Source organism: Zophobas morio, unplaced genomic scaffold (genome assembly GCF_036711695.1).
Source record: "Zophobas morio isolate AGI-343-1 ecotype UQ-CSIRO unplaced genomic scaffold, CSIRO_AGI_Zmor_V1 ptg000005l, whole genome shotgun sequence".
Lineage (NCBI taxonomy): Eukaryota > Metazoa > Arthropoda > Insecta > Coleoptera > Tenebrionidae > Zophobas > Zophobas morio.
Genome location: NW_026972110.1, coordinates 4468194 through 4612372, shown reverse-complemented (window position 1 = coordinate 4612372; position 144179 = coordinate 4468194). Strand labels below are relative to the sequence as shown.

Below are 144179 nucleotides of genomic sequence, written 5' to 3'. Positions count from 1 at the left end.
GATGACCGGCTAGTAGAGAATCTTTTTGACAGACGAAGTCTACTTTTATTTGAGTGTCTACATTAATTCTCAAAATATGATGATTTACATGTTTATGTTCAGAGTCCCCTTAATCCTAAAAAAATGGTGTTTGCGCAGCAATTAGTCAACGAGGGATAGTATAGTCCATATTCTTTGAAGATGCCCAATGATGGCAATAATACTCATATGATTAACGGTTACTTAATGAAATGCTTTTCGACGTAATTTAACCGCTGCTGGATATTAGCAAGAAATTTTGGCAGATTTTATACCACACTTCACAACGATGAAATGGAAGTTGGTTATTTTCAAAAAGACGAGACCACAGCGCATTCGGTTATAACCAGAGTAGTAATGTTACCGGAAGTTTTTGATATCTGGCCTTCGAGCTTTTGTGATTTTACTCCTGCAGACTTTTTTTGTTACCCTATTTAAAAAAACGCTATTTATAGAACACGTGTCAACAAATTGGAGAAATTGAGGCTGAAAATAACAGAAGGAATCACGACATAAACAGTAATGTGGAGATGTTCAGGCATATATATGATCGATAGGGTTTTTTGATATTTATCACTTTATCAGTGTGGTTTAATCACCGACATACTAAATTGTTTCCAGGGGTGACCCGATTACAAATTATGTTGCTCGCCCAATAGAACACGGACGTGATTTATTATATATTCATATATTATTATTTGTTACAGTCTAAAATAATTACCAGCTGGTATGGTGAAGATGAACAATGTATGCACACTTTTTGTAAATACGAAAGTAAAGAAATGACAAATATTGATCAAACACATACATTTAATAAATATTTATATAAATCCATAACTGTAAGCTACTTTAATTCTTCAAATTTACGAGAATATGGTCAAATAAACGAAATTTAAATATAAATCTACAACCAAGTTTTTTGGATGTTTTATAATCACTGTTCGTTGATGCAATTAAGACTTGGAAAAAATGAACTAATACCATAGTTTTATTGATAGCCAGAATTTTCTGTCAGCTCAAAGTTTGTAAAAAAAAATTGGTCGAAGGTTATTTCGACAGAACTTCCCTCGCCTCTGTACATAATATTTAAATAAGACTAAAACATATTCAATTTTTTCGAAAAATTACAAAATTTGATTATGTGATTTTTATTTTTCTAAGAGAGAACTCCTATAAGTTAAAACAAAGATATACATGTCTGTATGTTTCAAATGAGTTTTTCCTTTACAAAATTTTGTGATGATCATCAAAATTTTTGTATGGAAACGCATATCAACTTGGATAGGTGCAATGTAATACTAATAAAGCAGTACTGTATTCCCAAATTTTCGGCAAAATGGAGTGAGTCGTTTCTGATTTAATCATTAAAATAAATTGACTCATTGATTAATACTCAATAAAAATGAATTAGAGCACATATACATTAACAAAATACACTCATTTGAATTTTTACACGAAAAATTCGAAGCTAAGAAATAACATCATCGTTAAGCAAGTGAAGGTAGTCTTTGTTTTACACTGATTTTTCAGTTCCCAAGGGTAAGCTTGGAAGTATTGCAGTAGAGTCTAATTGACGAATGGCTAATTTCACCTTTTCTCGAGGTTCCATGGCTCGTAGGCTATGGAACGCTCGTAGGCTAGGTCCCTTATTTTCGCCTGCCTGTCTGCCGACAATTTTATTAGACATGTAACGCCCGAAACTGTTGAACTAGTTGTGTACATTATAAGACTATAATATAGACCAATAATTTGATGTCGCTATTTCCAAATTTTGTAACGTAAATTCTATTAAAATTTTATGAAATAATATGTCACCGTAGCCATAATAATTTATTTTTTTATTTGTAAGCTTCCACTTTGGATTTTAAAAAAATCTAGAAGAAAATGTGAACGTTTATCTTAGAAAATAAAAAAACATCTGTTCTGAAATCAGTGAAACTATCGGTTACTGCAGACATTGTAAATCGTTAATCAAAGTTGATCTGTTTATCCTCAACAAAAACTTGGTGATGTCATTTCAAAATTTTGCCACACAAATCCTATCCTTTGAGGTTATTAATATCATAGATCGTTACAATTTTTCTATCTAACCCCACCAAAATATGTACAATTTATTTATGTGTACGTTTGGTCTATTAATTCACCCATAATATTTACAAGCATTTTTTTTACAGAAATCAGTATGAAAAAATATCCTGACATGCATTGGACCATCCTTTTGAGGATGAGAAGATCACAAATAAAATTTTCAAGATGATAATTTAGCTACAGGCATTGTTTCATTTCACACTAATGAAATTAAATCCAGTTTCAAAAACGTATATAAAACGTGTAACCTTTAATTTTTTTCTTGTTTGGCACAGAACGGGTGGTCATTTAAAAAATTCAAGTTGCTATTAATTTTTCTTTTTTTAAAGTATGTCTGCGCCGAAAATCAAATTTATGATCGATGGCAGATGTCATCGATCCTCCAGTCTAACCTCACTTTTTCTAAGGTAGTAAGTGAGGAGAGTAAATAAGATTTTTTTTTAATTTATATTAAAAACCGGTTTGATATGACAAATGTTGAAAATGTTGCCCCTCTGCGTCAATGCACTCCTCTCAAAATTTTTCTGAAATCATTTTCTAACATAATGGGATTGTTAATAATCTGTAGGTATTTTTGTTCAATTCTTTACAGTAAGTCCTCCAGATTTACAACCGGTGCGCGCGGCGTTTTAAAAATTGTGTTCTTAAGATGAGGCCACAAGAAAAACTCACAACTTTTCAAATCACACGAACGAGGTGGCAAAGGAATTTCTATGTTTCGACTAATTATGCGGTCACCAAAGAAGTTTCTTAAAAAATTTAAGTTATCCATTACAATGAATCGACTCTTCATCTTGTTGAAAGAATCGGTTGTGGTGTGGAAAAAACTAGAAGAAAGGAAACACGAAAACAATTTGTGGACCAAGGCTAGGAAGTGGTTGAAGAGAGCCGAGGATTTGATGGCAATTTTAAAGCGGAGTGAAGACTGAGCACAGTTAAATTGTACAATTAGTTGTAGGGAAATAAATTAAGATTTTACCATGTAGGTATGATAACAATAAACTTATTTTTAAAATGATCCTTTTTTTCTTTCGGAAACTCGTGAATTTATATTTGGTTACTTTCTCTTCTTTATACATACGTGAGCAATTTGGTGCCCTTTCAATCCCTCAAAAGTCAAAATAATATCTAGTACCTTTATATGGTACTAAAGTTCTCCTATTAATTTGAATTGAATCTTAAGATGTTTGTGATGGAAATAATTTTCATAATAAATTACATAATGACGCAGTACAAAGCAATACGTTTAGCGTTGAGACTAAGACTAATTCAAAATTTGTATAAGTGGACAAAGTTATACAAAAAGAAGTTGACGATCTGAGATTGTAATGTTCTAAATTTGAGGTTTACGACAGGCAAGTTTGAATTAGGCGCCATTTGTTGCCGTACATGCAACCGGCAATTCTTCCTAATATATTCCCTTTGATAGGTAGAAGGTATAGACAATAGACCTTTGACGCAGAATAATCGTTTTCCCTATTCTTCTGAAATATTAGAATTAAACTTAGATTATTACTTGTATTTTGCACGTGTAGCTACTTAATTTATATAGATAAGTATTTAAGGAATTTCATATTTTTTTATTTATTATTGGTTAAGAGGTGACCTGTCCTGACCTGACTTGATCTGACTGGACCTGTAAATGGGGTTGTTCTGTTAGGCAAATAAATCTTTATTGATTTATACATATTTATTTAAAAATTAAATTATCCAAATTGTTGCTCTGTATACTCAGTTATCTAAAAAAGGACACATCAAAGAAGTAAATTTCTGCATTCAATAAGAAAAGGCAAATTTTACTAAATGGAATAGATAAACACAATATTATTGATTGTTATTAGGTTTTTACTAAGAAAAGGTAAATAGATATTTAATGATTTTCTCTTGTTAGAAGAATGCGAATAAAATTCAATGCTCTTCCGTTGGTAGGTAAATATACTTTTTATAAATACATTTTTATACTTTTCATTGGGAGACATTTTTTTATTTTTCTTCTTTGTATCTACGCACTTATTAGAACATTCACTGATAAACTAGTTGCTAAGGAAAGATCTATGAAGTAATTGTCGAAAATTATAGTCTTCCAGATTCTCCAAGGTTATATGGCCCCACCAAACCTAATAATGGGAAATAATTACGCCTTTTGTGCGGTTGACTACCGGCACAACCCTACCGTCATAAATCAAGGATTTGTCCCCAATATGAATGAAATTGTTGACGGACAGGTGCAGATAAAATCCCAAAGATTCACAATTGTGTTTTTACCTTATGAACCGCTCTATTGTCGACTTCACGAAACACTAATTTTACAACAGCCATATACTAGTAGTTTAGAGAATCTGGAAGTCTATACAACTGACACATCCTATCATTCTGATAATAATCATAACAGGGTGATCATTCGCAAAAATTAAACATGTGCCAGCAAAACTGAATTAAATCACACTCCCTCGTCTATCTTTTTGTCGTTTTGTTAATGTTTTTTCGAGACATCTGAAACAACGCCAACACCCAGTAAAGAAGGGATTAGGTAAAAGTTATGCTGACAAGGATTTACGTCAAACTGAAGGCAATAGTATCACCTAAAGATTGACAGGCAACACCATTAATTCATTTTATTTTCAATCGCACGGTACAAATGACGCTGTAGAGTACCCGGAAGAGTGATAACATATTTGTAAAGAAAGAGGTGTGAAGCTTTTTTTATGATACAATATAGGTTTAAACTTGCTTTGAATGAAATAAAGAAATTTATCAGGTTTTCCAAATGTACAAAAAAAAACATACGAAGGAAGTCTTGTTCACATACAGACTAATTCAACTTAAATGATCCACTTGCCTCTTTCTAGTTAAAAGGCAATTCAACATACATTATCCGTTTACTTCTTGATTTAATTAAATTACATTTAAAATGTAATTTCAATAATATCATGAATATAAGTATGTACGCATTGCTGTATCAGTGTCAGTATAATTAACAGCATTTTTTTCAAGTTTCAAAAATGAAGAGGTATTCTTTTTTAAACTAAGTATATTAATGATAGATAAGATGAAGTGTCTGGTAAAACCGCTGGATTAGCTGTCTGATACGCACAGCAATATCCAGGACACAGATTTCCTACTCACAAAATTTTTAACCGACTTGAAAGTTGTGTGAAGGGTGGTCATATCGAGAATATTGTTCATAACATCGTGTGTTTTGTGACAGTGACACTGATGATGTTTCAAAAAGGAAAAGCAAAACTAGATTCATGGCATTTTGAAAATTAAATTTTTAATCAAGAAGTAAGCAGATACTGTACGTTGGGATGTCTATAAGAAAGGGGTAAGTGGGTCATTTAAACTGAATCACCCTGTGTTAATCAACTTGACAGATTATTATACTAAAGTTTCAGTTCAGAACAACCTGTGCCACATACCTATACTCGTATACGTAATTACAACATTTGTCTACTTGTTACTCTTGTTATGTACGTATGTAGGTTTCAATAAAAAGTTGAAACTTTGTAAATTATTTTGACCGCTTAAAACTGTGGCAATCTGTAGTGTAATAAGTATGGTGTTTAAGAAATCGGAACCTTCACAGGATCTATAAGGTGTTACAGTTTTACGAAATCTGTTGCTGTCATAGTCATTTATACAAGTAAAATTTCCGCATTTTCTTTGGAAATTGATAATAAAATAAAAGTTAGTCCGTATTTTGTAAGAGTGCACTGTTTATCGGTTCACCCAATAACAAATACTCGTACCTTTGTGTCGGATAAAATACGTAACAGAATTAAAGTTAAAAAGAGGACAAACAGATAAATCCTTCAAAGTCCAGTCGCTGGCGTAAAAACAACCCAAAACAACTTGGGTTGGACTGTCTGGACATTGATTGTTAGGGACTAGCGCATAAGTCTTTCCCCTAGTCTACCGCGTGATTTGTCCGCTAATCGTAGCAGTCTGGGGACTTGTAATGGGCCCTTCCGAACTAGCTCTGATTCTGTGTTGCGAGGAAATGACAACGAAACAATTGGATTGTTTCTATTGGACTTGAAGGTAACGTTTGGGTAATCACATTTTATCTGCAACAAAGCAACTTTGGACGATTATTTTTACTTAATGCATATCAAACGCACACAATAGTATTAGAATAGACAAGTTTGTAGTCATTCTTTTAACAATTTTTATAAATTGTGATTGTTAAAAAACATGATTCCAAAATTTTAACAAATTTTCGTTTTCAGCAGAAGCATTAATATAATAATAATTATAATATTATTTAGGTACTAATATACCACATGGTCGAGAATAAAAATCGTCTAGCAACTATTGAAATTTAATGTTAAAAAAATTCCTTGTTAGGTTTGATAGGTACGCTTACATAATTGTTAAATAAACTGTCAAGTTTATATCCAAGCTGCAGCGCCAACAATATAATTTCATGGCCTACTAGACGACTATTTTGTCGATCATACGTATACAGGATAATACTGCTAAGTACTAGATGTTTCTGTTAATTTCAACCAGCTCTATTATTAAAAAAATTAAACCGTAGGTATTCTTTCAGTAATAACAGATTAATTAATAATCGCAGCCTCCTCACGCTTGTGTAAGCTTTCTCATTCATATAAAGAAATATTGGTTTTAAAAAGTGTATATTATACTACATAATGATTTAAAATTATTAAACATTATATTTTATCCAGTCTATTTATAACATTATTATTTTTTGTGTGTAGTTTAAACCAAAAAAAAAAAAACTATTAATGCTGGTTGGGATAATAATAATTAGACATTAAAGATAAACGGGCACAACAGGCGGCTGCTTCTGCCCGATCGTATATTAAATAATAATAATTAGCGACTTCAGTAGTAGCAGTTTAGAAGTGGCGTTTTTCAGTTTTGTACTTATTAGAAATATGTGATCTGTTGATTTTTATGAGGCTGATATTCTTCGAAACTATACGGGGCCGATTGTTGTCAAATTTTGTGTGTGTTAGAAATATCATGTAGATGATAAAATCATAACCAAAATTTGGCTAATCATTCCCACTACCAATGGGATAACGTCATCTCCAAAATTTACTATCAAATTTTTATTAAATAAGGTACTCCTGCACTTGCGGTGAATGAATTCAGGTTGGGTTTTTACCCTAGACAACCAGATTTTTGGAAAAAAATCAAAATTTCATAACAATTTACAATTTAAATTTGAAACTGCAAAACTGAAATCTCTGAAATCTTGCAAACGTCTTCAGGTTATCGCAAGCATGGTAAAACGTTAATCACAAGGTTTAGTCCTTTATCCCTCCCAAAAACTTATGACGTCATCTCAAAATTTTGTTGAATAAATCCTCTCTGAAATATAAAATAAGTATGAAGTATTAAGTATAACTTTAAACTTGTGGTTTATCAATACACTCATAGTTTTTAGAATTATGTATACATCAGGATGCCTAAAAAAAAATAATGTTGGGACAAAATATCAATCCATTTTTCCGAAAATTTGGGAATATGGTAATTATTATTGGTATTACACTGCGTCTACCCAAATTGATAGACATGTCTTTGCAAAAATGTTGATGACGTCATCGCAAAATTTTGTACTGCAAAAACGTGTAGCATATTTCTTTACCTTTCCTTTAACATTACAAATGCATCTTTATTTTAACTTATAAAAAATAAAATTCTCAAAAACAAATCTTAGGTCCAATTTTTCGAAAATGCTGGATTTGTTATACTTACTATACTTCAAGGGGTAGGAAAGTTTTGTCAAAATAACCTTTTCTCGAGGTTTTCATTTGTACAGAGTACTAGTAAGGACTACCACAGAAGCGACTATCTTATTTTTCCACTTTCGAACAATTTTGTTCATTCCGGGAGTTGGTGCTAAATCATTTAGACTTTTGAATTTCTCTTGAGTACTTTTCCCCAACAGTTTATTAGAATGGCTGGTAATTTCAGTTTGATTAGTACAGCTGATACCTTGTTGAGACATGCAATTAGAACAAATAAGAAACTGTGTAAGAGTAATATCCTTAGTAGTACTTTGAATGGCATCAGCTATAAATTTAGTCGTGTCTGCCCAAGAGTCTTGATGGTAGGTGTTTTGGTTTTGAAACCAAACTGGACATTTTTAAAGCAACGAAACCGTTTGTACTAATTTGGCTTTAAATCTGATTTTGAAAAGAAAAATTAACACCGTCCACTACGCATTTAACAAGTGGCGTAAGCACTAACATGAGGTAAGAGAGGTAGAGAGAGAATGCCACAAAGTAGTTTTAAATTAATCTGTTTTCAGTCATTATTGGATGACCCTCGTACATTCAACCAGATATACAAAATTTAACTTATAGCAATTTTTTCAACATCAGAAGCTAGGTTACATAGTGAATGGCAGTGTGCCACACCAAAATGTATGGTCAAATGTAATGAAAGATTGCTATCTTATTAACAACTTAAAACGTAAATTTTTATCTTGTTATGAATACCTAACGTAGTTAAATGAAACTAACCCGTAACGGTTTTAGACGCATGTCTTTCATTTTTACAATACCAGAAAAGTTGGTAAAGTAAGTCAAGATATGGTATTTGATTGATCTAAGTGACGTAAATTTGTGGTCCTGGTAGAAAATTATACAATTTGTACCTAAAACAAAGTGTTTCAACATATACCAACACAGTCGCCTTAAAAATATTTGAATTCACGAGTCGTTTAAACTACGTGATACTGAGCCCTGTATGTGAAACAGTGTGTGTAGTTGCGAATGTACGTACGACTAATTTAAATTTAATAACGGAGCCATTGGGTTTGGTTACGTTTCAGTCATAAAACCCATGAAAGATAGCTGTTGAGCTGCAAAGTAAAAAGTGACGCTTTTAAACGCTGGTAATGGTGAAGCTTGTAGTAAAATAACGTACGCAGAGCATTAAAAATGGCCATAAGCACGCCTCTCTATTAAGCCTAGCAGTTTGCTGGTTCCGTGCGTTAATTTTCACGCTACCATATACGGAGAACAACATGGCGCCTCAGGACCTCACACTGCCTTCATTTGCATCCGACATATGCAATTCAAATACTGAAATATCCACGCCACGTCTGCTGCGGTCTCCCGCTACTACATATTGTAATCTTGTAATCTGTTATTCAAAGTGTCTGATTCAATTCTAAAGAGTTCGCGCACACTTTAGGCACGGATTATACTACTCTTTCCTGAGTCCTGCGACTCTTTCGGCCTCTGGTAGCACGCCCACTTTGCTATGCTAATGTCTGCGTTTGAACTTATTCAAATATTGATGAAGACGGATTGAATTAGATATTACATTGTGTAAAATCGTAACGCGACACATTTCCTAACAGAACATTTACTTGTTCATTTATTATTGACGAGTCATTGTACAACACGATTTTACTTTTTGTTTACGTACATAGGTAGGTATACACTTAATAGTCTGACACAATTAGAATATGATGAAATACAGGCAATATTTTAAGCTGTTAATTTTTTATTAATCCATCATTCTAACTACGAGGTGACGCTAACTACGAGGGTAATCCAAAAAATATACTTTGTTAAAGGTATATGGTGCATATGTCAACATTTACCTACTTACACGCACAGTTTGTTTCCTTCATTCACTGGAAATTCACACAATTATGTTAAAATGCACCATTTGCTACATTGATACAGTTGGTGGAAATATAAGGAATAATTTTTTTTTTTTGACAGCTACTTTGTCTTCTTCTATAAAAACAACAGAAGTTTCTAAATATGATCTTCAAAATTTTTAAATGTAAACGTTACTTGCTTGCTTCAGTGCCTTAACACGTGGACGATATCTTTGGATCAAAATAAACCGGTCGATATTATTTACTTAGACTTTGAAAAGGCTTTTGATCGCGTTCCTCACCGTCGGCTGTTACGAAAGTTAGATAATGTCGGATTCAGAGGTCTCTTACTCCAGTGGATTGAAGCTTTTCTGAGAGGACGTAGGTTTCGAGTAAGAGTGGGTTCTTGTTATTCATCCAACCGGGAAGTGCTTTCAGGTGTCCCTCAAGGATAGGTGTTGGGCCCGATACTGTTTCTTGTGTACATATCCGACCTTCTGTCTTTGTTAAAATCACCTCATGCTTTTTACGCTGATGACGGCAGACTGTTTAACAACCCATTAACATCCTCCCAAATAATTCAAAGCGATTTGCTTACAGCACAGAACTGGACGTCTACTTGGTTAATGCCCTTGAACAACAAAAAATGTGTCGTTTTCCGTCTGGGCAAAGATAACCCAAACATACCATACACTCTTGATAACCATGTCTTACAACCCGTTAATCAGATCAAGGACCTAGGCGTACTATTAGACAACAATTTTTCCTTCTCCGAACATGTCAACCTTGTAGTTAAAAAAGCCAATACAGTCAAGTATCTAATACAAAAAGCACTTGTAAGTCCAACGGAAGAATTATCCAAAATTTTACTTGTCTCCTACATACGTCCCATTTTAGAGTATGCAAGTGTAATCTGGTCACCGAGCTTAATTGGAAACAAACAATTACTAGAAAAAGTGCAACGTCGTTATTTAAGAACTGTACAAACTTTAAAGGATAAACCTTACGATGCTAGACTTTCTTCACTTAAACTTCTTTGGAAAAGCGTCGTATCATTAATGATCTTGTGTGCACCTACAACATTCTTACGCACCAATTTGGTGTTGATCTTTCAAGTATTTTTGAATTATCTGCTGCCTCTCATCTTCGCGGCCACTCAATGAAGTTACATGACGAAAAGTACAAGACCAGGTGGCGTCAAAATTTCTTATCGAACAGAGTTTTCAACGTATGGAACAGTTTGGATACAGATCTCATCGAGTCAAGTAGCACTGCCTCCTTTAAAAATAAACTTTATAACCACCTGACGGATCTTTAAAAAACAAAAAAAGTATATATAAATATATTGATGTTCCAGCCGTCGTTCGAGCACCCCCTTAATAGAGATGGTAGTGAATTTCAGCTCCCAGTACAAGGTTCCTCGAGTCGATCATAATAGGCTCCTGCCTCTGCTCTATGACATCAATAATAATAATAATAATAATAATAATAATAATAATAAATCCCTTTAACAACAAATGAAACATAGTCATACACACACACGCACACACGATATATTTTATTACAATCAATTTTCTCTTATGAATCTGATAATTACCTGTGATGCTGTGATAATTATTTGACAATCGCAAAAGAAGACAATTCCCACAGGAGAACTGTTTATAGTTTTAGAGTAAAATTGGCAGAAAAAAACATTACCTAGGCTGCAGAAGTTTTTTGCTGACGCTGAATCAACCAATAAAATTTAAGCCTAGCCATCTCATGTATTGATGTTCATGTTCTTACTGCCAATGTTTTGTGCTGCCATTGTCAATCACAGGCAGCTGTCAAATGTCAATTGTCACAATTTATTCGGTTATAATAATTGTCACTTATATCATCTTCGAGGTTTGACGTGTTTTTATTAATTAATTTCAAATTTAACAATAAGGCCTTTCGGTGAGTAAATTTGCCACTCACCTGTATTCACATCACAGTGAAAAACTGTATGGATATTGAAAGAAAAAATCACAAGGTTATGGAGTATAGTGCCTCCACTTTTTCTGCCTAGGCTGTTTTCGTAAAAAGTGAGAGGTAGGTACCTACCTGTTTGGTTTGTGATCATGATCAAAAGTGAATTTGAATTTTTTAGACATTAGAATGCACGTTATCAGCTCCAATTTTTTTTTTTCAAAATTTTTGACATTTCAACCTACAGATTCGCCAGTAAAAGCCTCATTTTTGCTCCTAATAAAACAATATACTTACCTACTGTTTATTACCATTCCAATCAATACCTAATAAGTTGCTTAGGGCATTTTGAAATTCTGTTTCTTGCTTAGTTTTTTACTTATATCGGTTAGCTACTAGAAAATTTTTGTTTGGAATTTTGGACCTGAAAAAGTTTTTCATCAAATTTAATTTTTATATGCAACGATATTCCAAATATTTAGCCAGATTCAATTAGAACTTTGTTTTGCTCAGGGATATACTACTTTCTTAACAGAATTAATAAAGTTGTAAACTACCCACAACTGTTGCAGATTGGAAAACGAATCGTGCAATTTTGATACTTTCTATAAATTATTTTTCCATGAAGGAACCGTATATTTTCATATGATTTCTTTTTACAATAACACGTCTAACAGCAACTTAACAGCGTAAATATTTCACATGTGTAGAAGAAGAGCTTTCGAAAAATAGTTAAGAAGATTTCATTTTTCTGCATTGTATTTATTCAGTCACATGCAAGAACATGCATAAAATTATTTAAATTGTCATATTTTTGGAATAGATGCTATTCACTTGAGAAACATGGTGACAAGTCTTTCTTGAAATTGTGATATACAGAAATACGCGTGGGTGAAGATAACAGTTTCCAACATTGTAATTTTGATCCCATTATTTCCGCCTAAGCTCTTGATACATTCGTGTCTCGAATCAGGCTACTTGGTTCTAATAGTATTGTTAAATAAAATGTGTCTTCTTCAAGTGGTAAAAATTATTACACATTACCTACTAAACAGATCTGCAGTTCTTCTTTCCGTTTCCGCATCAGTTTTGTCTTTCAAACATGTTGGTACCGGAAAAGCATCCGAATGAAGTACTAGAAACTAAAACAAGCGAGGTAATTTGAAGCTTTTGGTACAACAAATGTAGCTAGGCAGTCTATCACCAGATTATCACAAACAACTGACTCCGTTAAACTTGAATCGCCCTTTTGTACATTCTTAATTTCTTATATACTTAGGTACTTGCATGTAGTTAATCTCATCTATGTTTTTTTTTAATGTTAATGTGATCAAGTTAAAAGTGAAAAGCGGCGTTCGCTTAAGAGTTTTGACGCAAATTATACCGAAACTTGTTCAACTAGACCTGTTCACATAAATCAGTTGCCACACATTTCTTTCAGTGTGAGTTAATATTGTAATTAATGCGATAAAATAGAAAATACTGTCAAATACAGAAAAAAATAATGTATTGCTCCTATGTTTTAGGAGAAAGCTGTTTTTGACCCATTTTTTAAAATTCTAAAGTGGTGAAAAAAAATTTAAAATATTTAACCAAAAGCAGTACCTACTTACGAAAAATACATTAGGTACAATTATACACATACATAACCCGAAAACTATTTCCTACCCGTTCGAAGTATCACATCGAACCTTACAAAGTACAGTTATATGAAAGATGAACAACAGTACGATCAAAATATTGATAAGAATTTTGTAGATTGTGAAGGCATGGTACCATAATAATAATTTCTAAAACTATACAATATTTTGGGTTGCACTTCGACCATCGGTTACACCTCACACCACGACGTTTTGTATGAAGCATGCAGCTTTTTTTTCTACTAAGAACCATAACCAAATTCAGAGGTACCACACGCACCCATCATACCATGTAAGTCTAATTTTTTACACTATTTGTTGACGTGAGCTATAAACTCAGAGGAATAATCAAAAGTTAAGAATATAAAAATACTCTCTTTAGGCCTCTGAACAAGGGGCAAAATTTTAGAAGAATGTTCTAGAATATCCAGAATCTCGATAGTCAGTGGCCAATTTCTCGCCTTTCTTAATTACATACCTAGTCCAATAATATGCTAACGTGAACTCAAAATTATTCATCCAGCAGACAAATTCAAAAATGTCAACATCAGTTTCCTTCAATCGGTTCATTTGAAAGCATCACTAGTAATCCAAATGTTCCTTCACGATTAGTATCAAAACTTTAACCCATAATATCAAAGAAAAGCCTGCAGATTAATAAAAAAATTGGGAAATCAGGAGTTTTCAAAACCCATTGAAAAGTAGCAAATAAATAAAAATATTTGATATTTTATATTTTTAACGTAAGAATGTGTGCTTATAACTGGAAACTTCAAAAAAATAGATATTCTTCGTCTAAACATCACATGCATTTTTTTTGGAAATTTTTGTCAGCGTAATTAAACAAATGATATTTTGTGTCCCAACAAACTGTGTGATAAAAGCAGTGTTGTTGTGTTAATTCTTAGGTGTATAGACAACAATCCGTAACAGCTGATCAAATAGTCATTTATAGAAGCATTTAAATTCGGAATTAAAGCAGGCCAGAGAAAATTTAGTAATTATTTAACAGGTCATAAGGTACGATTTATTTGTACAGAGACAAGTTCTCGAGGACATATGGACGGTTTTACTGTCTCTCCTATCGATGAAGATATATGATATATCTATACCTACCTATATATTTTTTTTGTGAAAAAGAAATAAAACGAAAAATGAGTAGCAAAATTAAATTTGTGATTCAGATTTCAAAATGGTGATATAAGTACATGGGAATTATTATTCTCTACGAAAAAAACTTTAGTAGTATAGTAACACCGACTCTTAAATTACTCATATTACAAAATATGCTTATTTTTACTTGACGGAAATATGGATAAATAAATAACTAAAATAAAACATTAATAAAACTAAATATTATGTTACATCGAGATGAACTTGGAATATAGTTTTTTGTATTATTTAGTAGGTAGACTAATTGATACTTATAAGACGATTTAGGTAAGAAGTGGGAGTAAATTATATACAAAGCTAGTATCAGTTTTCAGTAAATTGTAAATTAAATTTTTAAGGTGTATCAAAATGTTGTGGGCACGGTTTTTGGTAGTGCTTGATTAAATTGTTTCAACAGAATTTATTGCTCTCTATTAAAATTACAATGACAAAGAAAAAACAACCTAAACGAGTTATAAAGTGGAAAAATAAGAAAAAACATCTGAGTTGGCGTTGTTACATCTGTGGCAAATAGTTAATGGAAGTCATATGGGCCCAGTCTACCAAATCATATTTAAAACATATTTATGTTGACAGGAAACCATCGGCATAAAAATTAACAATTAATAAATTCATAAGAAGAATTCCAGTGTTAATAAATATACAGAAGCCAGTGGCATTTCCAAATACAAGTGGATTAACATATTCGAACCATAAATACACCCACACTGTGAGCATGCTGGTCGAGAAACAGTGACAAATTAAAAGATTTATACTTTATTCATTTTTGTCCTCTTCTTTGTTACAGGACATATAAATATGAGTTTAAATTTTGGACTAACCATTTTATGGTTTAGTTATAAAACGACTAATTCAATCACAAATAAAACAACAGCTTTCGTCCCCAGATCGAAATAAAACTGAAGACGAGTAGACCACGTCCACGCAGAATGTGAGGATGTGACCGAAGCAAATCTTATTTTCCTGAACTGGCGCAAAAGGGAGACAAAGCCTCATAAAACAGTTGATCATGTAGCAGCAATACATCGTCCTGATTTTATTAGATTCATAAATAAAACCTCTCTACCCTTGTATTGCGGCAGAGTTTGACCACATCTTTTTTGTCTCCAATTTCTGATTACCAAGACGACATTTCCACAAAATGCCGTTCTCTATTTGTCACAAAGTAATAATATCCACTGTAAATACTGAAATACTATAATGGTTAATTTAAGAAAAAAACAATCTAATCAAAAAGGTTAGGATTCTAGAAGACTTTTTTAAAACATAATATTATTTTGCTGAACCCTAGTGTGAAATATTTAATGTCCACGTAACTTTTTATTTTTTTATATCTAAAATTGTGCGTTGAAAGATTTTTTATGCTTTTTTTTATAAACTTTTATGGTAACAATAATGTGCCTGTAACAAAAGGTATTTGAGTATTTAAAATTTTATATCCTATTTAAATCACTGCATAAGTGCTGTAAAATAAGCAGTGAACCAGCGGAAAAGACGACTTTTATGTGTACGTCTGCCAATATTACCTCTTAACGTTTTCGACTAAAATTTCCTTTTGAAAACTACATGCCCAAAAATTTTGGAAAATTAATGAGTCTACTGAATTTCATTTAGTCTTTTTTATTTTTGCATTAGAGAAAAGAAGGCAAGTTAGTTATTTTATAATTTTTAAATATACATATATTAAGTTGGCATTCTCTAAGAAACCTTTAGGAAAAGTCGCTACCAACTTGGGCTCTTACGAGGTATTCAAAAAATAGAATGAATATATTGACCGATTTATGGTTATGAAAATTTAAATATAGCCTGTCCACAATCATTTTCATTTTAATGTTGGGAAATTTTTCGTCACACGTATCTTTAAAAATCAATATCTCAGTTATTCATGCAAATTTCGGAACTCGGTTTTTACCACTGTTTTTAGCTGACGAAACTTTATAAACCGAAAAGTACGCAGTGCCGACAGTAAAAGTAGCTTGTGTCGAAGCAACAGGTTATAAGATTCTAAATAAAAACGGCATTTTACATTTTGTTAACATAGGAGCAATTTATTCTATATTTAATATCAGTTTAATTTTCATGCGAGCAGCAGCTCGTTAGCAGCTCGGAGTATGCCTCTGTACGTTTAACTCAAATTGTGGATACATAATAAAAAGCTAAAATAGATATACATATTCATAACTGCTAATTTTATTAAATTATATCGGATGACTGGCTACTTTCATGTTTTCCTGACGTTTCATGACCTCTACAGTACGAAAAAGTGTTCTTCCGTTTCTCTCTGCCCGTCGTCTTTCATTTGTCGTCTGTCGTTTGTGTCGATTTTTATTAGACAGAGGAAGGATCTCCGAAACTACTAGACCAAATTTTATTACTTTCTGTTTGTGTATTAAGCATATTATTTTGTTGATAAAACTTTAACTAAAATTTGGCTAATCATCCCCGCAAACAATTTGATGACGTCGCCTCAAAAGATTCTACATTATAATGATTTAAATGTGATTTTTTAAATTTTTGCTCTAGATCATCCGATACAAAAATATACTTCTACCCCTGTGGTGTATGTATCCGCTTTCAGCTTTTTCCATAGGCAGGCAAATTTTCACAAAAAATTTAATAAATATATTTAAGCTTTTACGAATAATGCTGGCCATTGTGCTCTGTCGGCACTCGGACTTGCGGTCGCGCGTTCGATTCCGAACATAGACCTTTCTTTTCTTCTCTTGCATTAATATTATTTATATTTTGTTTTTGTTTTGTTAACAAAAGAAAACTAACTCCGTGGACACAAATGCAGCCAACAATCGTTATCCAGGTATATATGATCGTTTTCCGGGTTGCGACCGTGTTAATTGTGTTTTTGGACTCAACGTTTCGCATACTTTCGTAAATGGCATCTTCAGGAGCAGGGCTGATAAATTCTCTCTTCTCTTTCGCCTCTGGTATGGTTGACATACTGAGTTACCGTGCTCTTTTGCCTTATTCCTAATTACTCAATCCTGCTCCTGAAGATGCCACTTACGAAAGTGTGCGAAACGTTGAGCCCAAAAACTCAATTAACACGGTCCCAACCCGGAAAACGATCATATATTGACTCCGCCCGTGAAAGCTTCCGAAATTAATTATTATCAATATTATTTTTACTGTATAGAGGTTGTAATACAAACAGTAAAGTTTTGCAGAATCAAATTTTATAATTTTTCAAAAAATCAGGATTTGTTGGACTGTACTCCAGGACCGAGGGAAGTTCTCTCGAAATAACCTTTTTTTAATCTGTTCAGTTTTATTTTAAATACTTTTCCCCGTCTTTGATAACGGTCTCTTAATGAAAAACTAAATTTAATGTTATCACATGTTGTTTTTACTAACTTTGCTTCCAATATTTCAATAAGACTATAAAAGAAAATTTGATAACAGAAATGTTAATAACTTATTGTTGAAACTAATTAACTGACTGAATAATACGAGAATTTGCCAGTTTTGCTTGTTAATAATCAACAATAGATTGTATTGTTAAAATTTTATGTCGTATTGTTCTGTAGTTGTCATAAAAATATATACTCATGTTTTTATTATCTATTAATTGATTCGGTCATTTAAAATTTATGATATAAATTCGGTGTTTTATAATTGTCCTTGTAAATACGGAAGTAGAAAAACAATATTAAGTTTAAATAGTTAAACTGCACCTTCTGGTTTTTGGCATCGTTTCTGCGGAACGATACCTATGTGGAATAAATAAATATAACAGCAAAAACTATATTTATACTTAACTTTTTGATTTCTAAACGTAGGTAAATCTTACTATACCATAGCTTGTATACAAAAACAATAAAAATTGATTCTATTTTATACCTCTTACGGTTCCCTGTCTTTGAAGGCTTCAAATGAATATATTGAAATTACGAAGAAAGACCAAAATATATTTTTGCATATTTTTGTGATGGGTTCGAAGTGTTCCGTATTTATCTTATGAAAACTGGGAAAAATAAACTATGTTAACGAAAATAAAACACTGTCTTAAAGAAATCTGGAAAAATTGCAAACAAACGGATTAGAAAAATATGCTGTCATTAACTCTTAAGTTTATTTACTCGCCAAATACATCAGAATATTTTAAATGAGATTGTATAACAAATAATGTTTTGAATTCATTCATTTTTTGATATATATATATAATAACAACAAACTCCGATTATGGCAGGGAATTGCTCAGAAATTGCGACATACTTTCTCTAAATGAAAATAATCTGTCAGCTGTATATATGCTGTAAAAGAACAGTTTGTTCACGTCAACTTAAATTTAAACGTGATTAAATAAATAATATGCAGTTGATCTTCACAAGAACATAATTTTTGTTTTGTATTAGACCAAATAATTCGCTGGTCAGTACTAAGTGATGTTTAGTTATTATTACTTATTGTACATGTGCAGGGTTGATCTATGAAAAACGAAATGTTAAGTAAGAATGTAGTGTTTCAAAAAACTTTCATGCAGGTCAATTTTATTTTCAAGGGAGTCGTATAGGGTAAATGTGTACAAGAGTGCGAATATGTATAAGAGTACGCACTGATGATTTCTGCTTATTAGTGCCATCTGGGTAAGATGAAGTTATACCATTCAGAATTTAATGCTAAACCTGAGATAAAGGTGCAAAAGTGACCTGAATATAGTTTATAGTTTGGTCGTACTGACGATTTTATGTTCACACGTTGTGTGGATGTAATTTTTACCGCTCATAGTTTTAGTTTTTTGTAAGGTACGTACCAGTTCTTTTATTTTACAGTAATAATTGTCATTAGTTGTAACTTTTAAGGTGTCGTTATACACTAACAGTTTTACACTTTCTGTCAATCAAAAGCTTTTAACTTTGAAAACATTAGGTTATGTACAAATGTACAAGAGTGCGCAGCGAGGTATTGTATAAGAGTGCGCATTGCTTGCAATACGTAGTCTAATAGTCTTGGAGATACATATCATACGATACTGCATTATTTAACTCTACTACTTTGTACTGCTTCTCAAGTTGTGTGGTGGTGGTTATGGTGATTTTTTTTTATTTTTACTTCCTGAGCGTGTTGTAATCGAGTCCGTCGACCGACTCTTTATTTTTACGTTTTCTCGTCTTTTCAAGACCCCTAGAGTACGAAGAAATAGGTCCCCCGTTTTATGTGTAGTCTGTAGTCACTTATTCCCATTTATTTTCACCTTAGAAACAAATATTTTTTCATAAAATGTAATGCGTACTCATAAGCGTTGAAATGCGCACTCTTGTGCAATGAACTGTCTAAGAGCGCGCATTTACACATCTTGACAAAAATTGAAATTACTCTTAAAATATAGTGGTGTTGGGACGTACAAGTAAATATATCTGATCTCTAGACATGTATATAACGAACCTATATCATAAAATTTGTCTATCCAAAAAAATTAAAAAGTTGTTGACAGTTTTCCACTAAGTGCGTACTCTTGTACACATTTACCCTAATGCACATTTTTTTGCACTGTAACTTCAACTCCTTAGCTTTATAACTTTCATTCTAACACATTATGTTCGAAGTGACCCCCACAGTACTCGTAATAGAGATTCTGTTCAAAATTTTCATGAACATTCGAAACATCCCTCAACGACATTTGTTGACAATGCGTTGTCAACCTTGAACAAAGTTGGTTGAGTAATTTAAAATGTGGATTTCAAGAGACTCTATCAAAAGTTCAGCGGAGATAAATCTGGGGATCTTGTTGACCACTCAATGGCATTCTTCTTCTTAAGGCTGGCGTCTGGTTCGCTTTAGCCCTATACTAAATACATTGAAAACATCGTCGCGGTTTCCGGAGTTGCATTTTAAAAATATGAGATATATCGCTTTAAAAAATTATATTTCGAATTAACAAACTTCAGTCCAGGGGACCTCCATATTTATATTCATATCTAGTATGCAGTTTTTACAAAAAAAAAATATAAAGTTGAACAACTTTTACATCACATTTTAACCGGCACATTGATGCATTTTTTGACGAAGTGCTGAAGTTTTTTCCATTCTGAGATAGGAGGTCCCCTGAGGAAAAGTGTCAGCTTTCTTTTGATACCATTTATAATATTAAAAAATCCACGACTGAGGTAAATAACTCGCGAAAAGTCAAAATCTATTGAAACGAGAAATCGGCATTAAACGAGCTGTGATGCGGTAGCAGAATGCAGGTTTACTTAGATTCTGACTTGGTTGGAGATTTCAGTATTTTAAAAATGCAATTCCGGAAACAACGACGATGTTTTCAATGTATTTAGTATTGGGCGAAACCGAACCAGACGCCACCCTTAAACAAATAGCTTATTTTTACATTTTTTTGGCCTGAGTCAAGCGAGATTAACACACTAATATATAACACTATTTAATATTTTATATTTTAACAAAGTTATAGGTACATATTTTGAAGCAAAATATTGGTAAGAATAATTTGCTTTTTCGGTAGTTGCGCAAAACAATTATTTTTTAACAAATGGTGCTAGGGAAGTAGGGAAGTATTGTAATAGGATTCACTCGACGAATGACTAATTTCATGCCCTCTTGGCGTTCCATAATAGTTCCTACTATATGAAAAAATAGGTCATCCGTTTTCGTCTGTCTGTCGTCTGTTAGTGATTTCATTGAATAGGTTATATGCGCAACTACTGGACTAATTGTTGTGCAATTTTAGATGTATTTTAAGAATTTTAAGACTAAAATATATTAGGTTGTCAATAAAATGTTTAGCGTTTGTTTGAAAAGTTTTAAGGTACAAACTGGAGCCGATTGTGATACTAAACAGAAAGTAATTGCGAAACGTCGATCATGTTACTTAAATCAGTGGAAAAGTGGCATGAACAGAATGGAATTTTTGTAATTTTCAAAGACTGTAATCGTCCTAACTTAGACCAGTCGAGGAGTATTGATATTGGTTTATCATGAAGGAAATTTTTACAAACAAAAATGAAGACGTGAATTCCGTGACTAACCTTAGGAATCCTGGTCTTGGACATAAATCAACAAAATACTTCTTGTTTTTTGTTCACAGCAGAACAGCATTTTTATTCGAAATTATTTCAAGTGCCTAAGTTTTGGCGTACTCAACCTTTACACACAATTCGATACATCTTTACTGTAAATATAGAGTTTAAATGTTCGTTGATTTACTAACTATATGTTTAATATAAATATTGCAAAGTGCTTTTAGCTTAAATTAAGCGAATACAGAGCTATCATATACCTACTCTATTCTTATTTTCTTCTGAAGTCTCTATGGATCCTTCAGCTACCATATTGGATCGCCAACCACCATGCCTTTTTACAGTTTGCAAATCAGCTCCGGAAACTGCGAGCAGTGAAGCCGATGATCGCTGGAAGCAGTGTCCTGTGTACTTCCAAGGATTAAGAAGGCTTAGAAAAGAAGCAATTACACTGGGTAATATTAATGTACTTATACCCACGGTTTAGTTTATACATTTTCCACATATGTACCTACCCCAGAAAAAAGCGAGTGTGTTGTTCATTTTTCGCCCGGAGTGCAGAATACCCACGAATGATTTCCATCATATGTATTTATTCCTTCGATATCACCACTTGTAATAAAAAAATCCTCGGTATTTTTGTTTTAGTGTTTGGTATCATAATATGAAAACACTGGCCTTCACATATATTATGTACAACCTACGCTCAGATTTGTTAATTCCTCCTTCTTACAGGCGCCTGCCAGTCCAATAATCAACGCAGCTTTAGTCATTAAAAACTGTTGGTCACCTGCTTCCAGCAGAAATTTTGTTATCTCAAAATTTTAGATATTTTGGACGAAATTCCTCCCGCCTTCATTCTCAAAAAGCAATTAAATACGTCTATTTATTTGTCGCAACATTATGCTTCCAATGAAATAAAGAATTTGAACATTGAATAATATACCCATAACGCAGAAGGTATCCAGTGTTTCGAAAGGTCTTAGAAGAAGTCTATTTTCATATTATGTACTCTTAATTCTTGTAGTTTTGCACCACTCTTCAAGCTTTGCGTAGTTTTCCTCGGAACACCTCTTTGATTTCTCTGGAAGAAGCGAAGCACCACGTTTTTTGCTACCTCTTCCATATCCTATGGAAGACTATCAGTATCGGAATCACTCACACTACTCAATATCTGCGATTTTTTTGAAAATCGTTCCAGATTTGTTCAAAACTCGCTTTTCTGGATGATTTGTGAAATTGTTTTAAAAAAAAAACGCATTTTTTTTCTTTCAACACAATTTAAGGCCTTATGTGATGTGACAAAACCATTCGACTCATTGCCTCGTGGTTTACCCGTGACATGCGTTTTGTTATGATAGTCTATCAAACCTATATCGTTAGTATCTAAAATGTAGGTAGGTATACATAGTTGAATATTTAAGCTTAAACTCTTGTTGTATAACAAATTTTAGGTTGTGTACATAAATAATCCTAATTTTCTTTGTACTTCAATTTTCTAATTTAATTTAAACGTTTGGTAGAATGATGACTTTGACGAATATTGACTGTTTCTATAAAATATTGTATAATATTTCCAACATAAAAGTTTATGAGCAGTCAACTTTTGTCCAACTTAAACAGCACTAATATTCTAATGCAGTCTCGTAAAAAATGAGTTCATGTTCGTTTTAACATCATGTACCTTTGTCATATGAGGCTTTTAGTACATTTTCAGAATGTAATATTTCCATAATTAACACACTTTTTGTTATGAAATTTTAAATATAACCGCTCCACACCTGTCTTTATAAACTGCTTACCTATGTGTTATAAAATTACCAATCTCAAAGTTTTTTAAGTTTAACAACATTTTCTTTATAAAGTTTTGGTGAACTTCCTCTCATATCTTTAAAAATCAATGTCTCAATTATCTATAGAAAGCCATTTTCAGTTTACACATCATAACTCTACGAAATGTAGAGGAAACTTATAATAAGTAGTCGACTTGTTTTGTCGGAATTGAAATAAAGTAAAACCATTGTGTCTAAGTGTGTATCTCATTTCCAACAAAAAATATCGATTATTTGCACTGCGACTTATAGGTAGAGTTTTTTAAGCCGAAAACAGTGGTGAAAACTGTGTTTCGAAATTTCTATAAATAATTGAGACATTGACTTTTAAAGATACGTGATGAAAAGTTTTGTCACAATTTTAAAAAGATGATGATAAACTGTTAAAAAAGCTGACTTTGTGTTATATATAGGAAGTTATATTTAGAATTTTATGAGAATAATAAATGTATTAGTAATGGAGATTCTGAGGGTGTATAGAAAACGCCATAAGAGCCAAAAGTAGCGACACCTTCGAAATACTGACCTACAGTACTGTATCTAATAAATATTACTGGTGACAATAAAACTAACATGTATAGGTAACATCTACTTTTCTTTGCATTTGAAATATTCACTTGTACTTGTACCACACACTGTACAGTTTTTGGCGGCGCATGTGCTAGAGCAGTCATGCGAGTTTTAATGTCAAACAACACTATATAGCACTGCTAGTGTTACTGTTTTTTAATTCAGTCATAGGTAGCACTGTATGTGTTGTTTTTTAGCATGAAAACATGTAACCCCAAAAAGTTTTGCTTTTAAAAATAAATAAAAATTCACATGGCAAAATCCACCCTATAGGTAGGTAATTAATAAAATGGAATACTAAGATTTAAAGAGACGTTAACCACCTCGCCTTAAGTATTTCGCCGTTCTATTCAATTTTTCAACATAAACTTTTATAGTAAACACAAGATAAACATATTATTTAGATGGTTAAATCCACTAAAGAGAAATAATCCATTCAATAAAGTTAATTACGTGGATGATCAAGCGGCAAGAGTTTTTATTTCTCGAAGGTAAGCTAGAGAAGCATTGTAGCAAGATACATTTGATGAATGTTTTTTTTTTTAATTTAAAATGTCACCAGTCACGAGTTCTGAAATATCCGAATATTCGCTAAAGATCATGATGTCATGTAAGGTTTATTACAGACATAATCCAAACATTGGCACTGTTTAATGCGTTTCACGGCTGTTTATTATAAAACAATTTTATTTTATAGCTCCAGACTATTTTCAAAATTATGAAAGAGTTCGTCTACAAAAGTCTAATTTTTTACATTGACTTAAATAATATGTGATTACTCAGTTAGTAAAAAAATGTGAATTAATTTAAATCAAATACGGTGACGTCATATGGAGTCCGTGTAATATATTTGGGCACCATTTTATGTAACTATTTTTTTTTAAACTGTGTCCAACTAAGCTTGGCATTTTAGTCAGCTACTGGCAAAATTCACTACAATTTGACTGTTCATATTCAAAAGTGTGTGAAATAAAACATTGCTTATTGATTTTTCAAAAATAATGACGCTACAATGAGGATTTATTAATTATAATCAGACAAATTATATAATATATAATATAATATAATATAATTTATTTGTGTTAGGAATACATAGTATTTTACACACGTCAAAATGATAACAAATACATCAAATAAAATCATCAAAATTATTATTCAAAAATTCTTCAGTCGAGTAAAACGATTTCGAAATGCAATACTCTTTTAATTTGTGCACTAAGATTTTTGCATCCAGTTGTTTAATTCTGTATGGAAGAACATTAAAAAACTTGATGCCGTAATAATTATTTCCGTGTCTTGATCTGTCTAACCTTAAAATATTGTGACTAATCTCACAACTTCTTGTGGAGTAACAGTGATAAGAACTGAGCGTGCGATACTGAGCTTTATTTTTCGTGATATACTCTACACATTTACAAACATATAAACAAGGAAATGTTAAAATCTTTAATCGGATAAAATGTGGTTTACAGTCATCTCTATAATTGATGTTTGCGATAATTCTTAAGATTCTACGTTGCAACTTAAATAATCGTACTGTTTGAGGAGCATGTCCCCACACAATGATGCAGTATGCAAGATGTGATTCTATCAAAGCATAATAAGCGGTTTTAAGGGTACTTTCTGTCACATTATTCGCTAAATTTCTAAATAAATACGTATTCCTGCATAATTGTTCAGCTATGTTATTAATGTGGTTATGCCAATTAAGAGTGGTATCAACATAAATTCCCAAGAATTTCGTTGTTTCAGAAAAACCATTAATACTATTATTATTATTAAACAATTTTAGAGTAAAAATTATTTTCACTAGTTTGCTTTTATTTGAATGCAATTTATTGGCTAATAGCCAATTTTCGATTTCACAATGATATTTATTCGTATGTAAATTATTTATGTTAGCAATTGAATAGCCAACCGTTATATCATCAGCATATAAGACCATATCCGCCTGCGGCACAAGAGAAGGTAGATCATTTATATAGATCAGAAACAGAAGTGGTCCCAAAATTGAGCCTTGCGGCACACCATGAAGAATCATGCGCTCATCAGATAATGTATTATTTATTAGGACTTTCTGAGTACGATTATTTAAGTAAGATTTTATCATTAATATACTATTTGTACTGAATTGATAATACTTTAGTTTTTTTAAGAGAATTTCATAAGAAATGGTATCAAACGCCTTGCTCATGTCAATAAATAGGGCCTTGTAATAGTTACAATTTTCGAAAGAATCAATAATCTTATCAATAAATGCGAGAATAGCATCCTCAGTGGATCTTCCCTTCCTAAATCCAAATTGTTTATTAGTTAATAGTTTATGAGATTCTAAAAATTCTAACATTTGCAAAAATATAAGTCTTTCAAAAATTTTTGACATAATGGGTAGCAATGCAATTGGTCGAAAGCTATTGTTGTCAAAACAGTCACCTTTTTTATATATTGGTATAACAATTGAGTTTTTTAGGCATTTAGGAAAAGTATTTGTCTCTAGACAATAATTGAATAATTTAGTAAACGGGGATATTAAAATGTCTTTTACAGATTTGATGATCTCCCCACTTAACCCATAAATATCTTTGCTTTTCAAATTTCTTAACTTATTGAACGAGTCTCTGACATCATTATGAGTCACTTTATGAAATACGAATTTATTGTCCACAGAACTAGTATCAAATGTATGCATAAAATCTATTGGATCCTGTGAAGTTGAAGGCAGAAATTTTAATAAGTTTTGCGATACATTAATGAAAAAATCATTTAATTCATTAGGGCTCGACTGAGGAACTTTTGGGGAAGGCTGTTTCCGGTATTTATTAACAATAGTCCACATAGCTTTAGGTTTGTTCTGGTTTTTTTTAATATATGTGTCATTATGTGTAATTTTAGCTTTTTTTACAGCTGCATAATACATTGCACTGTACTTGTTTTTCCAATTTTTCAGATCAGAAGTTTTGTATAAATTATATGCTTCCCTTAAGAAATTAAGACATTCTCTCATTTTATTTAAATCATTTGTATACCACGAATTGTTGTATTTATCTTTCTTCGAATTATAATTGATATATTTCTCAGGAAAAGCATTAACATAACTGTATAAGATATTATTTAAAACCATAGTACATTTATCATTGGGTTCTATATCAGTGTCAAGAAAATCCCAGTCAATCTTAGATAACATATTATAAAATACGAGTTTACCATATTCAGTTATAGGTCTCACAATTTTTAAATTATTATCTATAATACAGTCATTACCAATTTTTAAGTTTAATGCAACTCCTACGTGATCAGATAAATTGAGATTTAAAGGATAAACCTGAAATTTATCTTTTGGAATGTTACTGAATACATTGTCTACAATATTTCTAAATCTAGTACAGAAATTAACACTAGGTATCAGGCCATAACTTTCACATAAATCGATTAATGACATTGTATCATTATTATATTCATTAAAATGGACATTGAAATCTCCTCCGAGTATAATATTATAGCTATTATATTTTAATTTATTCAGAAGATCGTTAACAATATGAAGGAATTTCTTAATATCACTTTTAGGTGATCTATAAACAGTAACAATAATTAAATTATATTTGGTCAGCTTAATACCTGTTAATTCACAAATTTTTTCCAAAGACATGTCCTTTATCCAGGGTAATGCAGTGTACTCCATGCTGTTGTTGATAAGCTGCATTACACCTCCATGGGTGTGAACCGATCTCGCGAAGAAAGATGCTGTTTCAAAATCACAAAGGTGCTTATTATCACATTCCAGTGACAGAAGCCAATGTTCACTAAAGCACAAACAATCGAAATTAAGTTTACTTAATGCCGCTTCCAATAAGTTTATTTTATTTCTTATACACTGAATGTTCTGAAATAATATTTGAAACGTATCACGGTTCCTTAGCACTGTATTTAAGTATTCTAATCCTTGACTTGCTGATGTTTCACTAAAAAAGATCGGACGTTGAAATCACGGATACACACTGAGTCTGGCCAGATTTCGGGGTCGAGGATCTTGTCATATAATTCCAAAGGAACACCAATACTAAAAGACGAATTGTTACCTTTGTTTTCAAGTTTATTTATAATCACTTCTTTTTGAATGCCTGCACATCTTAAATGATTCAGTACGTCCTCACTTGTGACTTCCTTACCTTGTAATCTTCCAATGTAGATCCACTTACGTCTAGCGACTCCAGTTAATTTAGAACCCACTGGTACTGATTTTCCAGTACCATAGGATACTTTCGCTTTAGCTTTGTTATTCATATTATTATGTTGCCCGTCAGTTTTTTTCTTTTGAGTAAATACTGTCCAGTTGTCTTTTGTTCTTATATCATCACTACTTAGTAAATTGGAAGTTTCATCAAAATGTCGATATTTATCTTTCGTAACATCTTGTATACCATCCACCCTGGATGTGGTTGGTTGACCCATATTTTTTGCTGCGCCTAAAGATGCTTCTGCAAGTTGCGATTGACTTTTAATTTCAAAAACAGGAATTTGAAACTTGGAATGATTTCCTTGGAATAACTTTTGTTTATTTGTTTCGGAAAAAGACGTACGTGTAGGCTCCACAGTTGTTTTTGTTAATATTGACGAAAAAGATTCCTTATCAGCAGATTTTCTTATGTCGGCTAACTGCAATTTCATCTCCTGAATATCACTCCTTAGTGACTTAATTAAATCATTTTGATCTTTAATTGTTATATTCTGTGCCAGTACTTGATCTTGGCAGCCTAACAGTGCTGTTTTGATGGACCCTAGAAGTGAGCATATGTTTGCTCCAGCAAAGCGGCAGTCATCACAAAACCACATCAATTTGGTTCCTTCTTGCAATAATTTCAATTCGCTTTTCTTCAATTTTGAACACTTGATATGTACACTATTATCACATACACCACTGCATGAAATAAACTCATCTGCTTCTTGTAAAACTAGCTTACAAACGAAGCACACAGAAACTCTGTTTACATCGTCGGCCATCTTGCCGTGCAATAAGGATTATAAGTAAATATATTCTACCACCAAGTAGGCCATTATCATTATAGAAAAAAATTTAGAGCAAATAATAGTCATTTGGATCAATAAGCGAGACAATAAGTACTCGCAAAATATTTTCTGCACGTGCGATCTACAACATTTTTCATGTCAATACACATTTAAATTTGATGAAAAGTTTTAAAAATTACTAAATTATTCGATCAATGACGAAATGACCGTCGGATTTTTACTTGCCGAGCGTAAGCCAAGGAAGTATTGTAATCGAGTACCTACATCGAACGACTAGATACTCATATGCTTTTTCGACATTTCATGACCCCTAGAGTACGAAAATAATGGTCTGCCGTTCTGTCTGTCTGTTTGTCTGCCATCAGTCAGAATTTTTATTAGAAAGATAATCTCCGAAATTATTGGACCGATTGTTCCCAAATTTTAAATGTAGGTACATATTTTAGGAATATCATGTAGTTAGTAAAAGGCTAATTAAAATTTGGCTAATCGTTCCCACCACCAAAAGTTTGACGTCGTCTCCAAAATTTACATTAGTAATATTATTTGAATTTTATAAAATAAGTTAAGCACTTGGGGTTTATGAATCTGCGTTGAGTTTTTTGGAATAAAATAAAAATTGTGGAATAACATTTTGCATATTAACTTTGAAACAGCGAAACCGAATGCCTGGAAATCTTGCAAACCTTTTAAGGTTTTTTAAGCTTGGTAAATCGTTACTTAAAATTTGTTCATTTATGTCCTCGCAAAAACTGATGAGGTCATTTTACATGTTAAATTTTATCGGTTTGATGGATGTGTAATTTATAAATCCGTGTTGAGTTTTTACCTTTGGCATCCATTTTTGGGAAAAAAATCAAAATTGTTTAAGAACATTTTACAATTTAACTTTGAAATTTCAAAACCGAATACTGTGAAATCTTGCAAATATTTAATGGAAGCATGACAAATCGTTAATCAAAACTTGTCCGGTTTTTGAGAAAAACCTGAGTGTGCCTAATTAACGAGGGTTTTCCTCTGCTTTGACGAGACAAAATCATCAAATTTCATTTTTTTTAACCGTTGATGGTTGTAATCTGAACGTTTCGAATTTTTTCGAAGTAGGTACTATATAAATAAATAGCCGAAGTCAAACATGTACTGGAAAACTGAAAATATGTAAATTTTTCCCTTTGGTTATCTGCTTTAAATGAGTATATTTCATATTGTCCACATTTACGCGGACAACCCCCCCTTGGAAAATCAAATTTTAAAATTTTTCAAAAAAGTGGGATTTGCTGGACTATACTTCAAAGGAGAGGGAAGTTCTGCTGCAATAACTTTCGACCACTTTTTTATGTTTTTTATATGTATCCATTGCACATTTGAATTTCAAACTTTAAGTTTAATTTTGATATTCCATACCACACATCACATCACCTAACGTAAACGTTAAAGGAATTATTTAACATTTGTTTTCATATTTATTAGTTAGGGGAGGCCTGTCCAAAACCGTATAGCTAAGCGGAAATGTATATATCTCTGTAATAATACACAATAGAATTGTCAAATCAACATTTTTATTGACCAGTCTCATCAGGTACATAATTGTAAGAACAAAAATCGAAAGATGTAACTTATCTACGAAATAAAAATATTAAAACAAAAACACTTCTAATTACGGTTTTACCCCGTGAACTGTCCAAAACCGTACACAATATACGATTTTGCCTCAACATTCACACCAAACATTTAGTGCACAAAAAATCATCAAGATCATCGGAATCGTAACCTGTACAACCTTCATAGGCCCAACCATTACAGGAAGTACACTGTACCAACCCTCATCCATGCGACTTTGACCATATTTTTCAAGACAGTACAAGCAAAGATCTTTACTATCTCCAGTTTTGCTTTCTACTTTATCTTTATTTTTTTTTCTTGGTTTCTGACAGATTCAACTTTGTTTTTTTAATTTTCGACTGCGAATTACTTAGAAGCTCGTACGATTTTACCCCGTACGGTTCTGCCCCAAGGTAACCTCAAATGAACATTTTGCTCACCACAACAAACACAAAAAAAATCGGTTAAGACAAACACTGAAAATAATAGTAGAAACATATACAATGATATCGTAAATTACGTACTTACATTGAATTCCGTTAACGGTATACACTTGCAGTGGTTATTTAGTTAATAATTAGATTACAGCACCCGAAAAATATTAAATTTATTTAATTTTGTAACGAGCGTGGCAGCATTAACAAGTTTTTGTCGACAAATGGCTCTTATTGGTAGATCCCATTGACAGAAGTTTGAGTGGCAAATTCAAACAACCAGCAGTTCTAAGGGCACTATACGGTTTTACCCCGGTGTACGGTTTTGGACAGGTCTCCCCTACTCTTGTTTATTAACAGTCGCGTCCAGCAAATTGAATAGTGATTTGTAGTAGTAATGGTTTGGCGAACTGATTTAGTTAAAATGACAGAATAATATTGTGTTATTATTTTAACATTCGGAGTCAGTGTTGCCACGATTTTTAGCATATTGGCATGCTTACTTTTGCAGGAAAATGAGCTTTGTCGGACGTTTTTCAGTTCTAGAAAACCGTTCATAATGGACAAAGACATGAAAAAATATGTTCATTGCTTGCAACAATAAATTGTTTATATGTACATAAATCACCTGCAATAGGTATATACCTACAGAACACTAATCTGAAAAAAATGGTTATTTCTAGGTTATAAGTACATATACAGGGTGTTATTGAAAGGTACGTACAACAAAATTGACAGTTCTTCGCGAGGTCAAAGAAGTCTGAAAAACTTATTTTGTGTTATCAAAATTATAAGGGGAAAATTAACCCTTATCCAACCTTTTTAGACGCTACTGAAAGATAAATAGGTAAAATTAATTTATTTTAATAAATCCTAGCAACTGTAACAATAAAACTTTTGTCAAGACTAAATGTTGCTATAGAAACGAGAGATGATGTTTTTATCAGAGGAGTACAACGAATTTGGACATAAATTTTAATAATTTTTATCTCTAAAAGGAGAACACTTTTACCTGAACTTTTTTTAACTTTTAGCACCCATACTTCAAGACCAATTGCCGATTTTATTTTGTACGTACCTTTTAATAACACGCTGTATATGTAGAATATGTTATTTCAGTTTTAAATCGCCAACATTTTGCTAAATATTGAATTAATCTGAGTGATTATAAAATATTTAAGATATCTAATATATTTTAACACCTTATCAAAATTAATGATTTTTAAACGAAGTACCTACAATAAAATTTAAAATAAACCATTGTTGGGTAAAGAAATCATTATTAGACTAAAACACCGAAAACACATTTTTTTATGCACGCGTTTCTCCAAGCATGTTGGCACTATCTAGACAAAAAATCTAGACTAAAATTTAAACTGAATTAAATGTCTAGATGACCGTAACGTGGTGGGAGAAACGAGTAGAAAAAAAAAATGTGTTTTCGCTGTTTTTTTTGGGCATTATCCCACTAAGTCGTCAAAATAGATTTCTTATTTATTAAACTCAAGAAGAGTTGTTTTGACTAAACTTTAATAAGACACAATTCTTGACTCAGTAAAGAAACTAGTAATTAAAAGTTTACACCAAAATATTATAAGTATCTAGGTACATTATTAATTTGCAAACGAAATAATTTTGTTTATAAAAAACTGTTTCAGAAATAGATGCTTCAGTAAACAAAGTATATTTAGTATTTTTTTACAATTTAAAAAATGTAAGTTTTCGTTGTGTTTTGGTGTGGTACTGACATACATTTTCTCAAACTTCTTTTTATAAGCAAAAATTCTTCAAAATAATGCAGTCTGCTATGTACCTAATGATTCACAAATTTTTTTAGAAATCCAAATGATTGTTATTTAATTTCTCTTTCTGTAGAAGATATAGTGATATCTGAGTAACAAGTTCTGGCACATGTCTAGGAAGGAAGGTGGTGAAATAAGTATTTGTTGAAAAATCGTCTACTAAGCATATAGAAGTTGAACGCTGACCAGCTATTTTTAGTAGCTTCTTAGGATAATATTTTTTTAATTGATGATTACTGATTAGTCAGTATCGTTCTTTTCTTCTTGTATTATGTACCTACTTTTTAAATTTATTCAATTTGTGCTTATACTATTCTTTTACTTGCACTTTTACTATTTTGATTTTTGTTTTTATACATAGTTCTATTTTAATTATGACGATCAGTTTGTGCACACTGAATGACTGATAATTTATTTTCAAAGATCATCACTTCTACAAGGAAGGCCATTTAGTCATATTATTTATGTTATTAACATATGTATTTTTTATTTCAGTTACTCCTCGTAAAAGAATGTCAGTCTTATTCACTAAACTGTACCATTTCGTGCAATAATGGCACAAAAACTTAGTTATTACTAAATAATATACCTAAGAGGGTACTATACTATATTATAGCAGTTTACTTTTAGAAACGAGGAACGATAATGAAACAAATAATGACACTAAAAATTTTAAAATGACTTAATTATGCTCCTGTATTTTATCTACATCAAGAAAAGAATATGAAAACAAGGGCAGTTCTCCAAAAATATAAATATTTCCATAACCCTGTGTTGGTTTAGATCTACGGATTTTTTTAAAGTAAGTGTTAGGTAGGAATTGTAATTTGTGCCTAAGGTCATGAAAATCTCTTATGCCTATGCGTCTCATCAGAGGAGCAATACTTAATAACTTTCAAATATTAAACTGTTATTTATGTAAACATTTTTGTGGCAGTTCTTGTGTCTTGCTCTTGTATCCTTCAAATGAAAATTTATTGAAGGACAACTTTTGGTAAAAGATGTACCTTCTCACATACAAGTGTATACAACGTTGATTCTTAGTGGTACATACATTGATAACGTGCAACGCTCAAAATAGTGGAACTAGAGAATACAATTTATTATAAAGCACATCAAATAATAAGACTGGGACATTTTATTCAAAGATTTTTTTGTGTCTATATTGTGGTGAAGAGCAAAAACATGGAAAATCTATTTTTATAAAATTCAAAGGAGGTGTAGAAATAGTACAATATATTTCAATTATTTCGATCAACATTAATTTGTAAAAATTACTTATCTGAACCTGTTCGTTATAGATATTAAGATTCGTCTAATAAATTTTTGAAGGCCAAGAAACCTACGTTTACAAGTTTGTTAAATATCCACACGAACAGATAATTTCTATAATTACAGTTAGTTAATTGCAGGTCAAAAAACACTCATAGAAGAAACGTGTTGAATAACTGATTTTACTAAAGATGTTGGCTTCTCATCGAGAGCTGAAACATTTGACCTAGTAGGTAGTAAAGCGGGTGAAAATTATCAGAAAATTATTTTCGTTAGTCCCCAAAGTTGTGCAGGTAAGCACACCGGCTCAACACACAATCGGCCAGCTTCGCTGATAGGCGTTGCCGGCGCCCAAGCCCCTCCCTTAGGCGTGTCGTCTCGAACCCCACCCCGCGAAATCCGTGTGATCGCGCGGCTGAGGAGAAGAAAGGATCACACAGTTCGCGTAGAATGCCCGCCCAGGTGCTCACGAGGGGACCGGAGGTAAAAACAAAAGTTGTCATCGACAGGACAGAGGGGAGAATCGCGGAAAAAATGGCACATTCCTTTGATAACGTCTCGACGGAGCGGTCAGTCGGCTCCGAACAGCGTCGCCGTAGACACCGCCGATAATCAATTACGTCCAGAGAGTGAGGAACGCCTCTCGAAGTGGGAGCGACCAATCTGAATGCTTTCGCCGCATATCAAAGTAATCTTGTTAAATGTGAGTCAAAGGGATCTAAATATTCATTCTGTCAAAACAGCTTGCTTCTGTGCCGGCGCGAAACTGCCTCACACCTAGTGAAAGTACACGGAAGTGCCCGAAATGACGACATGTAGACGCTCACGCCGCCCCCGAGCCCGCCGGTCGTAGCGGCGGCGGCGGAAGCGACGGCAGTGTTCACGCGCGCACGTTGACGGTGGTGACCCGACCTGACCTGACACTGCGGTGATGTGGTCGAGGTGATGGAGGATAACTGCACGATGAGGCCGTGCGCCACGGACTTCAGCATCGCCGCTATCATGTCCAGACATGGGAGAGCCCCGCGCACGAGATGCAGGGATCACCGGCAAGGAGATCCGCCGGACTCGATCTCGCCGCTGGGTAAGAACTCTTCCTAGCTTAACGTTAATAATAATAGTACACAGAATTGTAAACATATGATAATGTGGGATTATAATAATGGAAAAATTCGCTACCATCTGAACTGAGATAAAGAACATCTACCTACTTGTGAAAATTAAAAAAAAAAATAGCATTTGTAGTAACCTTGCGTTGAACAAAGATATTGTAGACCCATATTTATACCGACGGTACAAGAGTAAAATAGTATCAAAATTGTCAACGTTGAAGAGTATTGTCATTAGAAAGTTTCTATGAAGAGTAATCGATCAGTTACAAAATTTTCGCATAAATCTATTTCTGTTGTGTTTTTGTTATTCGTATAAGCAATCGCAGAAATGGTTACTTAGGATAAAGTAAATAGATAAAAGAAGTTAAAGTGCGTTTTTAATTAAAGAGAAGGAAATATATGATTGAAAAAACTGACGAAAAATAAACAAGTAAAAATAATGAGAATATAGCACGAATAATAATAATACTAAAGAATATTATGTAGTGTGTAGGATGTCGGTATATGAACACAATATAATAAGTACAAACAAGTTGAAATAAAAACATCAACAAATAATAATAAAAAATGCGAATGTCGTATTACAGTTGAAATAAAATGATTCTTTTATACTGTCAGCAAGTTGCATGAAAAATCCACTTTACTGAAATGTATTAAATATTTGTATTTGCAATGCATTTACCTCAAACAATAGTTTGTCATTAGAGAATGAGTTATTAATTTAAAACAATTGAAAATGCGACATTTGGTGTTTGTACAATATATACTTCTATATTTGTATTTCGGTTTCATGCATGCATCATGTCTTAGTTAAAAAGCATTTTTTTAGTCAGGGAAGTCTGGAATGTCACGTTGTGATGAAGTTGCCTTATAAGCAGACCTGGACTTGTTGTCAATTTCTAGAAATGTATCGTTATCGTTTATATAGACTTGTTTAGTTTACATAACCACACAACAAGCATGTTGCAGAAGACGTTCAAACCTGCGATTACCTCTTATATAAATGTGAAGTGCATCGTCACATTCAGTGTTTCACCAACAGTAGGTGTTATAACATCTGTGAGTGTGTTCATGTGAACGTGGTGTCTTGTGGTTGTGTAAATAATCCAGATAATCTTACTACATCTGTGATAAGTAGATATGCAGCAAAAAAACAATATAGAAAATAACTACGTTGGTGGAAAAGTACATGCTGTCTATTGTGTTTTTAAAATAGGTAATTAGGAGCTGAACTGAGTTTCATCTACTGTGTATAGAAACTGTATGATTGTGGACAAACGTCTTTGTTTTATACAGTTCAATGTTTTGGAAAGAATATCTGGACCACAGTAAGGACTGCTATTTTTGCTTTTTAAAAAATGTGATGTCAAAATAACCATAGTACTAAGTAGATGCATTGACAATATTTCTGCCGTTATAAGAACTCGTTACCACAATTATCAGTAATCATTGCCTAGGCCACTGACTATTATTTTGTCATGGTATTCGAGAGGAACGTATGGCGCAGAAGACAACTATGCTAGCAATTATGAAAACACTAAACTGAAGTAAAAAAAAAAGTATAAACAGATCGTCGACTTTTTTTCTAAGAAACGAGATACAGTAAAAAAAGCTTGTGTCGTAGAAGTTGCTAAACGCTTCTTTTTACTGTATCTCAGTTTTAACAAATAAAATCGAAAATATATCTACTACGATTTCTAAACTTTGCAAGCTGTAAGCAGTGGCAGAAACCGCGTTCCAAGATTTCCATAAATAATTGAAATACCTATTGATAATAATAAACTATTTAAAAAAACTGTCCTCGCATTATATTGTGAAAGTTGTGGACAGGTTACATTTAAAATTTCATAACAATAAGAAGGTATGTTAATAATGGAGATATTACATTGTGAAAATGTATCTATTAACAACACCATAATAGCCAAACGTAACGATTCTTCTTAAATATAACAGAGAAATAAGGGACAATAGGAGGTTCAAAGTTGAAATAACAAAAATTCTTATGATCTTATTTTTAAATGTTGGTCATCAGCGTATTCGAAACACAATTGTTTAAATGTTAAATATCTGGGCAAAGTAGATGTTTTGTTAAGAATATCTCTCACATTAGGGTACAAAAATATTAGATCCTTCTTTAGACGACGCCACATTTTATTATCATGAATTAGCCAACAGTTAGATGAGAAAGCTTCCAGATTCTGGAAATTACATTGGATGCAGAAACTGAAACAACGATTAGAATCTTAGACCGGTTACGAAATTGTTGATAACTTTTAGGTACCCATAGAGATCCTGGAAATATAGCTACCGTATTAGAGAAATTTAAAACTTCTGTTTGTAAGTGTGAAATTATTTTCGACGAAGAGTTCAATCAGGATACCTATATAAAACCATTGACCACAAATTTTAAGTAAAATTATATACAAAATTGTATCAGACTACTGCTATAAGCGATGTGTCTCTATCAGCGATACTAGATAGTAGAATGTCGAACAGTGTGAAATTTATTTCACACCAATAAGAGTCATTAATTATTGTTATATCAGAAAATATTTGTTATTTGCATTCTCTTACTTGATTTGTTTTAATCTGTGAAAAATGCTGGTAGATGTGATTTAACGAATTGTAGGTTATTTCCAGAATCGTCCCTTGCAATTTCGTCTAATTCATTAAAACGGTTCAGTCAATTGTAATGAAGGTATCTATAATTAAATTATAGACGACGCTGGTGCAAAATTATCTTGAAGTGCTAATTTTGCACTCTGTATTTATTATTCAAATACAAAGGTATAATAATTAAAAATAATTTCAGTTGACAAATTACGAACTAAATGGGCAGATATTATAGTAGAGAGATTTACTCCTTGATTTATAATTTAACAACACCTACTCCATAAGCCAGATTTGTTTTAACGCAGCATTGTGATGAAGCTTTAATAGTTTCAGTTTGTTTCTTATATAGTTTTCACTTTACCATATAGTGAGGTAAAGTGGAGCGAGTTACACAATTTGCGATATAGGTACTTTTACTACCACTGAAACATGAGTTTTATACTGCATAATTGTTCGTAGGTATATTAAGTATAGACGATTTACTAAATACAAAGTTATGGAAACGTTGAAAATTTGAAATCATAAAAAATAAACTGCAAATGTCAGCAGTGATGGTACTTTTCTCCAGTTGTTCCTAACGTCATAAATTTATCAAATACGCTCAAAAATTAAATTGCAAGTCACATAAAAGGTATGAAATATGATTTTTCTAGGAACAGCAACACAAGTAACAAAACTTTAAAAAGCAGAATTTAATTTTGCTAAGTAAAAAATAGAGGTTTTCAGACGCATAAATAAAACTGTGAAACAATCTTTGAATATTGATTTCTAATTTAGGTATGTAGGTATCTCATGACATGACAACTACATTTAAAGCACCTACACTTTGTAAGGAAAAAAGTAAAAAAATCACAGAAAGTTCTTTCGTTCCATCTGGTTTCATTAGTGGATAAAAAATGGGACAGGCAATAATTTTAGTAGGAACTGTACCTTAGTTTTTCCTACAGTCACTACTTATTTTCTTACTGCCCTTAATGTGATATATAATTATTAGTAATACCATTGAATGTAGCTTGAAAATGGTAAATGTTGAATATGCTCCTTCACCTCTCTTGCTTGAACTTCCTCAACTGTCCATATACTTATACTTTGTACGTAGAGTAAACATCAAAAGTAACAAATTATAAAAGAAGAGGGTAACGAAGTTGTTTTTCGTAAGGTGCAACATCTACCACTCTTTCCTAAAGTTCATGAAGTAAAATATGTTACTACTATTTTTGTACTTTTACCCACAACAAGTAGTCAGGCTAGGCTTTAAACTTGTGCGTACCCTAATGCGAGACATCATGAAAAGTGCCTTCATAATTTGTCTCAACTTTACAATACATCCGTTTCGGTTTTCAATGTGACACCATTTTTAATAATATGCTTGAGTGCACTAGGCACATTTATTTCAGCTAAGCAGTATAGGGTATAGAAATAATTATGGAGTAACTTAAAACTGCAAAAACTATAATATTAACAAAAATCTGATTAAATCAAATACATACTTGTCTTGATTTTACTTTTTGTTTACGGTGTTCTGCAACATCATTTATTTTAGATCCACCATGTCATCTGCAATTTTTTTAAATGCAGTGATCTGATTGTACATAGTTAAATGCATCAAACTGCTGCAACAATTAATACCTAAGTATCTGAAGTTCTTGAAATACATCACTGATTTCGAATATTTTATTGTAATTTGGTTGTAACATAAAGTCTAAATTTTTCACATTACTTTATGTTTAATGGAAGTGTCATAAAGTCAAAATATAAGTCGACTATTATTTAGCAGACATTTACAATGTTAGCGAACAAATTAAGCTCATTCATTATTCACGAAAATAGTTATAAACGTTTTTGTAATATACCTATTTAAGGGTGTTTTGTAATTGGTTGGAAAAGTCTGTCACGTGATATTCACAAAGTATAGGTATAGTTTAACTTTTTTACTTTAAAGTAGATAATACTTAAGCAGTCATGTCACAATAACCTGACAATAAAGTAGACAACGTCAAAAAAGCGATATGTAGGGGAAGAGGGCCCAAAGCGGGCACCATAAGGAAAAATATTAAAAAAAGTAGTTTATGGATAATCTAGATCCTTTAAATTTTTATATTATAATGCTTGATTTAACCCTTTTCAATGATGCATAACTAAAATTGAAGAAAGTTTATTAAAAAAAAAGTTAGAAGCAGATAACTAAATCTTTACAACTGCCCGCTTTGCCCTACGGGGAGGCCTAAAGCGGGCATTCAGCTAGGGCAAACCAGGCAATGGTTAAGGTTGGCGTCTGGTTCGGTTTCGCTCTATACTAAATACATTGAAAACATTGTCGGGGTTTCCGGAATTGCATTTTAGAAATACTGAAGTCTGCAACCAAACCAGAAGTTAAGTAAGCTCATTTTAATAGATTTTGATTTTTCGAGAGTTATTTACCTCAGTCATGGATTTTTTTAGGATTATAAATGGTATCAAAAGAAAGCTGACACTTTTCCCCAGAGGACCTTCTATCTCAAAATGCAAACCTCTTCAGCACTTCGTCAAAAAATGCATCAATGTGCCGATTCAAGTGTGATGTAAAAGTTGCTCAACTTTATATATTTTTTTTTTGTAAAAACTGTAGACTAGATATGAATATAAATATGAAGGTCCCCTGGACTGAAGTTTGGTAATTCGAAATATAATTTTTTTAAAGCGATATATCTCGTGAAGGACAAACCGGACAAGTGCCCGCTTTGCCCTGCCCGCTTTGCCCATTTCGACAATTAAAATTGCAAACAACATCTAAACTCAAAATGATGCGACAAGTGGCAGTTAACTGCTACCTTATGGTAGCCGAATAAACACAAATTGACTAACGAATTTCATTTTTAGCTTAAAAATCACAAACATAGAAAAAACAGATGTGACACACTTTGCAATATTTTTCAAAACCATGTGAAAATTATTTATTTATTATAGCACATAATTGGGTACTCGCAGAAGACCCGGGCGACTGATGTGAAGTATGCGGGGGGGGGATGCACTATGTCCGCGCGGTTAGGGCGCACCATCTTTTGAAACGTCAAAACTAAAGAGAGTGCCCGCTTTAGGCTCTATGCCCGCTTTAGGCCCCCTTCCCCTACCACCTATTGAAGAAAAACTACTGAGTTAAATTTACAAGTACTTTATTAATTAGTGGAAATTGTTATGAATATTAACAAACAGTTTGACTCATGTTTTGTAATCTTAAAAGTGAACCTAAACAGTCGGTTCAGTAGTTTCATAAATTTGTCTTATTAGGATTTGTTCAATAGAAAAACGGAAACACGAACCCCGCATTTTTGCATTGTAGTTGTACATAGCATGAAAACTTGAAAATAGATTTTCATTAAAATGACCCTAATACGTCTATTAATTATCACTCGGCAAAAAAGGGACTCTTTGTTAGTGTAAAGATAAAGTTTGCACTTGGGTATGTTAATATTCGTAAATTTTTAATTTTGTAGTACAGAAATTTTACCAATAGATAACTCATAATAAACAGCCTGAAGACTACAACGATATATAGTTTTCTAGCAGGAATTTGCATGTGAAATTTGGCAAACTAGTATTTTATAAATCAGTTTCAGTTCATTTTATCCTACAGAAGAAAATAATTACGGGATTGTAATAAAAAAAGTACATTAAATTCGTTACATATTGCTTGCCCAGTAACAATATATAGCGTGCAACAATCAAGAAAATTAACATGAACAAGTGTCAAAATAATTATTTGCAAGCAATATGTAACGAATTTATGTATTTTTTTTATTAAAATTCCACAAGATGACTTTTTGAAAACGTATTGTTTATTTAAGACTTTGTGTTTTTTTTTTATGTAGGACTTATTATTAATTTATCGCAGTTTTTTATTGAATGTTCAGAATAAATCGTGTTTTTTCCTATAGAATACTGTAGGCAGTACCTACTGTAAAGTTCACTTTTTCTGATCATTAGTATATTAGCTAATTAATTGGGTTGTATGTATTAAAATCTGTCAAGTATACCTACCCAACAATATTTTATTTAGTTTCTGTACTGAATTCTCTTGTTTTTGTACCGTATGATTAAAAAATTTCAGATAACGGGATGAGGGCACGCACGTAGGGAATGATAGATAGCGAGCTAATACTGGAAAGAAATATCATACGGTAGTTTTTTTCTTTGGCCGTACCTTCATTTTAGATATTATATGCGAAGGCATAAAACAAGTGCCAATTTTTTTTTGGAAAAATTTATTGAACACAAGTTTTTATATTAATCATACAGTGGGATCAAAAATTGTGGAATAAATTATATAAAAATATCAGAAATACAGTGTGAATAAACTATTCGCGCAAGTCAAAGGCACTGAAAATATTCATGACACTTGCGATTAATTGTCCCCTGGCACCAGATATTTATATGATAGGAACCATTTTTTGTTTTTTTTTTATAAGTTTGATTAAAATATTGTGTGCTTTGAGAGAATGTTAGATTTAAAACTAAATTAACAACTAGGATGAATACAATTTGTATCATAAACTGTTGTTTCCATAAATATTTCCATGTATAGTGATTTTGAAAAATAAGTGATGAAAAACTTCACACAAATGCTAAAAAGAAAATGATGATAAATTAATTAATTAAAAGAAAAGTTCTTGTGTTATATAGAAAAAGTTCTAGGCGAGTTATATTTAAAATTTCATATCATAACTCTATTAATAATGAAACCATGAAGATATTAAATTTTGAAAATGTATTGAAAACTCCATGCGCGAAACGTACCTACATCACGACATGAAAGTTGCGTTTTCGTTGTATTTTCTAACTTTTTTACGAAGTTTTAAACATGCATACCTAAGTTGATGAAGCGGGCCACCGACAAAAAAAAAATAATGGTAGAAAATATAAAGAGTCGGATGATTAAGTAAAACCTATCGCCCAATCAACCAAAAATTTCCACCGGTGATAATTTTTATTTATTTCTCCTGTTTTCTAAAATTTTACAGACTTCATGGTGTTGATGTGGTTATTGGTCAAACCAACAGACAAAAAATTTCTAAGAAAAATACATAGGTATACGAAATTTTTTTGCTAGTTAAATGCTTTAATAAAGCTCGCGAGTATGTCGAGAAGTTATTTATAAAATGGTGAATCTCATAAGTAAATAATTTTATAAATAACTTTTCGCTCTTTTAAAAAGTCTAACGGAATTTATTTTCGGTAATTCACCTACATTTATTTCTGGTAAATAATGTGTTAGAATTTTTTATTTAATAGTTTTTTTTCTACTAACTTTAGAAATATGTTTATATATATAATGTTACCTACTCCAGCGTATACAAACAAAATATGACCGTTATTTTGAGTTGAATCGATGTTCATACACATCTGAAAATTTTGAAAAATGTAAGCCCAATACAAATAAAATCTTAAGTAACAAAAGGCGTGACATTAGAAAAAGTAAACATGAAACAAATATTTCTAAAATTAATATTTTTAAATTATTCGGAGAAAATATTTTATGATTTAGCTTTTAAATAAATGTAATTAACCACAAAATCTAAACAAAACAGTTAAAATTTCGTGTATGATGTTATTAATTATTAGAAAACAATTCATATCGTAACACCTTGGTAATTCATTCAATTTTTGGACGCTACAAAGAAATATGTAGTGGCACTTCCAAGGCAACTCAGTTGCAACAATCAAAGAAACCAGGTGTTGTTTAACCAAATCAAGCATTTTTTCTGTGTGAATATTGATGCTAGAAAGTAGCAAATTTAAAAATTCTGTACCTTATCTGTTTTTGAGAAATGATCATAGTTTTAGACTAGAATGGTTTACGTACTTATTTTTTGCCATATAATTCAATCATCCTGTATACTCAAAAGTAGTTAATTGTGGCCACCCACATCCATAATCGTTATTAATTATATTAAATTTTAACTTGCGAATAATTTCAAGTAATTGTTTTAATTTAAGTATTTGGCTGTTAATGGATAACTAATTAACAATTTTTGCAAGGTTACAGTACAGTTAAATGGGTGTGAGAAAAGTTTTAATCCGATATTAATAACGTGAACACTGTTGGGCAGATTAAGACCTAATTATTTGGACTACGTATTATAATTTCAAATTAGAAAATTAAAAAATAATCGATTTTACCAAACTTGTAAATAATGAATAGCTGGTATTTTTTAGAAACTCGTTAATGTATTATAGACAACACAATTGTAATCGTGATCAATTCATTTTTTATATAGTAGAAGCAATCTTTTCTTTAGATTTGCAGTCAATGATACATTAATTATTATAATTTCTTGGTTTCAAGTTTCTCACGTTTATAATTTTTACTATTTTTGATATTTAAAGAAGAATATATTTAAAATGTAATTATTTTCCTTTGATTCAAATCTGGAGGAAGAACTTTGTTCTAGAGCATACCTACTTGTGTTGTATGTATGCTAATTAAAAGGTGATTTATAGCAGGAGTGTGCCAATTTTGGAAAAGTGTTAAATCCATTTATACATTATATTAAACAAACTGACGGATTTACACGTATAAAATATTTGATAATTTGGCGTACGCAGAGACTTTGATTGTTTAGTTTTGTGAAATTTTCCACGTTTGTTGAATAATTTACTGCCTGGACGAAATAAACAATTGGACGTGCAATTGGGTAAATATTTTCATGCGCTTACAGTTAAATACTCAAATTTAGTGTACGACTTTGGCTAAAACTGTTTCGATGTTTATCACAGATCATTAGCCCGATAACGATCATTACTGTTATATGCTGTGACTATAAAAATAACCTCTAATTTTGTTCATTTTTAAACACCTTTGTTTATTACTATTTTTTTTCTCTTTGAACTTGTTCTTTGTGTATCATAAAGTAAATCTGTAATAAGTGGAATCACCTTTCCTCACCTTCGTTGAATGTAAACAATTTTTACAAGTGTTAAAATAATTTTTCGCATCCGAGTTGCTTTTAGGCTGTGAAAAAACTTCAGAGTATAGGAAAAAAAACATCAATCGATGGTCCATTAAAGCTTTATAATATCATTAAAACACCTCTAAGTAGATATAATGCGACACACTATAAACAGCGGCGTTAAAAGGGTAAACTAACTTTGATATTGAGCTCGCATTGAACTATAGAATATTAAACTGGTTATCACTTAAGTTCATAGTGTGCTACCAGTGGAGGAAGAGTACTTTCAGCGAACATATTTTTATTAAATTAGATATGCAACTAGATAATTCATTAGCAAAGAGAAGTCGAGAGGTGTTTTAGTTCGTCTTTTGTTGTTCTAAGTACTTCCTATGATTCTGCCGGAAATGTGTGAAATTAATAACAATAAGGACTATACTAACAAATTTTTCGCATATGCTGAATAACCTAGTTACGAATGAGTTGAAATGAATGAAATAAAATAAAAACCAAGATAATTATTATAAAGTGCAAAAAAAAGTCTTCTATATAATTGGGACGAACAATCAAGCTGTTATTTTGAAGTAATTTTAAAAACTTTCTGGTTTATATTATTGTTAAAAACTTTTCATTGTTTGTGCAATAGTTTCATCGACTTAAAATTTAACGCTTAATGATAAAAAAAAGGAAAACAGTTACATTATATAAAGTATACAGTGGTTATGCACGAGAAATTCTTCACCCAAAAAATTCAAAACGCAACCCACAATACAACTGCATTCTTTGACATTTCAAGTTGATTTAGCAATTTCACAAAAATGGATTTCTATTACATTTTTGCAATATTATAATAGTAACTCCCTTTTGTGCCGGCGCTAAATCAAATTGAAATTGCTCTTCATTATAGTTTTTTTCTTAAGTAAAACATAATTAGCTCTTTAGTTCTGATAATTTGGAAATAAAAGTAAATTTTAAGTTAAAATGAAAAATAAACAAATTCAAAACAAATGCTCTTCTGTACGGATGATGTTTTGAATGCAAACGTTTGTCTGTAGGTATGTATATTTTGCATCAATTTTGCCGAAATGTCAATTTTAATGTGGCATAGTATCTGACATTGCGTCAATATTGTTATGATCGTATGAAAATACAAAGATGGTTTTGAAATTCTATTTCTGGTTGTACCTTGAATTTTTTAGGCGCGAAGCTTCTCATGAATAACCCTGTATAATAGATAACACTATAGTAATATATTCGTGCTTATAAAACTAAAGTACCAGTTTGTTTTCACACCACTCTGTTAGCTCTTGGGTATTTAATCATCAGGTTCACATAAAATATGCCCTTGTTTTAGCACCACTCTACTTAATGCATTTCTAAATTAACCACTAATTTTATCGAATCATTATTTGTCACAAATGTTTACTTTTCGAACATGCAATTTTTACATTAATTTGGACATCAAGGGTGTAATTTTAATATTGGGTGTCAATGGGCAGCCATCACTGTACACGATAATGGAATCAATGATGAGTCACGTGAAATTAGAATCATAATAATTTTTCATGAAAAATATTTATAATTTTGAGAAGTTGCTGAATACATTATGAAATATATATATTGCTCATTGTATGTGGTAATTTAAAATTAATTCAGATTCATAAATATTTTTTCGATTTTGTTGTTGTTTTTGTTGTAGAGATTATGTAGTTTCTACATGTATTCAGTAGTTTCTGGTTTGTCAGATTACGAGTGAATTTAACTTGGAGTGACTGATATTTAATTTTTATAGATATAAATTAATCTTCAATAGTTTTTTAAAAATACTTGGGACTTTTTAAATTACTGTAATAATTCGGCCAACATTGCAAGTGTTTTCATTTCACATTAGAAACAGTGATTTCATTCGTTCTTATGCATCACTGTAACTTTCAAATTATTCTGCTAGAAAAAATGAGCATTATAGTATAAAGAGTATTGTATATTTCAGTACTTAAATTGCAAAATGTTACTTAATTTTTTTCCCAAAAATTTAAATATGTATCTCACAACTGCAGGAGTAAAATTTAAATAACGGAAATGACGTCGTCTCATTTGTTTACCATATTCATCATATTCCTAGCATACATACCTATAAAGTTTGACAAGAATCGGTCCGGTAATTTCGAAGAGTATCTCTCTAATAAACATTAACACAAAAAGACGACAGACAGATAACAGACGACAGAAAAACGGAAACGTGAAATCTACTTTCTCATATTTTAGGGGTAATGAAACGTCAAGAAAACATGAAAGTAGTCATTCGTTATATTATTATGTACAATACCTCCTCAACTTACGCTTGGGAATTAAAAATTATTGCAACACAAAAAAAATATTCTAATTTTCAAAAGATTTCTTCAAAAAGCCAACTAGAGGTAAAATGTAGCCTTTTTAGAAATATAACTATTTATTTTTTAAAAACAGTTTTTTAAACTCTCATCTTCATAGGGCTATATCCAGTCAAAGAAAAACAAAATTTTACTTATTCTTTTGCATGTAGTATATTCACAAGAATGTCACTTCTTACCTTCTTTCTAGGTGAGAAATGATATTAGGTTATATTAGAAGTATAAATAGGAACTGATAACAATTCAACTGCCCACTGCTTCTAATGGAGTGACAGTTAAAACTGTTGTGATAAACTGATAACATAGTACGATTTTTATTTTCGCAGCGTACTAAAAGGAAATATACTGATTTCAATAAAAATCCGAACACCTCGAAGGAGTTGAGCCATTTTTTCTTATTATCGGATCCGATATGGGTACAGTCATGGAAGAAATGATTAAAATTTCAACAAAAACCATTAACGTTATCTTACCCTTTTTACCTTTTGAAAACAACGTTTCGTCTAGCAGAATTTTGCTTTGCTAGTTGATTTCCGTTAGTTATGTAGAAAATTTTAGGGCTATCGCGTAGAAAACAAAGTAAAAAATGCCAAAACGTCATGAGCCGGTTCATTTTCATCAAATGAGTAAGTTTCAAAAAGGCCGCATTGTCGGTATGAGAGAAGCCGGTTTTCAATACGGCAATTGCGGACCGTATAGGCCGTAGTGTTCCAACGGTGTTGTTGGAGGAGGTGGTCTGAGGAAGGAGTGCATGAGCGAATTCCTGGATCTGGTCATCCTCAAAGAACGTCAGCGAACGAACTGCTAGCCTACGAGACAGACGTTCTACTTGGAGCATAGGATCTCCATGCCATCAGTTTATGGCCGAATAAGGTCGTTTCAGTTGCGTTCATGTCGACCATTTCTTTGCATCGCATTGACACCAAGACATCGTGCTTGCATTGGTGCAACGAGCGAGCAAATTGGGACCACGAATGGAATCGGATTGTGTTTCCGCGGTTTTATCTTTGGGCTCACGATGAAGGTGTGATGGTTTGGGGGACAATAACGCAGGGTGGCAGGTCCCCTCTAGTTTTCACTCAGGGAAATTTAAATGCAAGAGGATACATTGATACAGTACTGGAGCCGATTGCAGTTCCTTACCTTAGAGGGTTAGATCGACTCCTATTTCAGCAAGACAATGCACGCCCACATACGGCAAGAGTCACAACAGAGTACCTTCAACAACATAATGTAGAAGTTCTCCCCTGACCTGCTCGTTCACCAGATTTGTCACCAATCGAATATGTGTGAGATATCATGGGCACATGTCTAGATAACTTGCAGCATCCCCCAAATAATTTAAATGACCTTCGTAGGCGCTTTGAGGAAGCTTGGGACGAAATCCCACAGGACACCATAAACCATCTTCTTTCAAGTATGCCTCGCCGAGTAAATGAGTGCATTAGAAATCAAAGTGGACCCACACATTATTGAATCAATTTTCTATTTCACAAGTTTTAGGCCTGTTATTTTAATCATTTATTTGGTTCGATTTAATGCACATTTGGTGAAACTTTCAGTTTTATCAGTCAACTAATTCAAGGTGTTCGGATTTTTATGGAAATCAGTATACACATTTGTGGCGTCGAGCCGCAGGCTATTTTCGAAGGACCATATTTTTACCGAACACGGTACGAACACAAAGAAAAAGAGTATAGTTATTAATAAAGATATATTGCTTATAAATACATGTCAATCTGTAGAACAGTTCGCGATGACTACGTGCTTCGTTCTTGTCTTGTTCTTGTCTTGTTCTCTTCTCGTTCACCCCTGAGGTAGTACCGTTGCAGGGTGGGTGGAGGGGTGATGTCGCTGTTGTGCAGATCTGTACATATTGTAATAGCATCCATCGACCGACTAGCATGATTTCTCAAGGTTTCAAGAACCCAAAAAGTAGGTTCTCGTTTCTGTTTGTCTGTCTACCTGTCTGTCGTCTATCTGTGTTGATTTTATTAGACAGAAAATCTCCGAAACTACTGCACCGATTGTTGTCACATTTTATACGTATGTTAGGAATATCGTGTAGAAGGTAAAACACTAACTAAAATTTGGTTAATCATCACCACCATGATGACGTCTTTTCATTTTTTTTTAGTAAACGCCATTTAAGTTTTATAAAAGAGCATACTCCTAACTTGTGGTTTATGAATCCGCCTTGATTTTTAATCTTTGCCATCCAGATTTTCGCAAAAAAAAATCCAAACTGCATTATCGACACAGTGTTCGTGCCGCCAAAATTTTTAATTACTATCACAAACGTCCTTGATTCTCATGGGTTATAATTTTTCCCATTAGGCAGCTTCCTACGTGCGTAATAGTCGCATTCTTTCAATGTATAAGCATAAACAATCGAAGTTAGGCATGTACTAATAATATTTTTTCCCCTTGATTATCTATTTATATATTTTGATATAGTCGGTGTCTGTGCGGACTATGCCTTCAGTGGCGCAAGGGCTGCGGGAGAGTTATTTACGTCAAGGCTTCTTTACCTGTACTTTTACAGTTCATGGATATCTTTATCTTAACTTATAGGGGTTGCGAAAAATAAATAAAATTCACAAAATTATTTTTTTTATTTTTCGAGAAAGCTGTATTTGTTCCAATATATTTCAAAATCAAAGGTAGTACACTCTAAATGACTTTAGAACAATTTTTTAGATATTCTTACATGAAAGGAAGGTCAAGATTTAACTCTCATTTTGAAAAATAGGTGATAAAAGTTCCAGAAATTGTAGATCAGTGAATGACAAGAAATTTTTAAACATCTGATACCTACTATTATCTGTATAAAACTAAATATCTGCTAATACTTTGCAGTGGTTTTCTGTAGCCTATAAAAATAAAATATATACATACCTACTTGTACATGCTAAAAAATAATTGTCACCTAAAACTACAATATTAGTAAATAAGTACTTCAGTATTTTCAACCGTATGATTAATAAAATTTTAGACAAAGGGAGGCTGAGATTACAACACATAAGCTTATCGTATTTTTTTCCAGTAAACATCACTTTTCTATTTATAATGCCCGACGTGCGCTGATCACAACCTTTTTTAATCTAAAATTGTACGCCGGTAAAAAATTTCTGACTTGAAAAGGGAGACAACTCAATGAAAAACTGCACACTGAGATTTCGACCTAATTTGGTCTCATCAGTACAGCACATTTCAGCATTCGGCAGAGCTGTCTGGAAAATAGTTCCCCATGTAAACTTATAATGAATTAGTTAATATGTAGTGAACCAATGTCAAAGTATTATCATTTACTGCTAAAAGAATGTTAAAAGGTTTAAATACGACATTAAAAAGTTTTTTGGGCCACGTCACGAATACTTTAAAATTGTAGGGGCAGCTGGTGCACAAGGGCACGTGCCCCCAAAAATTACAACGTCTACAAACACACTGGACATGGTAAAGTAATAATTTTCAATATTTAAAAAATTGTCCGGAAATTTGTGTCATAATTATCAAAAGTAATTTTTTTATCTCGTTCCACTTGTATAAAATGTATCAAAACTTATATCCACTTACATCTAAAAATGTGTGTCTTGGATATATGATATGTTATTGCTAATAAAACCTGGGCACAGAGACCGAATCATGGCTGATTTAGATGTTTTGTTTACACCATTGCCATGGAAATCAGACGTCGTAGCCGTCTGAGAGAACTGAACTGGGGTCCCGTTCCGACCGTGCTCGGCAAGATTGAGTTACTATCGCAGGTTTTAATTTTCATTCTGCGCGAACAAGTATAATAAATATTTTTGGATAATTTTCTCGGTAATACAGACATTCAGAAACAACTACACACCGCCTATATTAATAATAATATTCGGCATATAACGCAAGGGTCGACAAAAATTGGCATATATTACGCCGATTGATAATGTGCATACAATTTTGTGGAGCGTTTGAACTTGCTTTACGTGGACATGACGAAAGTAGGGAATCACAAAATCCAGGCATATTTCGAGGTCTGATTGATTTTACGGCTTAATTGGACTCTGCTTTATCAAATCATTTAAAACAAGCAACGGTTTTTAAAGGAACGTCGAAAACTGTTCAAAATGAATTTTTAGATGCCATGAACGTAAAATTTTAACCGAAGGCAACAAGGTATGTGGAGAAATCCTTTTTACTTCCCGAGCGTAAGCAAAGGAAGTATTGTAATCGAGTCCGCGGCCGACTCTCTACTTTTACATTTTCTCGATCTTTCATGACCCCTAGAAGACGAAGAAATATGTCTCCCGTTTCCGTCTGTCTGTCCGTCTGTCCGTCTGTCTGCCGTCCGGGATTTTTATTAGACAGATAATCTCCGAAAGTACTGGACCGATTGTTGTCAAATTTTGTATTTATATTAGGTATATCATGTAGATCGTAAAACGCTAACCAAAATTTGTCTAATCATCCCCACCACTAATGTGATGACGTCAGTTCAAAATTGTAAATAGTAATTGGGTTTTAAATTGTATCAAATAACATAGTCTTACACATGTAGTTTATGATTCCGAATTGAGATTTGGAAAAAAAAATAATTAGGAAACAACATTTTGACATTTAATTTTGAATCTACAAAACCGAATGCTTTGAAATCTTGCAGATGGTTTACAATTATGATAAGCATGATAAAATTTTAATCACAATATATTTAGTTATGGCCTCCGAAAAATTGATGACGCCACCCCAACATTTTGCTGAATAAATCCTATCTAAAATGTACAAAATATGATGAGTCTCTTCTTGTCAATTATCATTCCATTAATATTTTTTGGATTTGCATATACAGGGTGACGCAAAAAATTAATGAATGGGTAAATTTATTTTATTGATTTAATCAGGAACTACAGAACCAAATGCTTTGAAATCTTGCAAATGTTTTAAGGTTATAAAGAGCATAATAATTTTTTAGTAAAAATATATTTGCTTATCCCCTCCAAAAAATTGATGACGTCAGCTCAAAATTTTGCCGAATAATCCTATCTATAATGTACAAAATATGATGAGTCTCTTCTTGTAATTTATCATTCCATTCATATTTTTTGGATTTGAATATACAGGGTGACAAAAAATATAATGAATGCTCAGATTTATTTTATTGATTTAATCAGGAACTACAAAACCGAATGCTTTGAAATCTAATGCGAAAAAAAAACATAATAGGCGTGCAGTCGTCACGTTTCCGACAGCGAGGGAAGTACTGTCTAAACTCTTTAGACCAATTTTTTACTTTTATTGGATGTATTTTTGTATTTATTTCCGTCACACAATTTCGTCTATTAATTGGCAATAACAATCTGTTCTGTATCTTCATATTTAACTCATCAATCAAATTGTGTCTCCCCATTTCAAAAGGTCACGAGCCGCCACTGTAAAATTGTGAAACATATTTCTACATACTTTGTATATTTTTGAACCTATTTTTTACCACAAATTTTACAATCGATAGGTCGCTGAGATTTTAATTGTGATGACTATGACTAGCAGATTTATGTAATCTGTCTTTGAACGATTCGTTTGATCTACGGCATGCAATAATTTTTTTAGTTGCTTTAATAAGTATATATTTTTTGTAAAAATGTAAACTAATTCAATGTATTTTATATCATTTAAAATGAATTAATCATGAAACTCTTTCTCTTCTCTCTTTTCTCTTTTCGGTTTAGTTGCATACTAGCTTTTCAGTCATGTAGGTACATACATAGTTACCTTCAAATTAGGTACGATTGTTGTGTTTTTCCACATTCTTCCATTATCAAGAACATAACAACAGTGTTGTAGAACACCTGGGAGCTACTCCCCTTTCACTTTATTATGATAACACTGCAGAAAAACAATGACCGCCGCCGACGACCACAAATAAATAATATGTTGAGACAATGCCGGGAAATGAACATGTTATTGGTTATCTATGGGCTGTAAAATCTAACTTAAATGGAATTGTGATTGGTGTACTGCCGAGTACACTACTACGAGTACTATAGCATTCGTAACCAAAACTGCATCGATAATAACAATTTTTAGCCTTTATTATATTAAACTAAAAGTATGGCTCTAATAACTAAATTAATGTCAATTAAGATACACTGTACATATTGCATTTGCAAAGTGTAAGCAATTTTATTTATGGAAGGAAAAGGTTTTAGTAAAATTTACACTTGAAATATGACAGATCATAATTAATTATTGTAAAGTAATAAAATAACAGACACACTTGACGACATTTTGTCTAGGGACTCTTAACAAATGTGTGATGAATACATACACGGAAAAATATATGTATCTACTGCTATTTGTTGAGATCTAGAAGCGTACGGTTAATTTATGCCTGAAAGCAGAAACACATTATTATCATGGCGCATGAATTCGCTTATACTGTTTCACACACGTTGTATTTGATAAGAATCCAACGTGTGAAGCAGAAATTACGAGCTCCATTTCATTAGTAATCGTAATAATAATAATAATAGTAATCATCATCATCCTCATCATCATCATTTGTCGAACACAACAATATTTCATTTACAGAACAATTTAATTAGATTTATTAGTTAATAACAACACAAATGCCCGTACCTAGAATAAATTAAGTAGATAATATAAATAATAAATTAATTACTTAATATTGACTTAACTAAAAATTCGATTCTAATAATTTATATTTTGTGTCGACATATACCCAGTCACATGGAAATTGTAGCACCAATAATGAAGAATTATTTTACTTCCCGAGCGTAAGCCAAGGAAGTATTCTCCTCTAGAATATGAAAAATAGGTCGCATAAATTGTCAAATTTTATATGTATTTTAGGAATGCATATATTGTACCAACAATTTTATGACGTCACCTCAAAATTTTGCATCGTAAAGGTATTTTGTAAAATACCATAATTCCTACGCTGCAAGCATACAGATTTTTGAAAAAAAAAAATTCAAAATAACTCTGAAATTACAAAACCGAATACTCTGAAAGGTTGCAAATATTTTAATAGGATTACTTTTTACTTGCTGATGTTTTATTAATTTATGCTGCAGAAATGGTTTTGAAATTGCTGACCTCACCCCTATTTTGTTTCTATCTAAACAATCTTAACCAATTTTTTAAATACCATTTTTCACCACTTCGTCATTAAGCCAACGTTAAATATCCTTTTATGAGTTCTTCAACTGTGCACGTCTGTAAACAAACAAAAAGTCCTCTTCAAAAATTCACAAAATAAAAAGAAAATTCAAGTCTATATGAAAAGCGTCAGCTGGTTATATTTTTATATTAATTAGGAGTATTATTTATTATTGCACGTTTTCTATTAATAACTGCTTTTATTTGTATTTATTGGTATCCTTTAATACAGAAACAAACAGAGAACGAAAATTTACTCATTGTTAATCGGTTTGATATTTTAGTTGTGAAATGAGTTAATGCATTTGTATATTTTTCTTCAGATAATGAGAGTTAGTACCTCAGTAACAGCTACAGAAACTGCAAAGTTTAGATACTCAAAAATTCCCATCTTTAGTGGTAGAAAAAGGGTATAAACAAATGTGGGCATAACATCGCAATTACACCCTCGTTCCACTAATAAAGGGGAGTAATTTAAAAATCAATCTCAAAATAATATTCGAGAAAATTTCAATTCCTTAACGCAACATGTTCTAAAATATTGAAGTTTTTTACAAAAAAGTGCTAATATATGTTACAGAAAGTTTAGGTTTTGGGAAAATTGCTGGGAATTTTCAGTAAATTTTGCTTAGATTGTGTATTTTAAATTTGTACTTTAATTCATGTGTAAATATAGTAATCATAATACTGACAGATTTATTTTAACACCGCCTAACTATCAGGTATAAATACAGGATGTCTCAGAAATAAGTACATTAATTTTAATCAGTTATAGAGCGCAGTGAACTCAACAACTTTTCTTAGTAGAGTTTTGTCAAAAACTTTTTAATTATCCAGTTAAAAATTGTTAAAGTTATACCCCAATTAAGGTTACCCGCCCATGGATCCTCAGTCACCCATGGACACTAATAATTATTATAATTAATAATTTATGGTCAAAAACAGTTATATATATACTAGGATACGTATTTTCCTAATCTTGTCAATGTGACAAACATTTAGAGAGAAATTGAAAATCCTGCTCCCTAATGGCGTACGGAATTTCATCGGCCCAAATATGGGTGTTTAACACCTTCCCTCGTGTAACCGACCTCATCAGTTGATGGTATAAGAGATACAAAATTTGCTTGTTCGTTTATTTTTCTATTAACCCACTCACAAAAGTTTTGCCTAAGTGGTAAGTCTGTTAGTTTCAATAACTGAACTTTCTGGTCCTGAAAGGGGTACATTTGTTCTCTGAGTATCCTCCAAATACTACTCTCCGATACATCACACTAGACAGTGATACGTGCTAGTGCCCGGTCGAGCTTCGACACTCTTCAAAACAGCCTCTTCAATATTAGCAATTCTATTACTATGTAACTTACCCCGATCTTGAGGTGCAGGTTTAAAAGATCCGTACTCTCCAAAATGCTGCAACGTTCTTAAAACTGCGCACATTTGGCAGACGATTTGGGAGGTTTTCTGAAAAAATTCGTTGGGCGCGAGTGCCATTTCCCCGAGCTTCACCGTACGTTAAAACGATATCGGTGCATTCAAGATTTGAAAACAAAGCCATTTCAACACATTTCGTCTATAAATTAGAAATCTGTGCCAAACAAACTTTAAAGGGACAACGTTTAATAAAAACATTGACATAAAAATGATTGTCAGTGTCAAAACGGTTGCTACGGTACCTTCTTCATTGTTGTAGTGTTGCTATTATTTAAGTTATTATTTAAGGTGAACATAGACGGCTCGTGAATATATGGGTGGGAAAATTCGAAATTCGACTTGAGTTTTCGAAAAAGTGCTAAATAAAAAAGTTGTTCCGTTTCACGAGTTCTGTTACTGGTTAAAATTAATGTACTTATTTCTGAGACACCTGTATAGTTAGCAAACAGTAAAGTTGCTGCGGTTTCCGGTGGAGGCGTCTTCTCTCAAAACTTTCACACATTTTTTAACATAAACTGAGAACGTTTCAATAATATGTTATTAATTTTCTGCGTCCACCTCAAACAGCATAAAAGCATAAAAGCAGCTAACCATAATTTGAACTCTTAATACACCAATTACTGTACTTCGTTTTAATTAATTTCGGCTTGCTAAAATAAAAAACAAAGAGTGATAAAAGCTGTATTTTATTATACTGTTGTTGTCGATCTCAAACAGACAAATCTTGAAGTTATATTCGACCTTAAGAAATAAATCAACAATAGTGACAATAATTGATCAGATAGATCAGACCACACCCGACTTGTAGCTGTATCTATTGAGTAACTTTGAAATTGACATCTGTAATGCTAGAAATGCTGATAAGTGGAACATTCCATATAAGACGGTCGCTTTAATACAACATAATTAAGTCTAACAAATTACTTTAACGGATTGAGTTTGATTTATTTATTGACAGGAAGCGACGTTGTGGGAATATTATTCTGGACATATATTTGGTGTAGCTCTTTGTTTATTAATATGAACTTTTATATATGACCAGAGATTCACTGATCGGGCGCTGAAAATAAATATGAACTTAAAGTACGATTCATAAATCAAATTAAGGTATAGACAAAGTTAAAAGACGTGTCGGAAAAATGAAACATTTAGCCATACGTTTAGATTCAGTATTTTATTATGCATTAATCAATACAGGTAGGCACCTATTGTGAACTGAAATCTATTATATTATAATCAGCTATTGTTCACTGCTAATAGAACAATTTTAAACACTATTAGAGTTTGCTTGCTTGTTATCGTTATTTTAGGTTGTTGATAAACTATGTTAGGAACGACATATTTTCAATTGTCATCAACTTTCTTAACTGCCAAACAGAACAACAGAATTCGAGACTTATTAAATTAGTATAATTTTAAAACCAGCAGTACGGTTATTCTTTAGCTCACATTTATTGATAGTAATTTGTGATAAAAGCACATTAATTACTAATTACATAAGCGTATTTTCTATGCACGAGGCATCACAATGTGAAACGAAACCACGACAGGATCTACTGTTCACAGTACCTAACTAAGTACATACCATAAGTAACATAAGTAAACATTTTGCGAACCGCAGGTGAATCTGGCTGAAATGCAGTAGAAATCACTACGTATTTTGTGTTAAAAGTTGCATATAATACTTTTTCTACAATATGAAATTTTACTTCATTGAAAACAGAATTTCAGTAGCAGTAATAGAAACTTACACTTTGAGAGAGAAAGCTTTTCTTTTACGCGTTTCTTATTCCTGCAGCACCCAAAATTTCAACAAGCAATCGACGCCTTTCGAGAGGTACCTTTCCATTTGAAAATTGCAACGTAGTTAGTTGAAATAGTGTGCAGACGTTTTTTGTGTTGTGGGGATAATAACGTGTTTGAGTTAGTTTTAACAAGTTAATAATTTGTGAAATGTTTTAAGTACTTATTCGAAAAGTAATCCATATACCAGCTACTTTATTTAATATTTGGATTTTGTTTTCAAATAAAATTTAGTATACGTAATCATTGTTGCAATAGTTTCATTGAAAATTGCTTCGACAATAAATGTTCACTTTATATCGTAAAATTAAGTGTTGATGTTGCAGATGATTTTTGTGTTACTTTGCAAGTCGTTAATTGGAACTGATTTTACATGATTATATAATTACTTTCGATAAATTTTATTTGAATCATAATTAAGTACATCGGGTACTGCTTTTAGCTTTGTCGGCATGTAATTGCAGTTACTTTTACAGGCTTGTTAATTGCCGTTCGCACGTATTCCGAAAGCAATAAGTCTATTACGGACAAGTTTTTCCGCATCATTGCCTACAATGTATCAAGTTTTTTAATCAAGGATTTTTCATAACTTTATGTATGATTCTAATTTCAAACTTTATTACGCAACGTATTTTTTTAACAAATTTATTATTTATTTTGTAGTAGATTATGTTAATTATTTCTTCAACTTGTATAACATACAGCTTGTTCCTGGCAGCAACATTTGATACCAATTTGTCCAATGAACTGAATTTTAATTTTCTGCTGTTTTTTATGCCATATATTTTAATGCAAAAAATTTCCAAATTCTAAAATTTATGTCATCAACTCATCAGCTATGTAGATATATAATTGTACTGAAGCTATGTATCACATACGTATTGCTAAAATAGTAACAATACTGGGAAAGGTAATGGGATTTTAGGAAATATTTAGATACGACAATTCATGTAGCAGAAGATTCATTATTACAGTTTGGCACTATGTATGTATATTTTAAATTCATTACACAGAAATGAGAATTACTATAATTAATATTTAATATACACTTCAGTTACCTGGTAACTAAACTAACCTGTTCCTGTTAGAAACATTTTCACATAGGTATATAATAAAATAAGACATAACTCGATCTGTAGTGTAAATAGAAATGCTGTCTACCCAAGAGGATTTTGCATGTCTACACGTCTGTCAGGGTTTTAATGTTCGTTTTATTTATTTGAAAAATTTAGCTGCACCTCATTATTGAAATTTAATTTATTGCCCCATACGCTGGAAAGCCATCTTACCATCGCTATTTCAGTCCTGGATTTGCCACAAGTGAGAATCATTAAACATTTAAAACTAAATGATGAAAACCTGTTTTAAGATATGCGGAACGTACTAAATGAGCCAGCAACCTATTCCGTACGCATAACATTTAGGGCCTTAGACATAGTTATTTCTTCAAATTGATGAAATATACATTTAGAAGCTTTTTCTCCACTAGATCCTATTGTGCACATAAAAATAAGCGTGTAAAGAAATCTTTAATAAAATCTATGGGAAGATACTTAAGTAGATTTTGGTGTTCGAATTTTTGTAGAATTAATTATTATTATCATGATCTGAATTAGGCTTATGTGTTTTTTCCAATTATAACTGATCTCACCTTAGAAACAACCAATAAATTAAAAACTTTAAATTTTGCAGAAAGCGTTATAATATTTTTAACACTTAGATAAACACAAATTTATAATTTCACCCTCAGTTTTTTTAGGAAAGCAATTTATTGAGAATAGGAAGTGTTAATGGTGGTAAGTTGATGTTTTTGCTGTACAAAATCTGGCGTTTGATAAATTGAATGTTTGACGGTTTTACACCAAATTCAGTGCAGATTAATACCTTGGACATTATAGCGACAGTCGCACTAATAATAGCATTTTAAGGTAACTTTTATTGTTATTTTTAACGATATAATTTCTCTTTGTATGTTGAAACTAATAGACGATTTACTATAGATTGTAATGGTCAGATTGAAAGGTCTTTGAAAAGGCTAATCATTTAAAATATAGAACTTGATCGCTTGATTTATATGGTTATTACAACAATCCAAGAACTAGAATGATAGATTCATTCATGCATTACTTAATCTCCATGTCGAAAAGATAATATTGTTCAAAGAGTTGTAATATAAAATGACATAACAGAGAAATAATTGCACTCAACCGTTATTTCAGCTAGGGTCGCACGAGTCCACGAATTCTTGTAATTACTTCAATAATTAGGCAGCAATTCGTGAAAAGCAAACTTAGCAAAACCGTTGTGCGTTATTTAATGCAAGCGTTAAGGTACCGCATGGCAAACATTATATAATTGTGGGTTTTTGTAAGCACTGGGCATTAGGTGGATATAATTTACAGTGTCATTACATGCATGATCCTCTTATCTGCTGATAACATCTCATCGCGATTATCGTTGGACCTATTGTTGTTGTGAACATTAGGTGGTTGGACCTTTCTCCGTTTCCGCTCGCTCTGTATATTTTGCTTTGATGAGAGTGATGACAAAATTGTTGGGTTTTATAATAATAACACAAAGTTTTTCCAACAACGATTTATACTACACTTAACTGTAATGGAACAATAATAATGACAATAAAAGGCCCAATTATGTTCGAATAATCAACAAGCTCGACACAGTGTGAATAACACTTGTGTTATTTATTTTTGAAATATGTACACGACGGCCATGATCATAGATGAAAATATTTTTAACAGCAGTAAATACTTGATGACTTGATGACAACAGTTATGTTGTAGGCGTTTAAACTGCTCAATAATTGCAACGATCATTTGCAAAGTTGTCTCCCATGAGAGCGTACGAAGGAAAGGAAATAGCATTCGTTACGTGGAAGGTAATTTCTTACGTGACAATTTTCAGTATTTCATGTGGCACCAAATAAAGTAACTTTTAATTTTTCTCGCACATGTTGCCATTCCACGGAGGGATTAAATTATACCTAAGCTGTTTTTTTAATAAGCCTAAGACCACAATTTATGTTCTTCGGGCCTTGTTTCTACGTAAAGGGTTGCGTTATAGAAAATACTTCCGACTTTTATGGATATTTTAACAGCGACCATTAAGCCCTTTTAATGGCTTTATTTTTTACCTCTACCATGTGTGAATGTCAGTTAACTAATTAAATAGATTAAATCGTTTGATAGTTTTACGTCTACGACGACTGAAGGCTGTTTATGGTATAATAACTTTGGTTTCTTTATGTTTCAGAAAAATTTGTAGAATCCTCCGCCTCGTCAGTACCTTCGACTCCTGAACCTGTCGGTTTAGACTGTACATTAGTTAGTCCGGACATTGAAAGTGGTCGTGAATCACCGGTTGATGTGTCTTCCACATCGGAAACAGGAGTGCCCTCACATTCTGTTCCGAATGGTCGTAGGTCGCCTACGACTGCTAGAAATCCTCTCTTGCAGGAGCGTTGGACGAGTGAAGAACTTCGGACAGTTACGTGTCATCTAGAAACAAAAGATCTCTGGGAAAAATTTAATGAATTAGGAACAGAAATGATTATAACGAAGACAGGAAGGTGAGTTAAACAAGCTAATGTAATTAACTACCAGTATTTTTAAAACTTACATATCGATAAGCAAAAAAAATGACTTTTGAAAGCAAAGACAAATAAAATAAGCAGTGAGCAGTAATAATTATTTCTGCGGCGAAATGTTTAACCCTCGGGAAGTCTCGGATAAAAAAACCTGTTGTGTTTAAAATAAGACCCGTAAAATAACGGTTACAACAACAAAGAGTCAAAAGTCTGTACAATGACTAGGAATAATAGGTTGTAGCTTGTATAAGTATACGTTTTTATTTTTTTTTATGTTAAATGTTATTGTGTTACCAAAATCAGTAAAGGAAAAACGAACAAAAACAAAAGTTTCTAGAGAATTATTCGTTGGCATTAATCAGTTTTTTAATTAAGAAAAATATCGATATCTAGAATTGTTTGGAAAGTCTACTAAAGGAATTTGTTTCCAAATTGCAACCAATAAGTATTCTTATTTCTTACAAAGGTTTAAAATAACAAACTTAATTACCATACGGTGTACAGTGACTTAGTTTGAATAAGTAGACTATAGTTCTTAAAAAAAAAGACAAGGTGTCTACCATATCCACGAATCTTTCAAATTACCCTTGTGTCTTGCCATTGACTATGGAAACCTTACGGCTCATAATATTGGCTGTTTTTTTGCCATGTTTAAGACTTACATGGTTTTTTAATTTGGACATAGAAAACGTTAAAAAGTGCTCTGCACGCACAATTTAATAATTAGGGGAAGTAAAAATTAAATATAAAATATTTAACAGTGTAAAAAATTGTATGTTATACGTTGATCAGATAATGTAATCGCAACAGCCTTAAATTTTGTTAATATTACAGTTTTCATTTGTAAAGAGAATAAACAGAAGATACATACATAGATATTCAGTAATTTTAGTAAAAAAAGAAAAAAATATGGGAGCATTTTGGCTTCCAAAAGTTTATGGTTCGGTTATTCTAAGTCAATTTTTATAATAAATACAACCGAAGCTAAAGATTAAGTTGTCTGTATCACTTAACTAAAGCAGACGGTAGACGTGAAAAGCAGGTAGCCCCTAATCGATTATAAAAGTGTTCGTTCGATGGCGAGATGGCTAATAATGATTAGCTCGGTTGACCAAAAAAACAGGCTATTAAGGTTTTGTTAAACCATTTCATCCCTTATAAGTACTAATGTTGGTAAGTTATTTGAAAAACACAGGTGGCTGTCGAAAATTTGATTGATTATAAAATTGATTGATTACCGCTAAATAACACCTTAGAAGCAGCTCTGCCTGCTCAACTAATGAAATTAGGTTCATCCACCGAAATGAACTGATAGCCAACACATATTTTATCTGAAATTGAAGATTTTCGAATTTGTCAAATCCAATGGCCTTTGGCTATTTTTCCCGGACATTATCGCCGAATAAAAAACCGCTATCGACGCATAAATATGGAGCGACCCTTGAGTTCTATAGATGATAAATGAGGGGCATTATCTTGAGTGATGGCAGTGTTTCAGTCAACGTCGGTGTGTGGCTCCTGTCGTGTTTTAAATGTCACTTATACACTGCACCCCGTGTCGCAGATTAATCACTCACCGTTTGCTACCACTCTCATTACATAAAACTCACGAAAAATAAAGGAAAATTTCAGAATTATTTGTGAATAATCAATTTAGTAAGCAGTTGAAAAGAATCTGACATTGTTTTGAATTGTAACCGTTAAATATTTAGTTCTGTTTGTACGTTCAGTAAACAAATATAAATTAGGTATAAAACATCATATTTTGCAAGGAATAAAATTGAATTACTTGACTTAGTTGTATATTCATGGTAGTAACTTTTTCGGTGCCTGTTAAATGACTTTGTGTACACTTATACCAGACAAATATACCTACTGTAAAGATATCCTATTTTTTTCGTACCTTTTTTTCTACTTTGAACTTAATTTTAAAAATAAAATAATTGTTTCAATTTCAACATTTCATTGTTGCTTTAGGATACATTAACAATTACCGTGATGTAAGCACGTTATGTTTCAGTTTTTTAAATACATCATGTAAAAGGCATTTTTAAGTCAATATTTTGTTATTTACTGATGGTTCCTAAATGCATTAAAACGAGTTATTTTGTGTATATAGGTATGGCATTATGTTAAAATAATAAAAAAATATAAGCTTACTTTGTGTACGATGTCAAATATGCAATTCAGTGCAAAACATTTTTTCGCATTCTAAAAAATTATCTGTGTGTACTTGTAAAGTTATTTTTCTAACAAGCTTTGTGTGATAGACATGATGTGGTACTATAATCTACACGGTATATTTTATTTCGTGTTTTTTTATATTATTACAAAAATGTTTTCAATCTGCATTCAACAGATCTAAAATTTTTTTAAGCAAATTTAGAAAAATAACTTAAAAAAGTATCTTTTGAACTGATAGATATTTAATTACTATTCACAATTAGTCAATTTATGTTAGTTATTGTTTTATAAACAATAATAATTATGTTATGTTTGTGAAGGAAAAGTACTTACATTCATAAAGCTGTAGCTGCGAATGAGTAGTGTAGCAGTTATTTTGAAATATTAATAGTTACCACTATTTTCTTTTATTGTTATTGTTGAGCCTTAAATAAAATTTAGTCATTCATAAGCTGCTTATCAAAATTCACCCATCTTGTTAAATTTTGGGCGGTTGTCACTAAAAAAGTCAAAAAAGTTAAAAGTGAAACAAGCTAATATAGTCAAATGTAAGCAGAAGCTAAAATATCCATCGACACCATGATAGATAGATAGATAGATAGATATATTTGTGCAATATACAAAGCATTTACACAGGTCAAAGAGCCAACAAAAAAAATATAATAAAATACAAAACATAACCAGTAAAATGTCGTACAAGTACGATTCAACACTAGAAAAACAACAGTCCATGGACTGATGTAAACTACTCACAATGTACATATTAAAACTTATACTCTAGGAATTCATTTGCACTATAAAAGGCATGACGCAGGAGAAGTTTCTTTACCTTTATTTTAAAAGCAGAGCCACATAAAGTTCTGTAGCGCTGGGGTAGGTGATTGTATAAGGATATGTTAATGGACAAATTTTTTGTCTTCGTCAATCTAAAACGTCTTGTTCTTACCAAATCAGCTGTTCGGGTATTATATTTATGAATATGATACTGATGAATCATATCACTACGATTTGAGTGAATTTCTATTACCGTGAAATATATAAAAATGCATGGAAGGGTCAATATATTATTCTCAATAAAAAAAAGACGACAGTGCTCGCGACAACCCAAACCCAGCATCACACGAAGGGCCCTCTTTTGTAAGCGGAATATAGTAATAGATAATGGCGAGTTTCCCCATAAAACAATAGCATAAGACATATTTGAATGGAAAAGCGCATAATAGATAGACTTAAGTGCTCCAAAATTAACGATTTCTTTCATTTTTCTTAAAAGAAATATAGTGGAGGAAAGTTTACTGGCCAGACATTTGATATGGTCACACCAGGACAGGTTTGTATCAATTGATAAACCTAGTAATTTTACTGTGTCAGAGTTCCCTACGAGGTTGCTATTGGATGATATTAAGATTTCTTGTGTTTTATTTTTATTAAGTTTTAGAGAGTTAGAGGCAAACCAGATGTCTGCATATTTTTGCGCTGTTTCGGCTTTGTTTAGTAAACTGTTAATACAACGATCTGACGTGATTAGTGAGGTATCATCGGCGTATAGCACACAATTCGCTTTCTTGTTTATAAAATTATAGAAATCGTTTGTATAAATAATAAAAAGCAGGGGCCCTAAAACGGACCCTTGCGGAACACCATGTTTTACTGTTGTAAACGCGGATTGCATGTTATTCACTGCCGAACATTGCTTTCTATTAGATAAATACGAAGAAAAGAGCTTGTGTGGAATGCCTCTAACACCATAGAATTCCAGTTTTGTCATTAGCGTGGTATGACTGACACAGTCAAAGGCTTTGCTTAGATCGCAAAGTGTGACCATATTAATTTCACTATTTTCTAAACCGTCGACTACAAGTTCCATAACTCGTAATAAGGCCTGCGTTGTTGCTTTGCCTGATCTGAAGCCAAATTGTGCTTCGTTGATTACGCGAAATTTCTCAAAATATTTGGTCAGTCGTGATTTAATTAGTATTTCTAAAACTTTGCCAAAGATTGGGATAATGCTAATGGGTCTATAATTGTCAAGCAGAGCCGCATCGCCCTTTTTCTGGATAGGTATAATTTTGCTAAATTTCAAGCTGTCAGGAAACACCCCACTTCCAAGACATTCGTTAAAAAAGTTAGTCAGAGGCGTTAATATTAAACTCACGGTCTCTTTTAGAATTTTAGAATTGATACCGTATATGTCGGTGCAGTTGGAGTTCTTTAGGTTGTTGATAATATTTGAAATTTCGTTATCACATGTAGGCTCTAAGAAAAAATTATTACAAATTTTAGGCATGGTATTCAACAAAATATCCGGTGTACGTACGTCAGTTTTGTCGATCCCTTTTAGAATTTCATCAGCTATATTGGAAAAATAACTGTTAAATTCATTAGCGTCAAATTTTGTGTTTTTCTGACTGGAGTTATTTTTATTTTTATTTCGCAAGCAGTTGATAAATCGCCAGCTGTCTTTGGGAATATTATCAGACTGAGCAATGTACGAGCTGTATGCGTTTTGTTTAGCATTCATTATGGATTTTTTATAAAGGGATCTTGCTTGTTGGTACGCTTTTTTATCACTAAGGTCTTGGGTACAGTCAGAAATTATTTTGATCGCAGCAATTGAATCCCTCATACGTCGCAAGTCGTCGTTAAACCAGCTGATGGTACATTTGTTGGATATGATACGTTTTTTTAGCGGAAAACAGAGTTTGATCAATCGCTGATATGTTGTAACTAGGTATGTAGCAAAAGTGTTAACATCACAATTGGTTTGCATAGATAACCAATCCACGGATATGAGATGATCACGTAATTCGCTTAGACCCATATCATTTACTGGTCTGCTAAAATAATAATTGTTACGGACGATATTACTGACTGCGTGAAGACAAATATATTGACCACTGTGATCAGATAATCCTGGTTCCAATATTCCAAACGAGCACGAATCATCACTCAAATCGGTGATAATATTGTCAACGGCGGTTGCTGTCCATTTAGAAACTCTAGTAGGATCCATTATTTTAGCTTTTAGTCCAAATGATTCGGCAAGATCAAGTAAGGCGTGAATTTCGGCCGATTTAATTAGAATGTCCTTATTGAAATCACCAATCAGAACTAAATAATTAGTTCTTGTAGCTAATGAACTTAGTATTTCTTCAAGTTTGTCTAAGAGTATTTGAAAATGACGTGAAGTTGATGGTCTATAAACTGTGATAATAATTGTTTTAGCTCGAGGGACCTCGACCCCACAGAACTCTGCATGCATTTCGACACAGTATGGATCTAAACAGATGGGTATGCAAGTTAAGCTTTTATGAACATATATGGAAACTCCTCCATGCAATCTTACTTTTCTACAATAAAACGATATTAGTTGGTACTCACTAAAGGTTATCATCTTGAGTATATCCCTATTTACAATCCAATGTTCTGAAAAACACAAAATTTGAAATTTAAATTTTTCACAAAATAATGTAACTTCGTCGATTTTATTGGTGAGGCACTGGATGTTGATGTGAAAAATTGAGAGCAGACTACGCTCAATCATACTTAACAGGCCCCTTTCCGTATTGAAATTAGTTGTTTGAAATGGTTTGGGGTTGATGTTTGTTCCGAAAAAAATTGAATCGGCTGATAGACATCCCCACTGGCCAGAAGTTAGCTGAATACAGAATATCTTTGAGATCCATGTCGGCCCCAATTTTAAACGACCCATTCCTCTGCGTATCATGTGATAATGACTCGATAATAAATTCCTTATTTGGACATTTATTTTTAAGAAACTTGTCGACGTCTTCCACTTTGGTGTTAGCTCGTACTCTTCCTAGATGCAACCAAATTCTTCTTGCTGCCCCAGCAAAATTCAAGTCGGCATCCCCGTTCCCAATAATTGCATTTTTTTGTGGTAAGATTAACTAGAAATTTATACATGGTATGACGAATTGTTTATTCTTCCAGCACTCACTGGTTCCGTATATCAAACTATAACTCATTTCAATGGAAAATGCAAAAATAATAATAGGCAACATATCTAGAAATACGATCTCTTAAAATGGAAAATATTTCAAATATTTATGAAACTATTATAGGTGTCTGCAAATTGTGTCTATTTCTTTTCTTACTTTATCACTCAAGTGCTCTGAAACTTGACACATGGAATGATAAAAGGGGGGGAAATGTTTATGTTCAAGACATAATACCTGCAATTTGAAAATTTAGAACAGATGTCCCTTGTTACATTACAAACTACTTCAAAGCATAGTTTTTTGGCTATACTGTAATACATTGTAATTTTACGAGTATCTACCGGTAGTTTAGTTCTGTGAAATTTCATTTGTTTAGTGATGGTAGCTATTAACAAATTTATATAGCAGGGATGATTTTTAAAAGTCAATACTTGTTAAAATTAAAATGTTTTATCTTTTTAAACGGTAATTTGCTGCTCGTCCGTTGTCACCAGCTTAATTACATAAAATTTACACAAAATAAAAGAATTTCAAAAGATCGTGAATAACTGATTTCGTAAGCAGTCGAAAAGAATCTAACGTTGTTTTGAGTTGTAACTGTTAAATATTTAATAGATGAGTATTTCTGTAAATATGATTATGAAAGCATCATTAGGTATGTTAAAACGTAGAGTTGTAATTAAATATGTATATTGCAATGTGCATGTGAGGCTACGTTGTTTTGTCGGTAAGTGTTGTAGGCTTTCAAGTTTAATGGCAGCTGCAATATCTTACGGAAAATATTGCTGACAGGTATATCATGCTTTCATATTGTTACGAAATACACCCTTACGCCGCCCCAGTACGACGCCTATGGCGGTCGAGAGCCTTCTGGACGTACGCACGGCGCTGATGGGTGAATCATCGCTGTTGACGGCCGAGAGGCGGGCGCATAAAGACAGATCTGGAGCCGTCTCGAAGCAGCGTCCAGGGGAATCGCGAAGCGGAGTCGCGATGGATGTTCGTGAAGGATCTCGATCAAAGAATATGAGTTTAAATAGAGGCGACCGTAGGTAATGGATTCATTCATCCAGTGAAGACAGTCGAGAGCGCCGGAATAATTTCTGTACATATTCGTCGCAATAGATAGTGTTGTAATTCGACCTGAAGAAATAAATTTTTTGAGTTTTACCAACACCCGATTTATTATTCGTCCGTCAATCGTAACACTGGTGTCAGAAGTGGGATTAATTGTGAAATAAATCGGGATTCGAATTTGGTTGGTGCTACTAGGGGAGACCGGAACAAAGTGAACTTTCGAGAAAATTCTCTCCCGCGGTAAGAGTGGAATAACGGAATTAGACTTTCATCACCTGACATTGGCTTCGAGAATTGACATCTGCCAAGGCTCTAGAAGTTTCTAGAAGAAAAATTTTATGCCGACTACCACAAGAGCGCAAACAGCCAACATGGAGGAACAACTGACAAAAATGATGAAAATGTTGAGCGAAAATCAAAGAATAATGGAAGAAAGTAGAAAAGAAGATCGAAGAATAATGGAAGAAAATAGAAAAGAAGATCGCAGAATAATGGAAGAAAATCAAAGAATAATGGAAGAAAATTTAAAAGCTATGCAAACTACACTTTTGAACAGCCGAAGCGAAATCCTCCAAGTCGTGCGAAATGAAGTGGACGAGATGAGAAATGAAATGGAAAACAAGATCAAGGAGCTCGAAGAAAGGTTGCAAACACCACGACCTACAATTGCGACCCCTGCAGAATTCAGTCCGGTGAGAGTTCAACCCCCTATTTTCGATGGGCAGACGTCGTGGACTACTTATAAGAAGCAATTTGAAGCTGCGGCCTTGTCGAATAGCTGGAATGACCAACAGAAAGCGACCGCTTTGGTAGTAGCACTACGAGGTGCGGCCCTGGAGATTCTACAGACATTATCAGAAGAGAACCAGAAGGACTATACCGCTTTGACGACCGCCCTCGAACTCAGATTTGGAGATGAACACCTCCGGCAAGTTTTCGTAGCGCAGCTTAAATCTAGGATTCAGAAGAGTAGTGAATCTCTTCAGGAGTTTGCGGCTGATGTTAAACGTTTGGTACACCTCGCCTATCCTGAAGCTCCGCAAGACTTCCAAGACAGACTGGCAGCAGAAACCTTCGTAAACGGCGTAAGAGATAGTGAGGTAAGAAGAGTCCTGCAAATCTCCGGGTTCAAGAAACCATCCGAGGCGCTGATTCGAGCGTTAGAAGTGGACGCCGCATACAACAGCTCACCTCGTTCCAACGTTAAGATACGAGGCATTGGGGTTGAGGGCGAAGTAAACCCTATTCAAGAGAGTCTCGACAAAATGAGCGAGAACTTTGAGAAACTCGCCCGCGAAATAATTGCCGAAATCAAGACGGGCAGTTCTAGACAACATGGAGGGCGCCTAGAATGTTACAGGTGTGGGCGTCAAGGGCATGTTAGGAGGGATTGCCGTGTTAGATCGCCAGCGCCGATGAGGAGATCGCAGCCGCGACCTCCTCTACATCAGGAGCAGGAAAACTAAAGGCAGTCGGTATCTCGGGGCGCGTACTGGCTGCTAAAAGAGAAGCCCCAACAACTGTAATGGTTAGAAGTATCGCGGGGAGCGTCGACAGTCCGACAATCAGCGGAAAAATCAATGGACGGGAATCGAAGATCATCATCGACACAGGAGCCGAAGTGTCCCTTGCACGCAGATCCAGGTTACAAAATTGCCAAATTAAATCAGTACGTACCGCCACGAATGTGAAGACGGTCACGGGAGAAACAACACCGGTTCTGGGTACAGCGGTGGTGAATGTAGAGCTCGGTCGACTCCGAATAAAGCATGAAGTTCTGGTGGCGGAAATCGCTGACGATTTCATTCTGGGTATGGACCTAATCAGCCGGTATGGTTTAATGATCGACCCAGAACAGAAAATTCTGCGTTTCGGAGCCGAAGAATTTGTGTTGGGACGTCCGAATGTGGAAGCTGCAACGGTCAGACTAGTGGTCTGTCAGACAACGAAGGTAGATGGTAATGCAGAAGTCATCGTCCCCGCCAGAGTAGAGACGAACCCCGGATACAGTTTGGGGATGGTGCAGCCGGCACATGACTCGACCCACAAGCTCCTGATCGCGAGCACCCTAGTCAAAACCGATCGTGACATACCCTTACGTGTGGCAAACGTGTTTCCCAATGCAGTCAATATTAGAAAAGGGGAGATTATCGGAATGTGTGAGCCAGTCGCCCGAGTATTGAACTGCGAGGAAGAAGACGTTGAGAATGAGTCTAAGGAAGGGGATACCAAAGGCTTGGAGGTCAACTGGGACCAGCTGTCTGCTCGTGAGAGAAAACTGGCCAAAGGACTCATTCGTAGGCACCGTAATGTCTTCGCCTCAGAGGAGGAACCATTCGGGAAGACCAACATCGTAGAACACCGAATAAACACTGGTGACACGCAACCGATCCGTCAGGCTCCTCGAAGACTACCCCTAGCCAAACAAGAAGAAGCTACAAGACTCGTGGACAACATGTTGAGAGATGGGGTAATTGAAGAATCCAACAGCGCGTGGTCATCTCCAGTAGTCTTGGTTACCAAGAAGGACGGGACTACCCGATTTTGCGTCGATTACAGGAAACTGAACGACGTCACGAAGAAAGACAGTTACCCCCTTCCTCGAATAGACGATACCTTGACGACCTTATCCGGCTCGGCGTGGTTTTCGACCTTGGACTTGAAGAGTGGCTACTGGCAAGTAGGTTTGCACCCGGACGACAAAGAAAAGACTGCGTTCTCCACCGGAAGTGGCCTCTATCACTTCACCGTTATGCCCTTCGGATTATGTAATGCGCCAGCAACATTCGAGCGGCTGATGGAGATGGTGCTGAAAGGATTGACATGGAAGACCTGTCTGGTATACCTCGACGACGTCATGATTATGGGCAAAACGTTTGACGACCATCTGAAGAATCTCGAGGAGGTGCTAGAACGAATGGAGAAGGCTCGTTTGAAACTAAATCCCAAGAAATGCTCGCTCTTCCAGAAAAGAGTCGAATTCCTGGGCCATATCGTGTCGGAGAAAGGAATAGAAACCAACCCGACGAAAGTTCTTGCTATCCGGGATTGGCCCATACCAAGAGACAAGCATGAACTACGAAGCTTCTTGGGACTCTGCACATATTACCGACGATTTGTAGAAGGGTATGCCGACATCGCAGCACCGTTACACCAACTGACGGAGCAGAAGGCGACTTTCAAGTGGAGCAGTACATGTGAGATGGCCTTTAAGAGACTGAAGACGGCTTTGTGCACCAGCCCATTTTGGCTTACCCCAGGGACAAAGGAATGTTCGTCCTCGATACCGATGCGAGTAACTCGGGAATTGGGGCCGTATTGTCGCAGATACAAGATGGGGAGGAAAGGGTTATCGAATATTTTAGCAAATTACATTCCAAACCAGAGAGAAATTACTGTGCCACAAGGAAGGAACTACTAGCCATTGTCAAAGCCGTCAACCACTTCCACAAGTATCTATACGGACAGGAGTTTCTGATCAGGACCGACCACGCTGCCCTCTCGTGGCTACTGCGGATAAAGAATCCCGAGGGCCAAGTAGCGCGTTGGCTGGAACGACTACAGCAGTACCACTTTAGGATCAAACACCGAGCGGGTCGACTTCACAACAACGCTGACGCTTTGTCAAGGCGTCCGTGTGGAGAGTGCAAGCACTGCGACAGGATCGACGCGGAAGAAGGGAACCTGCCCGTTCGTCGGACGATTTTTGAGCAAGATGAAGAATGGACAACGGCGCGGTTAAAGCGTGAGCAAGAAGCAGACGACATAATCGGACCAATACTAAAGTGGAAGGAGGAAGGAGTCGAACGACCCGGCTGGGCAGAATTGTCCGACCAATCCCCCAGTTTGAAGGCATTATGGGCCCAATGGGATTCCTTGGTCATGGAAAATGGGCTCTTGAAGCGAAAGTGGGAGAGTCCTGATGGGCGTACCTCTAAGACGATGCTGGTCCTCCCCAAGGTAAAGGTTTCCAAGGTCTTAGAGGAAGTTCATGCCGGAACATCTGGAGCCCACTTCGGAGTGAACAAAACTTTGTCGAAAATCCGGGAGAGGTTTTATTGGGTAGGTCATCGTGACGATGTCGAAAGTTGGTGTCGCAAATGTACGACGTGTGCGGCCAGCCAAGGTCCTCATACCAGGGCGAGGGGAAAGATGAAGAAATATAATGTTGGGGCACCTTTCGAAAGAATCGCCATCGATGTGGCCGGTCCGTTCCCTGTAACAAACGACGGCAACAAGTTTATCCTGGTGGCTAGCGACTACTTCAGCAAGTGGCCAGATGCCTATGCCATTCCAAATCAGGAAGCCGTCACGGTCGCGAAAGTACTGGTTGACAATTGGATCAGTAGGTTTGGCGTCCCCTTGGAACTTCACTCAGACCAGGGACGCAATTTCGAATCCAACGTCTTCCAAAGAGTGATGCAGCTACTGGGAATACGTAAGACAAGGACAACGCCACTACACCCACAGTCCGACGGCATGGTGGAAAGGTTCAATCGGACTATGGAGCAACACCTTTCGAAAGTGGTAGAAGAGCACCAAAGGGATTGGGACCAGCACCTTCCACTATTCCTGCTGGCCTACCGCGCAGCTATCCACGACACCACGGGCCAAACACCTGCTCACGTTGTATTTGGGAAGGAACTGCGGCTGCCCTGTGACCTAGTCTTTGGATTGCCATCCGAAGAACCAATGGAAGTACGTGACTACGTGGACGAACTGAAAGAGAAGTTGGTCAACGTGCATGAACTAGTGAGGGGCCGGATCAAGATTGCCAGTGACCGAATGAAGACCCGTTATGATGTGAAGGCCAACTGTGGCGGATTCCAGGAAGATGACTTAGTGTGGCTGTATAACCCCCGACGGAAGAAGGGACGTTGCCCAAAACTGGCTCCTGACTGGGAAGGTCCATACACTATCGTCACTAGAATAAATGACGTAGTTTATCGGATCCAACGTGGACCAAAGACGAGGATGAAGATCGTTCATCTCGATCGACTAAAACGGTACGAAGGAAACAACGAAGACGCTTCCGATCGGGACGATCGGATTTGAAGAGGGGGGCAGTGTTACGAAATACACCCTTACGCCGCCCCAGTACGACGCCTATGGCGGTCGAGAGCCTTCTGGACGTACGCACGGCGCTGATGGGTGAATCATCGCTGTTGACGGCCGAGAGGCGGGCGCATAAAGACAGATCTGGAGCCGTCTCGAAGCAGCGTCCAGGGGAATCGCGAAGCGGAGTCGCGATGGATGTTCGTGAAGGATCTCGATCAAAGAATATGAGTTTAAATAGAGGCGACCGTAGGTAATGGATTCATTCATCCAGTGAAGACAGTCGAGAGCGCCGGAATAATTTCTGTACATATTCGTCGCAATAGATAGTGTTGTAATTCGACCTGAAGAAATAAATTTTTTGAGTTTTACCAACACCCGATTTATTATTCGTCCGTCAATCGTAACAATATTGAGAGATGTTGCTTAACAAAGAATAACTCATGTGCTTGAAACAATGAATTTTCTTAATTGTTAATCATGAACATTAACTTTTTGGTGACGGAAGTGTGTAATTGTGTCCGAGATTGTTTTAAAAAGTGTTTCACGTGCTCATGATAATATTCCAGTATTTTTATGGAGTTATTTTATGTTAAATGTTTAACTTAACATAATATAATAATACTTTTCCAATGACAGAGTTGAGCTTTTATTAAAAACATTTTTAGTTAAACAAGTTATACTTACTTATATTTTATACAAAAACAAATTTTATACCGAGAGTGCAATAAAAACGCACTCAAAAGCAGCCACGGCTTTTTGAAGATTTGTTTTCGGTTGATTAAAAAACATTTTTCTGAAATCATACCTCAGAAATGAACAGATTCTCAAATATAAGTAGGTACATGTAATGTTGCTTTTTCGATATATCCCGTTGTTAAATGTGGAACAATCGTACTGTTTTCAGACTGTCTTTACTCCCATTTTACAGATCTTCAATTTCGTATCTATAAAGTTGGTTTTCATTCGTGGTTTTGACTAAAACAATGTACCGAACTAAAAGTTTGGTATATTACCTAACGACGTGTAATGATGGACTGACTAATAATACTTGATAGCGGTGAGATTATGTTTGGTTTAGTAATACTTACATTAAAAAATAATCCATATCATTTATGATCAGTCACTAACCACAATGCTTGAATTAAGAACTGAAATGAATCGTAGGCTAGAAGGCTACTGTTGCAGCAATTTCAAATTCCAAATTAATGTAATAAATGTGAAGAGGTTTATTTTAATTTTGATAAGAAACCCAGCCAACATAAAAAAGAACCACAGTTGAATTCAGAAACCAACAAATATTTTTGGTTTACAGTTCACTTCTCCAATTCGTTGAATGTTTTGTCGACAAAGAGAAAATTAATGTAGAGAAATGATTAAAAAGATGTACTAATATTTTATTTCGTGGTAATATTATTCTCAATTTGCATTTATTATTGCCCACAGAACGCACTTTATTAAACAAAAAATTTTGTTTCGACTTTCTTGTCAAATCTAAAATATTTACTTAACTTCATATTTATTACATTAGTCAGGAATTTGTATTAGATCTAATTCGCTTGTTTTCTCAGGCATTAATTATTATTTTATCATAAACTATGTTGATCATACGACATATTAAACAATTTTAGTTTACATTACAGCTGCACTAGTATTTTTAAATTAATCGGCATCACTTCTATCAATGGTAAATAATTATTTATCTTTATTTTTAATGTAACACGTACTGACCTAAAAAAGTATGGATCATTAAAGTTTACAGTTTATTGTGGAGATTATACAATAGACTTGTTATATACTTATTACAGAAAACCAGGACCATTAAACTTGAGATTACAGGACTTAATCAAAATTTATTTATTTTTCCTCTATAAGAACCTGACGATGTCAACTGAAATAATTATTATTATGTTATAAATATTCATTGTAATAATGTCGTTTATAGTACCCATTTAAACATACAAGAAATTTAAAATACGTGCGACAAGTACACAATTACCTAAAATAAAATATAATAAAATAGAAAATATAAAAGTTTGCAAATGAGTATGCATCAGACATCAGTAAATCGTGCTTTTCATTTACATATGTAATAAAATATATCTGCTGAAAAAATGCTCGCTGGTGTGTACATTAGGTATCCATTTTTGGTTGTGCTTCAAAGGTGAAAGTAGTTAAGACACAAATATCGTTGCATATATTTTTTGTAATAAATATGCACGACTATACATTTTTTCTTTTGTAGCATATACATTTCTTGTAAATCCATTTTATTCTCTTTTAATGTGTTTAAAAAAAAAAAATCAAGACTACTAGCAGCTATGGTATGTTCTTAAAAGCAATCAAAAATTTAATTTCCATCTACTTGTAATTTTAATCATGCTTGTCGGGTTGTCATTTCAACGTTTGACACATACACATCAGTTATAATGACAATAAATATATTACATATTATTCTGGCAAGACCACAATTAGGATGACGCTAATATTACAATGATTGTTATGCTATATATGAGTGTAAATCTTATGTAGTAGTGGTTTATTTTATGCAGTGCATTATTGTAAGTAGTTATGTATGTCCAAGTATTATTTTGACTTTTTTTTTAAACATAGGGTTAATGCTTGGGCTATGATCATTGTGTTATAAAAATAATACTGTAGAAAAACAATCGAACTTAAACACTTTGTTACAGTAGAAGCTCTATAATGTGAACACAAAAAAACGAGAACTGTTCACATCGTAACACTGGCAGCTCAGTTAGTTATTGGTGAGTAGGGTGATCGATTCAAAAATACATATATCTATTATTTGGGGGCCAAGTAACTTACCTGCGCCGTGTTACGCCGCACTTAAGTTACTGGAAGTCTCTTTTTTATTATTATCACTCTGTGCACTGGGAGAGGGTCAAATTAAATTCGGTTATTTTGATTAATTAAGTTTAATGAAAAGTAGCCAAATGTTTATATAACAAAATTTAGAACAGGTTCCCGTTGGCAGGTGCCATTAATTTGTATATAAAAATTTACAATTAGAGAATTAGATTAATAAAGTTAGCTACCTTAAATTAACTGAACTAAGATATTCTATTTTTTTAACAACTAAATTAACCTTCTAAGTTAGATGGATATAATACAAAAATAAAGTGTAAATTCTACGTGAAATTTGAAGAGTTGAAAGCATACAAAAAAAATTCGTATTAATGTGATAGTAAGCGATAGCGATAAGCCTAAAGATATTGAGGCCGTAAAAAAATTAACATGGAAAATTACAATACGGAGGAATAATATGGAATTATAATATAACGAATCTACAAAATAGCGCTGACACGTGACGCTGTAACATGACGGTCCTTAAATATGTTATTAAATACCATTTTGACCACTGATTGGCGTTTCAAGGCGTAAGAAACTTATCTAACTACTAATTATTGTACACAAAGAGATTATAAATCTTAACTAAAGCGAAAGTCAAATTTTACGATATTTCAAAGGCAATAAGAACGATAAAGAACTTAGCTGGTTGTAGACCCAAGGACATCTGCAGCTGGTGGGCTGGCAACGATTTCACAGGAGAAGCAACTGCGATCTGCCCCGGGAAGTTGATAGCAGCGATCTGGAGTTGTTCGGGAAGCGATATTCTCTAGAGTTAGCAGGTTCAACAACGATAATAGGTTGAGTAATACAACCTTAAACGATACGAAAAACGATAGACAACGGTATTGGGCACTAAAATTTCAGGACACCTCCTGATCCTCACAACAAGACTTCACTCGCCGGATCACCTCGACCCAATCCCTAAAAATGGAAGACTTCACTAAACCTCCCTCTCTTTGGAAAACTTCTGACCCGGTCATAAGGGATCTTAATAAATCAGTACTTAAGGTTGACTTTTAATTGGAGCCGTACGCGTGTATCTCTGTTTGACATTAAGATGGAGGATTGTTTACATCCGGAAATCGTACCGATATTTTAGGTTCCCGTAGGCTTACAGTTATCGTACTTGATGAGATGTTGTTGGTACGAGTCGCAAAAGAATTAGAATGAGGAGAATAAGCGAGAAGAGAAAGTGATAGTGAAGTAAGAATGGAAAGATAGAAGAAGGATTGCACTGTTTGGGGTGCCGACAAAGAGCAGAAAGGAAGGGAAGATTATCCCCAAGACAGTACAACGGTACTTTGGGAAATAATAAAGAAAGAGATTTGAGTGATTCGGCACCCAGGGATGCAGAATGACACCCCCTGTGGCTTATAGCACCAACCCGCTTAAATGGGATGGGTAACAGGTGTAGCTTCAGCCGCCCTATGTCGGCTGGCGCCAAAAACAAAAATCGAAACAAAACCTAAAAAGTGAAACGAAAAAGTTAAAGTTAAAACCTGAAAATGTTAGACAAAGCGAACGTATGCAACCAGTTATACTTAATTTGAGGACCTCAACACAACCATATATACTTTTAGGCCCTTTACTCTTTTTTATTTGTCTTGTATGGTGTTCAAGACCGATGTTACACACAAATGTTTGGGTGCATGTGATATTGTGGCATTCGTACAGCCCAAAAGCGACAATCTTCATTTTGCAACTTTACTCATTTTGCTGTTGCCTCTTAAACAGCAATGTATCTTTCAAATGGAAGAAACTTAGAAAATATTCAATTTTTGTCCAAGTTATACATTTGGCATTTGTTTACGTCGAATTCCAGAATAATTCTATGAAAATTCTTTTGAAAACGATCTACCAATTCTGATGGCTAGACAGTTTTTTCTCAAACGATTCTCAAAAGTTGAATTCCATAGTGGGTTTATGAAATCGTTGAAGGCAACCATCGCTTGCAGTAAAATTTGAATTTTGACTTCGCCTTACTACTTTTTGACCAACCATCTTACCGCTTATAGGGAAATTTCCTTGTCGTTGTTAAAAAAACACACAACTCACTTCCTGTTTGGTTGATTTGGATGTTCATCGTTCTGTCCCAGCTTCATGATTGATAAACACCTAATCTCAGAAATGATATTACACAATGACATTTGTGGATAGCAAAGAAACGTGTTGAAAATATATAATACGTTTCAAGAAACAAGACCGAATTTAGCAGCACCACTGCTCTTGAAAGTTTTATTGAAGAACTTTACTTTTAATTGTTGAATTTTTTGCAGTGTTTTAATCCTCTGATATAATGCGTACAGTCTTAGTTGTATTGTGACTTGTCAAGAATCTACATTTCGTTTCGGTGTGGATGACAAAATCCATAAACACAGAATGCAAACATGGATAGATGGACATAAATCTTCACAAAAAGTAGACGTTGAGCCGCATTTGACTTCATAGACACAAAAGAAATTTGTTCCCTTGCACAGGTACACACCTTCGAAATTAATAATTTAAAATTGCAGCAATTTTTTGAAATGTACATTAAGAGATACCATATGAATCTACTTTGTGTATTTAAACGATTTAAACAGTTCGAGATGTATTGTCAATGTGTTAATCGAAGATCTACGGTTTATAAATCGACAAAACCTTCTGTAATCGCCACTAAAATTATTCAAGAAGTTAATGCTGCCACCATAGCTAGTGTTGTCCAAACAAGCATTGAATATATTGACAAAACGAAAATCCTTTTATTTGTTATACATGTTAAAGGCTGTTAAACTGTTAAAAAGTCGATACCCTACTATGTTACATGTCACACGTGTTGCACATGCACTCTGCATCGTATTGCTGAATTTGTTCGAAATTAACTTTTTGAAAAGCTCCTTAGGAGTTTCCCTATAGCAAGAAAGTCTTAACGAAAAACATCTTCCACTAGCTCCCGTAATAACGCGATGGAGCACAGGATTAGAAGCGTGTGACTTTTATTTCAAATATTTTAATAATTTATATCTTTATTAAATGATGATGCCCGCAGTATTACCTACATAGTGCATGCAAATTGTTGTAAAACGTAACATACAAAACGATTACGATTTGAATTTTGTCCATGAACTTTCTGAACATTTGTTAAAAATGTTTGTTTACTCAGAAAGTGAAGCTTTTAAGTTGAACGAAGTTTTAGGAAAATTACGGTTAATCGATTGAAAAGTATTCTCAGGGAATTTGGAAATCGTTTAGCAACAAACGCAGACTACTGAATATAATAGAAACCCCGATTTAAACGTTTTATATTAACTTTGCAAAAAAAAAAACTCCGGTATCAGTACTAATTATAGTACATTCAGCCATATTTAAATTTCTTTTTCTACATTTAACGACTATTTAACACCTAAAATAATTCTCGAACGTGAAGTTATTGTTCATGTAAACGTCCGACCTTGACGTCCTGCGATATATAGCGGTGCGTCTATGGATCAATTACGCGGATATGATCACTGGTTTTGAGTTTTCGTGTTATCTAAAAGGTGTTCGAGTGACGTATTTTAGCGTATCATTGAACGGAATTTAAAGCCCATTTAATGCTAATTTAAATACTATAAAGTTCACGAATTTTATGTTAACTTCCTGGCCAGTGAGTCGGATGTCGTTGCATTATTTACTGAAACTATTTCATAATGATTTTCAAAATCAAAATACACGTGACTATGTAGATCTAATCGTCACGCTGAAATTGGTGGAGGCACACTTTAAGTTTCGAAACCAAAAAATTGCTTTACGTATTAACATCTTAAGATTTCGCTCTTAAATGTTATATACAAGAAAAATAATTGTAATGTATTTTTTAGGAGTGCGTAGAAAAATAATTCATTTGCTCTTTATGTTGAAACACAAACACACTACCAAAATCTCAGGCTCAATTGTAGAAAAAATGTAGTTAAAATTTATTTATTAACACCTATGATTCAACTTTAGCTCGTGCCTCAAACACGAGAAATTATTGCCATTCCATGCATACTTTGCACAGCGTATTAGTACATTCCATCGCTGTGAAATATAGATGTTTTGTACCTAATTTTGTAATCGAAAATATTGCTTTTCGTATCGCAGGAATTAATAACACCTTCATTATCGCACCAATAGAAACAGTGTTTCCCGTCACAAATTACCTGTCTATTTATTTTTTAAGTGAAATGGCACTGGTCACCTCTCGTGTGCCTCACTGTGGTAAGTAAAATAACTGCCAAATTTTGGATGGAATATTTGTTTTATCTTTTATACAACAAATAGCTCTGCACTAATTTATCTGAACAAAGTAAAGGTTTACATAATGCTTTATAGCTGGTATTTATGATTGTTTAATTTATTGGATGAATACCACACTCATAAAAATATTGCCGTTATGCATTTAATGTTTTACAAAACACTGTCTAAAACTAATTCATCAAAGGTTTTTTTTAATATTGTTTCAGATTTATGGCGTGTGTAAATATAGAAAAAGCCATAGTAGTTATTTATATGCTGAGGTTATCACTTTTAAATAGAGAATATAGTTTATAGACCAAAACTAATAAGAAAAGATATCCTGGAACTCAAGATATTTATATATCAGAATTAAAAAACTTGAAATTTTAGCCAGGAAATTGTGGGAATCCATTTCTATATTAAAAATTTCAAAATACAAATTTTATATTTTATTACAAATAGAGCTGTAACGTTGATTTATATTTTGTCGGGTTATGATGAAAATGTAGTTACATTGTGTTGACTTGAAGTCCACAGTAGTAGATGTTTATAAAATGGCTGTGATTGTTAACAAGAAAGCAATGAATTACTATTTACAACTCAAGCATAGAGAAAATATAGAAACTTACATCATGTTAGGAAAACACAACAATAGTCTAGACAGCTGTTTAAGTGATATGTCAATGTCGTCTGCCGGCATATTCAAAAATGAGATATGTATATCTTAAAACAATACCGTGACGTTTACAAAATTAAAAAAATATATTATTGTGTTGCAAAGGAAAATCTAAAAATATATTATAATATGTTAAGAGGCTATTTTCAGTCACCGTATATTTCGTTTACAACAGGAACCGCACATGTTCATAAAACCAGTTTTACAAAAGACATGTTAAACATATATAATATTATATTTACAAAATAAATTATGGACTGTTTTAATCATCAGATCACTTAAATTTCATATGTAGTTAGTAGTTGAAAATTAATTAACGTAAAAAATACATTGGGACAAAATTCAAGTAGGAGTGGTAAAATATATCACAAAACCCGATATACCTACTTGAGAAAAAACAAAAAATATCTGAAAATTACTAGCTGGTAAAGTACAAAGTTCAGACGTTTTATTAATTATTTCGGTTAAATGAAAACAGTTTTCTTAAGTAATTTTGTCCGGACATGATAGTGTTATGACCTACACTACAGGATGATTTGATATGTTGTGTGTTAGTATTTTATGCTTGATTTCACAGATTTTTTACATAAAATGCTAACCTCAAAAGTGTTTATCTATTATGAAAGCCATTGATCCAACAATTGTTTTTACAACTGTTGAATTAAAATTTTACGATCCACTTTCTGTTCAATAAGTTAATTTTTGCTTCTCGAGCTTAAGCTAAAGAAGTATTGTAATCGAGTCCATCGGCCTACTCTCTACTGTTATATTTTCTCGACCTTTCATGACCCCTAGAGTACGAACAAAAAAGTTTCCCGTTTCCATTTGTCTGTCTGTCACTCTATCTGTCTGTCTGCCGTCGGTTCGCCATTTAATTTGACATATAATCGCCAAAGTACTGGATTGATTATTGTCAAATTTTGTATGTATATTAGAAATATGTAAAACGCTAACCAAAATTTGGGTGATCATCCCCATTACCAACGGGATCAAGTCATTTCCAAAATTTCCAATAATAAGTATAATTTTTTAAATTTTATAAAATAAGATACTTGTGGTGTATGAATCCGTCTTGAGTTTTCATCCTTGACATCCAGATTTTTGGAAAAAAAATCAAAATTGTATAACAACATTTTGCAATTTAACTTTGAAACTGAATACTCTGAAATCTTGCAAACGTTTTAAGGTTATTGTGATGATGTGAAATCGTTATTCAAACTTTTGTCAAAAATTCCCATCGAAACTGTGCAAAACATGATGAGTCTGTATTTGCGATTTATCATTCCACTAATAGTTTTTAGAATTGGTTATACAGGGTGACTCAAAAAAATTAATGAATGAGTCAATTTGTTTTAGCGATCTTGCAGACGTTTTAAAGTTATCGTAAACATGGTAAATTTGTAATCAAAATGATCTATTTATCCCCCTTAAGAAATTTGTGACGTCATCTCAAAATTTTGCTGAATAAATCATATCGAAAATGTGTAAAACATGCACCTATCCAAATTGATATACATGTCTTTGCAAAAATGTTGATATTCATATTAGATATAATAATCTTTCAAAAAATATTTTCCCTTGGAGTAAAAACGACGTATGCAGTACCTCTTGAGAACAATTCTAAATCAAGATGTTTTCCATTAATTAGAATCGTTTGTAGTATTTTGTGTTCAAGTTTAATATTGTTATAAAGTTAACCAAATCACTTAAGTGGAAATCTAAAAATCGCCAAAATGACATTAGTTTGTATTCTAACCAATTCAGTTAAAAAGTTATACATTGATGATTGTGGTATATATGTAATTAAAATTTCTAACTTGTGTTTCGCACCGCAATGAAACTTTGATAAACCTATCTCCATTCTTTGATAAGTGCATCCACGAAGTTGCTCGAGACATTTTCATTTATTAAGGCGGCAGCAGCTCCTAATTTCAACAGGAACTGCTCGTTATCCGTCAACTTACCGTCGCCAGAACTTGACACGCCGTCACCTCGCTAACTGTTTCATTTTCAACTCGTTCACGTCATCATATTTATTAGCATTCACATCATGCTGGAAAACTTTGCTTATATAAAACACATATGCTGCCTTATTTGCTAAACTATGCTGGATAAATATTAGCAATCAGTGGTAAAATGTTCGTATCATTAATTCAGTGTGGGTGCTTTATCACGTTTATTTTTGTTATATTCGTACATTTCCAACAGAGGGCACATAAATTTTGAAAATACCACTAATAAGACTTGTCAGGTGTAAAATAAATGTAAAACAACCCTTATCTGGCATTTATTTCCATTCACAACTCGCAGCGGGCAGTCCATTGAAAGAAACTTGATTTTTATCAAAGTTCTCAGGTGACACCATAAGATTGAGTGAATGTACAACGGTGTGCATTTGTAAGTCGAAACTACACCTTGTATTTTTTACTGATATCACTTAAATAATTTAATTAATAGACCAAGGGTAAATCGTAAATGAGACGAATATTAATTACATGAACCAGTGTGGCCAAGTTTACAGGTCTTTTGTAGTCACAGACGTGACATTTAAAAATGGTCTTCATTTCCGCAGAAAATAATTTGCAGATGAAGCGATTACAAAGTTTGTTTACACATTTGCATACTATCACAGTCTGATAATCTCATAAATGATTGTATTAAAACCATACATGATTACGATTTCAAATTAACATCCCTGTGGAAATATCGAAAAAATCTGCAACGCCCTGGTTTGAGCCCTGTCTCGGATTTATAAATAACCTGGCCTGAAATAGTGAGCAGATGTTAAAGTTTATGCCAATTAACGTTAAAGATCAATCTCGAGTAAATTACCTCATTTATTTTAATAAGTACTTATGCAATTAGGAGGGGAGATTATAGTGTAAGTGAAAAATAACAAAAGAATCATTAAATTAAAAAATTAATAATTGCTTACCGCACCCCAAACATTAAGCTTTGTTGAGTTTCATTTTTACTCGGCAATTATTTAAGTCACAGAGAGCATAGAGTGACTGCTATAATGGTTTTTTAAGAAATAGTCCGATATGGATTAAAATTAAGTACAGTAAAGTTATGTTCTTTTTAGTAACAAAAAATGTAAATGAACTCGTTCATTAACACGTTAATACTTTGTTCAAACTAAAACCAATAGCCTTTATTTTTATTTGCAAACAGGTTTTGAAGTGATACTAGCACGTTCTTCATTTCAGACATATTTTCAGCTGGATTATTGTTGTCACAACTGTCTTGTACAAAGTGAAAAACATAGCATCGTGATTGCTATTGATCGATCTATATATATATATATGGCGTAATTCAAAACTTATTTCTAATAATATTAATAGTACAGACGTGATGATAAGTTCAAGTAAAACTGGTCTTTCTTCACATTCTTGAAGTTATCTAACTTGAACCAACTATAAACAATGGATCATTCCTACAATTCTATTAAATTTATTGTCCAGAACATTTAAGATATCACATTGTGCATTTTATTTTACCAATAGTAATAATTAGTTCGTCTTTATTGTTTTATTTGATTTTCTTCTGTATTTTATGATTTACTGTGAATATAATTTCCTTGGTTGATATTGAACTTGCGACCTTAGAATAAGGAAAGCACCAAATCGGACACAAGTTCAAGAGAAAATTTTAAATATTTTTTTTTCGATGTTTTTTAAACATTTTATCGTCACTACTTTTAGACAAATTAGTGCCACAGCTCGATTTTATTATATCCTCCTCTGGAAACATTAATTTTTCTTCTGACAACTCAGACTCAATGGCCTGTGCAAATTTGTTGCGTGTGTGAGACTTTTTTTTGGGGGAGGCTTGTTAAGTCTGTGAAAGCAGATATCATTTCAGTGTTGGCCCAGTTAGATGTCGTAAACATGTGATATGTGTGTGCTAATGGGAACATGGTTTATTAGTTTCGAGGTGTGTGGTCTGTCCACAGTTCCACACGTCTACAACACGGCAGCACTTGCCAGCTCCGGTTACAGCCCGGACTATGCCCACCGTGTTACGTCACGCCTCCTACTTGAATTCTCCGGCTAGATGTGAAAATTACACACACAATGTATTATATTTTATTATTTATTTAATTCTAATATACGGAACAAATAGGGAGTTTGTATTGAGTATGTAGCTAGTTTCTCCCTCAGAAACTTAAATTTATAGAAAAATTAACAACGAAGTTAAATAGTTTACATTAATGTTTGTAATTGTGATTGGTTTGTATCAACACAACTTAACATTTAAGCATTTGTCAAATCAACCCAAAGAGTCACGCATTGATTAAAAAAAAAATTAAATTTTACTAGTAAGCAATTTGGTAGTTTTCTTATTTATATAAAAAAGGTATAGTAAATGAATTTGGCCGTATTATTTTCCAACAGAGAAATAATTGCTGTGTCGCAGTTTTAGTATTACTGTATAATTATTGTCTGTCACTCAAACAGAAAACATTTAATTAGTGCCAAAACATGGAGAAATTTTCATAAAGTTTAGCAGAAAACGACGTGGGTACAAAGATATTCAATAGTTCCGATTATATGAAAGAGTATTAAATCAACAGATGGACTACACAGATGATTAAACCAGTGGTTGAAGGCAATAGAATGAAACATCATATAAAAACAGCTAAGGGTCATAATATGAAAAGATGACCTTACTTTTATCACAGATTTAGATATACTGCAAATGTGTTTTATTTTTACTTGTGCATTAGTTGTTATTTCCGGCATCAAGTCACATCTGTCGCATTAATTTGTTGATTGACTTTCAGATAGGATACTATGCTTGATTGACAGGCGCAACTAAACTTAACAACGTCTAAAAGAAGAAGGAATTATTTGTTGAATCCTTCAGATACAACAATTTATTGTCATAATCTTTTGGGACTACATATTTAGGCAGTATGATAATAAAATTTTTAATCTCTAAATTTGTTCCTAAATTAAAACCTAACTCAGTAGGCATTGGTGGTATTTCTGGTAAAAGACCTTATACTCAGCACTTCCTTGGATACACTCACCGACATGAAAAACGGGCCAGCTAATATTTTTCTGAGTACAGTGCTTCGACGTTTTTAATATGCTTATTTATTTGTGATGTTGTTTCTTGACCAGCATATTAATTGAGTGTACCTGCACCCCACACTTTAGATGAGCTTCAGAATATGCTTTTAAAGGAATAGAGAATATCCAACAAGAAGAAATAAACAATTTATTTCATGGGATACCCTGGAGAATGGCAGCCGTCTTACAGGTTCGTGGGGGAAATGCCCGTTATTGACGTTCTTAAACAGTGTGTTAATGATCATTGACTTTGCTTTTTTGGAAACTTTCATTTTTTTTTCAGCTTTGTTTGATTATTGAATTTTTATCATTTTCAATTAATATAATATATTTTTTAGTTCTTTTTGGATAAAAATATTACAATAACCGTTGCATAACAACGTCAAAGTATTGCAACCGAAATCGTACTTTATTTTGCACATTTTTGCATCCACAATATCTTCGTGATCTAAGGTCGATTATTTTAATCTGCAACACATTAAAAATTGCTGAGATGACATTTCCTGAACGCTGAGAGTTACATAATTTACTGTATCATTCTACCGTCCACACAGTTAAGCTTTCGTAAAAATTTTAGTTCTGCCAATCGTATGTCTTAACTGATATATGTATAATTAACATGGTTTCTGTAGTGGTAAAATTACACCTTTAAATTTACATGACATATCAAAAACATTTGATAGTTTAAACATCGAATTACTTCTTACTATTACTAAATTATTATGGTGTAACTCGTACCTGATTATGTTGGCTTTATAATTACTTAATTGGTCATCAACAGATTGTTGGATATGACAATAATAAATCAGATCCTCTACATCTCTTCTCTGGTGTTCCCCAAGGCTCCATCTTGGTTTTATTTTCTATATACACAATTGACTTAACCAGAGTCGTACTCCATTGAGCTTATTTGCTGACGACATTCAGCTGTGTAGTGGCTTTCATTTAGACAATATAGATTATTCTATAAATTGTTTTAACTAGGATTTAGGTAGTACTCATCAATGGTGAGTAAATTACTTTTTTTTAGTAGTAGCCATGAAGTATGCAATTGTCGACTTGTTTAGAGGTAGTAAAGTTCAACTTTTATTACCAAGGTTAAAAAAGAAGATTGAGGTTATGTATGAAATACTTGATGTAATTATTTCTTAACAAATGAATGCTACTAACATTACTTGAGGATATACGGTGGAAGATAATATGATTAATTCAGCGACGGTTTTCTTTGTGTTGAAGATTTAGGTAAGTTTAATGAGAAATCAAAACAAAATCATTATGGGTCAAAAAACTGAAGATTTTTTTTCAATTTATGGTCTTACGGTTTCTACTAGTCAAAAAAATAGTATATTAACTACGTTTGTGAAGCCAATTCTAGACCTCGCGCTTGAGAGCCCTCGACGCTGCGAGTCTCGGGTTCTAATTTGCGCTGAATCTAGAATGATTGTCTTCACAACCTTGGCTAATAATATACTATTTTGCATATAAACACAGATTAATGTAAATTTATAACTTTTGGCACCCCTACTAAATTACAGCATAGCTTAGAATTTCGACGTTAAAATGGGCGGCAACTTCTTATCTTAATTTTCTTGTGTAAAAAGCTCTGGCTTATATTTAGACAATCAGCTAAAATTTGTAGAACATGTCAGCTTTCTTAAAAAAAAAATCATTCAAATGTATGATGCAAATTGTACCTTACAAGCACTTCCTTGACGGTCGTACTAAAAAAATACTTTGTTACTCTTTAGTGCTATTGCATCTAAACTACACTGACTTGATTTTCAAACCTTCTCAGCTGCAGAAAGTATACATAGAACTATTGCATATGATTTGTTGTACACGTACGACAATTTGCACATGTAGAAACATAAACTGGCTTAAAATAAACGAACGACGATTTCTTCACTTTGTGTTATGTATAACTAGAGTGTTAAGGAAATTTGTGTCTCTATATTTATACAGGGTCGCTAGAATGTATGGAAACGGTTAAATACCTTGGGAACCAATTCGACAAATTACCTGAAATTAGGCATAGGGATACAAGGAGTTATGTTCTAATTTTTCGACAAAAAAAATTTTTTCTGCTTCATATATATTCGAGATGCAACTTGACTTTTTTAAATCGCACTACCATATAATTAATGCATTTTTTCTTCAAACGTCAGAAATAAGGGTCATTGCATACCTCAATTGATAAATACAAAATCCCACTTCACTGCCTTGGCAGAAAAAAAAATTCTGCTTTGGCTGCAAAAATTTTTTGCTGCCGCTAAAGCAACCAATGAAATTTAAGCCTGGCCGTCTTATGTTTTGATGTTGATGTTCTCACTGTTACTAGTGTTTTGTGCTGCCAATGTCAATCACAGACAACTGTCATATGTCATTTGTCACAATTCAGTCCGTCAGAGTCGAAGATTCGAATTATAACTGTCATCTAATTAACCAATCATGCGCAATCAAGAATAGTCTTATAATAATATGAAAATAATAAATAAGAAAATTTATGATTTGCTGAAATCATTGAAAGTTTTGCTATGATTAACATTTTACAGTCATGTTTTTTTTGCTCAAGACATCATTAGAAAATATCGTGAAAAAAAGTGACGTAATAACATTAATTTAAAATACTGTAAAATGATAGTATTTGTAGAAGTACGTGATGGAATCAAAGGTATTCTGATTGCTAGAACTTGTCCTCTACAGATTTCAAAGGTGGCATATTTAGGTGAAGGTTGTTTTAAATAGCTGGAATTAGAATATTAAACAAGAAGAAAAGGCCTTTTGGTGAGTAAATTTGCCACTGACCTATTTTCACATCAAAGTGAAAAACTATATCGATATTGAAAGAAAAAAATCACGAGGTTATAGAGTATAGTGACTCCAATTTTTCTGCCTAGGCTGTTTTCGCATTTTTTCTGCCGGTCATCAGCGGCAGAAAAAGTGAGGGGTAGGTACCTACCTGTTTGGTGATTATGATTTATGATCAAGTGTCTGAATTTTTTAGACCTTAGAATACAAGTTATCGTATTAGTGCTTTAATAAGAATCAGTTCTAAGTGATTTTTGTCACAATTTCTTAGATTTTAACATTTTCATGTCCAATAAATTGGATCCAGTTTCACGTTTGTAGAAAAAATAGCATGTTTTATACGGAGAAAAATGACTTTTCGTGGCTCATCTGTAATTGCCGGCCTCGCGCGCTCGGCCGTCAAACCTACAGATTCGCCACGAAAAGTCTCATTTTTGCTCCTTATAAAACAATATACTATTTTAATAGAGCTTTTTCTGTTAGTTATTAGTTAGATAGGTATTTGTGTATTGTGGCAATAAAGAAGAACTTTTTCAGCCGGTCTGAAGTTTGATACCGGCTTCGCCTCGGCCTACAAATCAGTTGAGGCAGAAAATATTCCCAAATCGGCTAGATTTTTAGGCGACCATACAAAAAATTATTGGTTCTGTAAATGGTTTTGAGGTTAGAAAATATTTTTCGTTGCTGGAGGAAAAATTCTGCAGATTTGATGAAAACCAAAGTGCTACTTTGCTCCTCTAATAAGAAAAAAATTGGTACCGTTATGTTTCATAACAATATTCAGTAAATATGAAGTTCCAATAGCGAACCGTGCTTTTGGCTTAAAAAAATGTTGGTCAAAAATACGAAGCCAAGGACCCAAAATTAAATTTTCGACATCTGAGTACAACAAAGTGACAAGCGAGTCCAAAAAGTAATTTTGACATTTCAATACAAAAAAGGGAACGTAATACGACTAGATGTGCAATGGTTGCCTAGAATAGTATATTGTTTTAATAGTAGCAAAAGTGTTACTTTTCGTGGCGAGTTGGCAATACAGACTAGGCACGAAAAGGCACTTTTACTCCGAATAAAACATACTATTTTTTCTTCAAGCGTCTCAATCAATTTAAAATGCAACACATTTCTTTTTACATAACCTCACTATCCCCGGTATCACTACATCATACCACCCCACAACTCGACGATCAGGAACTACACACCATGAACACTGTTTGCAATCAATTCTACCATACGGCGCAGTTGCTTTTAACATAACTGCCAGCATTTACCAGGTATGCGTGATAATCTCGATTTATTGATAGCAGAAACAAAGGCGGCAGAAAAAGTATTTTTATGGACAAGGCATTGAAATGCGTTTTTTATTATGTGTATGGTGGTATACAAAGGTATGTTTTTCTGACGTTTGAAGAAAAAAGTAATTTATTCATCCCATCTATAAAGTACATTTTAAAAGTTATTAATTAAATGTTTATTAAGAAACTCTATATATGTGTTTGAAAAATCCTTCTATTTTGTATAGTTTTGTGCATAAAGGAGGTATATCAGAAAAATGAATATATGCACTAGTTATGTATGTCAGGCTGTAGGCTCTGCAACTCAGGATCAGTGTTCAATAATGTTGACAGAAAACTCAGTTTCGAATAGTCAATTTTAAATTCATACATCTTGCAATCTAAGGAACTCTGGCAGTTTTAGCTACAATGACATGCATGCATCAAAAAACTCTAGTCAATTATAAAGTAACAACTAGAAATTATTTTCTAAGACAGTGCAAAAGTTCTGCAGCTCTTGTTAAAAAATGAAAAGAAATGAGAAGTACATTAAAATGATTTATCTCATTATTTCAGTTATTATTAAGCGTAATTAAAAGGTCTACTACAGTGGCGGTCCTACAAAAATAATTTTATGTTGCAGCAGTTCAATTTACGACATCTCTTAGGCACCGTTCTTATCAGAGCATAACGTGGGAAGACATAAGGACATTAAAGTTAAAACATAATTTATTGCATTTTTTAGCCACGATATATGTATACATACAGCGCCTCTTATCTTGAGAACGGCTAGAAATCTTGGAATTCTGTGAATGCCATTGTTTCTAGCTTAAAGAGGGAAGTTTGAACATTGCAAATATGACGATGTCTGGCTTCGGAGTTCGCGGTGCAAACCTATATTTCTTTAAAATGAAACGTAGATTTTCTAACGAATGTTGATAGATCATTAAATTATGATGATAATGACATAACGCACTTATTGTGTTGTGTTAGTTTTAACTGAGAATAATATGAACTATTTAAGTGAAGAAATGTATCTAGTGGCAGATTTGTAAACACAATTATTACCCTGCTGCTGCCTACCGTTAGAAATTTTGGATTACTGCAATTTTTTTTTGTTACCTGGCAAAAATGGTTGAATTTTTAATTTTGATATACATTAGTTTATTATTTTAATTGGGTCCGGAATAGCTACTTACCTCGCAGTCCAGATTTAAGGATTCTACAAAGTAAAAGTGTGCCTATAGGTACATAAAGTGGAAATAACTTTGAATCTCGAAGAAAATTGTTCATTAAATATTTAGCGATTTTTAAACATCAAATTAGTGTTAGTATTTTAGCAAAAAATTCGTTTCGTCGATTCTAACGCAAACTGTAAAATTTGGTCACGAAAAGAGCAACTCATTATAAATTTCAGTGAGGGGTTTATCAGTTTGAGATTATGCAATTATTTTTTTTATTAGGACTTAAGCATTTATAGCTACAGTTTAAAATATAAGTTTATAATACTTTAAATTATGTTCATTTGATTTGTTGCCCGCAAAAAATTAATTATAACTTTGTGGACGTTGCCTAATTTTGATATTTTCCAAAAGCATCGATAAGGTCAAAATACAGCTGCATTAATTAATTACTTTATGTATAGGATTTATTTAAAAAACTTTTGAAATACGTCATCCAATTTTTGTTGAAATCATATTTAAGTTAGCGTTCTACCATCTACACTACATTATATGTATTTTTAAAATAAATCTAACCTTTCACAACAATCAGTTCAGTAGTTGCGGAAATTATCTGTGAAGTAAAATCGCCAACAGACAAGACGGAAACGATACACACTTTTTCATACTCTAAGGTTAAGGGTAACGAAACTTCGAGAAAATATGAAATTACCCATTCTCTAAATGAATCTCGCGTTAAAGAAAAAAAATCTAAAATTAACAGATCGTTTTGGAAAATCACCTGCATGCAAGTGGCGATAACAATTTGTATAACTTATTAACTTATTAACTTGTGAAGTAGCATTTTGTGTTAACGAGCTATAGTCAGATAAGTTGTATGATTTTAATGACTTCCGTGCAATGATGAAAGTTAAATAGAATAAAATTGAGTGCAGGATCCCTCACACGTTTTTTTAATCCCTGTTGTTATATACTTCGTAAGTTGGTGCTAAAAATTCTGTAAACGCTCAAAATAAATTATATATAATGAAATAACGTATGAGAAAACACTAATCATGCTTGACAACGACATACGATCAAATGAAACTGAAATTACTTTAAAAAAATTCCCACTACCAAAATTTAAAATGCAAATAGTGAGAGACCAGTTTATAGGAAGCAAATTAAAAATTAATGCCGTATTAAATATTTAATGGCTCAATAACATTTGATGGCGAGAATTTGATTTGCTGAATCATATGATTAATTAATTGCATAATAATTAAGTAAAACACTTTTGTGTACCTAGTTTCAGTCCTAACTTTTGCGGGATTTATAGAAATTTTATTTTTTGTGAAGAAAAATACAAGTATTGCTTGAAGTTAACAGTTTTACTTTCAGAGCGTAAGCTAAGGAAGTATTGTAATAGGGTTCATCCGACGAATGTCTACTTTCATGATAGGTATCATGACCTCTGGAGTACGAAATAATATGTCTCTCATTTCTGTCTGTCGTATGTCAGCCGTCTGTGTCGATTGTTATTAGAGCGTTTTTGATTTTATTGCTAAAATTTTGAAAAAGGAACGATACAGTAGGCATTTTTTATTAATGTTGTTACAAATACCAATTAATCTGAAAAATTAGAAATAATATTCTTTTCACCTGTGGGTATTTTTCACTAAATCCCTATTTTGAATCAAGTAGTAAGTTAGGGGTATAAAATAAAACTGAAGTTATCTGATCTAACTCCATATATGCTGCAAAAGTACCCATATTTCTAAACTTCTACAACAACTACCAACTTAAATTCTGACGTCACTTTTAAATAATTTAAAACAGAAACCAAAACGTTCGCATGATGGGCAAGAAGTGACAAACCCTCGTTTTGCGTAATCTAATATTATTCTTGAATTATTAAAATGCCCTGAAATTACCACGTCGCGCTGTCACTACAGTCGACTGCAATTCCCAGAGCTTTCTATTACGTATTTAAATATTAATGTTTAGGTTTGAGCATCAGAACTTAATTTCAGGTTATCGTCGGTGAAAAATTTAACAAACTTGTGCACCCTTAATTATCTCATTTTTTTCCGTAAGGTTTCCAGTTTAATTACAGCAAAACGCAAAGGCAAAAAACTGAACTGCTAAAAGATTAAAAAGAACAGACCATCCCGTTCTCATTAGTAGTCTTATGCCTTGCCTGTAGCATCGGATAAATTCAATTTAAAACCGACTGATTGCGTTGAAAGTATTAATTTATTGTATGCCCGCCATGAATGATGTTCGCAATTAATAAAAATTTCAATCTTAACTCTCATTTATAACGCTTGACTTGAAATGAAAGTGCAATTATTTATGTAAACTGCCGGCATGGATTTTTAATAGCGAGCTTTTTTCTCTATATCAAGTGGCGATAATTGCAAAGAATCCTTTATATGGCCCGACAGAAGCTGTTTGATAAGCAAATCGTTCGAATTTCCGGGTCGTGACATTCTGTAAGATGTCAAGTAATGTCAAGTAGTAATCAGATTCCTAATTTTTAATGCATAATACAATCAATCATCAATCTCAAGTGATATGTCTTGTAAGAAATAAAGTTAAGAATTTCACATGAATAATTAGTTAATTAATAAAGTATGTTTCTGTCTTCGAAACATACGTTATCAAACTTTATCTCAAGATATGGAGTTCACATTTAATTACTGATACTCCTGACATCTATTTAACGATATCCTTACATTTTGATTTCTGTTGATTTCAGTAAAGATACTGCACTAGTATCAAACTTTTTTTAGTACTTTTTGGGTAAAATTACTATGTAAAAATTAAAACTATTAATGAGAAGTGGAAACTCAAATATAAACTTCATGGCATATACTGTTGCGGGCCCCCAAAAGTGCACGATTTTTTGTTGTAATGGCATTTTTTGAATTTTTAAGTTAATGTAAGCTTGGCTATTACCAGTGGCGTAGCGTCCGAAAAGTGAAAAACATTTTTAAATAAATATTACTAAATTGATTTAACTGATCGGTAAATAAATTGACTAACGTGCAAAAATATATTGAAGAAATATCCGTTATTAAATTCTTGAACAGGTTACCTCCAGATTCTCCCATGCTCCCTCAATTGCTTCCCAAAGCTTTTCACATCCGCAGGTCGAAAATTTCTAGATTTGATTTTCTTAACAATATATACATATAACCCGAAACATTCTCAACGGGATTGAGATCAGGACTTCTAGCTGGCCAGCGTAAAACGTTAATTTGATTTTCTTCAAACCATTGTTCAATTATTCGAGCAGTATGCACTGAGCAATTGTCATGTTGATATGTAAAGTTATTTTCTGGGTATGTTTGTAGGATTGAAGATAACATAACCTTTTCCACTATTCCATGATAATTTTGTGCATTAAAACGCTCATTGATTCTCCAGCACACTCCTGGACCATGTACGTCAATCTATCCCCAAAGTTGACTGCAAAACGTCCACCGTTCGACAGTTGGGTATAATTTTCTTCATATCTGCATTTTCGTGGTCTATATACGCGAAGTTTCCGGTTTTTACCGGATTGAAAAGTCTTTTTATGGATAATATAAGGTGACTCCAAAAGTCGTCTCCCCGATTCAGAAAATCACTCGCAAACTGCAACCTCCTGAGTTTGTGTTGTTCAGTAAGAAATATTTTGTTAGCAGCTGCTACATAATTTTTCAGATTCGACGCTTTCACTCTTTTTCATGCCGTTCTAACAAATCCCGGAAAGTTTGTTTCTTCTCTGGCTTTAACCACTGCACTAAACGGATTATGTCTTACGAAATTAATTAGGACATTATCTTCATTCTCGGTGGAAACCTTACAATTCTTGCTGGTCGGTTGAAAATATTAACACCATTTTCACATTTTTTTTAATTTTTTTTTACCAGCACGAAGATGCGCAGCCACAGCACTCAAGGACCAACCCTCCTCTAACTTGGCGACGGCTTTTGTTCTATCCGTAGCCGATAGATGTTGAAGCATTTTTGAATAAACAAATACATACCTATATTTACAACTGAGAAAATTATCGTGTACTTTTGGAGGACGCAACTATACTTACCTACATATACAAGTATAGACTCATCATATTTTGCACATTTATGGTAGGATATACTCGTATTTAACAATATTTTGCGCTGACGTCATCAATTTTTTAGTGGGGATGAGGAAATACATTTTGAACAAAAATTTACCATGCTTATACATAACTTTAAAACATCTCCAAGATTTCAAAGTATTCGTTTTTGCAGTTCCTGAATCAATCAATAAAATAAATTCACGCATTTATAAGCAAATATATTTTGATTAAATGTTTATCAGAATGTTAAAACATCTGCAAGATTTCAATACGTTCGGTTTTGTAGATTCAAAATTAAATTGAAAAATGTTGCTTTATAATTTTGACTTTTTTTTCCAAAAATTTGTACGTTTCGGGTAAAAACTCAGCAAAACTATGTGTAGGACTATGTTATTTTATACAATTTAAAACCCATTTACTATGTACAATTTTGAAGTGACGTGATCACATTATTGGTTGGACTGATTAGACAAATTTTGGTTACCGTTTTACCATCTACGTACATGATATTCCTAATACAAATACAAAATTTGATAACAATCGGCCCAGTACTTTCGGAGATTATCTATCTGATAAAAATCCAGGACGGCATACAGACGGAAACGGGAGACCTATTTCTTCGTACTGTAGGGGTCATGAAAGGTGATACAGTTTTTCGGTTGACTTGTCTGCAATTTGCCTATGACCGCAGTAAATTTTTCCAAAAGATGTATTTGGAATTGAAAAGTTAATTATTAACTTTAAGGTGGTAAAATTTACATCATTGCTACCTGAAAACATTAATAAATCAAATGTTAATGTACATTAAAAAAGAAAGTTAAAAAAATTAACTGCGTCATTGAATTAAAAAAATGTATCCATTAAAGATAAAATATGGACTTTTAAAAATTTTTGTCCAGATATTATTATACTTGTTCAAAAATTACAAAGTACTGAATATAACTTTACGTTTGGGTACCTACTAGTCATGTTTTAGCGGAAAATAGGTATGTATAGTCATTTAAATATGCATAATGAACCTAATATTAGTCATAAAATATCGGGTTTTCGGTATGCAGAGAAATTTGGATAACCTCTTTCGAAAGACATTTTTTTTAATTTTCGTTATTCGAAATATACAAATAAAATATTTGAAATATTTTCGGTAATTACGCAAGTGCATTGAAAATTTTTTAAATCTTTTGTGACAATAAAATTTATATCTGGTACCGAAATACAATATAAAACAGCGGAAGTATGCAGATTGTAACTAACTGCTGTTTAGAGGAGTTTGAAGTGAACACAAAAATGACGAAAAAATGCCGCTTTCAAAAAATACAGTATTTTGGTGGCAGAAGTTAAGTATGTATTGGCATTCTCCATCAATCTCTTAGCCAGATCGAAAATACTTCACACTTTCAGAATTACTATACTAAATAAAATAAAAAAAAGGGTTAATGATATTTAGACAGAGCTTCCCGGGATTTTGAACTGAAATTAAAGAAATTCATGAGTTTCTTATATGAACTAGATGGAATTTTGTGGATGACTTTTTAATAACAACCTCAAGACACATTGTATGTTTCCAGTGAATTGTTTCTAATAACATTTAGTGATAACGTCAACAACCTATTAGAAAGGACAAAGGCATCAGCTAGCATTTCTACAGTGTTATACTATGTTCTCTGAATTTCGAGAAAATAAGATACGTGAGACAGACGACACACAGACGACAGACAAACGACAAACAGACGATACACAGACACAGACACAGAAGCTGAAAGGAAAGACAGACTTTTTTGTATCGTACAAATTGCCAGATCTGGAAAATACCAATATTGCAATAGCTTGCACTCGGGAAATAAAAACTTGCATTGTTTGAAAAAAATATGGTGGTCTTAAAAAAAGTAGGTACACACTTGTTTAGTAGCTCGAAATATAGTTTTAAAACCTTGGTATATCGCCTGATTGACCCTAAAAGGTTGCAATTGATTACCTGGTGATAGTAGTAACATCTTAAACGTAGTAAACAACAAATTTCAGTTTTTAGACGAAAATTCAAAAACTTCCAAAAATATTTCAGAAAAATGTTTTGATTATTATTCATTAAACACAAAGATTTTTCTCTGCTGTAAGGAAATTTCTGTTTGCGCTTTACAAGATCATTATAGTAGTAAACAAAAATTTACAACTTCATACATACATTCATTTTTTGGGATATTGTGTGAAACCAACATAAATAAAAGCATATTTTTGGACCAGATGTAATGGGGTTTATTTTCTTTAGAACATTCTTACATGCATACTCTTAAAAGTTTAAAAAAATTACGCTCAGTACTCTAAAGTTCAAAACAACTGTTCTGAGACCATGTAAAGTGTTAATTCAAAAGTCTATATTTAAAAAAAAATTGTTTTAGTTCTGTGCCAAAAATACGTTGTGTGAAATGATGAGTCTAGAATTAAATATTTGTTTCATATCACCTAATTAAAGTTGTTAACTGGTAAATTTTTTCGTAACTGAATGCAACATAAAAGCCGTTCATTTGGCTCACATCTTGAGGCAATGAATCAATCCGGTTGCTAACGTCACCTGCAGAACTCAAGCGCTTCAATATGCTGGCGAAGATCTAATTGCGCGTTGCTTGTCATTCGTAGTGCTTTTTGTTTGCTTAACCATCCCTGTCGATTGGCAACACTTTGAAGTGTAACTATTTTCACCAACAACTTTAGAGCAGAGTCTTGATGAATGTCTGGTAACTTGTGAGAAGATAATTAATGTAAGCGAATGTTCGACAGCCGAGTGGACTTCGGCGCAATCAATTAAATTCCGGCTTTTGATGGAGGTTTCATGAACTTATTAGCAGGATTAAAACTGTGCCAAAATGAATTCATCCCCGCAGATGCCTGTTTTTTCTGGATAGAACTGCCTCCACTATGTCTGCTTTTCCGATAGGATTCATCAACTTCGGATTTGTGTATTTATAACATAAAATTTAAACGGTTGACGCCAACGACGTGTTAATGTTTTCTTTCCACACCGATTACAAGTTTTATACGTGTACTGTATATTTTTTTAAATTTAATGAGTTTGGACTGTTTTCATTTTTTTGAAGAAACCATTAATTCAGATGAGCTTTTAAACGGTTATTCAATTAAGGCCCCTATGATGGGACTTAAAGTAATATTCAACATGTTGCTCCCGGAGATGTTGGGACGATTAGGAAACGTTTATAAAAAACGCACACACAGTGTATGTTGGCAGGTTGAAAGAGGTTAAAACCCTTAATCATAGTGTTGGTAAAATTTATGGGGTGAGGCCGTCATAATTTTATTTATATCGACGTTCCAGCTACCCTTCTCTCTAATATTTCGGAAGCTAGACATTAACTGATTCACACCCACCTCGATGAAGCTTAATTACCGACAAAATTTTGACGGTCATAATTACTTCCTTTTCAAAAATTTTGATGTAGCTCAAACTGCGTCCTATTTACTTCAGTTTACATGAAGAAATGGTTTTATAATTAAGAACAGTTGAGATTTACAGCATCCATTTGCGTTATGTATTCTACTCAGTCTTAAATTATTATTCACTGTTAGAAATAGTAAATTTCTTATACATAGATAGGTAATTAGTAATTACTATTTTTCAAAAAATTTACTTACTTCTTTAAAAAATACATATATTAGGCTAATGTAGATTTTCGTTCATTATATTGTTAGGCTGTGATTTTAGCTTTTCTCTAAAAAAGATTAGGAATTTATTTTCGTATCATGACATGTGTTCTGCTGTAGGCAGAAATTTCTTGCTTCAAATAGGTACTACATGAACTAAGAACTAAAAGTATACTAAAAATATACCTACGTTCGCACCGAAAGTAATAATTTAAATAAATAGTTGCTTTCAAATGATATTTAATCGAATAAAAGTGGTTGCCGTACATAGTAACCACAAGGAGCGTTATAAGCAACATAACAAGAAACGTTAAACGAACTAAAAATCCGTCACAATTTGAGACTTTTATCTAACAGGTACCTATAGATTAAATCAATTATAAATGTTCGAAGACAACAATCTTACTTACGAGAGTAGATGATTAATACCGAATAATGAGTAGTATAATTAGTATGAAATTTGCTAATAAGTGTCAATGACTCTAACAAATTAAGACAGTGTGGTGCTAACCAAGTAGGATTTTGTATCAAAACGTCTGAAAATTATAAATCTTTCGTCACGTTTGTCGGCTGCAAGAGTTTTATACAAGCACCGAAATAAATAATGTTAGAACGCCAGAGGGAAATCTTATTTATAATAATTTATAACCATCTCACCTTAAGGTATTATTGCAATAAATATTGGATGTACCTCATGTTTTACAGCAAACAGTGTTTATATGTATATATATATATATTAATTGCTCATAAAGTTGATTCTACCATTCAATTTGACGTTAAAAGTTTAATAGTTAACTTTATTTTTATTTGGAAGTAAACTATTTCTTCACTACAAATGAATGTGATTGTTTTATTAATAAAAATCTATATTTAACTGGTTAGAAATCTTTTAATTGCCAATGGAGCAAAAATTGAAACATCTAGACGAAAACAAAAAACATGTAAATGAAACTAACTCACCACGGTCACTGAAATCTAAATCAGTTTCTTCAGTTTACGTACTTCTTAGTGGTGAGCACTTTGTGACCGAAAAGAATATTTGTTCATTTTTACTTCCCGAGCGTAATCGGACGAATTGCCACTTTTTTGTTTTCTCGACGTCTCATGACCCCTACAGTACGAAAAAAGTAGTCTCCAGTTTCCGTCTATCTGTCTGTCTGTCTGTCTGTCTGTCTCTAGGCATTTTTATTAAACACGTAATCTCCGAAACTGCTGGATGAAAGTTTGTACGGATGTTAGAAATATCATGTAGATGGTTAAATGCTAGGCAAAATTTGGCTAATCATCCCCACTAACAATTTGATAACGTCATCTCAATGAAACGTATTTTAAAATGAGTTGAATGTTATTACAAAAATATACTTCTGTACTTGAAGTATACGAATCCGCTTTCAGTTTTATCCATGTTGATGGCGTCATCACAAATTTTTTATTGGTCAAATTAAAAATGAGTTAGTTACCCCATTTTCTCAAGAATGTGAGAATACACAGAGAATAATGTATATAATAATGATAAAATAAGAATTATAATGTTCATAACATTTTGTTCCATTGTGATTTAACTAATAATTTTAGTCCTTTGTTTTGAGAAGACAAACTCATTTATTTCAAACTAATTTCTACATAACATTTTTTCAATGTATAAACATAAATTAACACTTCAGATCGCTATTACCTAGTTCTGAAGGACATTTTATCTCGTTAGTTATGTCTATGTGCTTTAAATATATTTACATTGTCCGTATGCTGCCGGGCCATTTAAATCAAACAAATTTCTATGTGACATTCTTTCGATGTATAAACATAAACAATCGAACTTAAGTATGTACACTGATAATAATACACGTTTTTCGGTTGGTTATTTGCTTTGAATATATTTCATATTGTCCGTATATCTGCGGACGGCACCCCCTTGGAATTTGCACGTAAATGGAGGATTTTAAAATCATTAACTTCTACTCATCGAAAGTAATAGAAATCAGTCAACTAAAATCCTTCATCTTTTTACTTCTCGAGCGTAAGGTGGTAAGGAAATATTGTGCTCGAGTCCATCAGGCGACTCGCTACTGTTATGTTTTCTCGACGGTTTGTGGCCCCTAGAATACCAAAACATAGGTCTCTCGTTTTCGTCTGTCTGTCTGCCGTCTGTCTCGGTCAGTGTCGATTTTTATTAGACAGATAATCTCCTAAACTACCAGACCGATTGTTGTAAAATTTTGTATGTATACATATTAAGAATATCGTCTAGATAACCAAAATTTGGGTGATCATCCTTATCAAGGATGATATGAAGCCATCTCCAAATTTTGCAATAATAAATGCTATTTAACTTTTATAAAATCTCATACTCCTCCACTTGTGGTTTATGCATCCCTGTTGACTCTTTACCCTGGATATCCAGATGTAAAAAAGAATAAAATTTTATAACAAAATTTTACAATTTAACTTTGAAATTGCAAAACTGAATGTTTTGAAACCTGGCAAACGTTTTAAGAATATTGGAGACATGCTAAATTATTAATCAAAATTTATTCGTTTATGACGTCACCACAAAATTTTGTAAAGGAAAAGCTCATTTGAAACATACGTTTAGCATACTTTACATTTAGTTTAACATTATAAGTATAACATATTGGACAATGAAACTATTATTATTATTACATAAATATCTTTATTTTAAATTATAGGGGTTCTCATAAAAAAATAAAGTTCACAAAATCAAATTTTGTAATTTTTCGAAAAGCTGGATATGTGTTATTGTACTAAACATTTAATACTTCAGTGAATTAAATACATTCTTGTATAATAACTTCGGAAGGACTATACTTAAAATATAGTGCAAAAATAACATGAATTATTTGAAAATTTTCAAACGGTTGTTACTGTCGTGTAAATCTGTTATTGTTTTCCACGTCTCTCAAGTGTAGCTAAATATAACAAAGCAACTTAATAAATCTATGTTATGTGTGTAACTATCACGTTTATTTTATTATTAAATAAAAATCTCAAGTTTTAAATGAAGGCTCACTTAATCATATGTAGTCACGGATTGTATTGGAATTAAAGTTAATGACTACACGATGTAAAACAATATACATATCGTAAATTAAAACGGGCGTATTGTTCTAATTTTACGTAAACCCGTACTAAGTGTAATACAGTTTGTACAAATCAAATATTATTTCATTTATGCAAGAATTTGTATGTCATGTAATAGAGATTTATGTTCATTCATTTTGAGTAATTTGAAATTGCTTTTGTTGTTGACTTATTTTATAGTTAAAAATATATTAGCTACTTTCATTTAGGAATGTTGTACTTTTGATGATGAGTTTTATAAACAGTAATTCATTCAAACTTAATAATAAGAAGACGTCGAAAACTAAAACTATATTTCCAATTATTTGTGTATCGAAACTGAATGTGTTTTTTTTACATGAATGTAATTATTTATTAATCAGTATTAAGGAAAAACCGAAGCAAGTAACTTTGCAAATTGTAGAATAACAAACTCATAGGCAAAATCCTGTAAACCAGTACGATCGTACCAGAAACTGTAATATACTTATTAAAATAAATGGGATTGCTCAACATATGAAACATTATTAGGCAGGATTTTGGTATAGTTTTTAAAAACTAAATTTATCTAGATAATTGGCTTAAAATTTGTCCAAGATATGCTGTTAGCTCTGATGTTGTAGCAAATCCGCGGTAGAATAATAATTTACGCCAATCGTGAATGGGTGGTAGAGTTCTTCTTAGCCAGCATAATAAGTAAGTAGTGTAAAATTCATCCTTCTTACCAACAAATTTTGTTCAGTTTTCTGACAGGTGCTATTATACCGGGTGTCCCACGTAACAATTTCGGGCGCAATAACTCCGGTATTTTTGAAGGGATTTTAATGAAATTTAAAACAGGTGTAATATAATTGGTAAAGATTCGGCTGATAACAAAAAAACTATTTTATCGCACAAAAAACGAATTTTAACACAGCTTCCTCTTGTTAAAAATAACTGTTTTTGTTTAAAAGAATTACGTTAATAAAAACGCAAAAATTAATTAATTTGTTTTTTTAAATTTAATAGTGGAATAGTGCTGTCGGTGCAAAACAATTGCCTGCGTCGCCGAGTTCAATTTTGTACACCCCTGACATTTTTGTCAAAATCTGACAAGTTATTGAAAATGGTTCGCTTTTATTTAATTATTAAAACAGAAATCATTTCAACCTACGGAGAATGCCGTACAGACGTAGATGACACAATCAGGACTCTTATCGAACGGTATCCCGATGACGAATTTACCAAATTCAAAGTACAGAGAATAATAAGACCTAAAACGAGTGAAAAAACAAAATGTTAAATACACCTAATTATTTCCATTCAAGTTAGAATTAATTCCTGAACCTACAGCAATTTTGCATCTTCGAAAAGGTTGTAGCCGAGCCTGAAAATTAGTATTTTCTTAAAATTCATAAAATAACGCTTGGCAAGCAGGTATCAAATTCTCGCGAGGGTGTCCAAAATGCTGGGAATGCAGTTTTTTGTTTCATAGCTACCTATCCTTTAATACTTTTTGGAATTATTTGCGCAATAATTTATCGTTTTTTGTCTAATCAGACGTATTTCGGAGATGAATTTTTGCATACCGTATTTATTTTTCATGTTTAATCAAGTGATGCAGAACTTAATTAATTCAAAATTAAATTAAGACATGGAAAATTTCCTTTTTAAAGATAATGATTATTCTCACCGGTTCATATTAATTCTCACCTATCAAAATGCCTACATTTCAAATTTCTTAACCCTCCGTTCAAAAATACCTGAGTTATTGCGCCCGAAAGTGTTACGTGGGACACCCGGTATATTAAAGTTGTTATTCTCAATTTCACACTTTGAATTATAGTAAAATTTTAAATTAATATCGAGTGATTAATTTCATTTGAACTTGCAGGCGGTTATGGGGCAACGAAAATTGGTGGCTAATTCAATCATACGCTAATGGAAGTTTGTCTAACAACGTCTCTGTTGGATTATTTAACACAATTTTCCAATTGATTATGTTTCCTTTGATTCACCTTATTGTACAATAATAATGCAAAACTTTTTTCAGTTTTTGAGATCTCCACATTTTGACGTTTTTGTATTAAATTTTTTTACATTATTTTAATTTTTGTAGATATTTATAAGTGGTAACATTTGATACTCGTATTTATATTTGCATTTATCGTAGCTTCTATTTAAATTTTTTTAATTTTATGGCGAATCGTTCGAGGAAATTTTGTTGAACGAGTTAACGAATCATGCATGCGGTTGTAAATTATAGTTTCTTCCTAATGCGGAACGTTTGTATCAAGTCCGAAGTCCGGAGCGTGATGTGTAGCGTACAGTTCGATCGTTTATAAGCGGAGATCCAGTATCCAAGATAAACGATAAAGGTAACAAACAGGCTAACAGGTAAAATAAACCTCACACCTTTGGACAAAGGTGAATTATCGTAGTGCGATTTGTGCATCGACTTGGTCGGAACTGCCCTATCCAGATCCTGAAGAGATATCGAAACAAATTAGCACTGAAATTATAGGCTTTTAGAAGCCGCTATCTTCATCGCTTGTGATTCGCCGCGGGTCCAATCGATTATTGTACTCGAATATCAGTGATAATAATCCCAGGCCAGATGGTTTCGACCATAATTCAAATTGTTACACTTACGTTTGTTGTTTTATAATTTTAAAGCGGCATCACCCTGTAATGTGTTCACAATAAATACGCAACAGATTGGAACCAGTGATACCTCCTTCAGGTGTTTCGCAGACAAGTTGGTCGCCTGCTGCAAGTGTCCTCACCAAGGCGACGGAATTTTCTACCTGTGAAAATTTATAACTTAATTCTCTCTTGTTTATAAGGCTATAAATTTAATAATCTTCTTAATCAACAGCAATTAGTCCACTTTCTGCGTAATTTCTGGCCCTTGTTTGATTTTCTCATCATGTGCCATGCCACTTATAAATATTATCTTGCTAATTCTTTCGGATTAAGCAGATGTGTTTCGGCATTAATTAGGTGCAATTTCAAAAGGCACAGGAAGCTATAATTACAAGGTTTGGAGTTGGAAGCAAGTAATAAATACGTTCTTTAGCAGTTGAAGTGCGACCATCATGGCCCGTTTGTAATGTCACCCGGTCCGTTGCTTCAACATCTTTACGTTTAATTAAAACATATGAGCTTGGCTGATGGATTCACTAGAACGCCGCGACGGCCCAAAGGGGTAATTAAGCGTCGATGTGCATTGCATTTGTTTAGCTATAACGCGTTCATCGTCACAAAGTGTCTTTGATATTAAACACACCGCATAAAAATCGTTTCATGCAATTTATCACAGTTTCCTAAGCATAGTAAGGAAGATAAAACGTAACGTTGCCAATTAATCCACAGGTAATACAGGCAATTATGGATCAAAAGATGGATAACATTAAAGTAATGTGCCGTAATACTTCTAAAAGCGCCAATTATTATTGGATGAAACTAATGTTAACAACCAAAGTCACAGTTGAAAAAAACCAACTCTTTTTGATAAGTCCCTTTCTATCTTTTTTACAACGACGATAATATACCAAACCAAATGTAAGATGCTAATTTGTCGTTAGAAAAAGGAGTTTAGAGTAGACCATGATCATCATCAGCAAGTTAAAACTTTGACAAGGTAACGGGCGTTCATTTAAAAAGTTCATCAAGTTGCCATTGATTTTTCTTTTTTTTTTAAGTAAGTATGTCTGCACTTCAGTGCTTTTCATTTCAAATTTATGATCGATGACAGCTGTCGTCTAACTTCACTTTTTCCAATGTAGTAAGTGAGGAGAGTAAATAAGACTATATATATTTTTTAATTTATATTAAAAACAGATTTAATATTACAATAAATGTTGCCTCTCTGCGTCAATGCATGGTAAAACCCTCCTCTCAAAATTTCTGAAAACATTTTCTATAATAATGGGGTTGTTATTAACCTCCATGCATTTTTGTTCAATTCTTTTCTGTAATCTTCCAGATTTGTAACCGGTGTTTGAAAAATTGTGTTTTTAAGATGAGGCTACAAAAAAATCCTAAGATGTCAAATCCCAGGACCGAGATGGCCAAGGAATTTCTATATTTCGACTAATTATGCATTGAAAAATTCATTCATCAGCGTGACTGGTTGACAAAGGGCTCTAAAACTTCATTTCGATGTTTAGGAGCATTTAGTGTACCTAGTAACAAGTGAGACTATGATAAGGATAGACTTCCAAATTTTTGCGTAAACGTTTGTGCGTAGTTCCAACAGAAAGATTAAGTTGGTGTAATTGACGAATTGACATTTTTGGTGTTTCTTTCATTATCATTTCTTCAGCATGAGCAATAACTACAGGTGTTCGTTTTTTGGGCGCCCTATTCCCTGCTTTTCGTAAAAGGCTACCGGTTTCCGCGAAGAGTTTTATAGTTCGGTCCAAGGTTTTTTTAAATTGCATGTAGTCGATTGCAATATTTGGGAATTCAACTTGATATTCCTCCATGCAGGTCTGCAGCGAATAAGTCCATTCACCATCAACTTTAACCCCATTCCGATAATAATTCTGAACCAGTAAAAGACTTTGTGTTCTAAACTAAAATATCTTCTGATCACTGATCAGAAACGGTTTCAAGCAGTTCATTCTGAAGTCAATTTGTCAAAATTTAAAGCCGATTCACATGAATTTCTTGCACGATTTATCACCGTTGATGTTACCGGCAATCTGTATAATTCAGGTATTCTATACAATACCTATTTTTTTGCAGTAGAATTAAGAATTACTGCACTAAAATTATTTATTTATTCTTCAGTTACTAGATCCTACTCAAAGAAATAATATTAGATATTAAAGACCACAATACTTTTTACTCATAATAACAAACTTTTTATAATCTATAAATTATTCTACAAAAAACGCACTGGGTATCTTTCTGTAACTATAGTAAAATCACAAATAAAACACGTTAAACTCAAAATTCTTCTAGGTAAACTAAAATAATAACATTTTTCTCAAAAATAATCAGGAAAGGTACCTACCAAGTATTAAAAACTTAGGAAACAAAACAGTTCTATAAAAATAAAAAATAGATTTACTGGCTTCTCAGAATGAAGTAAGAAAAAAAAATTATTTCTTCTTACAGATATCTCACTCTTACCTCTTCTCGTCTTTTACACACATTACCAGCTGCGCATTCGGCATTGTATAGAATACTTAGGCAAAGTATAAAATGAATAATATTTCATACATTACCTTAACGTTTTAGGCATTCTATACATTGCCTAGGTATTGTATAGAATGCCTCATTATACAGATTGCTGATAATAGATACACCACTTCGATTTCGAATCAAAAAACAAAGTATGGAGTGGCATCATAAACGTTCTCCTCCACGTCGCCACAATTTTTTGGGATGCGGAAAGAATCGTAATGCTTGATTATTTAGACCGTAGACACACAATAACAGACTACTATTATGCCAATTTAATTTATTTCTAAAGTGCGCGAATGTATTAAGGAAAAAAGACGGGGAAAGTTGAGTAAAGGATTTTTGTTTCTTCAGGACAACGCTCCGATTCAGAGAAGTCATGTTTCAGTGACCGCTTTTTATGATGCAGGATTTGAGATGTTGGCACATCCTGCTTATTCACCAGACCTGGCTCCTAGTGACTTTTCTTTGTTCCTAAAATTGAAAGAATATCTTATAAATATGGTGACGACGACGAAGTAATGTCTGCCGTAAACGACTGATTAGACGAGTAACCTAAAAAAAAAGTTACGGTAGGCGAATTTTAAGAAGAATTAACTTTGCTGAACTATTGCTGATATTTTAGCATTTGGTGTAAAAAAATGTGCAAACAAAATAAAAAAGAAGCTTCAAGTGCTTTGATAACTTTTTTGGTCTGTTGGAAAGAAATAAGATTTTATTTGACATTAAATTATTATTACAATAAAAAATTGGTCTAAAGAGTTTAGACAGTACTTCCCTCGCTGTCGGAAACTTGACGACTGCATGCCTATTGTGTTTTTTTCTCATTACATTTTTGTAGTGGGAATTTAAAAAAAAATTGCGATGACGTCATCAACATTTTTGCAAGGACACGTATATCAGTTGGGATAGATGTAGTGTAATACTAAGAATAAAATTATTATATTCTCAAATTTTCGGGAAAATGAATTGGGTCGTTTGAATATTGATTTGTAATAATCAATAAAATAACGAAACAATTTACTCACGTATACCTACGTATCAGAGGCAACTGAAAATCGTGTATGTATAAACATTGTTAATTTAAGATGACAGGCGTAACAGCATACGTGAGAGCCAAACACAGAAACTGTAAACAAAACGACCGTCGGTTTTATTGCTTCGACTTCCGCTTATTATATAAAACATTGGGTTTTATTTTAATTCTTGACGGTGAAATTCACAATTGGTTGATTATAAACATGTCTATTTCACATTCGCGGAATCAAGTGAACGCATAAAACAAATGCAGGTCTGTAATGTTAAAGTCGATGTAAATAAGCGTGCTACCCTTATGTTTCAACCGAGTTTTTCCTTTAACAAATTTTGTGTCTACCAAATTGGGTTGGTTGGGGTGTAATACTAATAATAAGTGTTGCCTTTAATTTAATCAATAAAATAAATTGACTTCATTAATTTTTTTGAACCACCTCTTAAGAAAATCTAAAAAATATGAATGGAATGATAAATCACAAGTACAAACTCATCATATTTTTTGCATTTTAGATAGGATTTATTCAGCAAAATTTAAGGGTGACGTCATCAATTTTTTTAGGAGGGATGAACAAATACATTTTGAACAAAAGTTTACCATGCTTATAATAACTTTAAAATATTCCCAAGATTTCAAAGCATTCGGTTTTGTAATTCCTGATTAAATCGATAAAATAAATTCACGTCTTCATTAATTTTTTTGAGTCACCCTGCATATGCAAATCCAAAAATATGAATGGAATGATAAATCACAAGTACAGACTCATCATATTTTGTACATTTTAGATACGATTTATTCGGAAAACTTTTGAGCTGACGTCATCAGTTTTTTGTAGAAGATAACCAAATATATTTTGACTAAAAATTTATTATGCTCTTTATAACCTTAAAACATCTGCAAGATTTCAAAGCATTCGGTTTTGTAGTTCCTGATTAAATCAATAAAATAAATTTACGCATTCATTAATTTTTTTGAGTCACTCTGTATATGCAAATCCAAAAAATATGAATGGAGTGATAAATGACAAGTACAGGCTCATCATATTTTGTACATTTTAGATATGATTTATTCGGCAAACTTTCGAGCTGACGTCATCAAGTTTTTGGAGGGGATAAGCAAATATATTTTGACTAAACATTTATTATGCTCTTTATGACCTTAAAACATCTGCAAGATTTCAGAGCATTCGGTTTTGTAGTTCCTGATTAAATCAATAAAATATATTTACGCATTCATTAATTTTTTTGAGTCACCCTGTATATGCAAATCCAAAAAATATTAATGGAGTGATAGTTCACAAGTACAGACTCATCATATTTTGTACATTTTAGATATGATTTATTCCACAAACTTTTGAGCTGACGTCATCAAGTTTTTGGAGGGGATAAGCAAATATTTTTTGACTAAAGATTTATGATGCTCTTTATAGCCTTAAAACATCTGCAACATTTCAAAGCATTCTGGTTAGCAGATTAAAAATTAAATTTCAAAATGTTGTTTTATAATTTTGATTTTTTTTCCAAAAATCTGGACGTTTCGGGTGAAAAGTCGATTCAGAGTTGTAAACTACATGTGTAGGACTATGTTATTTTATACAATTGAAAACCCATTTACTATGTACAATTTTGAAGTGACGTCATCGCTTTAGTGGTGGGGATGATTCGACAAATTTTGGTTAGCGTTTTACCATCTACATGATATTCTTAATATAAGTACAAAATTTCACAACAATCGGTCGAGTACTTTCGGAGATTATCTGTCTAATAAAAATCCGTGACAACAGACGGACAGACGGACAGACGGACAGACGGACAGACGGACAGACAGACGGAAATGGGAGACCTATTTCTTCGTCTTCTAGGGGTCATGAAAGATCGAGAAAACGTAAAAGTAGAGAGTCGGCCGACGGACTCGATTACAATACTTCCTTTGCTTACGCTCGGGAAGTAAAAAAGAGAAGGCCGAAGGAAGCCTTGTGATTACAACATTGTTGCTTACAATTTTAGAAGGTATTTGTTTGTCATTAAACTTAACTAAAATATTGTTAGAGATTTAAAAAAAGGAAGTATCAGACGTTACAGTATTTGTAGGGTAATATTAATAAACAAAAAATTATTTGAAAATGTTAGAAAAATAAAACATTAGAATAAACCAATTAATTTTTTCAGCTTCTATATTTTAAAAAGAAGTAGAAAAATATGACAACATTAGTTTTCTTTTTAGACTTTTTTATAACTGATTGCTGTTTTCTTCTTCTTCTTGGAATTTATCCCTTTGTGAATTTGCTTTTCTCTTTTGTCCACAACTCTAGTGTATCTTTATCACTTTAAAGTTGTTCTTTTTCTGCTACTTGTATTTCTAATATTATTTTGGGTCACTTTGCTTCATCATATAATTTATTTTCGAAGAGAGTAAAAAGCTGCAAATAAATGGTCCTCTACAATTTGTACGGAAAATATGCGTTATTTTACAATTTTGAAGCATTTTATTAAAATGTAAACCGCACGAAATAACATTCAACTTATGCAAGAGAATTTTCGTGAAATATAAGCTGTATGAAATGCTAACCTTCAGCTTGGACGATTTTTGTAACGGTACTACATCTCAATCTTCATTTTTTATAAAATTTAGTTTACATTTTGCGGTCGTTTTGTTTTACGTTATGAATAAATTTTAACAAACAATTTTTCACAGTGGTAAAATAATATAAAATCGTTCTAGTTTCTGAAATTTAAAAATTAGCATATCGTCCGCACCACATTAAAGTAACGAATGTGGATTTGTATACTTTTCAGGAGAGCAAAAAAAAACAATTCAATCTCACTTCCACAAAGTATTGAGTGTTTTTTTTTTTTTAATAATTAAATAAGTCTCATAAAATGCTCATTGTTTTGGTCATTGTTGTAATATTAATTAGGTATATTTAATTAATTCATAAAATCAATTAAAAATAGTCGTTAGTTCAACCTACATATGTATGAAAAACCAGTCTCAGAAAAGAAAAACTTAAAAAACAATAAAAATATTAAATTTTATTGCATACTTATTTTTTTAATTAATAGAGACTAAAAAATTAAAAACAAAAGTTTAAATAGGTTTTTTTTTAATTTGTTGCTTACTCTCATTTGCGACGCTTTCGTTTATTGGACGTAGCTCAAAAAAATTATATTTACGGATGCTGGTTGTTAAATAGTGTGATCTGAACGACTGTATAAATTTTTAAAATTGCTGATTGCAGTTTTTCGCTATGCCATAGATTTCGACATATAACTACAAAATGCGCCTGGTAGAGCAGAACGGTAGACTAATGAATCTGAATAATGCGAATTTTCACACTCGTTACTTTAATGGTGCCGACGATATCGTATTGAGATTTTTTCAAAGAATTATATTAAAGTTCTTCTTTTCAGACGAATGTTTCCTACGGTACGAGTTTCTTTTACTGGAATAAGGCCAGATCAAAAATACGCCGTTCTACTGGACATAGTTCCCGTGGACAACAAGCGTTACCGTTACGCTTACCACCGCTCTTCCTGGCTGGTAGCCGGAAAAGCGGATCCGCCAGCTCCTTGTAGGATGTGTTCCCATCCGGATTCTCCTTTCACCGGTGAACAGCTTCGCAAACAAGTCGTTTCTTTCGAAAAAGTGAAGCTCACCAACAACGAAATGGACAAACACGGACATGTATGTCACTTTTCCATAAGGGGAAATATCAAACTTACTTTGCATTTCTGTTACAGTTAGTTTTAAACTCGATGCACAAATATCAGCCGCGGATTCACTTAGTTAAACGACCGGATGGGGCCTCAGGACAAATAGTCGACTTGGAAAATGAAGAATATAAAACATTTATATTTCCTGAAACTGTTTTTACTGCTGTCACGGCTTATCAAAATCAGTTGGTGAGTTATATTTTGCTAAAATATAAAGTGGCGGAAGCACACGTGTTGAGATTATTGTAATACACCATTGAGATATTACCCGAGACTCTTTAAGAAGTCATCTAATTTTAATTTTATTAGTTTACTGAAGCTGGAAATAAGTTCATTCATAATAAGTTGAGATTTTTTACACAGCGCTCGTGTTGTCTGAATCTGTCGACAGGGCAACTAATGTAGAATGAGTATCTTTATTAAACTGAATAGGAAAATTTACTTACGAGATTCTAATGTTTCTCTGTTGGATACCTGTCGACAGTTTTTCAAGGCAATAGTTACGATATTGTGTATCTCTAGGGACAACAGTTGGCAAAGCGGGATGTTTTAATTAAAAAGCAATAGACGCCTCTAATTCCTCTTGTGTCGTTTGTAGCAGTCCTGCATACTGATAGATGTGGTAAATTAAATTCACGATAGTTTATATAAACTTGGACAATGTCTGTATGAGGTAAAATAGAATGTGAACGGTAAATCGTAGTTTGACAAGTAGCTATTAAATGAGGGCAAAAATAACAGATAACAAAACGTAGTCATTATTTCAAAAACTACTAAAACGTATAAAATAAGAAATTTGTTCATTTGTCTAAAGGTAATCCTTACACACAAAAAGAAAGCCACAATAGTAATTGTTTTATTAGGATTAAAAGTGGTGTTTTTTTGGCGAGCAAAATTTTGAATTTGCGAGGCCAAGCGAATGCAAAATTTTGCGAATACCCAACATGAACTAATTGATACAGAAAGAGAACTCGAAAAGAAAGTTGTAGAAGGGCTCGGTGTATTTAACACAACAAAGCTCTTCCTAGAAAAGCAAGAGACACTTGTGTCGGGGTCTGTAAATGGGTGTTTTAATTATTTTAAAACCTACCTACGTACTTAGCTGTGCAATAAAATTTGTTCTTTAGTGGTTTACGCAGAATCGTAATAAATGAAAAAGGTCTTTCATTTCCGTCTATCTGTCGTCGGTTTGTTGTATATTTGTGGTCTGTCTTCATTTGTCGTCTACTGACGACTTTATTAACCCCCGATCCATAAGAGGGGTCTTATAATTTTGACTCCCTTGTCTCTCTCAGTGCCTGTCTGTATGTGGCACCGTAGCTCCCAAACGGATAAACCGATTTCAATGCGGTTTTTTTTGTTTGAAATCTAGTTCAATCGAGATGGTTTCTGGCTATGTTTGATGCTAGTCTGTTTGCGGATTTGTCTGTGGAACCGCGGCCTCCAAACATATGAAGCGACTTCGACGCGGTGTTTTTTAGCTGAAAGTTAGTCTATTAGAGATGGTTGTTGGCTATCCTTGACGATAATCACTTCAATCATTTCAAGATCATCAACTGATGTCTGTGTCCCTCTGTTGCACCGTGGCTCCCGAAAGGGTGAACCGATTTCAATGCGGTTTCTTTTGTTTGAACACCGATTCAAACGGGAAAACTCTTGTGAAGGTGGTTTGATAAATAAATCGGTTCGCATCGTCTTAGAGAGCGAAAGAAGAAAAAGCAGTAACTGCATATTATGTAGACTTCAAATAGGCTTCTGACCATACTTCTGGTATTTCTATAATGTCAAATCTTTCTGTCAGTAATTCTTCATTTAGGAATTAATTGATTTACTAGTGTGTCGAGGGACTTTCATTGAAAAGAAGAGAAAATTGCAATTCGTAGTGTAATTCAGTTCTTATTTTTGGAACGGAAAACTGTGAAAAATCCAAGAAATTTTCTTTCATTGGGCGATTCATATTCTTCTTGTGAAGCCATTCGCCCTTGAGTTAAAAAGTTCAAGTGCGAGAGAACTATCGTTGAAGACGTATTACATTCTGGAGGAATAAAAACTGCCATCATGTCAAAAATCATTGACAAAGTTCCTAACAGGGTTTGTTATTCAGATAATTGTCTGGAACTATGGAATTGTTGTAGTGGAATTTTAGGCATATTAAAGGAAAATACTAAAGTTTATACTAATTCTCACCATCCCCAACAACAATTTCATTATGTCTTCTCAAAATTTGACTGAGTTATCCTATTTAAAATGTATAACATAAAATGCGTCTAGTTTGAATAATATCTACAGTGAAAGTTAGCAGCCAGTTAAAAGTTTGTTTAATGTTTTCTCGAGGTTTCATACTTCGTAGATTATGAAAAAGTAGGTCTTCTGTCTTCGTCTGTCTGTTGTCTACTGGCGATTTTTTTAAGCAAGTAATTTCTGATCCTACCTAATTAAAATTTGTTTGATTGCTCCACCAAGAATTTACTGATTTCATCTCAAACTTTTGCCAATTTCTTACAGGATGCGTCTTTTTTCTTAGACGGTATCTCATTCGTCAAAATCAGTCTTATCTTAGCACATACTAGGCCCTCCCACCCACCCTCTCTTGTCTTAGAGGATATGTCATTTGCCAAACTCAGTCTTATTTTAGCAGCTACTAGCCCCACCCACCCACCCTCTCTTTTCTTAGAAGGTATGTCATATGCCAAAGTTAGTTTTATCGTAGCGGGTACTAGCCCCGCCCACCCGCCCTCTTTTCTTCAAGGGTACGTCATTTGCCAAAATCAGTTTTATCTTAGCAGCTACTGTAAAATATGCAAAATAGTCTATCTACATCTTGCACGTAAATTGTTGGATGAAAATTCAAACTTGTAGAAACAAAATTATAGACTTAAGAAGCAACAATAAAACTGATTGCGCTAAAATTTTGCACACGCTTTTGGTCATGATAATCATAGTAAATCGCTAATCAAAATGCATCTTTTTGTGCCTTCAAACAATTATATGTCAACAACTTAGATTTGCGAAATAATATTCGTCCTATCCTGTGATTTATTTATCCACCCCTGTTTTAGCCTTCTGTGCTGTAGGTTTCTGGAAATCAATTAAAAATTCTACAAAATTTTAGAATTCATCTGACATTTTAAAAATATCTTGTCTGAAATTTATGAAGTGGCACGGTTCTTTAGTTTGTGCTTTAATAAACGTACCTATATTTTTATACGGTCTAGGACAATTCGGCGCGGCCGACTTGGCGCGGCCAACTTGGCGCGGCCGGCTTGGCGCGAAATATTTTGGCGCAAAGCCAACTTGGCGCAGGGACACTTTGGCGCAAGCCATCTTGGCGCGGGCCATCTTGGCGCGGATGAACTCACACCAAGAAAAATAATATAAATATACAAAAATTGCAGCCGTTGTTAGCATAACCTAATTTTTATAGTCACCAACGCGTGGAGGGGTAATGCCGACTGTTTAATGGACACACGGGCGCTTCGCGCCCTACACCCCATTATAAACATACTCCTAAACGTGGAACTTCTTGCTCCGTGGATCATTAAGTTATTGGAATTTGTGCGAATGAATCTGTGTATTTGGTTGCCTACATTTGGCATAAATAACAGGGTGCTAACCACAGTACGAACAAGAAATATTTTTTATATTATATGTCGACGTACTCGCGCCAAGATGGCTCGCGCCAAGATGGCTTGCGCCAAAATGTCCCTGCGCCAAAATGGCTCGCGCCAAGTCGGCCGCGCCAAGTTGGCCGCGCCAAGTCGGCCGCGCCAAATAGTCCCATTCCGATTTTTATAAGTATGCGAGTTATTGCTAAAAAATAAAGTTTGTAAAAACTAACTTTACATTGTGTTTAGAGTCTACGAAAAGAACGTTTGTGAAATTTTTACCATTTATTAATAGTGATTTCGATTACCGAACTACAAAATCAATGATAGTAAACAAAAAATACGTGTTTATTATGAAATGTGCCTCTGTTTGTGCGGAATGTTTACAAATTTGAAATAAAAAAAGATTATCTATCTAATTTCCACAAAGTACCGGAAATGCATATCTAGTTACGCTACTATTTTTTTATTTTTATATATAGCGGGTGTTACAAAAAAATATTTGCAGAATAATCTTCTGTTTTGTTTAAATATCTTTAGCCCAATTTTTTAATGACTTATTCAAAAGAAAAGAGAACTTAAGTAGACACAACCTATTTTGTACTTAGATACTGACATTTTGAAAATTCAAAGAACATTTTGGCGTCTGTGAGTTTGTTATATGCTGGAAACTGTGTTTAACGCGCATTTTGGGAGGTACAGTCATATTAAAGACCTTAAGGACCTTAATTTTTGACTGAAAATAGATTTAAACCACACATGTGTTTGCATTTTTACAAAAAAATATACTGTTTATTCAGCGTTGTTAGCAGCTTCATTCAGCTTTTTCTAACAAGGATGATGTTATCCGCTTGAAACTGATTATGTTTTTAATTATCAAACTAGAACATACCTATGTTTTTACTTAAGAGAAATTTTCCTTACAATAATTATAACGTCCATGAGTTTTGAACTCCAACAATTTTATAAACAGACACTTTTTTTGGATAATTCTTTTAATGTATTTTTGTAGGTAGGTATATTTTAGGAACCCTAAATTAAATAATACAAAAATTTCAAAAGAAAAGCATCTTAAAAGCATATTTTTACGTACAGTAATATGTAAAAAAAACTGGTTCGTAGAGTAGGTACTTCTTTCACCTTCTGAAGCTAACATGTCACGGAGTATTCTTTCATGACTCGTTTTGTTATGCAATTCATTAACTTTCTAGTGAAGCTTAAATTTATTGTGACGTTGATGATGTATGTAACACTGATCATAATGTTACTATGTCGTGAGGTGCTCAGTAAACTTCTTTATTCAATTCCTTCATAATTTCCAGAACATAAAAGATGAGTTGTTCTTACGCCTACAATTTTACAGGAATAAGTTTAATAGTTTCGAAAATTATCCATCTAATCTGTCTCCGACACATAACAAATGCTGAGAAAGAGACAAACGGGAATGGATGACTGATTTTGGTCTTTTCTAAGCAGCCAATGTCTATAAAAGAACCGCCAAACTGATGCTAAGGCTTAGCTTATGGCCGAAAAATAAAAAAACAATATGTTTTGTTCAATAGCTTTACTGTGGTAAATTTTAAACACCAGACATATTCAGGTTTAAAATACTTTGATTTAAAGCGAATATGTATAGTTTAAGGAAATCGTGAATGCGCTAGAGTACCAATTACAGCAACAAATTAGTAGATAGATATGCCTAATAAAAATAAATTAAAGTCTTAGATGCGTTTCACTCTATAGAACTTTTGAGTTTCGTAACAATAATGGTGACATCAAAATTATATCAATCTATTGACAGTCCGTCCAAAGCCTTTCCCGCGTCTGTATCTAAATAATGTTATAATAATAACTTTCCGTTGGCTTTTTGCGATTATGTTTGTAATTGTGCGTGAAGCATAATTTATCCTCGGTAGATTGAGACTAGGAGTCTACGGTATGAAAAAAGGATCTCTCGGCAGTCGTCCATTACAAATTCCTGACAGAGCAGATGTTACGCTTTAATCATAAGTTGCAGACGCGACAATATTTATACATCGCCAGATTAAGTTTGTCCTATACAAAATATTGTTGACCAAATAGCAATCTCTCAATTAACAAGCTCACGCCTCGACGCCTGGCATACTGCCAAAACTGTCAGCCCACCCAGAACTTTGTGCTGATAGGTGGATAAATGAACTCGAGTCTAGTGACAATTTTACCAATTCACGAACTGCAAATGTATTGTTGCTCAAACAGAGGGTCATCAGCGTCGACCACACATTAACACCAACCGTTTTTCGATCAGAAATAGAAATTACAACGAGGTGACGAACAAATGATGAGTTGCTCCGCAGTGGAATTCCGAACAATCGCCGCTAAATATAGTTGCTCACTTATGATCTTTATTTACATGTATTCCAAAGTCATTTACATTCAAACGAAAGCGATCGGTCCTGGAAGAAATCGATGGCCTCGATGACGAAAGTAAGTTCGGAATCTCAGTAGCACTTGATAAATCTCCCAGCCCCAGCTTGTTTTTCGCACTATATCAACACCCAGCTCTACGAAAATTTCCATGAGAAAACTGAAATTTGGACTGATTCTGAAAAAAAAGAACGTCTGATTTAAATGACCGATCATATATTTATTCTTACCAGCTGATCTCTACTTTGGCCACATTTATTCAAATTAGCCTTATCGGTTATTAGGGAACGTCGTGGTGATTGTGATGATGAATATCTTACAATGACACATAGATCTTACCGTCCCGGTATGTGTGTGGTCTTGATTTATTACATAACTTTGTACTTAATTTCATGTGATATCTGTGACAATTCAATTTTGTTGGTAATTTAACTTTATCGAAACTCGACTATATATAATTTCGATTATAAAACAACGACCAGCGTGAAATCAGTCTGGTTTTCAGTCAGTGTAATGTCACTTCTGACGTTCCGCCGAGTCGGATGATAGCAGCAACGGTGTTTTGCGGTTCTAGAATTTGGAAAATTTATGGGTTCGCTGTGATATTTACGGGTATCGGGAGCGCTCGTTAGTGACTTCCTAACACATTGATGTTGTGAAATGTGTCATGTTAGCTCGCGAAGCATGCGTAGCTGGTCCCCAGCAATCCGTCACTCGACAAGAACATAGCATCATGTGTCTCGCCACACACACGCGTCGTGTGAAACGTCCTGTCTCATTTAAAAACTATTATTTATGTTTGCTTTAGTCGGAGAATGTTGGCTGCCTCTTTCAGGGCGCTCTCTTTATGGAGCTGGAACACGCCAATTGCGCCAAAGCTTAGATGACGAAGCACAAGTCGCAGTGGCGGAACCAAGAGAAGGCCAGGAATAAGGAAAATAGCCTGGACTGCTCTTATGTCCGCCCAAAGGAAATTAACTCTGAGTGTTTTTTTAACTTGACTTTAACAACATGAGTAAGCTCACCTTTAGGTAAAGAGCCCGTGATTTCGGATGATTTTTTAACTCTGGTCTTAAATGACACATGATGTCACACGTTGATACTTCCGATGTTAAGTCAGTTTTATTACATTCAGCTGTGTTGAACATAATACACTGGTCCACAAAATTAAAGCACCACTCATTTTGTAGTTTTTTGTTTTTTTTTCAAAATGAGAAGGCAGGTAGGGGTATGTTGTGGTAGGTCAAGCATATGTGGAAACAAGTATATTTTGTTTGTACCTTTTTTTTATGTCGTTTTCTTTGCAAAAAAAATGAGCAAAATCATTTCATTGTCAAAGTGCAATAAATCTTTTTTCCAATGGAGAGCAAAATTTATAAAACAAAACAGTGTTATTTGTAACTGTCAGTGTTTATTTGCTTATTTTTTGTTGAAAAAGAAAAAGTTCCTCTTGGAGGTGGATCTTTGATGGTCTGGGCGGGTGTGTCTTCAGAGGCGCGTACGCAGTGAACGATCCACATCGGACATTTTGGAAGAATATGTTGTGCCGTTTGCACCATTTATAGGCGAGGACTTCATATTCCAGCAAAATAATGCTAGACCGCACTACCACACAGTGCACGTATCGTGTAGCAATATATTCAAGAGGTAGGACTTCAAGTCAAGCAATGACCTGCACGAAGTCCATTACTCTTGAGGATGTTAGTAACAGTTGGTGCAAATTGAGAATGGCCTTGACCAAGAGGATATTCGATGTATAACTTTAAGTATGCTTGAGAGCTGCGAAGCTGTGATCAGAAGTAGAAGCGGGCAAAAAGAATTATTGAATTCAGTAGCTGTAAAATTGTTTATTGGTTTATTTTTGGAAGACATATTAAACGTAATTTTTAAGTCCCAGACTCATCATTTGTTTCGTAGCCAGTTCTTGCAATATTATATACCTACAATATTATTTTCTGGGTTTACACAAGATTTACGAATAATGTAAAACGCTTTAAGTAATGACCTAAATTCTGGTAATTCGACAGTACAGCATTTGAAGTAATTTTTGTCGTTAACCTAACTGTTTCTTAACGGCTACAAGAGCTATAGTTATAAATTTGTAGCAATAACTTATGAAATAAATCGAAACTACCCTCAGCAGATTATAGTTAATTACGTAAACAACTGAAAAATAGAGTTTATTCTGTCAAGTATAACTATTCCGTAAAAAATTAACTTAAATTTGTATTTACAAGAAGTATGCATTAAAAATTCATAAATCCTGCTGAAAAAAGGAAGTACATACATTACCCAGTGATGGACAATAAAATAGGATATGAGTATGTAGGTTCCCCTAATTTCCAAACACAGTTCCGTACAGAACTGAACAAGTGATGGCTCTTCGACAAGTACTTATTTTTTTAATAAATCCCGACTCCTTCATGTTTCATAATGTACGAAACGATGCTATATTGGGATAGCAAAATACTTACATACCTAAACATTACAGCCAACACACCAGATAACCCAATGATAAAGAAACATACCAATAAAGTCGTTCTCACTAACATTGTTGTTCTTGACGCAAACAACATACCAAAAGAAAATTTCTAAATACTCACAGTTATCGATAAACATGCAATGCTAAATTCGCAAAAAATTCAATTTTGCCTTTAGCCTTTAGTATGTCATCAAATCACCAATTAGATTTTCTCATTGCAAACTTGGATATTGACTTCATATGTCAGTAATAATAATTTATTAAGTACTAAAATAACAACATCAATATATAGTTTACTCATGCAAAATACGAGCTGTTTTTCCCGAGCATATGCTGGAGTCAATCCGGCGAATGTTTTCTCGAGGTTTCACAACCCCTACAGTATGAAAAAATAAGTCTTCCGTTTTCGTATGTTTGTTTACAGTTGTTTGACGATTTTTATTGTGGAGATAATTTTTAAAATTATTGTACTGATTGTTGTGAAATTTTATAAACACCTCAAGAACATCATATAAACGTTAAATCATACTTATCAAGAATTTGCAATATTTGTAATATTCTTTAAATGATAAATATGAATACATTTAACCTAGAAACTGCAAACCCAATGTTCTAAAATTTTGCAAACGTTTTAAAGTTCTTGTAAGCATGATAAATCGTACATCACAATTTGTATGTTTATTCGCTCCAAAAACTTGTTGACGTTATTACAAAATTTTGCTGGACATCTTAGGTAAAATATGCAAAATATTACGTTTTTTCGAAATTTTGGGAAGACATTGTTGCTATTATTATAGTATTACACTGTACACTTGCTCTCATTAAACGGCGTACAATTCAAAAATCAAGTAACAAAGTTTTTATAACTTTATGGCTATGTGAAATTGCGTTTTGTAGAATTAAACAATTAGAAATTGTCACTGTCCACAACTCTCCTGCGTTTTTTGGTCTATTTTTTTTTTTATAAATAGTTTTTGCAAGTAAACCTCGGGCGTTTTCTATGTGATTTGCGTCACCAGTTCAATTTCGTGGAGACACGAATCTTTCGTCATACTTTGAATTTGCTGGGCGGTACACTCGTATACTGCCATCATAGCATGACTTGAAAACCTTCTCGTCGTAGAAAAATATATATGTTACCACAAACATTAAATAACTGGTCGATAGAAGTAATTTAAACAGAAAACAACGCGAGATTGTTTTTGTAGTTCTGTTAATTTCCTTTTTTTAGCAGCTACATGAATTGGTTTCAAAAACTGCATCTTGAATCGGTTTTCTCGGAAATGATCCAGAAGCGCTTGATCCTGTTTACGATTGGAAGGTTGTGAGCCTTTTCTTGACTCACCTCTTATTAACCCTTAGAACTGTGCTTTTATTTAAGCCATAATGATCTGTTACAACTCGAACTGACCATCCCTCTAAAATCTTGGAGAATATTAAAACTTTTTTCGTTCTGCGTCAGTTTTGGTATTCTGACTAAATTTCGAAACTGTCAGTATCAAGATGAGAATCAATGTAGGAAAAAATACTTGTACGCGATTTTATTAAAATCCACGGACGTATCCAAATTGATAAAAGTTGATGACGTCATCTCAATATTGTATCGGGGGGGAAATTCATTGAAACATCATATAAAACTTCTTCGCCTGCAATTTAATTTTAATTACAATTCACACGTATATCAGTATTTAAACTTATAGGGGTTATCATAGAAAAATGAAATTTACAAAATCAAATTTTTTAATTTATCTAAAAACTTGGATTTGTTGATTCTTCATACTTAAAAAACGAGGAAAATTCTGTCCAAATAACTTGAAATCAATTTTTTTATTTACTTTTATTTGCGGATATTTTATGAAGTTCAGATGTTTTACTCGTACATATGTAATTGCATCTCCTGATATCCGTAATAATATTATTCTCTTGTGATACTTAGTCGTTTACTACTTTAGCATTCGATATTTTTCATCTATTCAAATTATTTTTTAATTTCAAAAAATAAATTTTTGTTTGAATATATACAGGGTGTTCATTTTATCTGTTCACGCCTGAATATTTCTGCATAGGCAACCCATTTTACCTTTCATAAACAGCTTTGATTAATTTTTATTTTTAAATAATAATGAACGCAAAGATAGCAATGATCAGAACCAAAATTATGACAAATTATTTCTGTCAGCGAAATATTTTCAATTTTCGTTTGCTTTAAAATGTTTTCGAATTCTGAAAAAACAGACATGCTATTAATATTGGGAAAGTGTGACAAAAATGTAGCCAGGCAATATCCCAATAGAAGAACTCCCTCACATCAAGCGTTTAGAAAATTTGAAAAAAATTTACGAGAACTTGGGCAATTAAAAAAAAATTAAGTTAGAAATCCTGACTGTAACAACGCTGGATAATGAAGCTGCTATAATTGAAAGTGTAACAGAACATCCCCACGTGAGTCAAAGACAGATTGCAACATAAATGGAGATTAATTTGGGTTCGGTTTTCAACATCTTAAAGGCAAATCAATTTCATCCATTGACAATTGTCCAACGTTTAACAGAAAGCTATTTTATCCGATGGTTAGTGTTTTGCGAATTCCTGAGGGCTCAATTACGCGACAATCAAAAATTTTTATTTAACGTTTTGTTTACGGATGAACTCACATTTACCAATAACGGGTGTGTAAACAGACACAACTCACATTACTATGCCCAGTAAAATCCCCATTGGTATCAGGAAAAGCACTTCCAAGAAGTTTTCAAAGTTAATGCTTGGTGGAGTTGTTGGTGACCACGTCATTGGTCCAGATTTTTTTGAAGGAAATTTAAACGAAACTATGTATCTAAATTTTTTAAAGAATATTTTACCTGAACTGTTGAAGAACGTAGAGCTAGACATACGAAGAAGAATTTGGTTTCAAAATGATGGCGCTCCCGCTCATTATCAGAGAGACGTTAGGAGCTATTTACACAGAGCGTTTGGACCAAGACTTATTCCTAGAGAAGAAGAGTACGCTTGGCCTGCACGGAGCCCTGATCTAATGCCATTAGATTTTTTTCTTTGGTGAAAAATGACGTTTATAGTGTCCCAATCGAAAATGAAAATCACTTACGGGAAAGGATAATAGCGTCATGCAGACCTATAACTCCCGACATGTTAGATAGAGTTCGTAGAGATTTTGAACATAGGATAGGACTTTGTGAAGATAGTGGAGGCAGGCATTTCGAACATTTATTATAAATTCGGTTTTGTTCTAATCTGATCCATTAATAAATTGAGTATTAAATTTTCCAATTTTGTCATTATTTGGCATTGACATCTGTGTCATTTTTTTTCTGTGATTGTTATGCATGACTGCTTATTAAAAAAAAATTAAATTGGACGAAGTGTATCATATGTTGCCTATGCAAAAATTGTCAGGTGTGAACAGATAAAATGAAGAACTTGTACATACAATAATTAATGTCAGACGAAGACACTAAGAGCGTTTTCGGACAAATGCGTGGATAATTTCGGTTGTTTTAATATATAATGTGACTTAGGACGAATTTACTTTTATATTTTTCCCACGACCTGCTTCCAGATAAATTGTTTCATGTCTCTGTGGACGATTTGTGCATGAGTCGAACAGTTCCAATCCTTTATAGGAAATAAAACATGAAACAAATTTGGAACTTTAACAAACTTCCTCAAGGATGCGTTTTAACCTTTAGTTACATAGCGATTTAGCATTTACTCTAAATGAAAGGCATGTGCACATACAAAATATTTTTTATTTCCAACTGTCAAACAATGAACCCTTTATGTATGTCAAATCAAAAGTATCAACAAATTCATTAATGAAGCACCTGATATTAAATATTTAGCACTAAAGGTATTCAGCAATGTGTTATTAATTCATCCATTCATAATTCTAATTTTTAAAGTTGCATTAATAAAAGGAGTAATGGGAGTCTGCCATGCAAATGAACTACATGCACAGAAGGTTCAAGATTAAAGTTCCTAACAATTTTACAATAATTGGCGACTTTTACGTTGTTAAAACAAATATACATACCTTCTTTTGCAATTACCAAAACGGTAAGTGTGCGAAGCAAATCATTTGTATCAACAAATTTGGAGTAGTGGGAAAAGAAATCGCAAAATTTTTACAGATACCAGATCCGGAAAATACACCGGACACTGTTTAGAACGGTTATCTGCTACTCTGTAGGGCTGACGCAGAAGCGAACATGAGATTGCTGATTCAAGACAGAATAAAATGAAAGCAGCTAGAAAAACTGCATGCCAGAATAATTCAAATACTGATAATCAAGTTGTTCATAATGATATTTCTACAAGTAGAAGTGTTAAGATTTCAAGCAACAGTACCGTTAATTTCGCTGATACTGATTCGTTTACTGTCAACTATAACTTTTAATAATTGGAATAATGTCGATAATAAATAATTCATTTCAATAAATAAATAAATAAGACTAGTCTCTTTTTTTATTTTATAATTACTTAATTGGCAGTTTTGGAGATAAAGATAATACTACTATTTAATTCGCGTACAGTGGGCTGTATTACCTTTGAGTGATTTACATACTCGCCTTCATCTCAGTGTAAACTTGATCCTCGTGTAATATAGCCTACATTATACGTTCATCATTTAATATACTACTAATATGTATTATTATTGTCAATATTTGTGCGTAAATGATTTAACATTTAAATGCTCACTCTAATCCATTTAACTAAAACTCGACAACATTTTTCGAAGTCGCCGCCTATGTGACGAAAAGTGCTCGCGACGTTTGTTACTGAGTTATTCCTGGAGAGCAGGAAAGTAAGTCCAGGTATGTTCGTAACCGTCTGCCTTGGAAGCAGCTTCCAGTGTGCGGTACTCGAAAAATACTGAATTATTTACTTATAGGTAAATTAAATTTGTCTTGTACGTAGTCAGAATAGGTGAGTACGGTAGGCGAAAATGAAAACGTGGAGGAATTCTCCTGCGCCTGCTGTTCCACGATGATCGCCTACAAGAAGCCCATAAAACACCTTCGCACATGTGACTGGCGCTACTGCTCGGTTTAGTGCTATAATTCACCATCCGTCTTTCTTTACCATACCTGAATTAAGCACGGAAAGAGCGAGAACAGACGTAGCACCACAACCTTGTTTTATTTAATTTCCTTCTCTTTCTAGCCGCTAAAACTCGAAGAATGTTAGAAAAAGAAAAGCGAGCTCTAACTTGAAAGTTCGCTGCTAGCATATACAAAAGGCGCTTTGATCTTGTGGATTAAAATAAGAAGAGGAACGCTTTATACGCTACCCTGGTAGAATATCATATGACCATCATCCGTTTAATATATTAGCATTGAGATGTTATCTAATTAAATGATTGCGCATTAACTGGAAGAATAATTCGTGTCGCGAGAAAATTTATATTCGAGCAGATTCAAAGGGATTTTGGAATGAAATAAATTATGTGTAAGCAGGCATTAATTGCGAATGTTGGTTTTGACGCCTCCGGTAGAATGTGTGCGGTTACTTCGGAGAGCTTCGAATGAATCATTTTAACTATTCTTTCTGTCATAATTGCGTTTCCGTTTTAGCGAATTACTCTTTTACATCTAGCTAAACCGGTCTTGTATCAGATGTCATCTTATGAGTCGATCTTGTCTCATACATCATGTACGGGATAGGTCCTGAAGAATGAGCGCACGGTGGGCGCTCAGTACATTCCAGACATTCTCCATCGGGTGCTGTCACTCCCCACGAACAGATAATTGGCCCACCCCAGGAGTTCATCTCCGAACTGACGTCCTGTTTGCTTTACTGATTTCCTCTCCCTTTTATTGATGTCCATGATTCTTGACTAATTATGAACGCCCGATCTGAAGACGTTCGCATTCGTTTTTGCCAATTGCTTCAGCACAAAGGAATTAACAAACGGTGAACTGGTTGTTATTAAGATGCGATTAAGTTAGTCGTTGATTGGAAGACTCCTTGTCTGGTGAGACGCTTGCATTTTTGTCAATAACTCAAGGTGACTTTGGTGAATTTTACTGTTATAAACTTAAACAGACTAGGTTAAATGACACTGTATAACTGTCAAAACATATAATTACTAATGACGGAGTTGGTGGAAGCTAGAGAGGTCCTGCAACCATTTTATTTATTATGTACCGTATATTATTTGACAGCAAAATTTTACAAACACCTGTTCGGTTTATTCTGACTTAGCTTAAAATACGGATATTTTTTCGATATTATTTCGTTTATTGGAAAAGTGCTAGTCGCCCTCTGCAACTGCATTTCAGGTATTTATAAATCTGAATACTACACTAAAAATTTAATGTTTTTTAAAGTCCACTTAATAGGATATTTTTCTACTGTAATATGGCAGTCTGCTGCGAGAAATCTTTTGTCTAAATTATTTTAGGTACAAATCATAATCAACAATTTATAAGTAGGTACAGTAGTGATAGTAATAGATTCTAGCTTTTTTGTATTAAGAGTAATTATACTGAAATATATGTAGAATATAGGTCGATAATATTTTTACCAAAAGAATTCCCCGGAATTATCGAAATAATGATTGACTGTATCTTTGATTAAAATGATAAAAGATGGGAAATAAGTGATACTAGAAAATAATAGGTCAAGCTTTAGCTCAACTCAACGAACCACTAACAGATAATAATCGGTAATTTCCACTTACAAATTAAACATTTTATTATTTTCTAAACTACTTCGCAGGGTTAATGTCGATGTTAAGCTGGCGTACGATCTTAGTGTAGTTCAGCTTGGTCGAGAACTTAATTGATTCGACTAAGTTCAAAAGTTATATAAGTATGTAGATACAAATTGATATAAATCTTAGTGAAAGCCAAAATTACAGAAGATAAAAATGTGTGTAACACTTGTCACAAGTTGTTATTTTACAACTGAAAAGTGTGGGATATTTAATAATCATCAATGAGGGCCAGTTAATAGCTAAAATTACATCATGAAAAAGAGGAATGAATTATATGTATAATAAAAAATTACTCAAACAAAATGGTCATTAAAAAACTAAATATATCTTTAGATAAATAACAAACACACTTAGCGGAATTGTAAGAGTAACATTTTATTTACAAAAAATAAAAATAGTTTTACTTAACTTTGGTTCGAAAATTTGTCAGTTTGAAGAGTTGTCACTGCGAGTTAACTATTTTATATTATTATGTTTAGTTAGAAAAAAATGCACTTTAGATGTCACAATGAAAGAAATCTAAAACAACATCAACTTCGTTCTGAATCTGAACAATACATTTTGTGACATTAGCTGACTAATGCGCATTCTAAATTTAGTATGTACATTAGAAAGTGTTATTTTTTTTAATATCAGTTCCGTCAATTTGTTTGTATAACTTGAAACACTAACTTATTCACGTTGGTTGCTAAAATGCATCTTTAGTCAAAATACACCTTTGTTCGAGAGGGGATTTTCTTTAAAAGACGTAAAGCGACAAAACAGAATAAAGAAAAATATTAGGAGTAATATTGTTGTTAAAGGTTCACTGGTTGTCATGGTATGCGGTCCTAAAAAATTTTCACCTGCCGAGAAAATCAGTGGTAACATTGTGACTTCTATTTTTTGTGGCAATCATTTTCCCAAGATGGAGAAGAAAATAAAATAAAAATTATCAATACACCACACAAGAATATCCAGTACATGATGTGAAATATTCCCATAATCTTTTTTTATTATGTGAATGTAGTTTTTAAACAGTCAATTATATTTGATATTTTTGAGCGAATATACCAGGTGATTTTTAGTTCTTGAGCGTAAGTTAAGAAAGTATAGTAATCGAGTTTAGCGGACGAATGGCCAAGGAGTCTTCCGTTTCCGTCTGTCTGTTTGTCGATTTTTATTAGACATAGGTATAATCTCTAAAACTACAGGACCGATTTTTGTCAATTTTTTAATGTATACTAGGAATATCATGCAGATGGTAAAACGCTAACCAAAATTTAGTTAAGTATCCCCACCAACAATTTGATGACGTCATTTGAAAGAACTCTATTTTAAAATGATTCAAATCTCATACAACAATATACTTGTGTACGAATCCGCTTTGAATTTTTTTTTAGCTTTGCTTATGCAAGTGGCTCAAAAAAAATTAATAAATTTCATTTTCTAATTTATTTCATTGATTAAATTAGGAATAGCCGACTCGTTTTTCCCGAAAATTTGGGATTATAATACTGTTAGTATTACTCTGTGCCAATCCAAGTTGATATACGTGTCCTTCCAAAACTGTTGATCACAAAATTTTGTAAAGTAAAAACTTATTTGAAACATACAGGTAATAACACGCTCCTTTAGAGTTACTTTAACATTACATACATATGTCTATTTCAACTTACAGGGGTTCTCATAATAAAAGTCTAAATAAAATTCGCAAAATCAAATTTTATCATTTTTCCGTACTTGTGCAATTTACACAAACCCTTGCAATTGGCGCTCCCATGACGCGAGAACTGCGGGGGTGTAATTTATGCCACTGATTTTTACTTTATAGATGTTGTCACAAGCGGGACTTGTTGAACTTGTACTTCAGTTTTTTTTTAAATTAATTTAAAATTTTAAACCATACCTAACATAACAATTTTGAAATGACGCTATCAACTTTTTTGAGCGGATGGTCAGACAAACTTTGATAGCTTTTCACTATTTATAATAATCATCAAATAGATACGCTTAATGTTTCATTACGTAATGTCAGAGATTATCGATCATCAATTTACAAACTCTGTGTGTAATTTCGAGAAAACGTGAAATCCTTCGTCAAAATTATTCTATTACAATACTACTTTAGCCTTGCACTTGGAAAGTAAAAGCAAAACGAACACATATGTGTGTACGTGAAATATTTTTTTCGTTTCAACGTATAATTTTATAACAGGTTTTGACTGTTACCTACGGAAAAAAAGTAAAAATACGCACCGTTCTAGGTTCCGTATATTTTCTTTGCTCTTTTGCTATTCAGACAATGACATAAAATTTAATTACGAAAAATTAATTGCTAGCGCCATTTACAGGTTTTTGTTATATTGGATCCGTATCCTTTGTTAAGTCATTCATTATATAAAATTTTGATTAGAAAAAAAAACAAATTTAGATTAAATAAAAGGATCTTTCAAAGAAAGAGAAAATTTTAACGAACGTCTCGAAATATTAATTGAAGGAAAACAACAAGGACCACTATGTTTTTTGTATTATTTTCATAAAACCCACTTGTTAATATTTTCCTGTAAATAGTAAATTTTATTGGGTAATAAAGAATATATTATTATTGTTGTTAAACATCACAAAAAAAAATTATTAGCAAATTTTTACAGGATGTTCCTAAATGAGACCTCGTTAAGCCATCACGAAAAGTTTTTAACTTTACATTTCTCTCATCATTTACCGTTACGCGTCCTAACGTAATACGCTACACAGAATTAGTAGGAACTACTTTCTAAATCTAAAGTGAATTGTATTTAAAATATTTATTCCCTGTCCTTTCGTTCAACCCTTATTAATTATTGCCAATCGTCTTTACAGATAACCAAACTAAAGATTGACAGCAATCCGTTCGCCAAGGGCTTTAGAGATTCCTCCCGTCTCACTGAGTTTGAAAGGTACTTTTAAAAAACCTGAATATGTATGTATTCCTATAGTGCTCATATTTTCAGAGAAACCATGGAATCGATGTTAGCCGAACAACACTACCTTCGCTCTCCGTTGCGTCCGTTTGCCGACTTAGATACTCACAACAACAATTTATCAATCGAAGAAAAGGCGATTTTGGCGGCACGGTCCCAGTTATTTCTAAGGGCTGCAGCTGCAGCGGCTGGTCCTTATGGCCCATTAATGGGAGGACTTTATGGTGCTAGTGCGTCTCAAAGTAGTGCGGTTTCTCCGGGAGTGCTCTGGAATCAGTGGGCATGTTTGGGACCATCTTTGCTCGCTGCTCAACATCAGCATCAACTGGCTGTGGCTGCTGCTGGAAGTTCGCACCTCAATTCGCAAATGTCTCCGTTAGCAAGACCTCTGGCTCAACACAGATATTCTCCATATGCTTCTCTTCCTAAATCGTCGCCTGACACTAGTTTAAGAGACGGCAGAGAGTCGCCCAGTAGCCCAACTTGAGGTGGTTCCTTACACTTTGTGATATATATTTAGCCGATTCTACAAATATGTAAAAATGATTCGTTATGGAAAGAAAAAATGTACTATATTAAAAAAGTATTGATATTTTAAATTTAAGTAAATAGTTAGCGGCATACGTTTACGTTAACGCAATGTAATTTTGCGAATTTTTGTAAATATACGGCTTAAGATTATGAAAACCAAAACTTTTGTAGCGTATAACTTTTCAATGTGTTAACTAATTCCGAAGTTCCAAAACAAGTGTACAATATGTCTGTAAATAATTATAATTTATTATAGTAAGCTAATGTGGCGCTGTTCATTATGTCTTTCAGCAGAGGAAGCGTCGGTTGAGCATCATTTATTAAGTAGTTTCTATACAAGAAGCACTCAAACAAACCCCGTTGAAGGACATGATGACGATGTGTAGATCATTATACTTCCTCGCATAATTAATTGTTTAAAAGCTGCTTCAGAATGTAATTGCATAGTTGTGTATGACACAAACGAGATAGGTTTGATTATAATATTCTAAATCTTTCCAAGAAATAAATGCATTTTAAAAAACTCTCTAACAGTTTTGTTATTTTCAACACTTTAATCTTTAGATCGATACTGTGTTTATTATCCCCGATAATATCGAGAAATATGTAGATACTTTGAAACGTGAAAGTCACTTAATGGTGATACTAATAGTCCGGTTAACTCTCCGTAACCAATTTGACATTTCAGTCAAAGAACACATTCATCTTTCCTTGAATATAATACAAAAATAAATCCTTCATACATGTTGAGATATGAAACGTTCTAAACTACGACGTCATATAAGAAGTATATAAATATTTTGTGTTTGATTAATGACAAGGTTTGTCCATGATATGCGACGATGCAGTGGGGGCAGACAGAATCAACCAGGGGTACGAAACAGACAAGCTAATGTGTGTTGTGATTGATGAAGACCACCAGATGAAGAAATGTCTTCGAGACATATATTGACTACAGATAATTATCGTTTCTTGTTGTGTACCCTCTAACGTTGTTTCACGGGTCTCCCATCACAATGCAACATCCATGCTGGAATAAATTTAACAAACTCTATTGACGTGTTTGTTGCAAGTTCGTGTGAATTATTTGTATAATTTTTTGGTCACCTTTTTAAATTTTGTCTGATATAGCTATAAAAAATAGTTTCTGCAGTAACAAATAAAAATAAATTATTGTGGATGTCTAGAGTCTAACTACACAATCAAGGTAAGCTTTCCAGTTATCGTTATGTGCTGCAGTGATTCTACATATCTAATTTATTCTGCTTAATAAATATTCCATTAATTAAAACAAAAGAAAATTAGAAAAATATAAAACTAAAGTCAAATTATTAATTTCCTTCCTATAAATATTTTTATGAGTTCTGTTCTCTCCTAAACGGACAGAAGTTGTGAAGTAACTGATCAGATGAGGTTGAATATTGGATATACGTATAATGAACAATAAAAAACTCCCTATTTACTACTTGATCGTCTTTTTTGAAGAACGTGTGTCCCAAAGCATCATCAGATATGCGCAGATTCATTGTAATTTGTCAGTTTTATCGTTTGGATTTTGGTGTTTCGTTCAGTTTACTTCACACCACCTAGTTATAACCTTACTTTTTTGGAATGTCCTGTCGATGTACGTTATGATGCAGACATAAGTTTTAGTGATAAAAGACGATCAACAAGAATTTTTGATGGCTTGCAACAATTATTAAAATTTTAAACAATATAAAATTACATGTTTCTCTTAGTATAACACAGAAATACGATGCTGATATGTTATTAAAGGTTGTCTTTTTGTCGTTCTGACAGTATGAATTACAGTATAAAGCGAACTACATAATAACAGTCGAGGAGTTAAGATAGGTAATTACAAATATGTTAATCCATGTAAATTTTAAACTTTTACATGAATTTGCTACAAATTGTTTACAAATCTGTACAATATTTTATAAAATCTTTATCGAACACTACAAATTCAAAAAAATTCAAAATTCATTATCACAACATTCAGCGTCCAATATTTTTTCTCTAATTATTAAAAACACTGTAATTAAAATTTTCTACATGCAAAAATCACAACAGTCTATTAATGCACAATGGTACGAATATCCAAAACACTATTAAAAATGAGGTTATCGACTATTACTGGTTATTTGGGATAAAGAAAATGCGTTATCATAAAAATACTTAATGCTTTCTATTAAATATTCTGTTGTTGCTTGCTTATCTATTTCTTCTGTCCTGAATGATCTCAAGAAATTGCACGTCTTTTCTAATTTAAGTAATTTGAATTTAATTCGCAATAGCTTCAAGTTAAATTATTAAAAAAAAATGTTTTTGCTGAAAATACTAAATTTAATTAAGGTACTCGTATTTATGACTTTTGATCGAGTAATTTGGCATACTCTAAGAATTCATGTGAGTTAAATAAGAAACAAAACTTCATCAGTTAAAGATCGCATAATTATTATGTCATCATCCATGTATAAGACAATAAGATGGTCAGATTCCTTTCACAGTTTTAGTATAATATGACGTTAAAAGTTTACGTGGTTTTGCAAAATAAGTGTACACCTACGTCTAGATTGTGCGCGTACTTAATCATAATCATCAGCTGTAAATTTGTAAATTCGTAAACCTATAATAAAAAATCGCGTTTTTTTTTTAGTTTAATATTTGTTATTATATAATATTTTGAAAATCAAAGAACTTTACTTTTATCACTGTGCGGATAGTCTTCAACGAAAACGTTTTCCGTACTGCTAGCTCAACATTTGCCACATATCGCTAATATATAACGAAATTTTTTAGCCATAGATATTGGTATGAAAATTTTCGTTATTTTATATTTTTATATATTCAATTGATATCGAAGTTTATAACACCCTTAACAGACTTTTAGAAAATAAATCACACCAAAATATCCTCTTAAAGCATCATTGGGATAAAATGCGGCAAAACTAACCATATCAATGTTGAAGATAGAAAAACTTTGGTGCCAATTAATTTCCTTATATGTAGTTCGACAATCCCGCTCGAAAGTTCAGTGGCTTGAATGGATAAAGTTAGCCATGTTGCCTATACAGGGTATTTTTGAAATAGATGGAAACTTTTTTTAAGGTAATTGGTCATGATGTAGAGAATTTATGCATCAAATATTGATCTAATAAAAATCGTTTAGTTTTCGAGATAAAATTGATTGAAAATCTGTTAAAATTTGCGTGTGCGCTACTGATTCCAAAAATGTTAAAGGTAAATTTGATCACTATAGTAATTTAAAGTAGGTAAAATTGTTGCTTGTTAACATGACAATACATTCATTAGCCCATCATTTTTTGACGTTTTTGCAATTTTTTGGAAGAACAAAATTAATTTTTCTAATTCTCAAATGACTGACATGGTTCTGATGTATGGACAAGCCTTAAGAAACTCCTTGGAAGCTCGACGTTTATACCAAGAAGCATTTCCCGAACGAAGATTGCCAAATCATAAAACATTTGCTAACGTTGTTCAGCGTCTACGAGAAAATGGGAAATTTCAACCTCGTTTTAGTGATCGTGGTCGTGAAAGGACAGAACGGACACTTGATGCCGAAGAAGAAATTTTGAATGTCGTTGAAAACGATCCAGGTATAAGCATTAGACGATTGTCTTACCGAGTGGGAGTTTCACCTTTTGTGGTGTGGAGAACTCTACATGAACAAGGCAACAATCATTGATTAGACGTGCGGAAGCGTGTATACGAAATGGTGGTGGACATTTTGAAAACTTGTTCTAGTGCATACGTTACGTTTTGTTTCATTTTATGGTTGATTAAATTATGATTTTGAAGTTTTAATTGTCAGTTCATTAATTATTGTCATTGTTTATTTGTTGCTAGCAATAAATTAATAGAAACAGTAGTTACACCTCGGCAGTTTTCAGTTACTAGGTTTCACATTTTTTCGTGAAACCATTATTTATCAGTGGAGGAATGAATGTTTGGATAGGGGCTAAATGTTCCTTTCAAAATTTTACTAAAACAACAAACGTTCATTTGACTTCTTAGGTTCCCTACATTCACCAGATTTTTTGTTTCCATGTATTTCAATAACACCCTGTATAAATGTCTCGAGAAATTTGATTAATTTAATGAATTTCATCAATTATTATTAGAAATCACTTTTATATTGCATTTATGCTTAGAATTTTTTACATTTATACATTTTTTTGACATTTTAGATCGACAACTTTTCTAAAAAATTTATTGTACCTACGACCACTTGCGGTTAGTAGTTTTAAAAACTTATTTTCGCTACCATTTATTAACAGATTTTTAAATCGCAAGTTTTAACGCACGTAAAAGTAAACAAATTGGTCGAACATTGTTTCGACAGAATTTCGTTCGCTCCTGAAGAACAATGAAACATACCCAAATTTTCGGGAAAATGGTAGAGACGGCTGGTGCCCGGGGGCACAAGGGCACATACCCCCGCAAAATTACAACGTCTACAAACACACCGGACATGGTAAAATAGTAATTTTCAATAGTTAAAAAATTATCCGGAAATTTGTGTCATAATTATCAAAACTAATTTTTTTATTTCGCTCCACTTCTACAAAATGTATCAAAACTTATATCCATTTACATCTAAAGATGGGCGGACCGAATCATGGCTGATATAGATGTTTTGTTTACACCGTTGCCATGGAAACCACACGTCGTAGCCGCCTGATATACGCCTGATACAACTGGACTGTGATCCCGTTTCGACCGTGCTCGGGAGGATTGAGTTACTATCGCGGATTTTGATTTTCATTCTGTGCGAACACGTAGGATAAATATTCTTGGATAATCTTGTCGGTAATACAGACATTCGGAAACAACTACACACCGCCTATTTTAATAAGATTCGGGCACATAACGCAAGGGACGACAAAAATCGCCATATACTCGTATTAGGCCGATTGATAATGTGTAAATTTTGTGGAGTGTTTGAACTTGCTTTACGTGGACATGACGAAATCACAAAATCCAGGTATATTTCGAGGTCTGGTTGATTTTACGGCTGAATTGGACTCTGCTTTCTCAAATCATTTGAAAGAAGCAACGGTTTTTAAAAGAACACTTAAAACTGTTCAAAATGAACTTTTAGATGCCACGAACGTAAAATTTTAACCGAAGGCAAAAAGGTATGTGGAGAAATCCTTTTTTACTTTTATTGAATGTATTTTTGTATTTATTTCCTTCACACAATTATTCTATTAATTGATAATAACAACCTGTTTTATATATTCATAGTTAACTCATCAATCAAATTCTGTCCCCCCCATTTCAAAAGGTCACGAGCCGCCACCGGAAAATGGAGTGAGCTATTCTTGATTTGATCAATAAAATAAATTGATTCCTTCATTTTTTGAGCCACCTGCATATGCAAATCTAAAAACTATGCGTGCAATGATAAATTATAAGTATAGAGTGATAATCTGATAAGATTTTGCATAATTCAGAAAAGATTTATTCGTCCTGAATGACGTCACGAATTTTTTAGGAGGGGATAAATGAATACATTTTGATTAACGATTTACCATGATTACGATAACCTTAAAATATTTGCAAAACTTAATCAGTAAAATAAATTGAGTCATTAATACATTTTTTGAGTCATTCTATATAAACAAACCAAAAATTATTAATGCAATGATATATCACAAGAATAGATTCATCATATTTTGCACATTTTAGAAAGGATCTATTTGGCAAAATTTTGAGATGACGTCATCAATTTTGACGATAAGCAAATATATTTTGATTAAAAATTTATCATGCTTATGACTTTACACTATTAACTTTAAAACATTTGCAATTTTGTTGTTTTTTTTCAAAAAATCTGGACGTTTTGGATAAAAACTCAACATGGATTCATAAACTACACGTATAGGATCATGTTATTTGATACAATTTAAAACCCATTTAGTATGCATAATTTTAACTGACGTCATCACATTATTGATGGAGATTATTAGACAAAATGTGGCTAGTGTTTTATCATTTACATGATATTCGTAATACACATATAAAATTTGACAAAAATCGAAACGGCAGTTTCGGGGAATATCTGTTTAACAGAAATCATCACGGACGGCGGACAGACAGACAGACAGACAGACAGACGGAAGTAGGCGAGCCATTTTTCGTAATCTATGGGTCATGACCCATCGAGAAAATATGAAAGCAGCCAGTCGCACAGAAAATTGTAACACACATTTGGTACCGGTTCTTTATTTCTGAGGCACACACCTTAAATTCATTGCTCAAATTTAGGTAATACTGCCCCGCAAAATTTACCCAAAATTTTAAAATTTTATTTTGCACAACTGGTAGTCGTACGTATGAACTGGCCTGCACGAAGTCCGGACCTCAATCCCATCGAACATTTATGGGACATAGTGGGAAAAAGAATTAAAGCATTATATCACCCTCATACTATCCTCTTAGAGCTAACACTTTGATCAATAAGAAGTTAGAAATTTGATTAACAGTATGCGAGCTGTTATCAATGCTCAAGGAGACAATACATGTTATTAAGTCTTAACTGAGCGACGTTTAAAGCATTATCAAATAAGATGTTATTTTTTGGTTTCTTGCAATTTGGTTCCAAATCATTATTAGTTTGTTGTTTTTGTCGATTTTTGTTCTAGAATTTCTATATTTGATTTAGTAATTACGAATTAGGGACGAAAGTGGAAAAAATAACGTTATCTAAAAAAAATTTTGCGTTAATTTTGCGGGGCAGTGTATTTCTCAACTAATTTGTTTCATCGACTTTTTGTTATAAGTACCTCATCAAATTTTAATTTCATATTTTATAAAGAAAAAATAATATATGTGGATCTTGTCGACGTGAATCTTTACTAAAAACGTTATTCCGAATCCATACTCCTGTTAAATGGTGTACCTCAACAATTTTTGATAACCTACAATTTAAAAAAAAAGTTGTTATACACTATTTAGTTCAAAAATTATTACGAAAAAGAAGTTTTGAAAATATTTTTGAGATACCTGGTGATCCCGTACTTGTTGAAGCAGTAGGTATACTTGTATTTTTATGAATAAAAATATCTAATCATTTTAATATGGAAGGGGAGTAAGTCTGAAATGTTCTGCATAGTTTTACAACACTACGTATAATTTCCACGCTTAATAATGTTACCAAATACCGTAAAATAAAAGTTGGTATATTTAAACCTTCAACGCAACTTTTGCATCATTTTTACCCTCTGGGATTTAAACTGAAAGAACTTCATAGAAACTATCATTTTAGGAGAATGGAGCATCTTGAGGCTATTATTAAGTGAAACCATTAATTACAATCGTTCTACAAATTGGCATTTTATATCCGTGCACATAAACTAAATTGAAATGCAATAATAAAATTCGGACGTTGATAGTAAAAGAAGTAACTACTGATGATTAAAGCTAGTCATTTAAGTGTTATTAAATATCCTCGCCAATTTAAATCACCAAGATGTCGGTCGTTAAGTCTGTTAATTTATATTTATACTTGGTCGCAATGTGTTCCAAGTCAGTTAACAGAGGCCTGATTTCGGCATCAGATTGGTTAATTACCCCACCGACGATGACTAGACCTCCTTAGCTTTAATCTCCAAATTAAAATGGACTTCGTTAAATCTATGTTAATGGCATGTAATTACTTTCCGCAGGTGATGCGCTATCTGAACGTAACATTGTATCATTTGTTGGCGGTGCAACATTTAAACTCAGTTAGGGCGACGGATGAACTTGCGTTTCAACAGCGTCTTTAGATCCGAATTCCAGGACAAATAATCGAAGACGATGTCGACTTTTGAGCAGGTATTCCCTTGTCCTGCTGTCAGAAGATGGCAGAACAACCATTAGGGAACCGCGGAGGTATCTGATACGGTCCATGTAAACACAATGCATAAAAAGATGGAGCGACTGATATGCCGTCACGCCTTGTCCTAATCACTGAGCTCCTGACGGTCGGGTTCAGATGGAATCCGGACAAAAATCGCCGGCGATGCTGCCGAAGAGGTGTCGAGAGATAAACTTACAAAACTATAGCTACCACTAATTTATTTAATGGAATTTTTTACATATGTAATCCAAAGAAGTGAACAGGTGGATTACTGATTGACAGATAGTTTGGAATTCGAAAAAATAGTTTCTTATCATTTTTATCTATTTTACAATTCATTTGTCTGAAGAACATTTGAATAGGACACAATGACAACACTCATCTGGGGAAGTATTGTAATAGGGTCCTTTTGACGGACCTAAGTTTTTTCAATGATTCGTAGTCTACAGAACACGAAAATGTTGGTCTTTCGTTTCCGTTTTGTCGGTCCTTTGACTGTCTGACTGTCGACTTCTATCTGTTGCGGGTTCTGTAGACATTTTAAACAGGTAATGTGTTAGACTACTGAACTGCTTGCTGTGCTATTTTAAGTGCACTTTACGATAAAATGCTGACGATTCCCGTAGAAGTAAACCTTTTCTTTCGGCTCTAGATGCTTAAATATCTATTTTGCCTACCTGATCTGTAAACAGCTCATTCACAACATTATTGTTCGGATGCTCTTAAAAAACCAATTGCTCTACAAATCATAAAAGGTATTTGCAGAAATTTTAGTTACATAAGCATTTGTTCAACAGAATATTTTGAGAAAGAAAGAAAATTAATATTTCTAAAATGAAAGTAACAATTATTTTGAAGTTTTCTTTTGATTTCAAAGTGTTTTAACGCTAGACTGGAGTTTGTAATATTAGCATAAAGTAAAAATACCTCCAGCAAAATATTTAATACGTTAACTTGTTCGTTAGAAAACTAAGAAAAGAAGGTAATCAATAAAATTTTGTTACAGGTCAAGACGAACGATTTTTGTATTTTGAGGTATAGATGAAATGAGTATTTAATTCCATGAGGCTTTCGCCCGATTTTCAAGACATATTGAGACATTTAGTGAACTTGTTTTGGTCATACATTTGTTTTTTGATATGATGACTCACTAAAGGTCACACTATCATCAATGCCTTAAAAAAAATTTATCCAGGAAAGGATAATTCATTTTAAGAAAATGTTCGGATTAACCGAGCTAGTGTACATTAGATTGCTATCAAAAAAGAAGGAAAAGGACAATACATATATTATTGGTAGACGAAGTCGATTTGAAAATGAGAATTAGAGTGGTACAAAAGTCGACTCGAAGACGTATCAAACGGGCCCGAGAGAGTGGCAATCGAAAAGAAAATTTAGAAAATTTTGATGGGAGATCCGCTGCTAAAAATATGAACATATGAACATTTGTAATGTAAAAAAAAATTAAATTATGTGAAAAGAGAATGTACATTCGTGGAAAATTCAAACCGAAAAGAGTAGATTTTAAAAAAAATCTTATCCTGATTGTATAAATAATTTCATCGTCGAATAAAGAATTGAAGAAGAATTCTCAGAAAATTGTGACAATGGATACACCGTAAAAAATTGGTCTAAGGTTATTTTAGATAGAAATTTTTGCGCCTATGAAGTACAGTCAAACAAATCCCGTTTTTTAGAAAATTATAAAATTTTAAAACGCAAGTTTAATTTTTTAAGTTAAAATAAAGAACTTGTATGGACTATTAAACTGCAGAGAAACAAGTATGCTGTGCGTTTATTTCGAGTGGGTTCTTGCATAACAAAATTTTGTTATAACGTCATCTACCTTTTAGCAGCGATACATACATCAATTTGGTACCAGTATAACACTAATATTGTATTTCCAAATTTTCTGGAAAATGGGGTGACCTGTTCTTGATTTGATCAATGCAATAAATTAATTAATTCATTCATTCATTTTCTTGAGTCACTTGGTATAAGGAGTTCAAAAAAATATGAATGTATTCAAAATCATAATATTTGGCACATTTTCGGTATTCAGCAAAATTTTGAGATGACGTCATTAAGTTTTTTGGGGTGGGATAAACGGATAAATTTTGATTAACCCTGCATCTGCAAGGTTTCATATCATTCGGTTTTGAAGTTTCTCTGTGAAATGTTCATTTTTTTTTTCAGAAATGTAGACGTCTAAGGTGAAAATAAAAGTGGATTCATAAATCACTGGTGCATATTATGTTATTTTGTAAAATCTAATTAGTACTTACCATATAAAATTTTGAGATGATGCCATCAAATTTTTAGTGTGGCGATCAGACAAAACCAGGTCACCGTTTTACCATTACATGATATTCCTAAAACAGTATAAAACTTTGCAAGTCCAGTAGTTTTGGAGAATATCTCTTTTCTTTTAAAATCGCCAAACCACAAGCAGACAGACAGCAAACAACCGGAAAGGGGTTGTAGCTTAAGCTTGGGAACTAAAAATAGCGTGTACTTTTTTCAAGTCAGAAAGAATTTCAATGATGCTCATAATAATTTTGTTGAAGCACTGACAGGATTTCTAAAATTTTTTATTGGACGCTGAAAAAGGTAAATTTGGTAATTTTCTCTTCCTGAACGTAAGGTAAGGAAGTATAGTATTCGAGTCCATCGTGTGACTTGCCCTCCCATTTGTCCGCTCGTTGTTCCGCCCGTCCGTCTGTCTGTCTGTCTGGCGTCTGTGTCGGTTGTTATTATATTTTTATTATACACCGATTGCTGTCAAAATTTGTCTTTTGCAAAAATGTTGATGACGTTATTACAAAATTTTGAAATAGAAAGACCCGAAATAAACGCTTTAACACTACATGTATGTCTTTAATTTGAATTATAAGGATTATCATATAAAATTCGCAAAATCAAATCTTATAATTTTTTGAAAAAGTTGAATTTATCCTATTGTACTTCAGAACTTCCCTCTTCTGTCGAAATAATCTTCGACCAATTTTTTTAACTGATCATTGTACGAAAAAGATAAGTCTTGACATTTATCGTCCTGTTTGTGATGAGTGATGACCAAACTGCAGCAGTGTAATACGTAGTAATGAGTTCCAATTTAATATTCGTGTTAATCATGGTGACAAAGTTTTGATAAAGGGAAGACTCAGAAGTTAAAACTTAAATCTGCGTCATTCTTTAATCACAGTAAGGTGTCATCAACACGAAAAAAGAAAATTATAGACCAAAAATGAACAAGAAACGATTCAATGAAAAAAAGTTATTTCCATGAAATAAACAATAAAAAATCAAGTGTTTTTATTTCTATTTTTACCGACTATAAATTGGTACAATTACAGACTTCACGAATACAGTACAAGTAAATAAATATAGTGGTTTATGATCAACATTAAGGGCGGAGTAATGCTTATTAAAACTTTTACTATTTGCGGTCCATTGCGATGGTTACTTGAAAAATAGTAAAACTACAGAGTTGAAAAAGATTTGGGGATGATCAATTCAATAAGTCAGAAGCAGTATAGGAAGTAGTTTGTGGTTTAAGATTAACAAGTTAAGTTAGTCGAATAGCTAACGACTCGAAAAAAGAGTGAATGTTGAGAACAAAAAAAGCAGTTGGATTAATTGTTAACGATCACTTTTAACCTAAAAATGATAAAGTTTGTAGATCGCGGATATAGGAATTTTAAAAAGTTAACTTTTTTAACAGACGCTTCAAATGCGACAAAAGTACGATATGGGGGAAGCAGAATCTTAAGTTTAAGAGAGAAATGGAATGAGTGTCTAAATAACACAACAAAAGGCCAAATTATGGTGGGCAGACCAAAGAAGTAAATATTATACAGAATTTTAACAAGATTCGACAAATAGTTAGCCAGGAGAAATTTCTTCTGTAAAACTGCAATCCAAGTTTACATAATTAGGTACAATCTCTTAAACCATTTTAAATAATATCATCTTTGAAATGAATTTTATAATTTGAAAACATTGTTGTCGTTGCCATTCGCAGCCAGCCAATTCCAGAGAAAGGGCCGTGTAATAAAAACCTAACAGAATTTGCAAATTTTATTATTTCAAGTTGTTTCAATTTCGCGGTATTTTATTCCGTGATGGGCCCTTATCTCCGGCACGACTACGGACAGCAGCGTCGAAAAACAAGCAGTAAAAAATAAATATTTGGTGGGGCAGTAAAGTTAAAAGCAAGTTATCTTGTAGTTTTCCGTTGAGATATTTCGAGAGAATTCGCGGCGATATCGTGAAAAGGCTCATGAGTTTGTAGCACAGTCTTCACCTAGGGTGAGGCAATCTCGAGATGGTCTCCGCCCGATGCATTATAGATACGGCCAGAAATACGGGCGCAATTTCGGCAGAGTGCGATAAGACGCTAATGGTTTCAACTTTGCACTCTATCGCCGCCTCTCGGTGGGCGTCGGCGTCTGTCGACGTCGTCCCGGCTCTTGATGGAATTGCCCATAGCTGGTCCGACGTCACGCCGATATTTCTGGGCCCAGGGGAAATCTATCACCCTTTCGTATTATCCATAACTTATATAATATTAATCTACCGTGAAATGAAATGTATTCGCTCCTCTCCCTAATTCTCGACAATCAATAAGGCCCGGATACTAATTGAGCGCCTATCGCTCTAATGTTGCCATTACCCTAATTTCATTACTTAACTGTAATTGATGCAGCTATATCAGGTTTTTGTGATATATGTCCAAGTCGACAAATTACTCATATCATAAATTTTAAAACATAGAGATATATGGTGTAATAACAAGAATATAATCAAATTATTACAGAAATTAAGTTGAACGATTCACGAACATGCAGAGAGAATTACTTAATGGTCAAAAAATAAACTGATCAATTTTAAATGTAATTAGTTTTTATTTCGTAACTGTGAGCTACGAAAGTATGTACATATTGTAATAAAATCCGATGAATTGCCAATTTCATATTTTCTCACGTTGCATGACCCATAGAGTATGAAACAATAAGTCTCCCGTTTCCGTCTGTCTTTTGTCTACCGTCTACATCGATTTTTTTAGACAAATAATTTCCGCAACAACTGGAGTAGTTGTTTTATACATGAATAAAATGAATAAATGATGAAATTTAGTTAATTAATCAAATCAAGACCTGCTCACCCCATTTTTCCCTCAAATTTGGGAATACAGCACCTATTCAAATTGATATACGTGTCCTTGCTAAAATGTCGAAGATGTCATAACAAAACTTTGTATACCAATAGGTGCAGTCCGCACAAGTGAGGACAATATGAAATATATTTGAAACGGATAACCGACAGGAAAAAATGTTTTCTCAATGACTCAGTGTATGCATAACTTCGACTGTTAATGTTTATACTTCGCTTTCTTTAGTCCGACCATTAACACGTTCGGATAACAAG

General features: G+C 33.2%; 1 protein-coding gene across 2 annotated transcripts; it reads left to right on the top strand.

The window, feature by feature from the left end:
- Positions 1-34590: 34590 nt before the first annotated feature.
- LOC135146303 (T-box transcription factor TBX20-like) lies at positions 34591-131345 on the top strand. 2 transcript variants are annotated; one of them, XM_064078465.1, is made up of 7 exons: positions 34591-34680; positions 34736-35076; positions 60702-61017; positions 111878-112151; positions 112208-112369; positions 130248-130324; positions 130364-131345. In XM_064078465.1, the coding sequence occupies exons 2-7, from the start codon at positions 34938-34940 to the stop codon at positions 130833-130835; spliced, it is 1440 nt and encodes a 479-aa protein (XP_063934535.1). In that variant the 5' UTR covers positions 34591-34680; positions 34736-34937; the 3' UTR covers positions 130836-131345. The 2 variants fall into 2 exon arrangements, with proteins under 2 accessions (XP_063934535.1, XP_063934542.1); XM_064078472.1 differs by having other exon boundaries at positions 34591-35076; positions 130379-131345.
- Positions 131346-144179: the final 12834 nt, after the last annotated feature.

Coding starts and splice junctions, on each gene's coding strand:
- LOC135146303 (XM_064078465.1), top strand. CDS start 34,938: ATGGAGGATAACTGCACGATGAGGCCGTGCGCCACGGACTTCAGCATC. Junction 112,152..112,207: donor AAATGGACAAACACGGACAT/GTATGTCACTTT, acceptor TTTCTGTTACAG/TTAGTTTTAAACTCGATGCA. Junction 112,370..130,247: donor CGGCTTATCAAAATCAGTTG/GTGAGTTATATT, acceptor TCGTCTTTACAG/ATAACCAAACTAAAGATTGA.